This window comes from Cryptomeria japonica, chromosome 9 (assembly GCF_030272615.1).
Source record: "Cryptomeria japonica chromosome 9, Sugi_1.0, whole genome shotgun sequence".
Classification (NCBI taxonomy): domain Eukaryota; kingdom Viridiplantae; phylum Streptophyta; class Pinopsida; order Cupressales; family Cupressaceae; genus Cryptomeria; species Cryptomeria japonica.
In genome coordinates this window covers 357,152,691-357,296,869 of record NC_081413.1, presented here as the reverse complement: position 1 = coordinate 357,296,869, position 144,179 = coordinate 357,152,691, and the positions used below count along the sequence as shown (strand labels likewise).

Here is a 144,179-nt window from a genome sequence, read left to right as displayed (position 1 = left end):
TTAGAAGAATAAGATATGTCAAGTTCACCAAAATTTAAGGTTGGTGAAAATTAGGGTTTCATCAATTTGGATAGTAAAACCACTAATTTCACAAGATCAACCTTATATTTAAAACAGGGATTTGACAACCCAATAGATCTAGCCACAATTCAATTAGGGAAAAGGGCTAAGATGTTGACTGGATTTACTTGTTTGATATTTCCCCTTTTAGAGAGTTGAAATTGGATTTGAATTGTAAATTTTTAGGGTAAAACAAGAGAAAATTGGAGCAAAACACTAATAACAAAATATTCAAATTGCACACAGAACCATAAATAGAGATTTGAGAGGAGAAGGTGAATCAAAACCTGTAGCTGAAAATTTGGGCCATTTTTTTGGGACTAGAAGGGTACAACGCCCTAGTCCTGCAACTTCTAAGAAAGCAAGCGAGATGTTTTCTAAATCAAATAGACACACAAGATCCATTGTTAGAAGATCAGACAACGGTCAAACCTTGGGTTTGGAATTGACCCTAATTAAAATAAAAAATTAAACTTGGATTAAATTGGAAAGTTTGCCTTTTGAGGGCAAGGCTAGATCTAGATTTGAAATGCTTGAATGTAGATGATTATACCTTCAATAGGTGATGCAATGCTCTTAGGACAAGTCCTCCCTATGTTGATGTAATAACATGATAAAACGCATAAAATCCATCACAAAATCATAGATAAAACAAAAATGGAAGATGTCTTGAAGTAGTTTGTTGCTCCTTGAATCAAATTTGCTCTTGAGGAAGAATAATTGCTCTTGAATTGGATGATAATGTTAGCATAAGATAAGATGATCATAGATGTAAAACTAAATTGAGAGAGATGCCTTATATAGGGATTTTATAACTAAAATCACCTTTAGGCTAACTTAGATTTGATACAATTTTACATAGAGTAGGATTTGAACTAGTTTGGACTGCCAAATCATCCTCCCGAAATTCAAGGAAATAAATGTGGGACTGTGGTGGTAGGGTGCCCTAGTCCTAACTTTCAAGGAATGCAATATAATGGGGTTCTAATGTCGATTCGAACTTGGTGACTTAAACCATAACGCATAGATATGCGAAATATGCTTTGAAAGCTAAAACTGGGGTAAGATTAGGACTAAATCAGGGTATTGAAGAAATAAAGGGCACACTTAGAATTAAGGGCCCAAGTAAGAGTGTGATGATGTAATAAAATGGATTAAGACCCATAATATTAAATTAAATAGTAATTAATTACAATAAAGGTCCTATAATGCATAATGAAAGGGAAATGCTAAAAAGGTTCTAGTAGAGTGTGAATTTTGACACACTAATAAAGGTGTATAATTTATGACACTAAAGTGGCAACTATTTTAAAAAATAAAATATAATTAATGGTAGTTAGAATCAATAAGAAACACCTGATCAATTCTTTGTAGCCATTAAGAAAAATATTGTATTGTACTTGTTAATTAATCAAAATTTAAAATATAATATCATATTAGATTTTATTAATACATACAGACATCAAATACAATTCATGGAGAACAAAAGTATTGGCATGCTCACCTCATACTTTACTACCTAACTAGGTAATTATAGTGATGAGAGACTTCCAGATTACTATATTCAAAGATTACCTCTTAAATATGGTTAGCATATCTTATATTGAAAGCTCAAAAATTAACTTAGTCACAACTATCTAACTAATTTTTGGAATACCAACGTATGTATATTTAATACAAAACAAATGGTGTCCAGTAGAAGGTTAGCTCTGCAACTGAAATATTTTAGAGATTTTAGACAGAGCGATCTATCGAGGTTTTATTCTCAACTTTCTTTCATATCTTTATCAAAGTCAAAATGGGTTTGGGAGGATCATAACAGAAACCCTTTTCCTTTGTAGCAAAGGATGGAGAGCTATGGAAGGAGTAGGGGTTTAGGGTGGAGGAGAAATAATTCTAAGGCGGATTTCAAGGGTCTTAATGGCTTCCTCGATGGCTTGAAATCAAATTGGAAGAGGGTTCAGGACAAGGAATGGTGACCAAAAAACATCCCAAGAGCTTATGAATCTAATAAGGTAGAGCAACCACAACCGAAAGCCAAAAAACTATCTTTTTTCTTGATAATAGAAGCTGGAATGATTCTATTTCCTTTTTGAGGTCTAGGGTATTTTTTATGAAATGGGAAGGGGGGAGTGGCCTGCTTTTAGTTGAGTGAAGATGTGGTATTCAAAAAACTGGCCATTTAAGGTAGATGTTAAGTCAATGCTTTTCCTTGTGATTGCAAAGAGTAATGAGAATAAGAACTGGGTATTTAATAACATTCCCATTTTTATGGGAAGAAAGGGTTTGTTTATCAAAGAGTGGGAGCCCAACTTTAATCCCCTTACAACCCAAGTTGAACAGGTCTTGATATGGCTGAGACTATATAATCTACCATGGGAATACGGAATGAAGAGACTTTCATGACTATTCGTTATAAGTTGGGTTTTTACATTAAATCGGATGAGGCTACAGAAGCAAAGGACTTTAGTATGTATGCACACATTTGCATTGGATGGAAGCCACATTTTCTACTGCCTACTACTATAGAGATTAACACCAATGAAGGAAGTTGGACCCAACAAGTTGAAATTGAAGAGAATATGGAACAAAGCAAAGTATACAAGAAAGATGGGCATACAAAGGAGGTGTGTTTTTTTGGCCCCAAGGGTAAGTCTTTGGAAGCAAGTGAGGCAAATGATCAAATGCAGATTATGCAGGAGGAGATCAAGATCCAGAAGGAGAACAATTTCAGTGATACAGCTTAGCCCCTAGGTGGCCAGACTTTAGGCAATGAGGATATTGGAGTGAAAATTACAGGCCCTGGTATAGATAGGTCCTTGATTCAAGGCTTAGGCCAGACAAGTAATCAAACAAAGGCGGCCCATTTAGTGCAAGAATATTTAAATAGGGTGGAGAAATTAATTTATTTTTTGAAAGTGGGTAGGAGGGATCAATAAATGGATCAAGTGACTACTGAGAGCGGTCAAGTTGAAAAGGGCAGAGTGGAGGTTATAGGGCTAGAGATGGTGAATGATGCTAATGAGGATTTAGATAGTATGTCCTAGGATGATGAAGAGGATGAATGGGGATTGATGGATGAAGAAGGGATTGTGGACATCCGTACAACAAATCAAACCGATTCACAAGTCCTGAAAGCTTGTTTGGGAGGGGAAAAAAGCAAGAGGACGAAAATCGAACAGAGTCGGGATTGTAATGGCAGGCAGTGCTAAGGTTTAAATTAAATTAGTAGTAGGGAAGGGGGTGACTCTTCTTGAAGAAAAATGAAACTCGTCAGTTGGAATGTCAGGGGATACATTTCCCCTAACAAGAGATGTTTGATCAAGCATGGGCTAGATCAAATGAAACCAGATTTAGTATTTTTACAAGAAACTAAGAAGAACTCAAAAGAGGCAAAGAATATTTTGAGATGTTGGAGGATGTGGTCAGGTTTGTTTTTGAATGAAAATGGGTCTGTTAGTGGCCTTGGCATCCTTTGGAACCCAATCTCCTTAAAGGTTGAAGAGGTAGTAAATTCTCAATCTTGGCAACTTTGTAAGGTTCATTCTTTCAGGTTAAATTGCAATTTCTTTGTTGTAAATGTTTATGGGCATGCTAAGGCCTAATTGCAACCAGAAGTTTGGTAACAATTATCTCTTATCTTGCAAAATTTAGAGGATGAGTTGGTTGTTTTGGGTGATGACTTCAATGCGACCCTGGAGATGGCAGATAAGAAAGGGGGGAAAGTGGGTTTTAGAAGCTCACAGGTGGAATTTCAAAATAAGTTTCTTCTAATGGATTGAGAGAGATTAAGACAAATAGTGGAGCTTTCACGTGGACAAATAGAAGATGGCGTGTGGGGCACATTGTAGAAATGTTGGACATAATTTTCATGGGAGACAGATGGGAGTCCAAACCTTTTTTATTTGAAGCCTCTATTAAACCATTAGTTGCTTCAGATCATTTTCCAATTGAGTTACTGGTTGTGCTCAATAGTGTACTGATTCGGTATCCCTTCAAGTTTGAGAAGATGTGGCTACGTGATGGTGGTCTGTGAGGTTTAGTGCATCAATGGTGGGTTGAGGCTCTAGTGATGTTTGGTTCACATGCCTTCATATTTTTTTTAAAGGTATAGTTTTTGAAATAGAAGTTGGAGGAATGGAATAGAGTCAAATTTGGCAATCTTTTTGCTGACAAGATTTCCCTTGAATCATAATTAAGCGTGATTCGGGAGAGCATAATGAACAATGGGATGACAGTTGATAGCTTTGCTAAAGAAAAAGAGCTAAAAAGAAAATATAATGAAATTATAGCTAGGGAGGAGGTGTTATGGAGACAGAAGTCTCAAGAATGTTGGTTTAAACAAGGTGATAGAAACACAAATTTCTTCCATAACTCAGTTAAATTTAGGAGATATTAGAACAAAATCACTTCCATCAAGAGCCAATAAAATATTATTTTAGACAATGTGGAAGACATTAACAAGGAGGCAGTGGATTTTTTCAATGCGCTTTTAAAGAATAATGAAGAGTTAAATGATGTGCAACAAAATTTCCTACTTGCTAATATTCCAAAGATCATCATTGAAAATCAAAAGTAAGCTCTATGCAAACCAATCACTTTTGAGGAGGTGAGATCAGCTATTTTTTCAATGTTAGGGGATAAAGCCTGGGGCCTGATGGATTTTCTACCTTATTTTACCACTATTTTTGGGAAGTGGTAGGGACAGATGTATGGTTAGTGGTGGAGGAAGAAAGAGAAAAAGTGTGTGTAGCAAAGGAGCTAAATTACAATTTTATTACCTTGATTCCCAAAGTTGAAAAAGTAGAGACTTTTAGTGATTTTTGTCCTATCTCTTTATGCAATACTTTGTATAAAGTGATTGCCAAGGTTATGATGAATAGATTAAAACCACTTCTAAAGTAGATTATCTTTGAAGAACAAAGTGGCTTTGTTCTGAGTCGATCAATAGTTGAAGGCATTATCATCGCACACAAAGCTATTCACATAGTTAGAAAAGCTAAGGTTATACGTATGTTGATAAAACTTGATATCAAGAAAGATTATGATATGGTGGATCGTTCCTTTTTGCTTAAAGTTTTGAAAAAATTTGGGTTAGCTGAGCATTGGTTGAATTAGGTGTAAGCATGTATTAATGGACCTTGGTTCTCAATTTTGGTGAATGATAGACCACGGGGTTTTTTCCAATCATCAATAGGTTTGTGGCAGGGAGAACCTCTCTCTCCTTTCCTTTTTATTATCTTAGATGAGGGTATGGGGAGGCACATTCAAACCTTCCAAAGCAAAGGCCAGTGGAAGGGTATTAGTATTCCTATAGGGTTGCAACCTTCAACGCATCAACAATTTGTTGATGATACTATTCTTTTCAGGGAGGCCTCCCTTAGGAAACCATGAATTATTAAGAAGGCCCTTGTTTCCTTTTGTGAGTCCTCGAGACAACATATTAATTTTGAAAAGTCTAAAATTTTCTTTTTCAACACCCCATTGGATAAACAGAGAGACATTGTTAGGATCCTTGGTGTTCATGCAAGTAACTTACCAGATAGATTTTTGGGAACTCCTTTTTTGGGGGGAGCTAATAGAGTGGAGTTGTGGCATAGGTTGGTTGATTGTTGTTTAAATAAGTTGGAGGGGTGGAAAAGTAAATGGCTCACACTAATACATTTGGTCTATAATTCCGACGGAGAAGGTGTATTGTGACCAAATTTGATTTTTTTCTTAAGAAATGCACGAATTCGTCGAAATTCTGACGATAATTTCACATTTGGTTTCGACAGAGAAGACATTAGCAATGAAATTTGCTTTGTTTTTTTCAAAAAAGTGCTCGCGTTCATCGCAATTGCGACGACAATGGGCATTATACTTTAAAAAAAAAAGGGGCAAGTCATTTGTGACATTTGCAATCCCGCGCAGGCTTCCGCATCGAGCTCAACCCCTGGCAACATCAAACGGCACACTCACCATTCGAGGTAGAATCTTCACCTTCATTTTGGATTTGCATATATGAGGAATTTCTGAATCTTCACCTTCATTCATTGAATCTTTGAATTTGCATAATACTTGCATGAGGAATTTTGGATTTGCATAATATTTGCATAATTTATGGAATTGCTTGGGTAGAATCTTCACCATTCGAGGTAGTTGAATCTTCACCTTCATTCATTGATTTGCATATATGAGGAATTTCTTGCATCCCACCCATTGCTTGAGCTATCCACTGCATTTCACAACTACCCATGCTTTGTCATTCCTAGGTCATCGAAAGTCTTTTAATGTTGCCCCCATGCCTCGATTGCCGATGTTCAGTCTTCCCCTTTCACCACCATGAATTCTATATGCCCCGGAGGGCAATCGACCTTTGTTTCTCTTTTCTCTCTCTCCCACCCTGCCCCTACCATGGCACTATGATGTATACATAGCGAAGAATGAGCTTACCAGTTCTAGGGAGGTATCTAGCAGAGGAAGCAGATATGCCTAAGTCTGAGAGCATACTATAAAGCATCTAATTTAAAGAGACTTGATTATTACAGTCATGATCAAACACAACATGCATCTTTCCAAAGAATTAGTTTCATGAAGATGTATCTAGGCCTAGAAGACAAAAAAAGTAGCTATAAGTTACAACAGTCATAAGCACAGGGATATATACCTATGAATAAGAATTAAAAGGAGTAAACAATAGTCTAAGTCAGATTTTATAGTGAAATGAATTGCATGTTATCACAATAGTCTTATCAATGAAAATGATTATCATTCATCATTAACTTCAAATAAAACAATCACATCATCACCATGCTAGATCACATTTAAAATAGTTTCAGATGGGAGTCACAGTTATTTTAATTGTCACAAAGTACACATTCATGAAGTATTAAATAGAATAGCCAAGATAGAGGTCCTCATGAGAGAAATACAAGAAGTTCATTGTATGTATAAACAATCTTTAGGATTACAACACACAAATTTTCATTTACAGTCAAAGATCACAATGATAATGAAGACCTACACAGACCTAGAGGAAGTAAAGGGACAACCCAGGCTTGTGATTTGGGTTCAATATCAACATCAATGAGTACCATAGCAGTAGTGATAGAAAAAACAATATATATACTACTTGTGTATAGACTACTTGTTACTATTTTGTGGCTATCTCTTTTTTATAGGCTTTGTCCTAACTTTTTCTCTTTGGTTGGGTTGTCATTGAGATTTACATTTTAAATCTTTGCCCATGATCTCACTATTATTAATTTGGCTAGGACTGTTATCACTTGTACTTTGTCATGTGTATTTGGTTCTTATTGTGTATCATCTTCTCATGACTTCTTCAGGAGGCTTTGTGTCTGCTCTTAACACTATCCTAGAAGATCTTTACTATATTTTCAATGAGACTTGGCTTTGTTTACTTATTCACTATTTTTTTGGTGTAGTTATTCCTTTCTATGTCTTCTTTTAATGTGTGCTTCAAAGTAATGTGTTGCTCACAATTCTTTTCCTTATACCTATACATAAGGCTTGCCATTATCATCTACATACCGCAGTTATACTATGCTCTTAGACTTAGGCATATCTGTGTTTCCTTGCACATTTACAAATGTGCATGAGAGTCGTCTTGAACCAGTTCTAGGGAGGTATCTAGCAAACGAAGCTTCATAACATTATAGTTTGTGTTAATATGCTCCAAACATATATGTAAATAAAAAATTGACAAATATACCTCAATTTTGAAATGCTTTAATGTTTCTAGAACATGTTAGTGTATGCTTTCATCATGAAAAAACAAAATGTAGTTGATCATAACTGATGTAACAAAGTTGTAGCTTTGAATGCCTTGTTCCTTGATTATAGATCTATGCTCAATTGATTTGAATTGCTTGATTGAATAATTGGTAGATGTGGGTTGGAGTTTATAGGGGTTTGAAATGAGAAATATACTTGTATCTATATGCAACTTGCACCTTTTCAAATTGAACTTTTGGAAAAGTCCAAGTTTGGAGAGGAAATTCCTACTATTTGCAAATCCAACATTCATCTTTCAAATTTTAGGTCCAATTTCCATGAATAAGGGTTCCCAAGACCCTAGTCCTAGAAAATTGAGCCATGAGGAACATCATGAATAAGGGAATGAACCAAATTTATGGAAACATTCTAAAACCTAAGTACAATTAGGCATAAATAAGGCACAACCACTAAAGTGAGTCCAAACCTAGTGTATATTTATAAAGAGATACAACTTATGATGCAATATTTAGCCCCCTCTTAGAAAGAGTATGAAATTATGCTCATGTACTCTTGGGAAAATATGGAGAAACCAAATATTCTTTCACCAAGATATTGAAGAGTCAAGATGACTACAAGTTTGGAAAGGTGGTAGCTCCCAAGACTTATGATATTGTCAATCTACAATATTGAGATAAAATGGAAGTACAAAGTGAGTAATATGAGTAACATTGGTAACACAGATGGAGCATGAAAAACACAAAGTTACGACATTTAGAACTAGTAAGATTCATATATTCTCACTAGGAATCATATAAAAAAGACAAGGCATAGATCTAGGACTAGTAAGATCCTTATATAGCTACTAGTAGTCATGTCAGAGACACATAAAAGCATGATACCCAAGTTAGTAAGATCCTCTAATACTTAGTCATAGATCGCATTCTAACAACAAATAGAAGGTCATATCTTGGTAACCTAACTAGTCCATGAATAGTAGCTCAAAATGTTATCAAAGCTAGGTTAGGTTAGGAGCCCCAAGAACCTATAATATGTCTTATAATGGGTGTTGAAAATAATCTACACTCAAGCTAACAATTGAATGGTAAGAAAGGGGGCAGTAGCTCAATGGTAGAGAAATTTATTAACAAATAGAATGCCTTAAGTTGGATTCCTAGCTATTTTATGAGTATTAGCTTAACATTTTCATGCGTAAATTCCATCTACTCCCACCTCTACCATAGATCCAACTTCCACCATTTCTCCTTCCACAATCTCTAGTCCCTTCATGTACCAAAGCCACTAGTGCCACACCTTTAGTACTTACATCCTTCACTTATCATCCACCACATGGCCTATTTATCAAATTCATTTCTTCTACATGTAAAATCCATATGTACAAAATGGAATGACAATTGGTATATGTAAAAGCCATATTCCACAACCTTTGCTAAAATCCTTTCTGCCAATGCCAAAATGTGAGGTTTGTAACAGGATGTGACATCCATCAAAGCATAATAGAGATGGGATTTCTAACAAGATGGCAGATCAAACAATGTAGGAAAGCATCAATTAAAAATAAATACAAGATTTCAATTTATAGAGTTAAATTCATTTTGTCTTTTTGTGGCATTGAATTTCATAGTGTTTTAAAGAAGATATCATAGTTTTTCCAAAACAATGTCAAAACCCTACCTAGTGTTTACCGAGAGGAGTAAATAATGTATAGTTTGGTCTCCCATGCATATAAATTCACCCAAATGTGTGGGAAGACCTTTTTTCATGCTATCTATCATATTATGTTGTGTGGAGGGCTCCAAATTAGATTTGGTACATGTTTGGGCATGAGGACAGTCTGATATCTCTATGTATCAGACAGTAAAAGGCAGTAAGAGTGAAGAATTTGGTGGGAAGATCAAGCGATTGGTATTTTGAAGTGGTTGATGATAGAGAGAGGGGTGAGGGGACCCTATGCAACCTTTGAAAGGGTTTGTGGATCAAAATGAAATGAAATAGATTAAATTTATATGACTATCCTAAGGGTATTTATTGTCACAGTCATAGTTTTACTAGTGATATTGTTTTTGTTTTGGCGGAGTTGTGTTTGTAAACCCAAGTGTGGACATGTAATGGAGTCATGAGATGTCTTAAGACTACATCAATACTTAACAACAACATAGTGTGTATGCACCTAAAATATGAAAGGACTACATATTGGAAGGCGCATGTGATGATGCCATGAAAGGTCTAATATCCCTATGTATCAAATTGAGAAAACCAGTGAAAGACAAAAAAAACTGTATTGAGAAGGAAAAAGGTTGAATTGCCTAATGTTTGTTGTTGAAGTGATGTGTGGGGACCCTGCAAAGTCAAATACCTTGTTGTAGTTTCAAAGGGTGGAAAAAGAATAAGCATTTTATTTACCATCCTAATAGACCATCCATCATAACAATGATTACCAATGATGTGTGTGTTGCAAACAAAAGTTCTAGAGGAAGGCTCTTTCTATTGTAATACCAAGTGAGTGTTCATAGACCTTGTGTAGGGTCCTCCAAGCCTAGAGTAAGGAGTTCAAATCCTAGATACATTGATTTGGCCTTGTGGCCATCAATGAGTGTTGACCCAATAGGAGAAGTCTTGAGACTAACAATTTTGGAAGTGTGGCTTTGTTGAGAGCCAACACTTATCTGTGAACCTTGTCTTCACGTATTATGATTTGTTGCCATGATACTTGACCCTATCCTCATGTTGTTGACTCAATTCATATTAGTGTGTTTTGTTGAAGAAACATGATGTGAGAAGTTTGATGCAGAGGCAAGGGTAGAACTTATGTATTTCATATTAGGACAACAACCACATTGATTAGGCAAGTTAGAGAAGGTCTCTCCAATGTTTAGGATACGCAAGGGCAGCATTAGTCATGTAAGTATGCATGAGAATGGGAATGGGTACTTGCTTTCCTTTTAGACTAATTTGGATAGTATTAAGAGGATCCTATAAGGAATGACTATCACCATACTCTCGATGACTTCACAACATTGATAATGAATTCACATTAGACACTCATGGATTACACCAATTAGACATTAGTCAACTTAAGATATGATACAAGGATTGCATACCACAAAGCCATTAGATATGTTTTGAGATGAAAAAGAAGAGTTAAATGGTTTTGGTTCAATTTTCATAGTTTCTATGTTCAAGTAATTTAATTTGGTATATTATACTGAAACATGATTTCATAACTAACATTTCAACTTCTATATAACTAGATCTATAGCCCAATTTTCTTGTCTGTGAAGAAAGACCATGTCAGACAATATCAGCAAACAACAAAATAAGGAGACAATTGCTAGATTGTGGTCTAACTTGAAAAGAAAAGGTGATGGAAAATGTTATTGTCCCTGCAAAATTTGTAAGGGGCTAAAGACTAGAAGACTTCTAATCAAAACAGCTAAGAAACATTGTAGGCTGCATGGTCACATTGAAGGTGGACATGATTATCATCCATTGGTAAGTTTTTCATTATATTGTTTTAACAATTTATATACATAATAAATCACTTGATAATGAGATCATGATCATGGTTTATTTATGTTTATCAATTTTATATAGGTCGAGCACCCTGAAGCACATGATATGGATCAACACAACCCGGAGAATATGGTTTTCAAAGTGGACGAACATGGAGGTGTGAATATCAAAGTTGAAGATAATGATCCCATGGAAGATGAGGATCATGAGCCACAAAACACAATTGAAGATGATGGTACAAATACATTGATCCATGACACATTTAGTACTCGCGCAGCTGATCATGATGATGAAGATGACCTTGATGTTGTTCATGATGTCCCTGTACTTGAGAAGGCATCTGAGGCCCTTTACAAAGGCTCGCAAACAACTCTTCTCTGTTGTATTGTTGTTGGTGAACTTGAAGGTTATGAATGGTCTATCCAACATAACAATCTCATGTATGTTAAGGTATGTCATATATGTCATAATAAATGGTGAATCATGTTGTACCATTAATATTCTTTATATTAACAAATTATATTTTTTTGTTGTAGATTGATAGGTGAGTTGTTGTTACCACCATCAAATATTCTACCTCGCTCATATCGAGAATTATTTGCCATTATGAAAGATATTGGAATGGAGTATCAAGCAATAGATGCTTGTCCCAATGATCATATTATATATCACAAACAACATGAGTTTTGAACTGAATGCCCTGAATGTCATATCAGTAGATATCGAACAGATCAAATAACAAAAAGGGTTCCTTGCAAGGTTCTTCACTATATTCCCATTATTCCACGTATGCAATGATCATTCAAGTGCACTAGCTTGGCACAATTTATGGATTACCATGCACGCAATAGAAGTCGAGATGATATTATTTGAATGCCTATGAATGGTTCGACATTTATGGACATAGAGGAAAGTGGCCACACTTTAAAGAAGAACCTCGTAATCTCAGGCTTTCATTGGCAGCGGACGGTGTCAATCCATGTGGAGAGATGAGATTTGTTTACTCAATGTGGCCTATTTTTGTTATCAACAATAACATTCCTCCATGGATATTAATAAAGAGGGAGCATATAATGTTGGCAATGATTGTTCTAGGTATTTTATCATTTAAATCTAGTAGTCTACATTTAATTATAAATATTGCAGTAAAATGGTCATAATAATTATGTAATGTTTTTGTTCATTCGACTAGGTAAGTACCAAGTTAAAGATATGAATGTAAATATCAAGCCTCTTATCAACGAGTTGTTGGAGTTATGGAATAGTGTCACTATGTATGACATCTCTAGACCAATAGGACAAAGACAATTTCAATTCCATGAGATGTTTCTATGGACAATACACGATGCCCCGGGGCTAACACATTTTTGTGGTATGTTATAGTGTTTAAGTTGTGCATGTACATTATAATTCAAAAAATTAACATATTTAATCCAATTATACATTATCTTGTAGGTCTTCGAACAAAGGGAAAATTTGCATGTCCAAAGGTGAAACCTCATCATTCAAAAAGTTTAGGAAAGCAGGTATTTGATGAGTATAGACACTTTCTCCACAAAAATCATAAGTATCGAAATATTGAAAAACATCTTTTCAATGGGAAAGAAGAGAATACATCAAAGCCACGAAGAATGACACCTCACTTGTGGAAGTTGGAATATAATAGAATTAATCGTCAAGGTAATGTCATTCCATCTAATGGTTTGTGTCATAAAACATATTTTCTATTTTGTTTTGTTTACTGATGATGTGATTGATGATTGTGAAGGTCGTGAAGGCATAAATGACCACCTTCCTAAGGGACTAAAAATTTGTCCCCGACAATTTAGTAGGTTGCCCTACTACGAGCAGTTACAAAATGTGCATTTGTTTGATACTATGCATATAGGAAAGAATACAACAGAGACATTATGGAAAATATTGGATGGAAGGCGTGACAAAGAAAAAATTGTCAAAATATGTAGTGACATTCAGGATTCCAATCATGTAATGATAAATGTCATTCAATCAAATAGCCATGGAGACCAGATTAATATAAGTGAACTTCCTTGGTTATTAACGGACCAGCAAAGCAATGATATAAAATAAGTCATATGAAAAATTCGATTTCCCACAGGATTTGCTGCGAACATAAACAATCTCATATCAAAGAAAAGTGAATTTTGGCCAGGGATGAAAACGCATGATTGGTATACCTTCATTAAGGTAATACATGTTCTTGTGTTTTTACTATGTATTTAAGTACTATGTGTGTACTTTTCATTGTATTATGTTAGAAAAAAATGAAAAGATAATTTAATAATTGTTGCAGTACGTTCTACCTCTATCTCTCCCAGACGACTTCAACAATAATGTCAAGCAAGTTATATATGATCTTGGAAAATACATGAGGTAAGTAGTGATATTTGTTCAGTTCGTTGTATAGATATTATATTTGCGATTTGTTTTACTTGTTATGTAATTTATTTTTTTGCATCTTGAATATCTTATAGGTGGTTGTCAAGTAAAGAAATCCATAAAGAAGATATAAAATATTGGAAGAGAAAAATTCCTCATATAATGTGTGAAATGCAAAAGTGTCTACCTCCAGCTTTTTTCAATGCACAAGAACACTACCTCATACACCAAGTTGAGGAGATTGAATTGTGTGGAGCTGTACACACCAGGTCAATATGGATGGTTGAGAGGCACTTGAAATTTTTGAAGGCTTTGGTTCGACAAAGAGCACATCCTGAGGGTTCTATGGTGGAGGGATATATGGTATACCAGACTATGGTGTACATTTATGAATATCTTCCTAAGTTTGTAGCAAAGATCCACGTGGATCGCATTTGGGATCCCAACCCCATTAACAAATTCGAAGGGGAGTACTTGACAGGGAAAGGTAGATCGAGGAAAGTGAGAGGTAATTATAAGATGTTATTGTAGTTAATTAATTCTTAATCTTCAAAATAAATCGGTTGTAAGACGTCTATTTATTTTTTGTACAATTGGTCAAGAGTAGGATGCACTACATTTGTATATTGCAAACAATCTTGATTGGATGACGGTATGGATTGAATGTTGTCAACATTCTGGTCGCACATTAACATGGGAAGGTGTGGCTTCATTGGTTAAAGAAGCTCATCGTAATGGAGATTCCAATGTTATGCAAAGGGAAATTGATTTAGCATATGGTTTAAGAGATAAACAAGTACGTATAAATTTATTAATCACCCATATGTTTATCAACTCACAATGCAATAAATTTTACATGTTTGACATATCACAGGTCAAACACCACAATGCTATGTGCTGCAATGGTCTTAAATTTTGAATAAAAAAGTTGAATGACACGAAGAAAACTTGTGATTCTGGCATCACTGCAGTCTTTGAGGTGACAAATATTTCATTGAGAAATGACATACATCCTCAACAATCTCAAAATCGATACTATGGCATTTTGGATGATATACTTGAGTGTGACTTTAATTCCTTCAAAATAATATTTGTTCGTCATCAAATGGTACAGGCTACGATTGAATAAAAATGATCTTGATAGAACTGTTATTGAACATGATAATGGTTTTACAATGGTTAATACAAGGTCATTTGAACCAGTTGGGGATGAGCTCTATGTTCTTCCAAGCCAATGTGAGAAGGTATTTTACTTAGAGGTTCCACATAAACCGGGTTGGTCATTTGTTGTTAGACATGATCCAAGAGGAAGGATGATAAAGTATAATGTGATGGAAGAAGAAGATACCAAAGAAGTAGATGATGATCATGATCGACAGTTTTTCGATGGTGATGATGATGGTGATGGTGATGGTGATGGTGATGGTGATGGTGATCGACAGTTTCTCGATGATGATGATGAAGAAGAAGATGATGATGATGATGATGATGATGATGATGCTGATGCTGATGCTGATGGTGATGCTGATGCTGATGGTGATGGTGATGGTGATGGTGCTGATGGTGCTTATGGTGATGGTGGTGGTGATGGTGATGGTGATGGTGATGGTGATGGTGATGGTGATGGTGATGGTGATGACAATGACGAAGACGAAGATGATGATGATGATGATGATGATGATGATGATGATGATGATGATGATGATAATGATGATGATGATGATGATGATGATGATGATGATGATGATGATGATGATGGAATTCAATATTATCTATTTAATATTGATTTCTTGATAGAATTTTTTTGACATCATTAATTCATTATGTTTTGAATTCTAATGCCATTACATTATTAAAATCATGATGCACCTTTTAATATGGAGATGGAGATAGGGAGAGTGACTATTTATGTGACATTTTTTAAACTTTGTGTTAATTTATGAAATTTGGATTGTTTATTAGCTATGTGATGGATGTTGATTTAAAGTGCATATGTGATGGATTACATGTTTATGATGATACATGTGACATTTTTCAAACTTTGTGTTTATTTATAGAATGTGGATTGTTTATTACCTATGTGATGGATGGTGATTTATGATACATATGTGATGGATTACATGTTTATGATGACACATATGTGATGCTAATTATGATGCTCAATTACATATATCATGATACATCATGTGATGCTTATGATTCTTATGATACGTATGTATTTATTGTTTATCAACTTACAAATGTAATGCTTATGATGCTCAATTGATGGTGTTGATTTCATGTATATTCCATGTGTGATGTTGTCACCCTTGGTGGGAACCGGTCGTTGACTACAGACATCGTCAACCATTTAGTTGAGGATCCTGCATAGTCTACATAAAGTAAAGGTAAGGAATTAAAAAATTTACAATGATTTTGATGACAACATCTTTTTATTATTTAATATTCTTTTTGTCTACAAAGTTCATGTTGTGTACTATGTAATTTTTAGCTAACATAAGATAATTGAATTACATCTGCATGAACCTGAACCCCTTTGACGAGGATCCTGCACAGTCTCATGGATGGACAGGTATAACTAGCCAATACACCCTATAGAAACAGTTTATTTTTAAAAAATCACATGGAAAACAATCTTCGTCAGTTTTTCAAACCTCGACCTTAGCAGCAAATCTAATACAGTTATCAACACTTGAGGCCCTAGTTGGACTTATTCAAATTTTAATCCCAAAATCAACTTTAGGGTCAACTTCTTCATCAACATTATCCTCATTTGCAAAATTTCTCTCTCATTTGATGGAGTGCAGGTACCACCAAATAGGTATTTGTCAGATGTGTCTTCCTCGAGTGAGGGAAATGCAAGAATAGAAAATGAAAGTGAGACATGTAGTAGGTCTACAATAGGGAGATCAACAAGAGGTCAAAAGATTAGAAGAAAATTCAATAAACGCATGAAATTTTTCCTTGCTCAAAGGGGGGTCATGTTCTTATGATGATGAGACCAAAGGCGACATTGAGGTGCCATTGAAGTACAAACATCTACAGAAACAATGGGTGCCAAAGGAACTTCCTTCAATAAACACTGATTTTTTTATTAACGATAGATATATCGCATAGCACCTTCGTCGTTACATGGTTTCGGCCTATCTTCCATGGACGGCATAAAGGTCCGTTACAACAAAGTTGTTGAATTGATGGAGTTTGTCAGGCCTTGTTACAATTAAAATAATTGGATGCAGATTGTTCGATATAAAAAAAGTATGCGTAGGTATGCACTGTCAGCAAATTATATACAACAGAAAGATAATGATCAAATTAAACAAGTGGTTGTATACATTGATGGTCGGTCAAAAGCAGCAGAGAATATTGTAGGTTTTATAAATAGTATGCGACCTGGGTCAACTAATAAACAACCCAATTGCATATTTGAGGCGCGCGAGGGAAATCATGTATTTGTATGTGCAATAAAATCAATAAGTGCAGGCGAAGAGCTTCTAATCAATTACAGTTTGAATTGTATAGATACAAACAAAGTTAATATCATGCGGGTGGTACGTACTATATACCATTTAAATTAACCAACCTCTAATTAATGAATCCAATATACCATTTTATTATGAAGTTTTTTTTCTAAGTCTATTGGTTTAATTTCGCTAACGTTTTTTTTATTTTTTCTTTGTCATAGGGCGACATGGATCCATCACATAGGGCAGACAGGGATGTAGGTCGTGAACTTCTATCGAGCAGGTAAACCTCATTGTAATTGTACAAATTAGATAGAAGCAAACTGTTACATTATTATGTTGTTTTTTTGAGTGATTTAGACTAGTTTTGTAATTGTTAATGATATTCTTGACATAGACGGATGTTCGGGGAAAGGGAAAGGGAGTTGCAGTACCTGAGCACCTCTCTAGGGATGTGGACTCAACAGGATTAAGCGATGGTGACCCTGAAAATTCCACACACCCTATGGAATTCATAAAAAAGCCTCTTAGAAAAATTACTAAAGAGATTGTTGCTTTGGCAGTCGTGCATCCTATGACTGATGAAATATGAAAGAGGGTGCAAGTATTGATTCGGAGAACAGAAAACTTGCAAGTAAGCAATAATGAAAGCTTTAATTATAACAAAAGTTCAATAATGGTATATATTTTATTCTCTTTTATGTCATTAACTAAAATATGTACGTGTTGTTTTTATAGAAATTTATGCGCCCTCATGAAAGTGGTGACCATGATCAGGGTGTTGCAGGTACTTCAGGTGATGACGATTTTCTTGGATTATTGCTTGCTTGGCTTATCACTTTGAGAACCCAAAACACATCATACTTGATACTGTCAATGTTCATAATAAAGGTTCATCCTTGTTTACAATTCTTGCACTTTTCATATATTTAATGTTTGATATATTTAATGTATTATTCTTCGGGTGCTATCAATGTTCCTGTGCAAATGTCGTCGCCGCCTCATCAGAGGTTAGCCCCACTTGTATTGCCAACTGCAATGTCGGCAACACATAGCATGCAGACATCCTCTACTACACGTCATATTGGCCCGCCCACTGTTGGTAGATCCCTCTTTTTCTCTATCTTTTGTTATGTGTTTATTTCCCTTCAAGCGTTCTTTCTTGGGGGCATTTCATAGTGGATTCATTTTCTGCAGGAGGAGATGCACATGAGGATGCACCAGAGGCGACTACTGCTGATAACATACCATCATTTCTTGGATCTTCTCGTATTGCTAGTACGGGAATGTTGCAGGCCACATTGGTGGTGAGCGACGAAGAAATGATTCCCTTAAAGATACAGAAGATTCCAGGTACTTTAAAATTATTATTATATATAGTCTAATTGTAATTTACTTTATGATCACTTGTTTTGGACTAATGATCCCATGAATTTTTTGTAGGAAATGATATTTTCTATAAACATCTTAGTGACATTGCATTGCAGATATTTGGGCCCACCATACGTAAAAGGTGGTACATCATATGTGAACTAACCTAATCCACTATTTTGATTTCGTATCATTGCTAGAATAGTTTTCCTTTGATCTATTTCTTGAACTATAATAAATGTAGCTTCAGTTCATTTCTGAATCTAACAGGTTTGTTTTTGCTTTAAAAGGTGCAATGACCAAGGAAAAAGATTAAAAGTTGAATTGACAAACCAAATGGTTGAGTGGTTTGGAAATGACACCTTTGACAAAACCAAGCTCCTTGAAAATGCTGGCACATATCTAAAGTATGTGAGGGACCAATACAGGACCCATTTAGAGAAGAACCTAATGTATGAGTGTCCCCCCATGATTCCAAAGAGGGAGTGGAAGGACCTAATTTTGGATGCCAAGAAGAGAATTGAAAGGAAAAAGGGAAATACACCATTATGCCAAAAGAAGGTACGAGATACTAATAAGAATGTAATTATGTACTAATTAATTACTCTTTATATTTATATAATCTAACATATTTCAAACTTTTAATAGACTGAGTGACATGTCAAAGGCAACCAAGGCAAGACAAGAAAAGAATGGGCAACACAAACTCAGCTCTGGTGGTTATATGAAACTTGGTGCACGAATTGTAAGTATCTCATGTAAATGAAATATTGCATCAAAATATTAATAAATTGCAAACAATTTTTTTTTTTATCAAAAAATGCAAGCAAAATTCAAGATACCAAGCAAAAATGCAGGGCTCTGAATTTAATAGAGCGCCCATAGAAGATGACAAGAGAATTGCCTACCAGCAACGCTATACAATCGTGGCTGATCGGCTACGAAAATTGAGTGGGCATACACAATATTCGAGTGCATCCGTCACACAAGTAAATATGCTAAGTAGAAATTGTTTCAAATTCAATACTTTACCAATAATCTAATTGATGTTGAGTTCCAACATAAAGTAACTATATTTGTTTTAAATAATCAAGCAATGATAACAATGTGCATGACATTGGAATGCAGCCTGCTAATCGTGAAACACCACCTGCACATGAAGGTCCAGATGCGCATCCCAGTAGTGGAGGCATTCATTTGCTATTCAAATTTATTTATGTAGTTATTAATACAATTAAACATCTTAATTTGTAATTAGAGTAGTAATTAAAGTAACCTTTTTTGTTAATATTTTAGAGCATGTAGTAGGTGGTGACCAAGTGGAGCATGATCTGGGTACACAACATTAGGAATGTGATGTTCCCCAATCAGGTAAAGAGGACCATTGTTATTCCTTTAAACAAATATAATTGTAATTGGTGTTCAACATTAATGAAACCTTTAGTATTTCAACTCCAGATGATCTAGAGGGTGTTCAACATGTTAAGGTTGAGGCTAGACAAAATGATGTGGCCCCACCAGGTAAAGAGCGCAACAGTTATGTTCTCTAAATTAATGAAATACTTGTAATAATAATAAAAAATGTTTTGAATTTAACCCATTTGTTTGTTATTGCAGAGGACCCCCCTTCGCTTCAATGTTGTTGTCCTCAGTATAAGACTAGGCATACATCGAGATCACGAGCAGAGGGCGGAACAACTGCAGAGGGGGGAAATGATGAAGAAACTGATGTTCCACTTAGTCTTTTCATAGCTTCAAAGAAAAAACAAAAAAATAAATGATTGTAATCTACCTTATTTGATAATGACTGATTTTATGTGTTAACGAATGTAATAATATGCTAATTAATGGTTATGAATGATATGTGTTAAATATTGTTGAATGTTGTGTGTTAATTAATGTTAATCAATGTTATGTGTTAATGAACATTATGTGATATTAATGAATGAATGTTATATTTTATTAATGGTAGAAAGAATGAATGAATGAATGTTATAAGATGTTAACGGGGAATTTAGAGTGATGTTAGGGGGGGGGAGGAGCGAAATGAGCTTCCACCTTCACGTGGTTGGCCCTCTTAAGTAGAGAATATTAAACTATTCTCGAAACCAAGCGAAGCTCAACAAGATAACACACTTTTTAATATTTCATTATGTTGCACAGTTAATCTTATTGAATAATGTATATTGAATCTTAATCGCAAGGTCCAACAAAGCCAACATGAACAACAACACCACAAGTTGTTGGGTATAATGAACTCCCATATTGTCTTGTATGTACACTAACAGTATGAGTTGCTTCTAGTGTTGATATCCATGGCAGGACTGCAAAAGTTATGAATATGCCTCATCTTTGTAAGTTCTTTTATTACTTATCATTTTATTTAGCATTTTGTTACTTCATGAATGAGATGTTTTCAAATGTCTATTCCATGAATACCTCTCTATTGTATGCTTCATGATCGATGTGTCTTCAGCATGTCCACTCCATGAGAACCTTTCTCATATATGCTTGTACCTTATGTGTATTTATGTATTACTTCATGGTTTACATGTATGATTCATGCCTTGCATGTATTCATATGTATGGTTTGTGCTTTGCATATATCTTTGATGCCTTATGAGCATTACTTCATGCCTTGCAGTCTTCTCAAAATATTGCAAAATCATTCAACAAGAAAAAGAGAAGTAGAGGCTACATACCAAAATAAATTAGATCTCCCTCTTTATTTCTTCACTTTCTTCCCTATTTTATTCCTCCCTTCTTTATCACTTCCCTTTTTCTTTATTTTTGCTTGATATAACTAACCTTTTCTCCTTAAAGTTCTTCATGAATCCAAAGACTCCTTTACACTCCCCACTTTACATCCATGGCAAGTACCTCCATAACTTCACTTAGTGTGAATTAGTTATTCTCCGCTACCATGGCCTTCATATTACTTTAATATATATTTTCATATATTACCATCCATATATATATCGACCTCATTCTAAGACTTTGAATCTGCCTCTTCTACCTCATTATGTGACAACAAAATATGAGGATTTAAGAGAAGCTTCAAATCATAATAGCCCTTAGCATTGGTTCAGAAAGAGTACCATATTATGCCTCTTAGATTGGATGGCTCTGATCCTCATCACACTATTCAGCTTTGTCCTCCTCACTGGATTGTTTGCACTCGTGATGATAGAATTGTGAAGATTATATTTCAACAATTTTTCATTTTTTTTTCTCACTTCTGATTCAACTCTTTATATGTCCTAAAATTGTATGAGCCTAATAGCTTCTACTATTGTTGATAGTTTGGTGGCTCTAAAAAATGGCTCCTTCAAAGAAGCGTGATCCTTGTAATTTTGGCCTTCCTTGTAATTTTGGCCTTCCATGAATGAATAATGGTCCAAATGATTTAGTTATTTCTTATTATGTTGAGTATGAGTAAATTTGGGCTTCCTTGGCTATGGTCACTATTTTGTACTAACTATTGTCATTTAGTGTGATTTGAGCATGGACTTCAAGTAATCATGAGGTTAGAAACAATCTTCAAGTGTTAGGGGGTATGCGGCCTTGACCAAGGGATGAAAGTATCAGGAAAGTACAAGTGATTCATGTGTAGATCAATGTATCATTCACCTATTAATTCCTAGCAACATTCTCAAATAAACAACCAAAGAGGTATGTTGAGTGCATATATGCATTTTATGTTGCCATGATATAAGTAAGATATCAAACATGTAACTTAGATTGATTTGCAATTTCATTCATAAATATTAGATCTTCCTTATGGATTTTTGAATGCATAATGTCTCATTGATTTCAATATCTTTATTGCAAGTACTCTTTTCAGCATGAAACTCCACTCATTGAGGTCTCTTACTAAATGCAAGTTAGTTATCCTATCAATGATGATACGTTTTGCATGCATTTTATGGGGAAATCTTATTAATAGCTATGGTTGGATTGTTAATTATTTTGTGAAAATATATACAAGTAGATTGGCACATTAGAGTTATAAACATCGTAAATTGTGTTTGAGATCATTGTCCTAATTGTAACAGTCAACCACCATTGGCCCAAGGCCACACCAACATCGTTGTGACACCAAGGTTTGTGCATACTGGTGTAAGGGCTACTCTTAGGATATTTCATTACCATTACATATACACACCTAGTGGGGTTTCCAGACACAACTTGTTTGAGTAGGCAGTATCACTGGTAAACTTGTGATTGTCACAATTGGTACTGTAGCGTAGAAATTAGGAATCATCACAAGCAAGTAAGTAGATCAAAACACTAGACATGATAACTCAATCATGAGAGCACTCATTGCAAATGAACCTAATTCCAAAGCACATTCAATAGAGGTATGAAAACAAAGCATCTAAAAGAAAATATCATGCAAACCATATAACAATTCGGATTTTTCTTCCATGCGGCTCCATTGTTGTTCTTTCCTCTTCAATGGCTTTGTGGATCTCACCTACAAGTGCTCACACAATTGAAAGCAAAAAGCTCAAGAGTACTAGAAACGTAAGTTCGGTAGTTTGATAGAAATTCGGGATTCATGAAGGGATTGATTGAAGAAAATTATCTAATTTATAGAAGAATTGGATAAATGACAAGATTGGCATGATCCAATTCAAATGGAAATTGCAAATCAATATGTCAATTATGACAAATTATGCACTTTCCATGCACAATTTAATTGATTGATAATTGATGACAAATTATGACACATTTCATGTCAAAATTGATTGATTATCAATTATGACAATTTCATGACAAATTGAAATGTCACTCCCATAGAATTAGGAGATGAATTAGGAGGGAAAAGGAATTAGAAATTTGAAAAATTAGGAAATTGAAATTGATGACAAATTAGGAATTAGAAATTGATAGAAATTAGAATTTAGGAATTAGTGAATTAATTAATAATTTTTCATTTATTAATCAATTCACAAAGAGGAATAATTAGCCAATTAAATAAAGATTTAATTGTAATAAGAAGACTTAGGATTAATAAATAATTTAGTAATCCTAGAGGAAGAAATGGCAAATTAGGTTAAATGACTAAATCATAAAACCCTAGAAGACGAATTAGAAATGCGAAAATGACAATTAGGTCTTGATTGAAGATAATTAATATCATGATTTTGAATTGATAAATGACCAATGCGACAAAATGATTTGATTGGTAAATGCGCCAATTGACGAGGAACAATGACAAATTGATCCAAATTGACATAATTGAGACAGACAACGATCGATAGCGAAATGATCGCAAAATGACAAAATTGACAAAAGAACAAGGATCGATAACAAAATAGATTGCAAGATGACAAGATTGAAAATGACCACGATCGATGACAAATCGATCACAAAATGACAAGATTGAAAAGAGGACAAAAATCGATGACAAATAGATTGCAAAATGACAAGATTGATAACGACCACGATCAATGACAAATTGATCGCAAGATGACAAGATTGAACATGACAACGATTGATGACAAATCGATCGCGTGATGACAAGACTGAAAAGAGGACAAAACCCTAATTAGGATTGACGATGTCCAAAATGATGACATTGATGATACGATTGATAAGATTGACAGGATTGATGATAAGATTGATAAGATTGACAGGATTGACAGGAGGACAAAACCCTAATTAGGATTGACGATGTCCAAAATGATGACAAATGAATACGCACATTGATGCGACAGGGTAAAATTAATCAAAATCATGATTGGATAATGTTATCAACAAGACCAAATTCGAAGACGAGATGATTGAAGAATGCAGAAGAATGACTCGATGTTTGCAAATGATAAAGACCAAGTGCGTGACATAGGAGAAATGTTAATGCGACGCAAAAACCTAAAATGAGGCAATGCGCAAATGTTAAAGTATGACCTTGCAAGCGTTGACCATTTTTGGGTGCCTACATGTACCCTTAGGACAGTCATTAATATTTGGTCTATGGCACTTTTTATGGCTTATAAATGCTTCTATGGGGTGTGTAGGGGTCCTACACATCTCTTCCAACATTCCATCCAAGGCACTTCACTCTCACCTATCTTATATTCCACTTTCTCTATGCTGATATCCCAGAGGTCTGATACATATTGTTAACATTGCTTTGATAACTCCAAATTCATATCTAAGCTCATCCTAAGGTAACATGTTCATAGTCAATCAATAAGCTTTCTCTGTGTGATTTCAAGTAAGATATTGATCTATATAGTTAATTTTGTGATTGATTTGAGGGATACATCCATTGTCAAACCTTAAGAAATTTTTGTTCCATATCCTAGATTTATTTTATTTTAATTCTCGGTGAGTAATTTTCAATAGTAATAAAGTGATATATATCCTTATATTTCAATGACAAAAGATCAGTTATTTGAATAAATACATATAAACATAAAATATATTTTTCAAATTGCTTTGATATGGTTGCAAATTGCTTTGATATATTATGTATAACAGATTGCTATAACCGAATTTTTGTGCTATACTCTTGGATCCAATACTCATGATTTTGGATTTTAGATAGCATGCCTCGCTAGATTACTTTGGACTATAGGTGTAGATTCATTGTGGTTTATGCTAAAAGAATTCAAACAATTGTACATAGTTTATGGGTAACTTCACTTAAGAAACTCATGTCTCATCTCAATTATGTTCAATTACATTGTCAATTTAAAGATTTGCTCAAGTTTGAGGTAGGAACTCAAATTCCTCCTTTGTTTTTCAATTGAATTGATTTTAGTTTGTTGCAAATGAATTGTTGAGTGAATTAAAGTATTCTTCCAATTTAAATCTCTCCATTTGGATGATTATATGATTTGTATGAACCAAATTTGGAAATTATGAGTATATATGAGGTTATGTTGTTCAATTCTATTTGGGATGTTGAAATGACAAACCAAAGAAGTATTGTATTGTTGAGTTTATTAGAATCAAAAGGCTATTCTTGCATTTTCATTTTATGCACTTTGAAATTTCAAGGTTTTTGAGGTCCATCAGTTAAGGGTGTTTGTCTTGGTCCCATAGACTATTTAGTCTCATGGACGCCATTAAAATCCTTCATTCATTCATTCATCAATGGTAATTGGCCTCATGACTGGTTTTTGGTCCAAACTTGGGAATTATTGAAAAGTGGTATTTGATGATTTTGAGATGATATTCTATTATGGAATCATGATAACATATATGTGAATTTTGATAAGGGATCAATTGGGATCTATTCTCTTGGTGTTGTGCCCAATTGAGTATGTCTTGCTTATGTATGAAAATGGCATTTTGCAATTGAGATAATTTGATGTATTTGAGATGTCTTGTATTTAGATATGGCATGATCTTAGTCCTAGAGCGAGTATAGGGAGTGGGGCCCACTCGTGTCCCTCATCTGAAAGTGGTACGCTTGGCATTCATGTTTAGGGAGTTTTGTAATCAAGTGATAACATAACAATAGAATTGGTTTAAAACAAATAACAAGATAATTGGTTCCTTGAGCATGCCTTGAGCACTATCACAACACCAAGGGTGTTTTGGGAAGGCATGCTCGCACATGGAGCATTGAGACTTGTGAGAAGAGGCATGCCCACTCACACAAGGATTATGTGATCGTTGTTCTCATTCATATGAGAGAATGCTTTGTTCCATATGGTCCATCCCCAAGAGCACATACAATGAAAGGCATGGCCGCACATGGAGCATTGGGAGTTGTGCAAAGAGACATACCCGCTCATGTAGCATAGGGATTATGTGATCATCATTCTCATCTATATGAGAGAATGCTTGGTTCCATATGGTGCATCCCCATGAGCACATACAATGAAAGGAAAGCCCGCACATGGAGCGTTGGGACTTGTGCGAAGAGACATGCCCACTCATGTAGCACAGGGATTGTGTGGTCGTTGTTCTCATCTGTATGCGAGAATGCTTGGTTCCATGTGGTGCATCCCCATGAGCACATACGATGAAAGGCATGCCCGCACATAGAGCATTGGTACTTTTTGGAAGAGACATGCCTGCTCATGTAGCACAAGGATTGCACGATCGTCCTTCTCGTCCATATGAGAGAATGCTTGGTTCCATATGGTGCATCCCCATGAGAACATATGACGAAAGGCATGCCCGCACATGGAGCGTTGGGACTTGTCGGAAGAGACATACCTGCTCATGTAGCACAAGGATTGCATGATCATCCTTCTCGTCTATATGAGAGAATGCTTGGTTCCATATGGTGCGTCCCCATGAGAACATACGATGACACTTCCTCCACTGCACTCTAGAATCTAATGCTTTGGGTATTTTTAAAGTAGTGACCCTATCTAGATTCATGACTTGATATCATCCTTCTCTATTGATGTTGTACTGTATTGTTCCATTACTTGTGTCATGTATGCATTGTGTATGGCATATGTGAGCCTATCATCCCACTTGTATACTTTGATTGATTATTTCAAACTATCTCCACAAGCACGATGGGGTGGACCTAAGGGTTCCACGTGGTTGGTTGGCATTGCAAACCACCATTGGGGACCGATGGACTCAATTTGTGATCACCTTAGAGAGCACTTCCACCTCCCTCAACACATGTTCTTTCTCTTTCATCTATTCTTGCAAGTTGTAATTTAAATGTATATTGAAATAAGCATTGTAATCATTGATGATATGTATATTAAACACTCCAAGTAGAGATTGATGTAATTGAAGATAGTTGATATGGTTTATTCTAACTTCACTTAAGTATATTATGGCCCCATAACCCATAGGTCCCAAGATCAATTTCATAACTAAAAAATAAAATATCTAAATGAGTTGAAATTTTTTAGGAGTAAACATGTGGGCATGTTGAACTATACAGAGGGAGAGATGACCTTTAAAATTTTATTTTTTTATACCAAAATTTAAATTCAAATACCCTAGTTACTTAAGCAAAAGAAAGGTTGGAACTATTTTATATCAAGTGTTTTGTGGGTGGTCATAATGCATTTATGTTTTCTTTTAAGATGCTAGTAACATTATTTTTAGTACTATCTTTACCTCTTGTACTCTGTTATTGGACTCAATCAACCCAATAACCTTGTACATGTGATTTATTTTATTAAAGAGGATATTCATGTAGTCCGGAATGCATGATTATCGTCTTTGAATATATGTTGAATATATAATAACGAGTGACTACTTAGTATGAGATATATACATGTCATTCAATAGGTATATGTCATGTATTGACATAGGATGACACTTTATATGAGATTCTCAATTTGGGATATACTTATAAGAAATATGTGTATATATAGTAGATAAATTCATTTCATGTATATATATAGTAGATAAGCTTTGGTAGCTCCCAAGAACAACTAACTTAGATAAGGTAGATAAAGTCATTTCATCTCCCTGATTGGCTTTAAAGGCTCTTGTATTTGGGTTATCTAATTCCCTATCAGCACTGTTTTTAATAGGTTTACCAGTTCTCAGTGGTTCATCATATTAGCTTGAAACCAATGTGCCTTGTATTAGCTTGAAACCTATGCCTCCTATTGGTAGCTAATGGGGATAGAATATCATTCGTTGTAAATATCAATGAGGTGTGCTTTACATGTAGATAATAATAAATTTATTTTAAAAATAAATAAATTTCTGTCAGAATTACGACGACAACTAAACTTTCCACCGACGATGGAATCATCGGACCAACAACATTCTCGTCGGTGCAACATTCAGGATTCCGTCGCAATTCAGACCCCAACTAAACAAACATCCGACAAGGATGTTGTATGTCCAATGACACTTCCTTGTTGGATGGTCGTTGATTCATATTACTGGACCGACGACAAAACCGTCGGACCAACAACATTCTTGTCAGTGCAAAGTTTCAGACTTCTATCGAAATTCCGACACAATCTAAACAAACATCCGACGAGGATGTTGTATGTCCGATGACTTTTTTGACCGAAAGAGTGATCATGCCCACCGTTGACAGAGTCCATGGTGGCGTCATAATGTCGATGTTCAAAAGCATCATCAGAGAGTCCGACGACGAGTTTTCGACAACAACTTATGTTGGTAGTCCGACGAAAAGTAGTCGCAATTTCGAGGATCCGATGTCAGAAATTAGCCCGAATGTACTAGTGTCACCTTAGCTGGTAGACTAATGATGTTGAAATCGGTGTTGTCAACCATTCCAATTTACTCTATGGTGTGTTTGAGATTTCTTGAGAAAGTAGTAAGAGGCATAAATCAATGAATGCAAAAGTTTTTTTGGAATGGGAAAAGTGAGCAGGATAAAATCCCACTTGTGGTCAGGGACAAGTTGTGTCGACCAAAAGAAGCTAGAGGTGCAGGTTTGAGAAATTGGAGTCTCTTAAATGAAGCAATGGGAGCAAAACTCATTTGGCAGATTTACCTTAAACCTGAGTAGAAGTGGGTGCAAATTCTAACACATAAATATTTGGATTCTAATTTGAGGGAATGGATTTTGAATATTCAAGATCTGTCTAGAGGCTCGACTATATGGAATTTTTTATCTTCTTGTCATAAAGTGATTATAGAGCATCTCACATGGAAGATGGGGAGTGGGGAGAAAGTGGATTTATGGAAATATTCATGGGATGGAATACCTGCACTCATCCTACAAACTAGAGTGGAGACAATCAAGCAGGTTGCAGAGACACATTGGGAATCTAAGGTCCAAGACTATATGGCAGTTTCTAGAAGGAATGGAGTGGAAGAGTGGAGACGGAAGGATATTAGGACACTTCCCTTGTCCCCTGCCCAAGTAGATACCGTTGATGACATTCTAAAAGAATACAAACCATATCTTTCTCCAAAGGAGGATGTTTTGAGATGGTGTGGCTCAAAAAAAAAGGATGTACTCAGTTGAAATAGGTTATAAGGTGATTGAGGAAGCAGAGGTAGTAGAGGATTGGTCGGCTAAGCTCTATTGGAACTCACATTGTCTACCGAAGGCTGGTGTATTTTCTTGGAAAGAATGTATTTTAACAGGTGATAGACTTAGCAGGTTGGGGTTTAATGGCCCTTTCCAATGTGTAATGTGCAAAGCTGAAAATGAATCTTTAGATCATTTGTTGTTGAACTGCAAGGTGACCCTTTATTATAGTCGTTCTATTCATGTATTTGGATGGTCTCACCCTTTATTATAGTTAGGAAGATTTGGAAGGAGAGGAATGGACACATTTTGTAGGAAAATGGAGGAATAATGTGAGATGTTATGTGGTAGAATAGAAAGGGCGATATCAGAGGTAGTTTCTGCTTGAACAGGGATCCATAACTACTCGTTCAACATGATAAATAAGTTGTTTCAATATAATTGGCCCATGTTGAAGTTCAGGCCTGCTCATGGGTCATTGAGGGTTAATCCTTGTGATGTAGGGGTCTCGAAGAATGTTTGAGGCAAACTAGAATATGGTTGGGTTAAAGTTAATTTTGATGGGGCTTCAAGAGGTAACTTGAGAATCTCAGGTGCTAAGTGTGTGACTTGTGATGAGGAAGGTAATGTTTTAATCAAAGGAGTGTAAATATTGCAAGATGGCACTAACAATGAAGCGGAGGCACAAGAAGCATTGCTTGTGATTGAGTTGGCTGACAACCTCAAAATTTTGAAGTTACATTTTGAAGGAGATTCTAAATTAATTGTAGATGCAATGTCAAAGGGTTCTTCTCCATGTTGGCAGATAAGTAAATACATTTCAATTATTTGTTCCAAATTAAACTCTTTTCAAGACTTTCAGATCTCTCACATTAGGAGGGAAGGGAATGGGGTAGCGGATTTGTTATCCAATGTGGCATGCGAGTTGGCTCCTTTCGTTACACAATGGTGGGGTAGTAATGACGAGGATATTTTTTGGCAGACTTAGTGGCAGTTGACGTCAGGTGATTTTATGGCTCTTAGTAATGAACGCAGTCTCACACTTGTGTACTTGAGCCTGAAGTAATTGCAGTGGCCTTAGAGAATGATCTCGAGAGATGGATGACGACATGAATTTAATATGGAACACTTATGGAAGGTGTTGTGTGGGATGACAGTTTAATTTTTACCCTCCCTCTTTTCTTGTGGCTTTGGTGGAGACATCTATGAAAGGAAAGTGTTTGAGACAAGGTGGTGGGAGGTGGTAGCACTGCTTTTACAGAGAAATGGAAGTGAATTTGATGCTCAAGTCCAGGAAATAGTTATGCCCCTTTTTTGGTCCTGTTTTAGAGCGAAGATTGTATGGAATATTTTTGTCCAAGGATGAAAGGCTGAAAAAATGTGTACAATTTATTTTGGGCGACTCCTTTGGAGATTTGAGACATCATTACCAAATGAACATGGATGTCTATTCAATGATAATGTAATGGGGTTTGGATTTGGGAGATTTAGTTGAGTGGGGAAACAAGTAATGGAAGCAATTGTGCACCGAGATTACTTGGAAGGAATGGAGACAATTCTGGAGTGGGTGATTCCTGGAGTTGGTTTTGATATATGGGAAGGAATTGAGAACCTAAATCATGAATTTTTTAGAACTGTATTGCCTTTTTGAGGTGGCCATAAGGTCCATTTAAAGCATGATGTAGAGAGGAGGCTCGACAAGGTTGAGAGGCATTGAAGGTTTTCATCCAATTGATGGATATTGAAGTTGAATTGCAAAGGTTAAAGGAGATTGAAGCTAAATAGCAACTAGGACAAGGGGAGGCGGGTCTTGAAGGATGCAAGGCCAAAAGATTGAGAAAGAGGAAATTGGCATCTATTCAAGCATGATGGTGGCACGGGTAGTTGAATTTTTTTTTAACTTCCTGTGTTGTTACTTGTTTTGGGGTTTATCCCTGATTTCTTTTTCTCCATTGTAGATGGTAATGTGTGTAGGATAGTTTTTGATACTTTGCACTCTCAATTGGACATTTAATTTGGTGGTTTTTAGTGTGGTTTTGATGCTCAAAACCATGGTTTAGTGGTTTGGGAGGGTGGTATGTCAAGTAGTTTTTTCAATTGCTTGGTCGTTTCTGAAACTGGGTGGTTTGTGGTTTGTTGGATACTATGCATGCAAGGATGTAAACTTTTAATTTTAATAATAATAAAATACTCGTTACCGATCAAAAAAAAATTCTCAAACATTGGATTGTGAAATTAGATTTTACCCAGCAATAAGGCAATGTTCTTTACTCGTTCATTATAATTCATGTTACGACTCTTACTGAATTTTATTCTTCAATTTCACTTTGAAATTTGCATTCCATATATTTAATTAACCATGTATTTGGATCTATTTTCAATGATACACTATTATTATATGATTTTTTTTAACTTGTAAACATTTATCTAGAACAATTTATTATAAATTTTCTTAGGTCGTAAATATTGATAAAACATTTTTTTATGTTATTTAAAATACAATAACTATAGTATAATTATTATAACATTTTTTTGATCGATGTAATTATTATAATATTATTAATGTACACAATTTATATAAATTTAATTATTATATATTATTATTTTATATATCTATGAAATATATTTAATAGTAATAATATTTCTTTAACCATTAAACTAAAACAAAAAAACTACCAAAAAAAAGATAACTTTATATTTTGATGAAATCCTTTCTAACTTTATATTACTGCAAATGTTAGAGGCAAGTTATTATATTGATTCAAGATTTGACTTTTGCTTTAAAGGATCTCTTCAAATTAGAAACCAACATTTTAAATGGAAGCTTTAGTAGAAATATATATGATTATCCATATATTATATTTGAACCAAATAAAATTATTTATAAAAATATAAGCTTCTAATAATTAAAATTGCAAGGTATGTGATGAAATTTCACAAACTGTCATGGTATGGTATTCTATAAGTTTCATTATTCATAAAAAGACATGGGTGGTTGTTTTCGAACAAGAAATAATACTCTTGGAATGGATATAAAAGAACAACCAATTTCCTACTTGAAAATAATCAATTACATGACTTAATCTTGAATTTGAAGTTTATTGTACTACACGAAATCAAATTCAAACTTAACTATATACCGAATTGAACCCAAACCTTAAATCAAATCAAATCATAACCCTAAATGAATTTGAACCTTAAAATTAAACCTAATTGGTTTTTAAACTAAACAAATATACACCTAAACCAAATTGAATTATAACCCTAACATTGAATGAAATTGAACTCTAATCCTAATCCCAATTAAATATTAAACCAAATCAAACCCTAGCCCTAACACTAAACCAAAATATACGCTAACCCTAAACCAAAATATATCATAAACCTAATACTAAACTAGACTGAACCCTAACCCTAAACCTAATTGAATTGTAGATCAAGTTCAACTCTAACGCTAACACTAAACCAAAATAATCCCTAACTTTAAATCTATTGGTGTAAATAATTATTCATCTTGGATATTATTACACCTTACTTAAGTTTACTTAGGAAATGCATTCCATAGTAGTTTGGGTATGAGACACTTGGGTGTTTGTGTCACATTGGGATAGTGTGTGTAAGAGAATTTCCACCTTTTATGGTGTTGATCTTGTTGTTACACTCCACATTCAGTGGGTGATCCACCTCATGTGGAATATTATATTGTTTCTCTTACCTACCCACACCTATTCTTGTTTCTTATTGAGCCACATGTCATGTTTGTGTGCTCACATATCCATATAGCCTTGCCTATATAAGAAGACACATATTCATTGTATGTAACGATTGATGATCTAGTTGATCAGTATTTTCATCTTGATAGAATATAGTTTATTCCTATCATCTATTTTGTCTCTCTTATTTGTGCTTTCCATTGCCTCTTGATCTTGGCAAAATCTCACAAAATCATATTTAACCCTAACACTAAACAAAATTGAACATTGGCTAAATCTAATTATACCCTAAAATAACTTGAACAATGAACCTACACCAAATTCAACTTTAACCCTACACCAAATTCAACTTTAACCCTATACTAAATTCAACCCAAATCTTTAACCAAATTCAAACCATAACACTAAATCAAGTTGAGGCCTAACACTTAACAAATGGAACACAAATCTTAAATAAAATCAAGCCATAACCCTAAATTAAATTGATTTGTAACCCTCATCGTAATTAAATATAAAACTAAATTAAAACCTAACTTTGAACCTAAACCAACAACTATCATAAACCTAACACTAACCAAACTAAATTATAACTCTAAATTGAATCAAACCAAAACCTGAACTCTAAACCAAATTGATCACTAACCCTAACAATAAATACAATTGAAACCTAAAACTAACCCTAACACTAAACGAAATTAAACCCTAACCTTGAATGAAATGGAAACCTAAGCCTAACACTAACCCTAAATATAAATGAACTTTAAACCTAAAACATGCTAAATCTAAATCATAAACCAAATGAAACTGTAAATACAATTGAACCCTTACCTAAACCAAACTAAATCTAAATCATAAACCAAATAAAATGTTAACCCTAAACTTAAACCAAGCTAACCCTAAATATAGTTGAACCCTAACCCTAAACCAAACTAAATCTAAATCATCAACCAAATGAAACCCTAACCCTAAACCAAAATAAATCTAAATCATAAACCAAATGAATTCCTAACCTTAATATTAAACCAAATTTATTGATTCTTAATTTTGAGAGTATATAATACTAATATTTTTTTGGTAGGTAATAATATATATTTTATTAATTATCAGAAGATAATTGCATTCACCATCGTTTCATCTATCTACCCATAAACAAGAAAAAATAAATAAAAATTTCTCCACTAATGGAGTCACTTTACTATATTATTTGCAACCTATAACCCCACTCTTGTCCACTGAATTTTGCCCTTCATAACCATATACATAGTGAAATACAATAAAACGGTTAGTTAAGATTAGTCATCAACATAAAAACTAAAAACTTTTGAAATCATTATCAAGGAAGATTAGTAAACAAGAAGCTAGGAAGGAAATAAACAAAACAAAACATGAATATTACTCCCCATGATTCTCCCTTGCGTTAACTCTTCCTTGTCCTCCTCTCCAAGATCTTGCTGCTATGTGGAGTGTGCATTCAGTTTGAGCACTAGCACAATGGGATACCAAATGGAGGATGGGAGATGATTGATTATGTCAAGTGTGGATGAAGCTTACAAATGAAGTGTTAATGTAAACTAGCAACTCGAACTAGTGGAAGAGATAAAACATCAAACAACTCATTCAAAATCTCTACAAAATGATAATGCATGGATAACTCTCTCTCCGTGTGTGTGTCACCTCAACAATGAAGGAATGAGCTCTATTTATAGGAAAATGAGCAAATGAAAGGATGAGATTGAATTGATCGAGGAAGGGTTAGGATTGCTTGAGGAAGTGGTGATCCTCAATCCATGTGCTCTCCTTCAAGCCAATCACATGTTGACAAGTGTCAACAAGGGAAGTCTTGAGAGGAGAGGGGGACAAAAGCATTAAATGCTTGAAGACTTGAAGGAATCCATTAAAGGCTTAAGAGGACTCTAGAAGGAAACCATTTAAGGCTTAAGAGGACTGTAGAAGGGAACCATTAAAGGCTTGAAGACTTTGAGGGAAAACATTAAAGGCTAGAGAAGACTCTAGAATGAAACCATTAAAGGCTTAAAGACTTTAAAAGAAGCCATTAAAGGCTTGATAAGACTATAGATTGAAACCATTAAAAGCTTAAAGAATTTAAAGCAAGTCATTAAAGGTTTGAGAAGACTCTAGAATGAAACCATTAAAGAGTTTAAGACTTTGAAGCCATTACAAGTTTGAGAAGACTCTAGAATGAAACCATTAAAGGCTTAAAGACCTTAAACGAAGCCATTTAAAGGTTTGAGTTGATGGGTTTTGGGTTAACCTTTGGTTTAGGAAGGCGCAAACCATTAAAGGGTGATTAGGCTAATGATAGGGGATTTAGAAATGATTAGGAAGAGGGTTAACTTGCAACTCAAGTATTTTCTAGAAGATGCAAGTGGGTGAGGGATTTAAGAATTAAAATAAAAGCATTTATTTATGTAAATGTGAGAGATGGGATTTAAATAAATGTTAATTTATTTAAATGTGAGAGATGGGATTAATTAAACAAATATGCTCTATTTATTTAATTAATTGTCAAAATATGGTTAAGTGAATAAAATAAAATAAATTGAATAATTTATTTAACTAATAGAAGAACATAATTAGGATGAATTAATTAAATATTAATTTAATTAATAGTTGAATGATGGTTAAATAATCAAATAAATATCAAATATTTGTTTAATTAAATCAATAGAAATGGGTGTCTACATTTTCCCCTCTTCGAGATGATGCGGTGTATCGCATCATTTCAAAGAAAAACAAGTATGTTACATACCCCAACATGCGCTAGGTTGGTGGTTAGTTATGCCCCCTTGAGAGATGGAATGGAATTTCAAAAATTCGGACGATCTCTCAAAAATTTTAAGAAAATTAGGCATGGTAGAATGAAGGATGTTGGATGAGCTAAGGGAGGAGAAGGATAAGCCGATAAGTACCCTTACCCTAGGTTAGGCAAGAGATATTATGCAAAAGAAGTGTTGTGGTACATTTGATTGATGTTGTACAATGATCAATATTATTTGGACAGTCTAGTGCAATTGGGTGAATTGTCCCGGTTTTAGTCAAAGCGTGACAATTGATGTTAGTTGTTCGCTCGGACAAGATAAAGTCTGAGTAATTGAGTCAAAGTGGCATATTGAGACTTAGACATTTGATGCAATTGCCCAATAAAGTCAAGGTATCTGAAGTAAATTACTCGTTGAGACTTAGACAATTGATGTATTTGTTTGGTTTGACTGTGTGTGATTGGTTGATTAATTGATAGTTGGGTTGAAAATATAGACACAGTAATGTGTTGTTGCGTATAGGATAACCTAGGTTACACCAGCTACGTAGCCCCTCCATTTAGAGATGGATTATAATGTACGTGTCTTCATTAGTTTGATGGGACACGATGTATGGTATGTGGTGATGATGACCTGGATAGGGACGGGGGGGGGATTCAATGTTAGATAGAAGGTATGGAGGACCTAGTACCCATTCCTATGGAAGAGGATCAAAATAGAGTATCCATTGTCATGACTATGTATGAATGATATGTAGGAATGTGGATTTATGGATGGATGTAATGCAACGAAATGAAATGGTAGGATATGTTCAGATGAAATGAAAATGAATGGATCTTGTGCTTTTCATAGTGCTTGCTTTCATCATTAGGATTATTTGGTATTGATCTTAACCGAGGTATCATAAACCAAGGTTGAGTGTTACACTTGTAAACAGATAGAGTACATACAAAGAATATTCCCCTCCATTTTGGTTCACATATTGATGGTCGAGGTAGATGTTGTAGTCAATAAGCCATAGTGATCCATGACTTTGTATTTTTACATAGGATCTTGTAGATTTATGAACTTCCCATGTAGACACCATTAGCATTTTCCCCATAACTTCAATGGAACAATCCGCATACAAAAAACAAAGAAAAAGATACCATGAACCATCATGGACACTCTAATTACTTGTAGATATCCTTGAGTAACATAGGAACATGATATAGATTAGTAAAAGACAAAATTACTACCAACAGTCGTACAACCAATTAATCTTCTTGTCAAAATATGTGTCATCATGTCTTGTTTTGAAGGAAGGATGCATCCTTGTTAAGACATTTGTTTGATGTTTAGCCTAGGCAGTTGACGGTTCATAGACTAATTGATAGTTTGTCTTGTTTGAGTATTTGATTTGTAGGCTCGATTTATTTTTCATGTTTGATAAAATATTTGTTGAAACAAGAATCAGTTTATTTCAATGTTTTTGATCAGTTTTGTAATGTTTCTGGATTTTCTAGTTTTGTACAATTTTTCCAATGCTTTTGATTTATGTTAGGATATTTTACGAATGTTTTTGGATTATTTCATGATGTTTTTCGAATGTTTTTAAATTATTTATAGTAAAGTAGTTCTACAAACTAGTGATATTCAGGATCCACTCTCATCGAAATGTCAAGGAATCTTGCCCCTAGTTAGGTGTAGATGCTAAGTGCGATGGTGGGATTGTACAACAAAAAATATTGATAGATCAATATCAAGCCATGGTAAGTATGAAATGTTGTGGGTGGATGAAAGGATTTGATCAATGAATTTGAAAGATGCTAGAGCAAAGCCTTTACGCATGGTGCCTATTTGCCAGGTTTTCACCATCATACTTATCCAAGGTGTCACCTGAGTGGTTTTCACCGTTTGGATGAATGATTTCTCTTTACTATTTTCTTTTTTTTTCAATTTTTTCTGTGCTTTTTTAAGGACTCTTTCTGAATGTTTTTGATATTTTGAAATATGTTGGAGCTTGATGCTCTAAATAGCTATGTATGGAATTGCTTTAAATGCATGTTGTTTATTGGATTTGAGAGTGGTTCCCACTCTGAAGTAACCAATTGATATGCCCCCAACCCAAAGACTACACTAATTACATACGGACCTACCTAGTTTGATTCAAATTTTCCTCTATGTTCCCTATTTGGCTGGTTCTGAGGATTTTCTCTGAGGACAAGATCACCAACTTCAAATATTTTATGCTTAACTTTGTGATTGTAGCTTCTTCTCATGTGTTGTTGATATGCTTTAAGGTGGTTGAAAGTAGCTTGTCGCTTCTCATCTAACAATTCCAAGCCTTGAAGCGTGACACTCGATATTCCTCATCATTGATTAGATTATGCATTGATACTCGTAGGGATGGTAACTCAACGTCAATGGGTAAGATAGATTATGCTCCATAAACAAGTGAATATGGTGTTGTGTTTGTAGGGGTTTGAAATGCTAGTTCAATAAGCCCATAGTGCAGGATTTAGATGGATGTCCTAATCACAATCGGCGTCATTGACTGTTTTATTTCAGATTCTAAGGATATTCTTGTTTGAAGCTTCTACTTGATCGTTGCCTTGTGGATAGTATGGGTTGCAGAATCGGTGTTGGATATGGATTTTTTCACACAATTCACAGACATCCTAGTTTTTAAATGGAAGATTGTTATATGTAACAATGGACATGGGAACACCGTACCGACATATGATATAATTGATAATTAAGGACACAATTTGCTTGTTGGTGACTTGTGTTAATGGAATGACTTCAATCCATTTTGTGAAGTACTCTGTGGAAATGATAATGAATTTATGGCCACCTAATGATAATGGATGTATCTTACCCACAAGGTCAAGTCCCCATTGACAAAAGGGTCATGGTGTTGCATTAGGTTGTAGTTCCTATGTTGGTACATGTAACAGGTCTCCATGAACTTGGCATTTCTTGCACTTTTGGACAAAATAGTAAGAATATTTCTCCAATGCAGGCTAGTAGTATCTTGTTCTCATGATCCTTTTAGCCAAGGAAGGGCCACTAGAGTGTGCTCTGCAAATTCCTTCATGTACCTCTTGTAAAGTTGTTTTCACCTCTCCTTTATCTAAACATTATAGGAGAGTACCATCAAGACCTCGTCGGTATAGGGTATCGGCAATAATTATGTATCGAGAGGATTGGTGTATGAAGGTCTTATGTTGGTTATTGGATAAGTTTTATGGAAGGATTTGATCATGAAGGTAAGTGTAGAATTCACCATACCAAGGGAAATTGGGACCAATTATTTGACATACCATTTCGGATTCAGGGATATCATATGCAGGGATCCATAGTTGTTCTACTAAGAACTTGTGGCGTGTAGAATTTTGTGGTAGATCTAGGAGAGAGGTTATCATAGCCATTGCATCTATAGCTCTGTTTTGTTCCCGTGGAATTTTATCAAAAGTGATAGTGGTGAAGATTGGTTTGAAACTATCAATCATACATTTGTAAAGCATGATCTTTTCATCTTTAGTTTGGTAGTCATCATTGACTTGTCGGATCACCAGTTGAGAGTCACCATAGACTTGTAGGTCCTTCAGGTTCCGTTGTATAGCCATTTTGAGTCATGTGATCAAGGCTTCATATTCGGCTATGTTGTTTGCGCATGGAAATGTTAGCTTGTATGACTTTGGGAGGTTGTCACCTTGAGGAGTGATGAAGAGAATGCCTGCTCCTAAACCATGTCGAGTGTACGATCCATCAAAGTAGAGCTTCCACTGATGTGTATTTGTTACTGTTAATATTGCTTCATCTGGAAAGGTTGATATGAGTGGATGATTACCTTCCATGGGTGCCTCCACCAGTTGATCTGCTATTACTTGCCCTTTGATTGCCTTGCAGTCCACATAATCAATATCAAATTCGCTCAGGATCATGACCCTCTTTGCCAATTGACTAGTTAGAGCTGCTTTACTTAACAAATATTTCAGAGGATCGATCTTTGCAATGAGCTTTGTTTTATGTGTCATCATATAGTGTCTTAGCTTGAGTGAGGCTAGGACCACTCCAAGGCATGCACACTTAATAGGGGTATAGTTGTGTTCATACCCTACCAATGTTCTAAAGATATAGTAGACTGTGCATTCCTTTCCTTCTACATCATGTTGTGCCAGTAGTACCCCTAAGGAAATAGCAATAGCTAATATGTATAATAATAAGGGTCTGTTTGAAGCTGGTGGTATTAATAGAAGTGCTATCATGAGGTAGTCCTTCAACTATTGTAATGCTTGTTAGCATTTTTCATCCCATTTGAGCTTAATGTTTTTGTGTAGCAGATGTGTGAATGGATGAAATTTATCAACCAACTGAGTAATGGACCGATGAATGGATTGTAGCCTCCCTTGCAATGTTCTTAGCTGACTGATTTTCTTTGGAGGTGGCATTTCAAGGATTGCCTTGACCTTCGTAGGATCAACTTCGATTTCTTTATCTAATACAATGTATCATAGGAGCTTCCCAGAGGTTAATCCAAAGACACATTTCTTTGGGTTCAAACGTACCTTGTATTGTTCTAGTCTTGTGAAGATCTTGTCTAGGACCACCAGATTATTCTCTCTAGTTAAGGAATTTACTAGGAGATCATCCACATAGTCTTCCATTAAAGTATGCATCATGTCATGAAAGATAGTGGTCATAGCTCACTGATATGTAGCTTCGCATTTTTTAGACCAAATGGCATCACCTTCCAACAATAAGTGCCCCATGGATAAGTGAAAGTTGTTTTGTGTTGATCCTCAAGTGCTATCTTGATATGGTTATACTCGGAAAATCCATCCATGAGTGAGAGCATTGCATGTCTTGCAGTCATATCCACAATCATGTCGATGTTAGGAAGGAAGAAGTCATCTTTTGGATAAGCTTTGTTTAAATACCTAAAATTTGTACAAATGTGGATGCCCCCGATTGGTTTTTCCTTTGGTACAATATTAGATATCCATTTTTCACAATCAATTGGCGTGATGAAACCAACATTTAACAACTTTTTGAGTTTAGCCTTTACCAAGCGTGTGATTTGAGGATGCATTTTCCTTAGCTTCTATTTCACTGGTTTGGCTCCTTCTGCTACTGACAAGTGATGCATTACTAGATCTAGGTCTAGTCCTAACATATCTTCATAGGACCATGCAATGTTGATTTGTCTTTGTTGAAAGAATTATGCAAAGCTAGGATCTTCTATTCGAGTTAATGATGATGCTAGGTGTATTATGTGAGGATCTCTTATTGTTCCCAGATTTATTTCTTTTGTTTCTTCCACAAGGATAGATGATCTTTCTTGATTTGTGCTGAATGGGAAAATGACAAACCTTCCATCCTCAAGCACCTCGGAAAGGTTTTTACCATTGGATTCATCCTTTATTCTTATTGTTTTTGGATCTAAAAGTGCCTTAATGCAATTTTCACTAGAAGATCCATTCTTGATTGTGATATTTTTTAGACTAAAAGGTTTGACATTCTCTCCAAAGTAAGTTGCATTGTTGAGTTCAATAGCAAACCCAACCTTGTAATCCCCACATGGTATGTTATCCCAAAGTTCAAGGAAGTCAATGACTGCATCATCATTTTGGAACATATCTAGGCATCGGAGATCTTGTTGGTCCCAATCAATGAGTTGGGGATGTATGATTGGCATTATTGCATCAACTAGGTTAAGGTCATAGGATGTGGCATTTAAGTTTAAAACAAAGGTGTCAAGATCATCATTGGTACTCTCCTCTTCATATTCAGGCTTAGGAGGTGATACATCTCTATCAAAAGGACGCTGCAACTTTTGCACCATATCATGTTGTTTTTGAGATTTTGTTGTTTCAATAGGATCCGAAAAAGTATTGATCCATGTCTCTCCTTCTACTCTTTTATCTTCAAAAGTGTCAAAAGAATCCCATTCAGATTCATGTGAACTTGAATAATCTCATTCATATTCATGTGAATCTATCTCAACATCACTTTGTAGATCTGTGTTACTGCATCTTACAGGCATGTCTTCAAGTGTGAAAGTTTTGTCGACAACTGCTAAAGGTGTCATATCTAATGGGGTTGTTGATGTTGCTTGTGTGTTTGAAATGGACAAGAGCTTTAACCTTGGAGTAATTGGCATCTGAGCACCATAACCCTTTTGCTTGTTTTTTGTATGTGTGGATTTTGATTGAGAAGTGGTTGCATGACTTGGATTGTATACTAGTCCTTTGATTTGATTTCAAGGTTATAATGAAGATTGCAAAGGTTCTTGCATGCCTTGCTTTTGTAAGCCTAAAGAACTATGGCCATCATAACCCATCTTTTGCATCATTGTAAAGCCTTTACCATAGTTTTATGTTGGTATCTGTACAGGTTGTTTACCCTTGATTGACACATCTTTATAGATCCACTTTGCCAAGTCTTCTTCAGTATTTTCTTCATCTTGGCTTCTTCCTGGGGTGAAATTTGCAAGTGTATATGTGCTAGCTGTAGTGGACTTCTATTGTGAAGGTTGAGGTTTGCCGTATGTCTGGGGTGAAATTGGTAGTTGGCCAACAGAGAAAAGTTGGCTAATGTTATATTCTCCTAGGCCTTCATCTTTTACCTTCATCTTCAATTTGATGTTATACGGTGTAGGGATTTGATTACTGGTGAGAGAAGCAGGGCTAACATAGGACCATTAGGAAGTAGCTTCTCAGTTGCTAGGCATAGTTGTATCAGGTTTATGCCTTATGTTGTTGCAAAAGGCAAATGGGTTAGCATCACCTAAAATGGTTATTTCCACTCCATTACGTGGAAACTTGATGCACTGATGGTAGGTGGAAGGTATTGCTTGCATGGCATGTATCCAGGGTCTCCCTAGAAGAAGTTTATATGAGAGGGGTAGATCTAGGACTTGGTAAACCACATCCTTCACCATGGGTCCTACCTTGACTGGTAGAGAGACACATCCTTTGGAGGATCATTTTGTATCATCATAGGCCTTAATGGTGATCTTCTTTCTAAAATACACTACATTTTTTATGTATTCCAGTGTTGTTACTAGTTGCAATGTGCATATGTTCAGACTAGCTCCACCATCTATCAAGACTCACTTGACTCGGTGTTTGTTAATGAAACCTTCAATGTGAAGTCAAGCATTATGTGGTTGTTGTATAGATGAATCACTATTTTTCAGTGAAAGTGAGGCAATGAGATGATTTAAGATTGTCCACCATGGCTTGTTAATTGATTAGTATTAATATTAGATGGGACCGACACTTTTGGAGAGTTTGTCTAAGATTGTTTTATGCGATGGTGACAATCGCAAAAGCTCAAGGACAGAAATTAGCACATACATCTTTTTCTAATTGGTCAACAAGGTTATACTGCTTTGGGTCATATGTTGTTTTTGATGGCACGCCTTGAAGTGTGACCTTGCTACGAAGAGTAACAACATTGCATTTAGGATTCTTGGCTTTGATAGTTATCATTGCAATGTGTTCATTATCTTCAGTTATGTTATTGACAGTATAATCATAAGATGCTCGTGTAAAAGTGACCTTACTGTCATTGTTCTTCCCTTGATGGGAGGTACTTCCCTTTTCATATTGTGTGGTCAGGGTTTGAGCTTTTATGGTTGATGCCATCAATTTCTACTTCTCCTCGATCAATGAGATCTTGGATGATGTTCTTCAAACAGTAACAGTTGTTTGTTCTATGGCCTTTTCCTTTGTGAAATTCACAATATTCGTTATCCTTCCACTAGGGAGGTTTCACTTGAGGCTCATAGTTGGACGTTGTTGGAAGCATAATAAGATTAGATAATACAAGCTTCCTTGACACCATTTCAATGGGTTCCTTAAAAGGTGTGTAAGTCTGATTTGGTTTGTATGTCGTGTACCTACTTTTAGGTACATCCTATCGAGTGTTGCTCACTTGGTTGTTTGTGGGATTATTATTGGTGTTCATGTTTGGTCCAGACAATTTCATAACAGGTTGTGCAATTTTCATGGTTCTAGCATCAACAATGCCATCATTGGAAATATTCTTGTTTTTAGACCAAAACTTTGGTTTATCACTATTGTAAGTCAGGTGAGGACCATCTTTGTTGTCTTTGAAGATTTTTACTAAACCCTTTTTGATAAGATTTTTCTCAATTTTGAGTCCTTGGGCTATCACCTCTTCAAAATAGTCTGAACATTTGACTTCCAAGTAGAATTCCATCTTTTCATTTAAGTTTGTAATGAAGATTTCAACTAATTGTTCCTTGGGAATATGGAAAGAACATCTACTAGAAAGGTGTCTCCATTGTTGCAAGAATGTTGAGAATAACTCTCCATTTTTTTGTTTAGTGTTGCATACATCAGCCATGGAGACATCTCGTTCTATGTTATGTGCATGATGAGTAACAAAGTTTTGAACTAAGTCAACAAATGTTTGGATTCCACCTAGCAACTGAGAAAACCACTGCATAGTCGATCCTCCTAGACTTTGAGGAAAAAGGCACATTAAGTATGTTTCATAATGAGAAACCTCTAGGAAATCCATGTAAAATTCTCAGACATGATCCCCAGGATCACACTCTCCTTTGTATTCGCAAAACTTGGGAGCCTCAAAGTTTTGAGGAAATGGTGGCATGATCATGCTCCTATCAAACAGATAAGGACATATGTCCTTGAGAGAAACCCATTTTTGTGATCTCCTTGAATTTGTTATTTATTGCGAGAGATCTTTATCTATTGACATAAGATATCCATCTATGTGTTGGGGAGTGGGATAATCATGGTCATCATGTTGTTATTGATTGTTGTCATAGTTATGGGTATTTCGTTGCCTGTGATCGTTTAGATCCTTGTTCTAACGTTTACTAGTTTTCGCTTGATCATTTGTTTCTACTACTTGGGAAACATCATAGTAAGAAGGGAGTTTTGCACCTTCTTGTGCAAGTTTGAGAAAGTGAGTGTTTGCATTCCCTTTGAGGATCATGTCAAAGAACTTGTTGAACCTAGTATTACTATTTCCTCTTGTGGAGTTTGCTGGAACCCTAAAATTTTCAAATTTTAGAGTTCCAGATTTATGCCAAAGAGCATATTTCTATGCTCAATCATGTGTAACATCTATAATCAAGTAAGTTCGTTCAATTCTAACTTGCAGAGACCAGGTCTGATGCATCCATCAAGAGGTTAGCTCGAGGTATGTATATGTTTCACAAATTCCAGAATCAAGCTAGGTATACCTTTTCAAACCATAATTCTTTTTCATCTCAACACTTCAGGTCAAATTAACTATTCCTTTGTATTTCATGTATATCTCAAGACCCGTGTTTCGAATTTCGGATTCATATGAGATTATTTGATATGTTTTCTAAAGGCAAATCTAAATTTAGAGCTTTTTCAATCGGATGCTAGTAAATCGTTTTGCAGGAGCATAACTAAAGAACATGGAGCTGCGTTAGAAGAGGGAAAGCCTTTATCCCACATTGTTTGTGGGATAAGCTCTTTTAACACTTAAATCCAAAGTGGCCCGTATGATAACCATCGAAAGACAAATGGCTTTTGGCGTGAAGAAGGCTGAACCTAGTGGACCCCACGCATGCAGATGCGCATCTCGAGGCAACCAAAGGTTTACGACAGACTAGCGAGGATGGAGGCTAAAGATCGAGCAAGTCAGACAGATCTAATGATCGAGCGGATTATCCAAAGGTGGTCGCCATACCGTAATGAGAAACAACTCGTCAGTTAATCCTCACAAATTAGCGACTAAGCACGTGCGGAAAAGGGGAGGTTAACGAACATGCAAGTTCAAGATTGATCCAATGACAGTCGCTATACCATGATAGGAAGTTGCACGACCTATATCCCCCATGACATAGCGACTGCCAAGGTGGCAGATGAGGTTTTGTCCCGGTGGATTTGCAAGCGAATCGAGATGTGCCACATGGTGGAGCGTAGAAGAAGAACCCAGGTCCAAGTGGTGGGTAGGTGGATTCACGGGCGAACCAAAGAGTGACACATGGCAGGAATGGATAAAGAGAAGAGAGAGCCACTCAAGCAAGGTTAAAGGTTGAGAAGATAAGGAAGATCGGACAGTCGGTTGAGTCAATCAGACGGTGGTTGCTATACCGCGATCGCAAGATGTGCGATGTTTATTCGCTGCGACATGGTGACCGAGTGGTGGGGCCCGCTAAGGAAGCAGTTCGGAGGAGATAACGTGCAAGCAGGTTGGAAAATATCTAATGGTTGTCGCTGATCCGATATGCAGAGATGCATGATGAATATCCATCGCGGATCAACGATAAGGAAGAGTTAAAGTTGAGGTAGGTCCGACGGTGTTGAGATGGTAAAATTAGGTATTGCCCAAGGTGATCCGCGATTGAACCAGAAGAAGACACGTGGTGGGGTGTAGAATAAAAAATCAAAATTAAATGTATAACTCAGACTACAAGGGGAAAATACGTTCTTATCGAATGGCCAGAATATTAACTCATGAATTTCACAAAACGGAAGTATATTCTTTGCTTTACGTTATTATTTGAAAGTGCATTAAAGATGAGTTTTATGTGTATTTATCCCAAATCCTATATGAACTGATCTATGCAGATTTCATTTAAGTCCTGAAAGCAATCTCATTTTCAATATACATTCACAATCACTTCTTTTCAAAGCATTCAGTTAAAGCACATAATAAAGCATAGTTGCAAAACAATAATTTGCCAGTTGTGTAAACTTGCTAAAAGATTTAAATCCACTATAAATAACCTCTTTTGTTCTTGAGAGGAAGAGACACACCCACCTAGGTTTAGTGGAGCCTAAAGTGCAGAGGGATCTAGTCCTTGACTGTCCCTATTCGTTGGCCAAGGCTGATTGGACTACTTGAGGATTTGGCAAGTCTTTTGGTTTTCCAATCTGTGGTTTTGGGAACCAACAGATTGGCGACTTTGTTGGGGAGTTGTCATACATAGTTTGACATTCACCTAGAAGCTCTCATGTTTTTCATTGAAGATTTGATAAGTTTTGTTTTCCCCATCCGAGTCACACAACAAATTGGCGACTCTGCTGGGGAGTTGTATGTAAGACATCAATTCTAGAATCTCATTTAAGGTGCTCCACTGAAAGGAAGAACCCAGAAGCTTAATAAGTAAATTTTCCTCCATGGGAGGTGGTGACTCTACCTAATAAGAAGTTTTATTTCAATTGGTGACTCTACTAGGGGAAGAGACCCAGAGGGAAATGAAAATTTTTCCTTTTGAAAATGTTTCAAAGAAAGCCTTTTATTCCAGATGGCATCAGGCCATTAGATCTCAGTGGCTTTCAATGTATTCTAAACAAGTTGTTCCCTAAGCTTTCAAAACTTGTACCAAAATTCCATGGGGAATATGATGAATCAACAATTGATCATTTGGATGTATTTTATACATTTGTAAAGGATTATGAGGTTTATGCAGAAGATTATGTGATGAAATTATTTGTCAGGACTTTGAAGGACAATGCAAGAGAAGCTTATGAATCACTCCCTACACATAGCATCTCATCATGGAGGGAGTTGGAGCAATGGTTCCTTGATGTGTTTTATGATGCAGGTGAAGAGGGAAGTATGAGCTATGAGCCAGAGGAGGACCAACAATACATAATAGAAGCAGAAGTCTGTATGTCTCCTTTGGAGGAATTTCTTGACATAGAAAAATAGGAAGATGAATCTACACCACAATTATTTATGAGGATGTTCAAAATATACACAAAAATATCTTCAAACATCAAGCCCCCATTTTCAAGAAAAATGCATGAGTTGGGGATTTATCATGATCCTCAGGTAAGGCTTCTACTTGAGATTTTATATGAAAACATGTTAGAGGAAGAATCTGATGATAAAGAAGAAATTATGGATTTAAGTAGGGAAGAATCTATATGTGTAGGTACAGACATAAATAATAAAGAGGAAACATTCCTCGGTCCAGAAGAAATTTTGTATTTGTTAGATAAAGAATATGAAAGATATGTTCAGAAGAATGATCCAATTTTTTTCAAAATAAACAAACTAATGGATTAGGGCACATTCAGGGTCTATTTGATGAAGAAAATGATGATTCCCAAGAAAATAATACATTAGGGGAATACATACACGATGAGGAGTGTAATAGGAAATGTGTCCTTGAAAATCCCTTTGAATTTTTTTTAAATCCTCAATATTATGAAACTCTCCATGAATGTGAGGAAATGATTTTTTGTGAATCATTTTTTAGTCCCTCCTATGCAATTATTGACCATCCAGGAAGTGAAGGCAAAATGGATTTACATTCAGTGTACATACATGAAGAAACTTCAACAAATAGCAATTATGAAGATATTGTTCCTATCAATGAGACATATAGCAATTATAAGGAGAATACTTTCAATAAAGGTATGCAGTATGATAATCTTTTATGTAATGAACCAGAAGAGGGTTTGCAGAAAAACATGCATACATATTATATGTTTTCAAGCCCATTATTTGAAAGATATAAGGAAAATATACCCTTGAATAGTTTTTCAGAAAAATCTTATAACACAACATTGGGAGAAGATGTTACATACAGAGAAAAGAATGAAATATTTTTACATGAATTTTATGAAAGTGATATATGTTTGGAAACCTTATCTAAAAAGAAAGAAAAAAGCACTTCTAAAGATGATCAAAATTTTTTAGGACCACTATGTAATAAAATTATGGGAGATAAAAAAATAATATGTGGTAATATGATTAAAGAGGACAAGGTACTCCTGCAAAGTATTCCTAAAAATGATATATGCCCAAAGTTGATATACAGAGAAAATAAAATGTGTAGGGAACATGGGGATGTAATGATAATTGAAAAAATATAATGTGGCACAAAAGGTAATTATGAAAATATGGGGGAGCTCAATTTGTATATTATGATCTGAGAGATAAATATCTCAAAAGGTTATGATAAATATTTATCAACTATTTTTCACCCAACGAATATTATGCAGTCTAAAAATGAGTTATAGGATGAAAGGGGTATTCAAAATTATGATCACACTCAAGTAAAGATTACATATAATAACAGTGATTTGACTTTTTCAAAAGAGGAGGTATGTGATAAAATATTAAGGCTTCCAAAGGAATGTAAAGTTAAAAGGCAGTATAAGTACATGATTACAAATCATAAAGAAAATGAATATGAATGTAATCATTTATATTCAAACCAAGTGATATTTTTGGGATATTTATGTGAGAAATTCTATGATAAAATGGATACAATAAAATGTATGGATAGTTAGGCAAGTAAGAATAATGACATCTTCGGGAGGTGCATGTTATTACAAGAGAAAAATCAGGTATTTGACAGAGGAAAGGGAATATTATCATTTTTGGGGGGGCCTTGGGCCACCCAATTTTATTCAGAGGAGAACCTACAAAAGGGGTGCTATCTAATGGTCTACTTTTCCAAAGATAACTGAGATCTCGCTATGCTCACATGGAGCATACATCCCAAGAAAGAACCACTATTGGAACCCTAAAGTTTTCAAATTTTAGAGTTCCAGATTTATGCCAAAAAGAAGATTTCTATGCTCAATCATGTGTAATTTCTATAATCAAGTAAGTTCGTTCAATTCTAACTTACAGAGACCAGGTCTGATGCATCCATCAAGAGGTCAACTCGAGGTATGTATATGTTTCACAAATTTCGGAATCAAGCCAGGTATACCTTTTTGAACCATAATTCTTTTTCATCTCAACACTTTAGGTCCAATTAACTATTCCTTTGTATTTCATGTATATCTCAAGACCTACGTTTCGAATTTTGGATTCATATGAGATTATTTGATATGTTTTCTAAAGGCAAATCTAAATTTAGAGCTTTTCAGTTGGATGTTAGTAAATCATTTTGCAGGAGCATAACTGAAGAACATGGAGTTGCGTTAGAAGAGGGAAAGCCTTTATCTCACATTGTTTGTGGGATAGGCTCTTTTAACACTTAAATCCAAAGCGGCCCGCATGATAACTGTCGAAAGACAAATGGCTTTTGGCGTGAAGAAGGATGAACCCAGTGGACCCCACGCATGCAGACACGCATCTCGAGGCAACCAAATTTTTACAACAGACTGGCGAGGATGGAGGCTAAAGATCGAGCAAGTCATACAGATCTAATGATCGGGCGGATGATCCAATGGTGGTCACTATACCGCAATGAGAAACAACTCGCCGGTTAATCCTCACGACTTGGCGACTAAGCATGTGCGGAAAAGGGGAGGTTAACAAGCATGCAAGTTCAAGATTGATCCAACGGCGGTCGCTATACCGTGATAGGAAGTTGCACGTTCTATATCCCCCACGACATAGCGACTACCAAGGTGGCAGATGAGGTGTTGTCCCGATGGATTTATCAGGATGTGCCACATGGCAAAGCGCAGAAGAAGAACCCAGGTCCAAGTGGTGGGTAGGTGGATCTGCGGGCGAACCAAAGAGTGACACATGACACATATGGATAAAGAGAAGAGAGAGCCACTCAGGAAAGGTTAAAGGCTGAGCAGATAAGGAAGATCGGACGATCGGACGATTGGTCGAGTCGATCCGACGGTGGTCGCTATACCGCGATCGGAAGATGTGCGATGTTTATTCACCGCGACATGACGACCGAGTGGTGGGGCCGGCTAAGGAAGTAGTTCGAAGGAGATAACGTGCGAGCAAGTTGGAAAAGATCTAATGGTTGTTGTTGATCCACTATGCAGAGATGCACGATGAATATCCATCGCGGACCAGCGACGAGGAAGAGTTAAAGTTGAGGTGGGTCCAGCGGTGCTAAGATGGTAAAACCAGGTATTGCCCAAGGTGATCCCCGCTCGAACCAGAAGCAAACACGTGGCGGGGTGTAGAATAAAAAATCAGAATTAAATGTATAACTCAGACTACAAGGGGAAAATACGTTCTTATCATATGGCCCGAATATTAACTCACGAATTTCACAAAAGGGAAGTATATTCTCTGCTTTACGTTTTTATTTGAAAGTGCATTAAAGATGAGTTTTATGTGTATTTATCCTGAATAAAGTGCCTTGAATATATATTTTAGGGTAAGGTATTATTTTATATGAACGAATGCTATGTTTGCAAAATATTTTTAAAGGGAAATACTTTGGTTTTAATGAATTATTTTAAACAAGTATTTTCAAACTAAAATCTAAAGTGGATTACGTTTTATTTTCAAATCAAGGAATCTGATTGGCTTATCTCGTGTACAGAAAATAATGAGAAGATAATGAATACTTGTTGAGGAATTTTATCAAGGCGGAGAATAAAGCACACATTATTGAAGCATCATTTAGTATTTGTAGGGTTCTCATTTGTAATTAATTATTAAGCCAAAGGGTGTGTCCTTTGGAATGCAACTGTCTGTAGCTTTCTCTTCTGTGAATGAAAGGGTGTGTCCTTTCATATATGTCTTTTGATTGACATACTTATAGGGAGTCATTTTTATATGTAAAAGGGAGGAATCATGAGAACAACATACTACTGTAAGGATTGAATATCATTTTGTATTAGAGAAGTCTATAGGAAGAAGAAGTATCATTTTGTGCAAGCAATCTATAATGGAGTATCTGCAAGTGCAGCTTATGTATGCAATTATTTCCTGAAGATTAATATACAAGGTTCATTGTTTCTTTTTCCAAATATGTGTACACTTTTGTGTTGATGATTATCTTTGTCCTCTTGATAAATCTGTTTATAGATTTGCTATGATGTGAATCACATGTTGTTGAATTAAGTGAAAGATTGAGTTCTTATTGTTTGTGTAATGCATACTGAACCTTCATAGTTGATGAGAAATTGTCTCTTGAGTTGATAAGATATTTTGTCCACAAAGTGTCATATATATCCCTGGATAGAGGCACTGGTTTGTTATTGATCTTTTAAGGTTTTGATTAGTATGCATTCAAGGTCCTTGATAGAGAAACATTCTTCCCAAATCCTATATGAATTGATCTATGCAGATTTCATTTAAGTCCTGAAAGCAATCTCATTTTCAATATACATTCACAATCACTTCTTTTCAAAGCATTCAGTTAAAGCACGTAAAAAAGCATTCAATTAAAGCACATAATAAAGCATTCAGTTAACGTCCACAAGCTATCTAACTATGAGAGGATGCACTCATGAGTTTGTTTTGCCTACCATATATGACTAGTATGACCTCTTAGGATGATTGATCCTAGATGTTAGAGATATACTAATGAGTTGATATGTTGAATAGGATGTGAAAGATCTAAAAGGGACTAAGGACAAAAATTGTTAATGTTGAAAGTTGAATGAATTGTGATTTGGTGATGGATTTTCATGATAAGTGCAAACTTTGGAGCTTCTAGTAGGAGATTTTTGGGTTGTGGAATGTAAGATGATTGGATGAGATTTTTGCAATGAAAGGTTTGATTTTTTTGAAATAAGATGGTTTGGCAAATAAGAATGGATGAAAGGCTATCCTAGATGAGGAATGACTCGATAGGTGATTTCTTGTTGAGGTATATTAGACAAGGAGACTTGACCACTTCTATTGAGAGATTGGGACAAGGCAGATCTTTGTTGAAAGGCACGAGACCTCAAAGGTTCTTCATAAAACTCATTCCCATAACTAGGTAGATAATCATGAAAACAGTGAAGAAACGTTCCATGTTTTAACAAGAGTTTGTGGTTTATGTAGAGAAAGCTTCTCTTCTTTAAGCTCTCTTTTTGGATAGGTTTCTCTTTTTTGAATTGATGGTAAATAGACCTCTTGATATGCTTGAGGGACTTGAGTATATGACACATTTTGAAATTTTTGTTGTGGCAAGGTGTATGTTTGTGTCAAGCTTTTTCTTGGTCGAGGTTTTGTTTTGCTTAGTTGATGAGATGTACTTGTTTTTAATGTTTGATTTTGGCAAGAAGACACTGTTGGAACCCTAAAATTTGCAATTTTTAGAATTCCAAATTCCAAGACAAGGAGCAAGAAAAATTCTAAATATATATATATATATATATTGAATAGGTACAAGTAATATATTTTATATTTGTTGCACAATATGAAACCATAACATAAACACAATAATGGGCATAAAAAATGGAGTGTGAAGCACCGAAGGGGGTATTTACATCATTTAAAGACCATTTATCCATTATATACCCATAAAATAGCCTTAAAATACCTCTAATATGCCTAAACAACTTGTAAAGTGACAATTAATTACATAAACTAAGGCAATTTCGGGATTTGGAATTATTTTTATTTAAAAGGGGGGTGTCTTTTCACCCAAAGGGGTATGAAAACCATTCAAACACATATATATGTGTGATGTAAAATGTAAAGAGAGAAGAAAAACAAAGAGAAGAGGTGGAGGCAATTTTGTACTTTAAAACTTTTTATCAAAAATAACTAGTTGTATTTTCTTTCTCATATGTGTTGAGAGTTAACATATTTTTAGAAGGTAGTTGCTTATGATATTATCTAAAAGTGGATAAGGTTATTCGTGTTCTTCCAGTAAAATTCTGTGTTTCATATTGTAGATTTGAATCAAAAAGATTTACTCATGAATTGTAATTGTTCCCTGTATTTCTTCCTTGGATGGTCTCTTAAAAGTTAGGGTTAAATCCATTCAAACAATTTACAATATAGACATTGAAGTAGAGCTCATAAGAAACAGTAACTGACAGACTCATCGAGAGGTGGTGGGTTTAAAAACTGTCTCATAAGTTTACACAATAAGTCCTGAAGAAATATAAGACTCTGTAGCCCAAATAAGAGGAAAGGCACTAATCATTTGTAAACAAACCCTTTAACCATACCAGTTACCCTTTACTTTTAAGCATTAGGATTAGTAGAGTAGGTATAGTAGGTAATTTAGCCAAAGTGTAACATATATACTTTTGTAAGATACATAGATTAGTACACACATCTGAAGTCAGTTTGTTTAAGAAACTTATGCCATTCTGAGACTAGGAGACATCAGATTAAGACACTAAATCTGCTATAAAAAGCATTAGTTGAAGGAACAACTAGTGAGTAGGTATACCCGCCTAGGTCCTGCAGAGCCTAAAGTGAGAGAGTTAGTAACCAAATAGGTTCACTCTATAAGTTGGTCAAGTCAATTGGAGGGTTTGATCATAGGAGTTGGCATTTCCTTAGAACCTATCCAATCTGTTGATTTGAGACCCAACAGACACATCAAGTACATGAACACATCTTTTCTTGGTAGAATAATTTTGAAATGAATTCGATGAAATGTGTATGTTCTAGGATCTTTTCAAACCCCAATGATTTCCACAGGTTTTGAACAATTGAAGATGCATCAATCAGACTCTCCTATTCTCAAGTGTTCATTATGATATCACAACTCACAACTTGGAATCTCCGTCAGCTCAAATAGCCATGCCACACTCTAGGGTGTGCCCGTTTTTTTGCCTTTTGCTAGAAGTTGATCCAAAGAGAATTTCTTCTCAATTGGATAATTTTCTTGGGAGCCTTATGGTGACTTCTTGGGGGTGGATTCTTCCCCACCCTTGCATTGTGATATTATAATGTTTGGTTACTGACTCAGTTGGATTCTACACTTATGGTTTGTAAAAAGGGTTTATGTTTGATGCGTCAATGATAAACTCCCTCAAGAGGCCTCCCAATCTTTAGAACAAAGTCTTTACGCATCACGAGGATACTGGGGGAGGGATATCAATGAACACTATTGTTGGATGTGATTTTCATCACAACCACATTTGATTAAAGTGGGTTGGAATAACTTGGCTTTAGTTGTTCCCACTTAGGTCGTTCCCACTTAGGTCGTTCCCCTCTCACCTGGCCTTATTGGCTACTTGGGAGGGCAAGCATTCTAAAGGTGTTATCTTAATGCAAAGAATTGAAAGAGTGAGTTTGGTTTTTTTGTCACCCAATTAAGGGGAGAGCATATGCCTATTACTTTACAAACACGATAGACAATGTTTAATTAACCGTTTACTTAAGCTATGTACCTATTTTAAGCATGTAGATAAAGGAAATGAACAATTATTTTGAAAAAGGTCTCCATGCTAGGCCCTACAACACATTGTCAGTAGTTTGAATTCCAAAGTGTTAATTGTCGAAAATTCACTTGCAAAATAGACAAAGGCACTTGAAACACTATGAATTCCCAAAATGACAAATTAATTGTTCTTTTTAAACCTTGAAAAGGACAAATTAATTGTTCCTTTTAAACCCTGAAAAAAATGACAAATTGATTGTTCGTTTTAAGCCATTTTGTTGAAAAAAAATCAAATTGTAGGATTGATCAATTTGCACTATTAACAGAATTTAAAGAAAAGATTGACAATTTGACACTTTGAAAACCTGCAAACATGATTTGTTAGAAATCCTCCATTTTTATCTCCTGCACCTGTACCCTTGTTAGACAATGGTTAGCAAAAATTTAAAAAAATGACTTAGTGAAATGTTTTGAAAAGACAAAGGTTTCAATACTTACAACATCCAACGTGTCGTTGTTTGCAATTTGTCCTTCCTCTTGTGAGTCTCTTTCTTCTAAGCGCATGCCATTTTTTTGGATTTTATTTATTTAAAGCTTACAATTACTTCTCCACCATTTGAATAATAATTTCAAATTCTTTGAAAGTATCTTGACTCTAAGCATGGTCATCTCACATTCTATGTCATCATGACAACAAATTCACATATGTGATATGTCAAGATGTGGTACATTATCACAATTAATCTCTAAAACACATTAAAGACAAAACCAATGACTTTGTTCTCATAAATCTCCAGCGAAGGAAAAGAGCTCAAATCTTGAGAAGAATGACGAGACTATCAAAACATTGACTTTGCGACCTTTGCTGCAGAAACCGTCAATCACAGTTTTGACCATAAACCATAAGATGGATGTGCATCGAATCAAAATTTCTCTATTCCTCTATGCATAAAATATACTTATTGAAAGGGATTTTAGAAAATTTCAAGCAACTTTGAAGCAAATGCAGGATAAGGAAAAACAAACTTGGTGAAAAGACTAGACACTTTCAAGCAAATGCTTTGTGTAAAGTCTTGATAAAACAAGCTTTGCCAGCCGCCTCCCTGCCTGTCAAAGAGGTTTCATATCAGAGGCGTGAAAGTGGACGTGTTGAAAAGGCTTTAAAAACTTTCGAGCAACTCAAAGAGATGTCGTCTCATGGAAAGTAATCATTGCAAGATATGCACACAACTGATTTGTTGAAGGCTTTACAAACTTTTTAAAGTAGCTGCAAAGCCAATGCCACGACCTGCACAAAACTTTATGACATAATGCTTTTAGTCATCGATGCTTCAAATGAACTAAAACCTTCCTGCCTGTACCACGATGGGAGCTTTTGATAGTTGGTAATTGCAAGTGCCCCCGATGGGAGCTTTTGATAGTTGGTAATTGCAAGTGCCCCCGATGGGAGCTTTTGATAGTTGGTAATTGCAAGTGCTAGTCTCTCTTACCTGCATCGAAATTTGGAAACGGGTATGGACAACAATCAAAGCATACGGGTAGGGACTTTTGTTACATATTTTGCTATAAACTTTTAAGCAAATGAATTTGGAAGGTGTAAAGCTAATCTTTTTCTAGTAACGTCCCTCTCTGTGCCGTAAGTAACAGATCTCAAAGAGGTGCCATGTTATGGAATGCGATAAAGGTGTTTTGACAGAAAACAGATTGCAGATTTTGTGCCAAAAGGATTTTAAATCATGATTAAGCAAATCAAAACCTAGCCAAAAAAAAAAACATTGAAATTTCGATCAGTCAAAGCACTTCTCATAACTCTTGTTGTATGGCTAGTCTTAAATCACACACACTAAGCAACATATTAAGTCTAGAGAGTGTTAGTCAATTCTGAGTGTTTAACATTTTTAAGCGTAGAAGTGTATTCTTATTGTGACCATATACATTAAGAAACATATTAAGCTAAGAAAATGTTAGTCAACTCTGAGTGTTTAACACTTGTAAGCCTAGAAATATAAGCTTAGTGTGTGATGTTTAAGTTGTTCCTTGTTGTATACGCTTATAGAACGATATCGACTTGGAACGAAGTAATTAACATGCGTTCAATCAACTATAACAAATATGCTAGACAAAATGTTGATCAAGGGTTAGATAATGAGTTCGCTTCCAAGGAAGATAATGAGAGTTTAGTTGCAAGAGATCTCCACTAACAATGAACCCAATTACAAAGCACAAGCAAGAACAATTGCAGTTGTATAGAGAAAAATTACATCACTCATTTTGTTAAAGCTTATATGCAGACTATAATCATAAGAGGGTAGATCGGATTGGTCTTAGATGTGAAATGTCCTATAGTTCATTCTAAAAATGGGCCTGTTGTTCACTCTACACACCTGGCTATGACTTATATCCTCCTCAAACTGCATACAGTATTAACTAAACAACAATAGAAATCTTAGAAGATGTGCGTCTTTGAGCATAATAAAATATGAGAACATTTCTCAAATAGTTCTCAACTTAAAGTGCTCTGGATCGGAAGTAATATGTGCCTTGAGTATGTAGCCGAGCTATGACTCTTTACCCAAACTATTGCAAGCAAGGGTGGGCAAGGGTGGGAATATATAGATTGAGCAACAAAATTTCTGGATATGAGGAAACTGGGAGATGAAACAAATTAAATGTATACACTAAATGAAGCATTATCAATCAATCCACAATATGAACATTTGCTTGAATTAAAAGCGCTTGTCATTTTGTATTTATGGAAATATGAGGAGACAAATAGGTATGTGAGCAAAGCTTGGATTTTGTAGAACAAAATTATTCTTTAACCAACAATGAAAGTCAACTGATAATTGAAGATTTACGTGAAACCTTGGCAAAGTTTTCTATTAAGCTATGGAGGTGGCGTATAAGTTCCAAGACATATGATTCGACTCATGTTGGGCTCACCAAATGAAACACAATAAAATGGTTAGTCAAGATTAGTAGTCAACATAAAAACTAAAACCATTTAAAAGCATTATCAAGGAAGATTAGTAAACAAGCTAGGAAGGAAATAAACAAAATGAAGCATGGATAACTCTCTCTACGTGTGTGTGTGATCTCAACAATGAAGGAATGAGATCTATTTATAGGAAAATGAGCAAATGAAGGGTTGAGATTGAATTGATTGAGGAAGGGTTAGGATTGCTTGAGGAAGTGGCGATCCTCAATCTATGTGCTCTCCTTCAAGCAAATCACATGTTGACAAGTGTCAACAAGGGAAGGCTTGAGAGGAGAGGTAGACAAAATCATTAAATGCTTGAAGACTTGAAGGAAGCCATTAAAGGCTTAAGAGGACTCTAGAAGGAAACCATTAAAGGCTTGAAGACTTTGAGGGAAAACATGAAAGGCTTGATAAGACTCTAGAATGAAACCATTAAAGGCTTAAAGACTTTAAAGGAAGCCATTAAAGGCTCGAGAAGACTCTAGAATGAAACCATTAAAGACTTAAAGACTTTAAAGGAAGCCATTAAAGGCTTGAGTAGACTCTAGAATGAAACCATTAAAGGCTTAAGAACTTTAAAGGTTTGAGTTGATGGGCTTTGGGTTAACCTTTGGTTTAGGAATGTGCAAACCATTAAAGGGTGATTAGGCTAATGATAGGGGTTTTAGAAATGATTAGGAAGAGGGTTAACTTGCAACTTGTATTTTCTAGAAGATGCAAGTAGGTGAGGGATTTAAGAATTTAAATAAATATTTATTTATTTAAATGTGAGATATGGGATTTAAATAAATGCTAATTTATTTAAATTATGTTCAAGAGATGAGATTAATTAAACAAATATGCTCTGTTTATTTGATTAATTGTCAGAATATGGTTAAGTGAATAAAATAAAATAAATTGAATAATTTATTTAATTAATAGAAGAACATAGTTAGGATGAATTTAATTAATAGTTGAACGATAGTTAAATAATCAGATAAATATTCGGTTGATCATCTACTCTACACTTGCCCATTGGCTGCATCTTGTTGGAACTAGTTTTTAGATAAAATTAGCTTCTCCACAGTTGGGAATTTGAAATTGAAGGATTTCCTAGTTTCGTGGCCTGTGGATAGATCCTCTATGTGGAGTGATATTTGGATCATAGGCCCTTCAATGATAGCATGGCATTTATGGAAGGAAAAAAATAGGAGGATTTTTACAGATAAATGCCTCCCAGTGGACAGACTCATTGATCTTATCAAAGTGTCCATAGAGGAACTGATCAACGGGAAGCAAAGAAAGCAGTCTCAACACTTTACTGATTGGGATAGGAAAATGATGGAAAATTGGTCCCTGGTTACTCCCGCCTTGATGCCAATGCTCTAAAAAAAGAAAGGTATCAGAAAACATATCAGGTGGAAGGCTCCCCTCGAGGGGTGGCTGAAACTAAATTTTGACGGTGCATTTAGGGGGAATCTTGGGGTTTCTGGCTTTGGGGTCATTATTCGTAACGATGCTGGCGAGTTAGTATTGGGAAGTTTTGGGTCATTGGGCGTGGCCACTAATAATGAAGTAGAAATTTGGGCCCTCTTGGAAGGCCTTAACTTATGTGTCTCCAATGTTTTGTCAAAGATCATCATTGAAGGGGACTCTTTAGTTATTATCCAGGGGATTATCAAAAAGGGATTTGGGAGTAGGAACTTAAACAAATGGGTCCCATGCATATCTCGGCTCCTTAACGATATCAACCATTATGAAATTATTTGTACTTATAGAGAAGCCAATCGAGTGGCAGATTGTGTTGCCAATTTGGGGGCGGACATCCCTCAAGGTTCTGTCACTTTTGACTTACATTCTGTCCCACAACCTGTCCGAGATCTAATGCAATCAGAATTCGGTCAGTAAAACTCTCCGAAGGTTTCATGGTTTGGCGGTGTGCCAGGACACTTTTGATAAGTGGGCTCTGTTTTTTGTTCAGTGCACCCTTATGGCTGCGGTTGCTACAAACAGGAGGACCAAGAATGCAGTGGATTTGAAATCTTCACTGACAGTTTCCAATCCTTTGGATCACGCTAGATTCTACAAATCTCTTCGTGGTTCATGCTGGAAGCTCCTAGAACAGGATGCCCACTTCTATTTATGTGTCCGCTCTTTGAAAACTTCTATACCTGAAGCTTATCCTGAGCTAGGACTGTGGTTAAATGGCCTTCTTTGGTGATGTCTCGTGTGTTAATTGTGCTGAGGATCTGAGAGGGCAATTACAAGACCTATTTTTTACAGTGGACGCGACCTATGATGCCATGGAAGGTTTGGTTGGTGTGGCCCTCAACCACCACAGGCACTGGTGTGACTCTAAGGTCCTGGAAGCTACACTTATCCCGGTGGTGGATGTCTGGGAGTCAAGGGAAAAGATGGTCGAGCTTCTTAGTGGGTTTGTTAAACCTCTCCTGGTGGATGCAATGGCTAACTGTGTCTTAAATCTGCTATCTGACCAGAGACTGAGCATATTAAAAGTTTATTTCCAGATGGAGAATTACTTGCCGTCTGATAGCTCGGACGATGGGTCATCTGTGGAAGAGGAGGACTCGGACAATGAAAGGCACAATCGTGCGATGGAGAAATTTCTGGCAAAGATGGAAGAACGAGATAAGATGCGAGTCTTCTGTGAGAATGCTTGGGAAGTATTTCGTTGTGCTATTTTGAACGACAATATGGATCCCTTCAGACGCGTTACTCAAGCTGAGGATTGGTGGTTGTCGGAACAGTCGACTAGCAATGTCATCCATGTTGGTGAATGCACATCTGCTATTCTGCAAGCCCTGCGTGGCAGTTAATAGTGGTTTCGTTAATTTGGATTGGTCTATGGTTTTTGAGTCTAAACTTTTTGTAATCTTTTGAAATATCAATATAGGGCGCTATCCCCATACTTGATAGCACTTACCCAAAAAAAAAATAAAAAATAATCAAATAAATATCAAATATCTATTTAATTAAATGGACATAAATGAGTGTCTACACATAGTTTATAAATTCTAAAACATTTACCATACTACTACAATTCCACACAAATACAAACTTTTAATAAAATTTACAAAATTTATGTCATGTAATATCCCTTGGCTAATCTGACCTTGTTTCGCTTATTGAACCCCCAAGGAATATTGTCAAACACTTGGCATACAATGTTTGAAGCCGCTGTAGTGAATTCTTATTTGTCTTCTTTGGGTTTGTAGGCTGCAAATGAAGTTATGGAAAGCTTCTAACAATACAAAGTTGTTATAGAAATGATATGCTAGCTTTTTTAGAGCTTACACACACATGAAATGACTGAAATTAATTAGTACAGCTAGTAGACATTAAGACAAACACTTGTCATGCATCCCAATGTATACCTACAGCCATTAGGCATTTAACCAAACAATTGGCATGAAAGCTAAGTGGCTGATCAATGTTGAATGTTACCATGAATGTGGAATATGCAAATTATATCTCCATTAAACATATGCAACCTCCAAGTATTTCATGATATAATCATAATAGAAAATGATGCAATGAAGTAATGATTTTCTAATACAATGACCATAGATAGGAAACCTGGAATTTCAATGGCTGCCTTGATATATTGGTTTGATTCTCCTCATATACAAATCCCTTGTCAAATATATATAGCTGTTCAACCTTTCTAAATCCCCTTCTATAGAACTCAAACTACTGTAGCGCACTGTTCACGGCACTGTAGTGCACTGTTCACGCGCACTGTTCACGACACTGTAGCACACTGTTCATGCACACTGTTCATGGCACTGTAGCGCACTGTTCATGCACACTGTTCACAACACTGTAGCGCACTGTAGTCTCTTTCAATCTGCAAACAAACTTTGAAATAAACCCTCCAATCAGCTCAATATTGACTTCTGAATGAAGCCAACTCTCACAAGCATAATCAGATGATATTGCACACCCTCTATATGCTGTTACAATGAAGAAGCCACGCTCTCCAATGCCGACAAGCCTTGAATCCTGCAGAAACCCTTGGTATTCTACACTTCAATGCTCCAGAAAAACTTCAATCAAAAACTCCAATCACATAATCAATCCCCCTTCTCTTCTTTTCAAAAGCCTTATATATATTTCCCATGAAGGTTCAATTTTCTCCAATAAGGCATTAAATCAATTAATGATATTAAATGACATTTAATGATATAATATTTTCACTTTGTCATTTAATATTTCACCTTGGTAAAAGAGCCACAATTAATTAATTAAATGGCCCCCTTTAATGATACTTGGACCCTTACTTAAGTTATGATATAAAATTATATTATAACTTAATAATATAAGCTCAAAACATTAATGTTTATTTAAACTAAATAAACATTAATATCTCCATTAATATTCAACATTTTTGAACGCCGTCTGAACTGGGAGCTGACATGATGAAGCTGCATATGACCATACCCCCTTTACTAAAAATAGCAGGGGTCCATCTCTAACATCCCAAGACTTACTAAAAATAGGAAGTAGAGCAAATGATGTCCGAATGATGCCAAACGAAGACCAAACTGAAGCACTCTGAACACTGGAGATGATACCAATCCTCAAAAGACCCTCTATCCAACACATTAGCCTACGAGGGTCAGGATAATAGGCTAATCTCACAAAATCCAAGTCTGCTAAAATGGGGACATTACATGTCATCAATTCATTATTTCCACACTAGTTTTATTGGTTCGTTCATCCAGTGATTTTTTAACTCAAACCCATTGTTTGGTTCTTTCATCTTCTCCACTTTCCTTTTTCCCTTTGCCCATTCCTGTTCTTTTTTTCACATAAATGTTTCAGAGGGTCCCATTTTATGTATGCCTTTGCACGCCGCTCATCTTTGTCAATCACACACCATATGAATAGTAACAGTTGTTGGGGATCCTCCTTTTTGCACTGCTCACAACCTCTTTGATCATAAATGCTACTCCCTGAAATTGCCCATTCCAAAATCATCTATAAACCATACAACCATTGTTTGTCAACACCCCCTCAAAACCCATTCTATCTCTTCTTTTCAGCCTACTTCTAGACCCCATGCCAACACTATTGAAAAAACGTTAATATTGCTTCTATATCTATGTTCCGTCAACAAAAAATCCTCCCCCAACAGAATTTTCATGATCTGCAAAAAGATATCCTCATTAAAATTGAAGAGAGTTTTAATTTTATTCTCTGTAATTTTTCTCAGAAAAAGGTGATTTGTTGCTTTGTTGGGAGCAAAGTAAAGGTAGCTTCCATGTTTCTCTGCCGATTGCCACCCGTTTATCTCAATGACATCCAAATACTTACTTTGTAGGCTTTATCTACACACCTTAATAACCCTTGCCAACTCACTCCACCCACCTCACTCTCTCATGATCACTTTTAACTATGACAGCATACAAAGAATCCCAAAGGTCAAGCTCAATATCTCAAAATCCTCCATTGTAACTTCAACCTACTCATCATTAAATGTTATTGCCCACTTAGACAACTTGTCAACTACTTTGTTCCTTGATCTCATCACATGCGGAATTTGAAAATCCTCAAATGTTGCTAGTAATTGAACCACAATAGTAACATACTTATTAGTTTCCACACATAATTTCACCTTTTTTAATTACATTTATTATTATTAAATAATCATCTTCTAGCTGTATCTTTGATAGGCCTAATTTTTTGGCCATTTTTAAAGCTTGAATTTCCACCCTAGCCTTTGCTTCATTATTTGTTCTCTTCGATAATTTCGAAGCTCCAATTGCTAATACATTACCCTCCCAATATCTTGCCACATATCTAGCTCCCGATGTCCTGGATTGCCCTTCAATGCCCCATTGAAGTTAACTTTATATTTTCCTTCACTCGATTTAATCCACTCCACAAACTTCTCTTTACAAGTCTTCAAATTAGCCCGAGCAGGCCCATTAAGATGTCATATAATACTAATATTAATAATAACACAATACCCTAATTAACATGTTTATATTAAATTAATATTAATACACCCCAACCCTAACACTAAACCAAATGCAACCTTAACTGTAACCCTAAGCGAAATTATATCCTAAACCAAATTCAAACTTAATTATACACCAAATTGGCCCCAAACCCTAAATAGAATCGAACCTTAATTCTAAACAAATTTGAACCTTAACCCCAACACTAATTGAGCATTACATCAAAATCAACCCTAATGCAAATTTAACTCTAACCCTAACACTAAAGAAAATTGAACATTGACCCAATATCAATATCAATTGAACCCTAACACTAAACCAAAATAAAAAATAACTATAAACCTAATTAAATCATAAAATGAATTGAATTGTAACCCTAACACCAAATTAAATCCTAACACTAAACCAAATTGAAGCCTAACACTAAACCGAATTGAAGCCTAATAGTAAACCAAATTAAACAAAGTGAACACAAATCTTAAATTGAGTCAAACTCTAACCGTAAACCAAATTGATTTGTAACTCTAACCTAAATCATAATTGAATAATAAACCAAAATAAACCCTAACCCTAAACATAAACCAAAATCTATTGTAAACCTAATAGTAAACCAAATTAAACCCTAACCCTAAATTGAATCAAATGATAACCTGAACTCTAAACCAGATTGAACCCTAACCCTAAAACAAATTGAACTCTAAGCATAACATTAAACCAAAAATAAATCCTAACTTTAAACCAGATTGAACCGTAACACTAAACTAAAATTTAAACATTAATTATAAACCCTAAATGAATCATAAACCAAATTGAATTCTAACCCTAACACTGTACCGTGTTGAACCACAACACTAAATCAAAGTGAACCATAACCATAAACCAAACTAAATCTAAATCATAAACCAAATCAAACCCTAACCCTACCACTAAACCAAATTGAATGCTAACTTTAAATACGATTGAACCCTAATACTAAACTAAATTGAACTTTGAATTTAAACCTAATTGAATATTAAACCAAAATAAACTTTAACCCTAACCCTATACTGACCTAAACCTTATTACACCCTAACCCTAACCCAATCCCTAAATCAAATTTCAACCCTAACCCTAACACTAAACCAAATTAGATCTTAAACCATAAAACCATCATCATTAAGGTTATCTAGCTTCAAGTATTTGGCTTTTAAAAATCTACTCCCATGTTGGATGAATTTTTAGAGTATACAATACTATAGTAATCCTAAAAACATTAATATAATACTAATATTAATAATAACATAATAAACTAATTAACAAAAATGAATCCAAATCCTAAACAAAATTGAGCACTACACCTCACACCAAATTAAACCCTAACCCTAACCCTAAACCAAATTAAACCCTAACACTAACCTATTAATTATGAGAGTTATAATACTCTAATATTAGTAACAACATAATACCCTAATTAACATGTTTATATTGGATAAATATTAATATATTTCTCTTGTATGTTTGGAAGTCGCAGTGTTATTGCTTATATATCTTAAATTTTAATCTATATAGATTACATCAACATATAAATCAACAAATGTATACACACACATGTATGTACACACACACACACACACACACACACACACACACACACACACATATATATATATATACATACATGTATATATATATATATAGAGAGAGAGAGAGAGAGAGAGAGAGAGAGAGAGAGAGAGAGAGATGTATGTATATATATACATACATACATGTATGTATGTATATATATATACATGTATATACATGTACATGATGTATATACATGTACATACATGTACATGTATGTATGTATATGTACATGTATATACATGTATACATACATGTACATGTATGTATACATGTACATGTATATACATATATACATATACATATACATATACATGTATGTATATGTGTGTGTATATATACATGTGTACACACACACACATATATACATACTATGCATACATGTGTGTATACATGTATACACACATGTGTATATACATGTATATATATACAAACATGTATATACATGTCTGTATATATAAACCCACATGTACATATACATGTATACACGCATATATATATATATATATATATATATATATATATATATATATATGTATGTATGTATGTATGTATGTATGTAGATACATATATCTATACATACATACATACATACATATATGTATATATGTATACAAACACATGTATCTCTCTCTCTCTATATATGTATATGTACATATGTATACATATATGTACACACACACACAAATATATATATATATATATATATATATATATATATATATATATATATATATATATATATATATATATATATGATTAGAGAGAAAATGTTAGTCATTTTTAGTGTCTACAATATGAACCCAAGAATATTTAAAAACTTTTTAATTTTACCATTAAAAGAGATTCTTACAAGTAACTTCATCCAAGATAATAAAAAAGAAAGTAGAAAAAATGAAAAACCATTAATAAACTTTAGAGCAATGATTTTTTTAGTGGCTAATATTCGCCAATTGGCTATTTTTTTGAAATTTGGGAATCAAAATTTGGCTAATAAGTTCAACTTTAAGGTGACCAAAATCGCCACATTTTTTATAAATTTTTATTGTTATTTAAATCGTCAAAGAGTTTATTTTATTAATTTTTTTAACTCAAATATTTGCCACAATATTTGATACATGATTGACTAGATTCACCAACATTTTATAATTTATTGTTGAAATCTAAATTAATTTGCCGATAATATATAATAATTATGAGTTATTTTAGGTTTATATCAACAATTTTTAGTTGCCACCATTGATTTAAAATATAATCTAATGACCTTAGTTGTATTCCATGAGGTAAATTGTACCTACAAGTAATGCTAATGGGGTTCAAACTACTTTTGAATTGTTGACCTCAATGAAAATCAATGGTCTAAAAGCAATTTTTGGCCCCATGATTATTACAAATAATTGGTACATTTTATCTCATAAACAAAGAGGGCTATTAGATTATTTTAAATTAATAGTAGAAACTAAATAAATTAGAGTCCACCCCTTAAACTCATTAATGATTTCCACCTTCAGGGCTCTACGTTTCTATTAAAAAATATTTTTTTCAAAATAAAAGGATTTGCAATAGTAATTAATGTATACTCTTATTATTTTCTAAGATACACCATTTTTACTACTAAAAAATGTTGATATACAAAAATTCACCAATAAAATTAAGTTTTTTTTTTTTTAAAAGGAAAGATTCACCAATAAAAAATATTATTTTTTAGTACAAAAATTAAATATTCCCCAAGTTTTTATACAATTTTTTGAGAGGGGGTTTCTTAAATTTTCACTACTTTAAAAACATTAAAATTACAAAATTAAAATCAAAATTTTAAAACAACACTCCATTACAAAATATTTATTTTATATATATTTATGTAATTATCCATACATGGAAAAGCAATACTAACATTTATTTATATATTTGGATAATTAAATAATCGTTCACATAAAATACCTGTGAAGTTTAGCAAAGAGAAGAGAGGTTGGGAGCCTAGATAAGGGTGGGGCCTAAAAGCGTTAGTGGTTAGCTATTCATCGCATCCAAAGCCATTTATCCCAAATTTGAGCGCAGATAGAGTTGCAGGTGGGAGGTAAAGAAAGAAATACAATCGCAGGTGGCGAGGGGGTTAATAAGATTCATGCAGTGATGGTGTCGGCAAGAAAAGGAAAAGGGTCAGGGAAAGGGAAAAGGGATCCTCTAGCGTGGAAGCCCTTTCCAAAGGTGTCTCAGCTGCCACTTCTCACCCTTGAGCAAACAACCAATTTGAATTATGGGCTCAGCGTCATGAAGGTACGTAAGTATCACCATCATCTATGGATGTAAACATGCGGGGCAGTCGTTTCCGTTCCATTCATTGAGTGATATAGTGTATGTCAGCATCCGGATCCGATAGGACACGGTGTGGCGGTGGAAGCATTTTTGGAGTCGGCAGGGCGAGAATGCGTGGTTCCTGGCCATGTCAGGCCTGTCACCCTCCTCGGATTACAGGTGATTCTTCCTCTGCCGACGCACTCTTTAATCGAATGCCTATTCACCAATTACCACAATTCTTGCAAATTAAATATTTTGGATTTTCATAGTCGGACACATCATATCATTCGTCTAGATACTACTGTATAAAATTTTTAGTTCCGGTGTTGTAACTCTCCTCGAGACTCTTCACTCTTAAGTGAAATAATTACAAATTTTAGCAGGATGTGTGGGAAATCCAATTTATGTGAGTCTTGCCCATTCATTCTTATGGGGAGTGTTTAATCTTTTTGTGGGAAATCTTTCTTTGCGTTCCCATGGATTTTTACTATTGCTTTTTTATTGATATCCTCCGGTCCTATTTTTAAACGGTTTCTCAGGTTCTCAGTAGGTCTCGGCCATGGCTCTACAAGTAAGGAGTGTAACTTGTTATTGAGTGAATACCCTGCAAATTTTATCTCATCCTGATTATGGTAAAGCAGGTGTTATTGTTTTGAGAATATGCTATTTTAGTCTTTTAGATTGGTTGAGTGTTCAAGCAATGTAACAATGTACACACCAAAGAGAGAGATAACTAGAATGCATGCATAAAGGAAACACAACACATCTCCCACTCTTTTATATGCGCCAAGTTTCTCTAGATTAGATGATCATAACACACACTGGCCCATTTTTACACAAAGGTAGGCTGTAGTGGTTCTATCACACCAATGGCAGAGATACATTTATCTGGATCATAAGGTACGTTAAACTTGTACATACTTTTTTCATAGCACCTACCCTCATGATCTGTTATGTGTAAAATTGCGCAGCAGCCTTGGTGATGCATCTATTCTAGTGACAATGGCAAATATTGCATTTAAGAGGGTGTCTCTCCCTAAATTTTTGGATGCACCTTGGGGACGTGTCCTTTACATTTTCAGATTCCGTCCCCTATAGAGGACATTTTGGGGATGCAGGGACAGGTTGGAAATGTTCCCCAAGACGTACCTAATTTGCAATTTTTTTAGGAAACGTCCTTAAGACACTTTTTTTTTATAGGAAATGGGAGGGGATGTTTGGTTGCCCCTTACTGCCTGGTAAACAAAAGACAAATTGACAAAAAACATAAAATTGAAAAAAAAAATGACGTGGGACCAACAAGGACTCCTGCATCTCTTTACACTAGCCCTAAACCTGAAACACCCACACTAACAACTAAAAACACAAAAAATTCCATTTTGTGAAGAAGAAGACATAAAAAGAATAACACTGAGAAGAAGGCAAAAGAGCATCAAAACTCCACCATTTAAGGTAAGTTTAGTATCCATTATTCATTTGCACAACTTCTTTTGCATTTTTTTTGTGAACAGTGATGTTTTGGGGACGGGGATGGCGGGATGAGAGGGACAGAGAGAGAGAGAGAGACGAACATCTCGAGAGAGAGAGAGATAGAGAGAGAGATAGACAAAGAGATAGACACGAAGACAGATATATAGACAAAAAGATAGATAAACAAATAGATAGATAGACAGATAGACAAAGAGATAGATAGACATACATATAGATAGAGAGAGAGAGAGAGAGAGAGAGAGAGAGAGAATCATTATTAAACATCCCAAAATATAATTAACTAAATTCAACATGCATTGTCATTGCTATTGAAATGTGCACGACTCTATGAAATTCAAAAATCACAATGTCGAAAATGTGAAGCCAGAGATAGGAGGCTCTGAAGTCGGTTCATTGCTATTGAAATGTGCACGACTCTATGAAATTCAAAAATCACAATGTAGAAAATGTGAAGCCAGAGATAGGAGGCTCCGAAGTCGGTTCTTGGTTTAGCCGCTTCCTCTGTAACACGTGGAGCTTTCTTCTCCTTATAAGTATCCATCTATAGAATTTGTTTATCTATCTTTTTGTCTATATATCTGTCTTCGTGTCTCTCAAAGTGTGGGCTTTGATGTGTCAATTTGCCTAGAATCTTTGGCATCAACATCCCAATGTGCTATTGGAGTTTTGTAATGCCCCTTTTCTGGATTGCCTTGTAATCGTAATGGTGTAGATGTTATTGCATAATTGCCTTGCTGCTTATATAATTATTCTGGATCTGATCAGTCTACTGCTCTGCTACTGATAACATTTTAATCCTGATTTCCTCTTTATACAGATTCCACGTCCTTTATTCTTTTTCTCCTTCCATGATGATAAATTGTGTGATATTCTATTAATATGTACTGCTGTGGAATATATATATTTATATATTTTCCGAGTTCCCAATCCTTATTTGTTTCCAACGTTTTCTTACTCTTCACTGCCTCCTCTTGATGGTTTGATGTTATTCTTTTATACCTTCCATCAGTGATGTCTCTTCTAAAGGAGGTGGCCGTTGGGAAAGAAGATGCCCCTTTGACCACTAAACTGCCCCTTCAATTATCATTGCCCTTAGTTTGTCTTGTTTAATATAATCTTTGTTTACTAATTTTAATTGCTGACCATATTTTAATTAGTATTATTGTGAAGGCTGCTCATCACTTATTATTAATAAATATGACTCTATCTCTGCAGTAATGGAATCGCTGTTCCACACTAACCACGTGTGCCTTGGTGTAGTAATTGCTGTGTATATGTTGTCCTAAGCATCGGGGTTGGAATGAAAGGATAGGTTTAGTAACTGTTTGCCTTAGTTTGATCAGATTACAGATTAGTGATACAAACACTTATGGACTACTTTTAGAAAATTGTGAAGTCTTATTTCATAAGACAACTTTCTGAATGTATAGATGTATCTTATTAATTTGTTTTTCTTAAAAATAGGTTGTGAGGATCGTCATGGCAGGGACATGACAAGTCTGTTGATACTTAGTAGTTTGCTAATCTTGAAGTCTTAAGGCACTATGAAGTTGAGACGTATGAACTGCAACTAGCTTTTTTGCTTGTTTATAGGTAAGCTTGTTCGTCTTGATCGAGTGGATGTATCCATAGGTGGATTAATTCCTCTTTGTAACAGAGGAACTGACAATTTTGTGAGAGTAGACGAATAGCAAGTTGTTTAAACTCAAGTGTACCCTTGCCATGAAATTTCCACCGTCTAATGGAGTTTTTTTGTGCAACAGTGGCTCTATTCATTCTAGCCTCCAGATTGTTAGTGTAGGACCAAAAGATCAGAAAATTGAAGCCATTCCTGTGGAAGTATGGTTACCTTCCCATTGTTATAAATCTTATGAAGGGCCCTCATAAATCCCTCCATTACATCATCATCTTTAGAAGGAAGAATTCAGCTAGGTCTAGGTTGTACCACTTGAGATTAAGAGCGTAGGAAACCATATGAAGAAGGGTGTTCATTGTGTTGCATCTCTTTGTGACAATAAGCTTGATATGCTCCTCTTAGAATTGTAACCTAGGATCCTTGTACAAATTGCTTGTCTTATTTGACCAAGCATGCTATCAAAAGTCTCATAAATCTCTCCAAGGCTAGGAGAGTTTGTATCTACATACATAGTTACCCCCAATTTAGGTTATATGACAAAACAAATTTATTTGCAGGCAACATTAACATTGTTAACAAAGTAGAAACATATTAATATTAATTTTTTTTTTACTTGATATCAAACCACCAAATGTCATTAAGCACCCTTTCTCTCACTTTCTTCCCTTTTGTTTTCTTTGATTGAGCCCACTTTTTCCACTCTCCACAAACTACCGTGGATTGTAGAGCTTTTGCACCTCAAACATCCTCTCTAACGGAATAAAATAGCTAGCATATTTAGTCTCATTTGCTATTGGTATGAGGAATGTTTTCTTTGAATAAGATCAAAATGCACCCTTTCTCTTGCTTTCTTCCCTTTTGTTGTCTTTGATTGAGCCCACTTTATCCACTCTCCACAAATCATCATGGATTGTAGAGCGTTTTGAACCTCAAACATCCCGTCTAGTGAAATAAAATAGCTAGCATATTTAGTCTCAATTGGTATGAGAAATTTTTTCTTTGAATAAGATAAAAAATAATGCAAGTGATGATGGTTATATACAAACATTTGTATGCCTCTAGCTTTGGACACTGTTATTTTTACCCAATCTATTTTGCTAATGCCTTTCAATGCATTATTCAATGCATGTACAAAACATGGAGTCCAAATATATGTTTGTAAGCGTGTTCAACCATCAAACTAGCTAACTTACAAATATGAGCTGAATGTATCACAATTGCACAACATTAAAAGACCCAACCTCTTCTATGGTTTCCTTTGAAAGGGAAAATTGGTAATCAACGTTCTTATGTGAAATATAGGAAAAGTGGTCCTAGACTAACATATCCATTAACTTAGGATCAATTCCTTCTTTTTTCCCATATAACATTAAAAGTGTGAGTGGGCTTAGCTTGCTGTCCACAAGGAAGAGACATGCTGTCCTGGACTCCCACTTCTGTTATTTGCATGTGATTGGAATTGATTGGGTGTTTGTATGATGAACTAGGCTAAAGAAGGCTAAATTAGGAAAAATTGGTAGAATATAGAAAAATACAAAACAAAAATGTAGAAGAAACGTACAAATTTGGAAATGAAATACAAAGACAAACCTAGATTTGAAATCCGGAGTGAAATGTGCCGAAACACAAGTGCTGGGTGCCCTAGTTTGAAGGTGTTCGAAACTAAAGAAGCTAAGTGGGAATGCAATCGGGATGTTCTAAAATGCCGTCTTCTAGAAATTCAACCCAGAACAATAGGCCAAGGGCGCTTAGTGAAATAGTCCAACTCTTTTCGCTTGTACGAAATCTATCACAACTTGTAATAGTTTTCTTTGTGCTCGTGTACCACTTTTGCTATTGGATTTGAACCTGCACACACAAAAAACAAGGAAATTGGTTTGTGTTGTATAGGGGCTTGCCTAAGTCAAACCCCATGTTGGTGTTTCTACCTCCACAACAGCTATGATGATGAAAAAGAGTGTGTGTCCTAGGGAGGATAGAGGCTAAGCAGTAATGGAAATGATGAAATGCCAAAGTGACAAGATTACCTTAGGTATGAAACCCTCCCACGGAGTTCCACATAAAGGCTTGAATGTAGTATTCCTTTAAGTCTTGCAAGTGTTAGTGCATGGCATGAATCAATACTTTAGTGTAGCATGATTGTGGAGATGGTGTAGATTTGAAGTACTTGTAGCTTGTTGCTCCTTGATTGCTCTAGATTTGAATTGGATTGGAAAATGCTTGTTGTGGAATGTAAAAGAATGCAAATCTAATGAATTGTGAAAGGTGTTCTTTTTATAGGGATCACAAGGTTAATGTTTGATGAAAATTTGAGACATAATGGTCAAGTGCAACGATCGAGACTAGATTTCAAAATGTAAAGGCTGACACTTGCAATGACCATTTTTCCGGGAGATTTTACAAGGACTAAGGAGATGGGCGCTCTAGTCCTCCCTAAATTAGCTCTCCAAAAGGGAGACACAAGTGTCGAGGTTTTTGATGTAAGATTTGGTCCTATTTTGGCACTTGACGACGATTAAGTTGCAGTATTAACAATGAAGTTCTAGGGTAGCATAGAGAACAAACTGGCTTAAAATGGTCTAGGGGAAATTACACTAAATTAGGTACCAAATAGAGTGAAATTGTAAGGTATACAATTTACGACATTACATTTTGCCTCCACTTTAATAGGATTATGATCTTACACTCATAATTGCGAAGGAATACAGCAATTGAGAGCAAGGCACATTAGGGATAGGATGACTGTAAGTTGAGGGATGTGCAAGTCCCCAAGCTTAGGATCCTATCAACTCACACAAGAGCACTCAAAGTAAGATACACACAGTAAGAGAAGTATAAGACATGCAAAGCAAATAATGTTAGTATTAAGGCAAATAAAAGTTTTCAAGTCAACTAGGTGAAGATACCTCAATGTAAAGGTTGCCTCAATCATGAAGTATCATCCCCATAATTCTATTGCAAACATACAAGCAAACTTCTAGAAAGAGACAAGAACATACACCATTAGATGAGATTCCATGGTCCACAAACTAGCAAGTTGTGTTATGCTAGGGGTCCATGAAGATTCTAAGCCACACGAGTTTCATTAGCCAACAAGTGGTGCTATGTTGGGTGGTTCATGTATACGACACGAATTCCACTGGCCAACAAGTTGTGTTATGCGGGGTGATCCATGTATCAGACCAAAATGATCACAACTAGTAAGCCACACTATACTAGGTGATTAATGCCTCAGCTAGCAAGCCATGCTATACTAGGTGATCCACAGATCAAGAGAGTGCGTGTTCCCAAAAGAATAGAGGTAGGAGAGTGTGTGTTCATGTAGGAACATAGGCAAAACAAATAACCAATGCTTCATTGTAGAAATTGATAACCACGCCTCAAGGGGCATTATGAAAAACTACACCACCACAAAGGAGATATATCAATGAGATCAAAGTTTAGGAGGCCATATACCCCCCCTTAAAATATTGGCATATGTTCTATGCTAATGTTTTAAGAAGAAGAGGAAGGAAGGAGAGGGGATCCTCAAACAAGAATGTACACATTGAAACAAATTCTCCATGCCTCCCAATGTATAGGCAAGGACAATCACACCGGAGACTATTATGTTGCTAACGTAGAAAGAGAATGGTTGCATGTGAGATTGTACCACCATGAATGAATTGAGCCCCCATATAGAGATACAAATGCAACATTGTGAGGAGCAACATAATAGCAAAAAGGGTTAATTAGAAGGGATAGGACAAAGGTGAAACCCATTGTCACTTGTCATATGAATGATAATAGATTCAATAAGTTGTATTTTACCTTACAAGGCCTGAGATTCATTAGTGGAATGGCCAAGCACTCGATGATACGCACAAAATGAAAGATTGATTTGATTATGTTTATGAAATTTCTTACGTTTTGGAGGAAAGTAAGCAAGTGGGCTTTGAGAAGCCTCAACAAAATACTCGTGTAGGTAGAAGATGAGGAGCAAGAAGTAATCTTTTCTCTTGTGGAGAAAGGTTTGACTGCTTATAAGAAGAAAGACATAGAGGCATAGACAATGGAAGAGAGTATGTAGACAAAGGAGAAGATTGGAACCCTAAACCCTCTTTAGAAAAGTTTAGTGTAGGTTCTATAGGAGTCTTAATGCATTCTTCCATGTGCCCCAAACCATTTCCATTGTATCCAAGTTTAGAAAGAATTTTAAAACCAACTCCATAATGTGTCTCCAAATTGGATGTAGAATCAGTAGTAGAAGAATCGATTCTTTTGCAAGAATGCAGATCCTTATTGGGTGTTCAAATGTTAGGATGAGAAAGATCAGTCTTAGATTAAATTGGTCCATGTGGGTTGAAATCTAAAGAGCCCCAATCATCATCAAGCCATGTGTTTGAAGAAGCTGGAATAGATTGAGAAGTAGCTCGGATAGATAAAACAATAGACTCTTTCGAGGCCTTAGGTGTATATGTGGGACTTTGTATTCTCCAACAAAGGAAGGTGTAAAGTTTAATGAACCCCAATTGTCACATAAGAAGGCATCCTTAGGTAATGGAGAACTATGAATTGGAAGCAGTGTCTACTTTGGTTAAGGATGGGACCATAGAGTTAAGAGTGGATGTAGATCCTTCTTCCATTTGTATACTACTTTGCGAATATCTATTGGCTTCTAATGTGTACAAATTATTGTTGCATATCAACATTATTGTGCGATGAAGGGTAGAAGAGACTGCTTGCATGGCATGAATCCACAGTCTACCTAGAAGAAGATTGTATGTGAGAGCATCGGGCATGACATGGATGAGTTTAGGTAAATCGATGGGTCCTACTTGAATAGGTAGTGTGGTTGTACCTAATGATTGTCTACCAATGTTGTCAGCGTCACAAATAGAGAGAGAATCTGGTTGAATAAGAGAGGTATCCTCGTTGATTTGATGTAATAGGTTCATACTACATAATTAAGACCCAATCCATTATCAATTAGGGTATGCTTTATTCCATATTTATTAATGAGAACCACAATCATGAGAGGATTATTGATTTTGAACTTCCAAAGAAGGCAATTCATGTTGCGAGAACATAATATATGACTTTGTTGCATGCTTACACCCTAACAATGCTGCTACATCATTTGGCCTGATTGAAGGTGGGACAACTATCTCCTGCAAGGCTTTTTGGAGCATGCAGTGGTATGTAGGCAAAGTTTGAATCAATTGCCAAAGGGAGATCTTAGCTGGAGTAGCATGAAGTTGTTCGACAACATCATACTCCTTACCAACATGTTGTGAAAGACAAAGGGGTGGAGGAAGAAAAGGTTGAGAAGGAGGAAGAATAGTTGAAGTTTGTTTATTGTTACAAGTGTTGTATGCGTAAGCAACTGCATGATAATGAGTTGGCTGCAACACATTTTGATTAAGCTTATAATTTTGAGTATGTTGTTTTGCATAGTTTAGAAAGTAACTAGGGAGTCGAGATGGGTTTTAAACTCCTTGGACAACAACCATTGGTTTAGTTTGTGGTTGTAGATTTCAGACTCCTTCAATAGTAATAATAGGTTTTGTTTGAGGTTGAGGAACATCGAGACAAAGTTGAACAACAATCAGAGGTTTCATAGGCTCATTTATATGCTTGGAAACATAAATTGTATTGACTAGATTGGGCTCTTTATTCACTATGGCTTCATCTCTATAAGGGAGAGCATTGATATCATCCTCTTGCACTAAAATATCCTCACGAGGAAGATAAATTTTGGGAGAGGGACAAGCATGGTTCATCAATGCTTCATCTCTAGAAGGGAGAGGATTGAGAAAGGTGCTTGTAATATCATCCTCTTGCGCCAAAATGTCCTTATGGTAGGAGAAATTTCAGAAGAGGGGTAGAGTGATATAAGATAAACCAAGCCACTATCACATGGATGAAATGTCTTCATTGTATAAATAAGGAGAAGACGATGCGTAGACACGTCGGTTTAAGGCTGTCATATTATTCCTAATTTGACAACATGGAATGGGGTTTGAGGTAGTACCCCAATTTTTTTTGCAAAATGAAAATATTTTAAAATGTGCTGTTTTGTCAATGATATCTAATCAATTAATCAACTAATTGAGCATACAATGAGATATTATTCAATGAGACAAACTTGCTTTCTAAACTATAACATATGCCATATGCAATAGAAATGTCTAATCAATGAATCAATATAGCTATCTAATCAACGAATCAGATAAGATCTAAAGAAGTAAACATGAATGCCATGCAAATCAGTCAAAATGATTGGAAATGTAAAACATGTTAGGTTCACCAAAATGAAATATAGGAAAAGTGATCCTAGACTTACACATTCGTTAACCTAGGATTGATTCCTTCTTTTTCCCGTACAACATTAGAGGCGTGAGTGGGCTTGGCTTGCTGTCCACAAGGAAGAGACATGCTGTCTTTGACTCACTTTTGTTTTTTGCATGTGTTTGGAATTGATTGGGTGTGTGTATGATGAACTGGCTAAAGAAGGCTAAATTAAGCAAGATTGATAGAATACATAAAGTATAAAACATAAATGTAGCAGAAAGGTACAAATTTGGAAATGAGATACAGAGAGGAACCTGGATTTGAAATCTAGAGTATAATGTGCTGGACATAGGTTCTAGGCACCCTAGTTTGAAGGTGTCTGATATTGAAGAAAGTGAGCAGGAATGCAGTCAGGAGGTTCTAAAATGCTGTCTCCCAAAAATTCAACCCAGAATAGCAGGATAGGGGTGCCCAGTGATCTGAACTCGCACACATGAAAAACATGGAAAAAAGATTGTGCTTTATAGGGGTTGGTCTAAGTCAAAATCCATGTTGGTGTTCCCACCTCCACAACAGTTATGATGATGAAAAAGAGTGTGCATCCTTGGAGGACAGAGGCTGAACAGTAATGGAAATGATGAGTTCTTGAAACCCTCACATGGAGTTCCACATAAAGGCTTAATGTAGTAAGTCTGACAAGTGTTAGTGAATGGCATAAATCAACAATTGAGTGTAGCTTTGTTGTGAAGATGTTGCAGATCTAAAGTACTTGCAGCTTGCTCCTCCTTGATAGCTCTAGATTTGAATTGGATTGGAAAATTCTTGCTTTAGAATGTAGAGCTTATGAATGATGAAAGGTGTTCTTGTTATAGGGATCACAAGGTTAATTTTTGATAGAAAGCTGACACATAACGGTCAAATGCAATGATCAAGACCTGATTTCAAAATGTAAAGGCCAACACTTGAAGTGGCCACTTTTTTGGGAGACTTTGGTGGGGTTAAGGAGTTGGGTGCCCTAGTCCTCCCAAAATCAGCTTGCCAAAAGGGAAACATGAGTGTTTAGTTTTTTGATATAAGATCTGGTGCTAATTCTGGCATTTGACATTGATTAAGTTGCTGGATTAACGATGAAGTTTTAGGGTAGCATATGGCATAAATGGGCTTGAAATGATCCTAGGAAAATCACACTAAAGTAGGTACCAAATATTGTGTGAAACTGTTAAGGTCTACAATTTAGGACAGTACATGATGTTTCTTAGAGCAAATAATAGCTTTAAAAAAGTATGAACCAACAAGACTTGTAACAATAATGTTATTGAAGGGCTAATGTTGAAGATCACTCCACCCATCCATGATAGTGGAACAACTAGTTATCATCCATGTTTGTCTCATCTTCTATGTCAATATGGTCACTTTTGTATGTTTTTTGCTGAGGGAGAGGTATGCAAATTGCTTTCTCCAGGGAGACATAATTGGATCTAACTACCATTGCATTTCTCTACACACCTTTAAAATAAGGAGACCTTGCCAAATGAAATGGGATGGTATGGGCATAAAAAATTTCACACTAAATTATTTGCTTGCTCATGTTTTTGCAAATGCATTAACCCTATCATTGTATTTTTCTCACATGCAGTAGAAGTGGCCTTTCTCTTCCTTCCATCACAACTCACTTGAATTGATACATTGGAATAGTCATCAGTAGATTGCAATGTTCTAGATGAATGTGGATCTAACTTCCATTGCATTTATCTACACACCTTTAAAATAAGGAGACCTTGCCAAATGAAATGGGATGGTATGGGCATAAAAAAACTCACACTAAATTATTTGCTTGCTCATGTTTTTGCAAATTCATAAACCCTATCATTGTATTTTTCTCACATGCAGTAGAAGTGGCCTTTCTCTTCCCTCCATCACAACTCTCTTCAATTGATATATGGGAATAGTCATCAGTAGATTGCAATGTTTTGGATGAATGTTTCCTACTTTTGGTAGTACTAGTTTTTTTTCCCTCACTTTCCCCAACCAACTTTACCATTTCAGCTTGTTCCAATGTTATATATTTATAAATTCTAACGCCATGTTCATTCTCACTTAATAAATGGTTTGTAATCCTACTATTGCTCTCATGACAGTTAGTGTTGCAAACATGACACAACCAATGTTTGCTGACCCCTATGTTTTTAATTTTTATTAACTTTTAAATTGGTGCAAATTGTAGCAAGGGTTTCTTGGGTTTGAAAGGGCTTATTGCAAATTATTGAAGAGAGTATGAAGGGCATGCAAAATGGTATTGTGGAGTTCCAATAAAGCCCCTCTTTGGATATTCAAAATGAGAAGAATGATCCATTTTGTTTACCTCAACTTCTTCACTACTCATCTCATTTAATTCACATTGTCATCACTATTGCTAGTGCTCATTTTGTGGTGTTTTTGTGTGACAATAAATTGAAACCAAAACATTCGAAATCTAATTACAAATCCTTCTTAACAAACTCAAAAAAAAAGAAGTCAAAATAACATACCTTGATGCAATGGTTGTCGCTAAACTAGTTGATGAATTCTAAGTTCTTCTAGTTCTTTATAGTTGTGCTACACAGGGATGCGTTCCCACCCCTCAAACATCCATCTTTGTAATATTGTATTAAAAAAAATATCTTTTTAAATATATTGTGTAAAAGATTGATGAATGATACAATAATGTTTTTTATTGACATTTTTTTTTAGTTTTCACTTCTTTTAGTAGGGAAAGGCACCTTATCGCTCCCTTCCATCATAGTCAATGGCACCTTAGACGCAGCTCTAGTGTGTAGTCATATACATATTCAGAATGAATATTTTAATTTTTGAAGTTATTGTTTTGTATATTAGGGTGAATAAGGGTAATTGGAAGGTTTGTGAGACCCCCATCCCCCCTTTAAACCCTTTAAAAAATTGCTAGGTATCTTAAACACAAGATAAATATTTTGTGCTTTTTCGTGGGGGATACTTGGCAATCCTTGGGATGATTGAGGGATGTCTAAGATGTCTTTTACCACCTCGGGGATGGTTGTGTCTCCAAACTGTTTCTTGTTGCCCTTGATGTTTGGGATGTATTTCTTGAAAATATTTGGATTTTCTTTGTTGGTAGGGATGCATATGTGAGGCCCCACCTCTTGATTTTTTTGTCTCCCATTCTCCTGGAACTTGGACCCTCGGGAGAACCTTAGACCTTGGCACCAAGTTCCTGGTGCTAGGTTCACCCCGACCCCCATTCCCGTAGTCGCACTTCGAACCTCACGACCCCTTGTGTCCCTTTGCCTCTCGACCCTAGTCTTAAACCCTCTCTTCTTCCTTTTCCCTTTAGACCTTGAACCCCTAGAGGAAACTTTCTCCTTTGGATTTGTTCCCAATTTTGGAGTCCATCTTGACACTTGATCCTTGGCACCAAAAATTCTGGATTCACGCTAGGATTTGACATGTATGTCTAACTTCTCCAACAACTTCCAAATCACTAGTAAGGCCTTGATTTGATTCTTGTCCACTCCAATAGGTGTTTTCCTACCCGAAGACCCATTGTTCCAATAGTAGGGCACGATTCAAAGTGCAAGGGTGACAATGAAAGATATGGGTGGCCATGTTGCCATTATGATGGTTTCTTATGTTCTTCTCGTGCACATCCACCTGTGTGGTTTTGGGCCACTCATTTTGAAGGTTCCATGCCCTTGCATGACCCCCACACACTAGATCCATGGGTTTCTCTTTATCCCAATATTTTTTTGTGCAATTGGATGCCAAAAGTTGAAAGCTATAGATACCATCTTGTAAAACACTCAAAGAGATGGTCTTCACTATTTCTAGATGCCTGTATGTGACAAGTTGCTTTGCAGCTTCAAACCATGCCAATTCAGTCCATTTGGGGAGCAACAATACCTTTTGATATTAGGAGGTTAATATTGTAAGTGATATTTGTAATGAAGCGTCTCTATGATAGGTTGTGTGTTTTTAAAGAGGATTTTCTTACTCGCAGCTAGGGTTTCTTCCTTCCACATTTGCTAGCATGAGTGTAATACTAGATTTGATGAATGTGTAACAACATTCTAATGCATTGCAAGCCTTGTGATGGTCTCTTCCGTATTGTACATGGATTATTAAGCATGCTTTGTTATTGATATCACAATCTATAGTGTATGTAAATGCATTGCAGATACGCATTAGTCTTGGAAATATTTGCTCAATCATATTTCTTTAAATGAACAAATCATTCACTAGTAGTTTAGGATTAGAAGTAGGTTTCTATACACTTCACAATTCGATGTATGATAGGAAAATATCTGAAGCAAACCTTGAAAGAATCCATTTTAAGTGAATCATGTTTGCGTATGCATATCAACAATAAGAGAGGTTGATGAGTTTTTGAGTGCCTAGGGTTTTGGCATATTATTCCAGAGCTGGTCAACGGGTTTTCTAATAATTTTGGCAATTTTTTATAAAATCGTGGGTATTGCAACTAGGGCTCAAGGTTTTGATATAACCTTTATAGGTTTTTTCACAGCTATAGAATGAATTTCTTTATTTCTGCAATTTGTCACCAAGGTGTTCTTGAAATGTGTGCTAGGGTTTGAAGATTTTAAATTTTGTTGTTGGGTTTTCTATAAATTTTGGAAATAGAAATTCCTTTGGATAAATATTGTGGTTTCAACTTTCACATCTGTAAAGAAAAAAATCTAGAAAAAAATCTAGATGCAATTGATGCAAAAGAATATATGGGGAATAGTTAATGGAAATGAGACGCTTTCTACAGGTACTAGTAAACTATTGGAATGGAAGAGATGATCTTATAAAGCCAAAGCCATTATTTGTTTTGCCCTCTCTGCTTTTGAGTTACATCATGAAGATCTGGCAAAATTTATCTAAAGAAATTTGGGAGAATTTGAATACACTATTTGGAGCAACAACAGATAGTGCAAAATTCTCTTTAAATCTTCAATTGTTCAATATCAAGATGGCTGATGAATTCAGTATGTCAAGCTGTGTGAACAATCTGAGGTCTCTTCTTTGACTAGTACAACTAGTAGAGATCAATGCTGTAGTGGATAATGATTTTTAGCAATGTAATCTTTATTCGAAAAGTTTGGAAGACATGATTTCAACTCTCTTACTATTGCAAGAGATACAACAGATGATGGTCAACCTGAGGTAGCATTATACTCAAATAGTAGAAGATTTGATAAGGATGAAAGAGGGACAAAATGCTACTATCAAGAAAATAGGCCACATGGCTTGGAATTGTAGATTTTGAGCAAATGATGTTCTCAAAGGAAAACTCAAAGGAGCTAATGTAGCCATTATTGGAGATCCTCTGGATGTTGGCAATGGTGAGGGGGGACTCGCTACTATGCATTTTAAAGAAGTCTAGTTCTTTGAAGACATGTAGAAAACCAATATAGACAGCTCATAATGGATTGTTGCCTAGTTAACTTGGTAGTCTGTGATCTTGGGAATCATACCCTTCCGAGGGTTATGAGACAACTTGATGGATCTAGTGAGTGTAGCTCACCATGGATTGTTGTCCAATGGTTTAGGAGATTTGTAATTCGCATAGTTCCACAGGGTTTGGGGACGTTTCCTTCGGGGGATGGGGGGATGTGTTTCGGGGACAGGGGTACTTGGGGCCTAAGTTTGGAAACGCCGGGGGGACGGCGGTAGGGGGTGGCAAGGGAGCGGTGTTGACATAATGCATATAGTAAGTGAAATTTAGTTTTAAAAATATGTATATGTATATCTGTATAAGGAATAAGTAAACACATTGCAATGTTTGCAATGAACTTTGAACAATAAGTTGAAAGTAGAAACTAGAAAGATTGTGTTGGAGTATCTTAAAAGGATCTAACCTTAAAGATAGTAAAAGCTCTAATTTACTTACCCCTATCATCTCAGCTCAAGGTATAGAAATAATAGTATTATTTTAATTTTGTTGTCATGAAAAACATCTTTATATTTATAATGACCACTCTAGACAATCTTTTACAACCATGCAAACTGAAACAATGCTTATTTCTACTAGTAAATACTGATAATGATTACAAGTTGATATAAATGTTGGTACAGGGCAGCACATTGAAAAGACACTTTCTAGATTACCCAAATTGCATGAAACTAGCATCCAATAGAAAACAATATAGGAAAATACCTTGAAAAGGCAGCTGAAATGATCACATTAGGTAGGGAACACACATTTTGATTTAAATTACTGTATACAACAATGCAGGTCTGATACAATTGGAAAATATGTTGCAGGTCTGAAACATCACCATTGTAGGTCCAAACAACCCCTTAAAGCCTCCTAAAACTCACTCTATGCAACCATGTTCGCCCCCAAACAATGCTAAACAGCCTGAGATAGACGCAACCATACCAATCAGTCTTAAAAAATTGCAAGTCAGTTTGCAAGTCCCCTCCAAGGTTGAGGGACGTTTGGGAAACTCGAGGACGTCTGGGAGTCTTGGGGACGTCTAGGATGCCCCTTTGGTGTTTCTAACCAAAGAAACGGGACTCTGACTCGGCTCGGACCTGGCAAGGCCGAATCGGACTTGGACTCGGGACATGGAGTCAAACTCGGCTGGACTCGAGAAAGTGAAAAACTCAAGAAATTTAGAGATTTTTAAAGATTTAAAACTTGTTTCAGGCACCCTTTATTGAATACACCTTAAAGACACAATAACATCATCATACTCGGCTCATTTGATTACATACACAAGTATACATCAATCACATAAGCATAAACGCAAATTGTAGCTGAAGGAAATAACAAACATAGATATATAAATATTGTCAAATGTATACAATATTACAAAACTCATGGAATAAAAAATCCATGTCATCATATGATCATCATCAAATGTTTCATACAAATACCAAAGGTAAATACAACTACAAGCGTATGGCTCAGAGGAGCCAGCACGGCTGCACCCTCCAGCCCCGGCTCCCTGCGAAGGCGTCTAAGGTAGGTCTTGGATGATTCGACAGCCATAGCCGCTCCCCGTGACACCATGCCATGCTCACCAACATCAGGAACATCCGTGTCACTATCTGCCTCTGAATCTCCTATCTGTGCTCGTGCTCTTCGCTCCTCCTCTGCCATGGCTACAGTCTTAGGCTCTATACCTACCTGGTTGATCTAATTAGTGTCAGATTCGGAGGTTAAATTTTCCCTATTTCTATCGACACAGTTCCCCCCCATATTTTTCGACTGGGGTTTGGGGGCAGCGCCCCCAAGGTGGGGTCAAGGGGCATCGCCCCTTGCGAGGCCAAAAAAACTTATTATTTAATAAAGGCGTTGGGTTATTTTTCTATTGGTTGACATGTTGTAACTCTAATTTTTCTCATTCTCAGGCGGAGGTTGTAGTGAACAAAGACGAGACCATTCATTTTAAAAAAACTTTCTAAAATGTTTTTTTTTTGTCATTTTACGTAACCCAACCAGTAGCCGAGTTTCAGGCACTGGACTCGCCGAGTTTGACGAGTTTTTGCCAAACTCGCCAACTCGGTGAGTCTGGCGACTCACCAGACTCGAACGTGTCCGAGTCTGAGAGACTCGGTGAGCATGTCTCGGACTCGGACTCGGACTCGGACTCGGACTCGCCGAGTCTAGTGATTTTCTGGCGATTTTTTCGTTTCTCTGTTTCTAACACAAGAAACTTCTGAGAAATGTCCCCCTAGTGAGGAAACATCTCAGAGATGGTGGAGGAAACTTGGTGGTGGTGGAGGGACGGCGGAGGGATGTTCTCTAGGCGTCCCTGCGTTTTGGGGACGTCCTGTCGCGGAAATGCTTGCATTTTCAGGGGGGACGTGTGGAACACTGGTGATTTGGTAGTTTGGGGAGGTGGTAATCCTAGAACTTGGGAATTTAGCTTGGGAGCGACACCTTTATGAAAGTTCGAGGCAGCTTGATGGAGTTCTACTTGGTGTATGGTCTGTTTTCAAAGAAAAGCTTATGAAGAATGGTATATTCATGATTTTAGGGTGTTCTTGATTTGCTCTCCATTTCCCATTGAAACTAGTTATTTCACAAATGAGATTATTTCCATCTTCTAAATACAATACTTTACTAAAAGCCCTTTTAAACTTTTCAATAACATTATTTTGCTTTTATAACCATTTAGAAATTTTCTAAGGCAGGAATGCATTCTAATATTTTCCATGTATTAAATTAGTGTGTACACAATAACAAAATGCATGAATGAAATTAATTAAAGGCATGCTAGAAGTGGACACATTTTACTAGTCTGGAACAACATGATTTTGAAATCACAGGTGATTTAGGCATTTGGTTCACTGGTATAATCATAGTTTAAAAACTGTGACTCAACAGTTACTCGGTTGACCCAGAAATTTTAAGAACTCTTGACTTGGAAAGAACTCGAGGAAAAGTTCGGCAATAAGTTGGCAAATTAATTGAACATTAAAAAATACGCTATTTTTAAAAATATGCTCATTAAATATACATATTACTGAATTTATAAACATGCATAATACTGAATTTGTTCCACAGTCTACTAGTGCATTATGAAACACACATCCTATAGGAGATGGAGTTCAAATCCTCTGCGTTTGTATGACTGTTTGATTTTAATATGTATTCAATTTTATGTAGAACATTGAAATGCATTAAGCAAATTAGCTTCAAACTAATGCCTTCAGAATAAAAGAAATCTTAGGAAAATAAACCCAAAAATTGTTGGAACAGATGCTAACACCTACTTGCAAACTATGCCTCAGATATGGATCATGATTCACACATATTTCATTGCCATACATACCCCTCATTTCGAATTTGAATTCAAAATTTGGATAAGAATTTTTTTTGTGTTATTATAATATAATTAATATTGAGTCTCTGGAGTGTTATGGCCTTACTCTCATCAGCAATTGATAGTTTACTAAAGCCAGAGTATTTCTGGTGTGTAGACCAGGAAACGCTAAAGCCACATTTTGTGGCAACATTGAACAATTGAAGTCCTAAAATCTCAAACTGAAACAGTGAAACCCTCTCAGTGTCTCAAAAACGTGAAGTTTATATACCAAATGAAATTGCATCCACATTTTATCACTTTTATTTGGCTCATTCAAACCCTAAGTCGTGAACTGGGCTATTTTTTGATGAGTTTTAGTGATTTTTTGTACTGGAATCACTGCAAGTTTTAGTGGGTACTTGTGGCTGAGTATTACTGCAACTTAATCGGCATCATTTTTGAGTCATGACTACTGACTGACAAGTCCTGCAAGTAGTATCATTTTTTTTAATTTAATGGGTATACATCCTTTCATTCTAAACAAATAGGGCAGATTACACAAGCAAACTCACTTAATGATTGTCTCCAAATTGATTGCTGTTGGTCTATCCACATGCTTGCATGCTTAGCACAAATGTCAAGCACATTTGGATAACACAATAGCTGAAGCGACATATAATAATGAGTGAGAAAGGGAATCAAGAAAGGCATAAATGCATCTTGCAGTTACACTATATACAAATCAAAGCTTAATATAGACCTTTTAATTCATCATGGTATCAAAACGCATAATTAAATCAAGTTATATTGAATCATTTACTTATCTCATAATACTAAAAAAATTAACTTATGTCTTGCATAATTGTAGTAACTATTTAAGTGTTGAAAATACACATCAAATATTCAGATGGCAATATAAAGTGTCATTAACACACATTATAATATCATCAATATAGATACTTATATGCCATATCCCTTGACTTTTTCCGCCAAGATTGTGAAGAAACATAGTAGTATGGTTTTTTAAGGTTTGTATACAAATAGTGCCATGCTTGATTACCCATTGATCTACACATTTTAATGATAATGCCATCCTGTGTTAATTGGTCATCCTGACCTTGATTGGTCTGACATATTCCATGTTGTGTATTTCCATGCAAGATATTCATGCTGTCTCTTTGGACTTAATAGAAACAGTTAAAGCTTAAAGAAACTTGCCTCTATTTTGGGCAGATGGTATTTCAAGCTGCAATTGCAGAATTATTCTTTGTTTGCATATACTTTGAAGTATGTGAAAAAAAAATTGGGGTAGAAGGGGCAATATTAGATTCTCATGGTAATGAAACTGAAATAGACCAGGAAAATGTCTGTATTTGGGTTTTAGTGTGGTAATATGAGGGTTTTTTCTTTCGATCAAATAAGTGTGTAATTATTAGGGACAATAATTCATTTGGTAAGTCAATTCCACATCGAATCCTATCCTTTTATACTACAGTCTATTTTGCATGAATATTGTCAAGACATTGAGTTCCTTGGGAGTATAAGAAGACATATAAGGAGGAGACGGGCAAGAGCAAAGTCTGCAATATCAGTGACCACAACAATCAAGAGGAAGAAGAGGAATCTCTTGTAACAATAATAAGGATTTTGTTTGGACATATCATCAGAGTTATATGATTGTAACAGTTTAAGCCTTATATTCTACTTTACTTACATTTATATACATAACTGCATTCTTCATAGATAAATTGCCTGGCAGGGTTGTAATACTTTACTACTTCTATTGCTCTATTTCAGTATTTCTACTTGTTTTTCTTTGGTATCATTAGTATATTTAAAGAGGCATACATGTTGCACAGCTGTGGCCTGTCAGTATCAATTGGAATTTCATGAAACCAATAACGCGAGAGATCGAAGGTGTAGGGAAGGTATGCAGTCTTTCTCATTCTCTTTTTGCATGCTTTATTTCTTAGTTATGCCTTTCATGTAGTATTTAGATTTAACTTTTCATTCAGATTTCAGGCTCCAATTTGTATCAATGCTTATCATTACTTATAAGTGGACAATTACATAACTATTTTAGGGTTTGGTATTCTGTCATATATAGAGAGTGTGTTACATGAAGTCTGTGTCCTGTTTTATTATTGAAAATGGACATTTGGTTTCTGCTATATGAGAGTATGCATGGTTGATGTGGTTGCTTTTTTTGGATTTGATCTTTTGAACAAATGTTTTAAAAATGCAAGCACACTGCCTATAAATATCATAATATTTATAGCTAGAAACTTTTGATTGAACCTTCTTTTCTGATCAATCAAAACTAGCACTAACTTTTCTTATCGGGAAGGTGCAATTTTTTTTTGTCTTGGCAATGTTGACAGTTATCCTCTTTTCTTTTAAAAGCATAAATAACTTGCTGCAACTTGTTTCTCTATTTCAGTTTTAATTTTTTACATGTTTCCTGGTATATTCATCTTTATCCAGAAGATAAGGAAGGCTCTCCATTAATACAAAGGGTGCTATGGGATGGGTAATTGTTGCCTTGTTGAGGATGATTATCAAAGTTTTCTGTTGCAGGGAAAAAAAGTTTTTTACTAAAAATGGTTGGTTGGATAAATATTTAACTGTTACATATTAGTTTTTCCATGCATTAGTTGATATTGTAATATGGCCACATTAGCAAAACAGTACAAGAAACATATAACATAAAAATATGAAATCCCCAAGTCTTGGTTGTTCCTGAAGAAAGATCCTGACCACCTGTTTGTCAGCCACTTAGAAAGGTTGAAACAGGTCCTCAAAATATTCTGCTTGAATTTTACCTTCCCAAAACTGTTAGCAGTTGAAGTTTAAATCTTTTCTGCCTATACTCCAGATTTGTAGAGGGTCCTATCTTTGCTCAGCACACCTTCGCAATTTGATGTTATTGCTAGATCGAGCATTCCTTGATATTGGAAACTGTAACATTTAATTATTTTGTGTTGTTTCCTAACTCAAAATCATTGATTGGATCTTTCAGTTTGCAGCTGGTACTTCAACTTGAATTCTCCATCTTTCTCTAAGTCTGTTATGATTCAGTCGTGTTTTATATGTCCTTGAAATAGGAAGGGTTGATCCATGAATGCAAAGGCAACTAGAGAGAGTAAGCCATGGCCAAGATTCAACTTCATGACCAAGCTTGAGAATAAGCCAAACTATGATGGGCGAACTACATCTAGATCGTTTAGGCAACTATACTTTTTTTTATAGGAAAGATAGGTGACACAAAAACATACGACAGAAATTGTAGAACACACTTTTATTTAATCATCAATAAACAATTCAAATGGTGTGCAATGTCCCAAAAATTTTATATTTGGAGAACTTTTCCTAAGTGGGGTGGGGGATAACGCAAAACTTGGCCATCACTAGATTGTTGTTTCTAGGAAGGGATATCCATTCAAGTTAGCTATTCTGGGCAAATTTGTGTTCCCAATTATGGTGAATAGGATGCACTACAAGCACTAGCTGTGAAAGGTTAGAACTCTTTGTAAATAACTTATGTACAGCTATTCTTTTAACTGTAAATAACTGGTGCACAACCATTTTTTTCAATCTTTCATCCTTTTTAGTGTGGTGAAGCTGGTTCATCAGCCTTAATTTATTGGATGGATTTGCTGACACCCCACTGGAAAGTCAGGTTGAGAGGTTTCTTGAGATAAAGTGTGTATTTGGGAAAGCGGATCATCTCTTTTGGAAGTAGGTTTTGGCTTTTATAACATTCTTTTGATTCTGCCCTTTTTGAAAGTAGATGGAGTTGTCTCTTTTTCATCAACGTGGGTCCGAGAACATAAGAGCAGTTATGTTGTGGAGCTAGGGATCTGTCATAGATGTAACTCAAGAAAGTATTCAAGAGGACCAACTCCAATAGAATAATGGTTTTTGAGTGTTAATTCAGCAAAAGTTAGGACTCACAAGCTATTATAATGGTCTCAAAGTATCAACAAGGTATCGTTGATCCACTTACAATTCCCAAAAACGTTGCTTATCTAAAAGACAATTTTGGACGTGGTACCTCAAAGGGACAAGCTTCAACAATTATGTACAAGTTGCATTATAGATTTCAAGTGATGTGGGAACAATCACCATTACTACGAGTACTATCTAAAGAGCCAGGAGTAGAGGAAGACTCGAAGATGGAAATGGAAATGTCTGGGCTGAATTGCAGTTAGAGCTCCAAGAGCCCAAGCTGCAAGAAGAGCTCCACGAACATGAAGTGCAATTGCTTAAGCTGAATTTATAAAACCTATTCACAAGACCGATGAACCATCAAGGAAGGGAAGAAAAAGAATGCACAAAAAGGTGATGACTTGAAGGATATACAACACTCTACCTATGTTGTTACATACACGTGTAGGCTTGATCCCCTTGCATATTTTGACATCAATTCCTATTGGCACTGTACTTGCCCCATATACTCCTATAATTACTTTGTGTCTATTTCTATTCAAGCATTTTTCTGCCCTAGAGTCTGTAGGGGGAGCTTACCTCATTTACTTGATTAACAAAGGGCTTCCCACACATTGGGCACAGAAAAGAGCACTTCTAGTTGTAGATGTTATCAATAGACACTCACTCAAAAGATAAATGATCATCTAACATTTCAAAGTCTTCATGTTACCCTAATGGCTGAAGATATATTTGAGATCATTGACTTGCTGGTGGACTTGCAGGGGGCCTCAAATCCGTAGTGTCAGAATTGTAGATTTGGGTGTATGAGACCTCCATTGCTTTGTCATTAGTCCTGTCTGCTTTAAAACGGTGCAGCTTCATATTTGATAATGAATGGAATGTTTTAGTTAATTGCCCTTGCGATGCTCTTAACTTTAACATTCCTTTATTCTTTGGTTCACCTATTGTAAGCCCTTCATTTATTAATTCTTTCCTTTCATTTTCATTCTTTGAGTGCTGGTATTCTTTGAGACTCCATTGCCAATAGACTAAGGTCAGAGTTCTTGTTATTTTCCACGTAAGGATCCTCAAAAATCACTAGAAATGTGGTGCATTTTTTGTGCACTACATTGAAATAGGATTCAGCTCCTTATTGGATGCTTCTTTTTGTGGAACCCTTGTAAATTTTTAATAAAAGTGGGTCTGGTCAAGTGGATTATGCCTCCAAGTGGGTTCTTATAGGCAAATCGGATAATTTAGTGAGCTTTTAGAGCTTATGTCAAGAGTGAAAGCCACCCATCATCAATCTTTCTATCTAACAATGTAGGTTACTTTTAAATGAATTCAACATATAGACGGATCCTTCCACTTAGTCACACTCAAAAAATATATATCACTCTAAAAGCAGATCCCTTTGGAAAACATTTTTGACCCTTTAGATTCTATTTACTGCTTGGATGCTCTAAAGTCTTTTCTGCTCACTAATGTTGGCTTAGATTCTTCAAATACAAATGTTTGTCATTTATTGTTTGAATCTAGTCTGATTTGTTCAAGCCTACATCAGGGAAATAAATTGGAGAAGTGTAATGAGTGGATGCATTACTGAAGAGAGGAAAATATATACGGAAACATAATTGGTTTTAGAAAGGAAACTAAACAACTAACAATCAACCACCTCACAGAATAGGATCCAATCCCATTATTATTAAGACGCATATTACAAAAGCTGTGATGTAATAGCATAATATTATAAGAGTATCATAACTTTCCAACATTTGTCCCCTTATCACATCATGTTCTTAAGATAACAAATGTAAAGACCCTGGGCCAATATGCTATGCAAAAAATTTTCACTTTCCTCAAAGTTTAAGGAATAGGCATTTTGTCCAACAATTTGAATGTCTTCTGTTTCTTTTATTTCAAGCTTGTTTTGCAAAAATAGTTCAGGAATTTACATATCATCACTTCCCAAATTCATGATAAGTTATTGCTTGATTTATTCATCACGAAAATTTTATATGCATATTCTTTTTATTGCTGGTACAGAATATTATGCTTAGAAAAACAGCAATAATATATTAACTGAATTTTAATCTTTATTGAAATCAAACTGCCGACCTTAATGAAGATCCCAATCAACAATATTGCCTTTATTAATAGCTGTTTGTCCTTGTATTGGTAGTACGACTCCTGCCAAAGATGTACAGCAGCCGCTATGCATTCTTGCTGCCTTCATTATCCTTTGCAATGGAATAATTTTTTTCCTTTGTCCCTTTTTTCCGTCTGATGGATAAATGTGGTTCCAGCATCTTTGGATGATCTATCAATGTTGTGAGATTCTTTTGATATTCTAGAAAAAATTGCAACCTTTTTGTCATGATTTCCTGGTTAGACTTCATTTTTCTACTGATTACTATCCTGAACACTGTAGGCTGGTAGGATCTAGGCTTTGATACCACTGTAAAGACCTGGGGCCATTATGATGCTATGCAAATTTTTTTCACTCTCAATATTTAGCTAATGGGCATTTTGTCAAACAATTTGAATATCTGCTGTTCTGGGTATTATTTCAAACTTGTTTTACAAAAATAGTTCAGGAATTTACATACCATCACTTCCCAAATTCATGTTAAATTATTGCATAAAATATACATCCGGAAAATTATATATGCATATTCTTTGTATTGCTGGCACATAATATTTTGCTTAGAAACAACAGCAATAATATATAATAAATTTTAATTTTTATTAAAACCAAGCTGCTGACTTTAACAAAGTTCCCAATCAACAATATTGCCTTTATTAATAGCTGTTTATCCTTACATTGGTAGTACGGTTCTTTCCAAAGATGGTATGGCATACTCTGTGCATGAACTTATACCCCAAATAAGGCTGTGATCTCCTTTGGCAGACTGACTTAACTGAATTGACCCCTTTGTATGCTGTGCATCCCTTAAAAGAGTCTCCTTAAGGCTGTGGTGGGTGTTGGGAGACTTAGGACTCCATAAAATGCATCATACCCACTTTTCTAGCAAGAACGGAACATTTGTGGGCTTCAATTTTGTATGGCTAGGCTGTGAGCCCAGCAATATGTATTTAATATTTCTTTTTAAATTTTATTTTCTCGCTCATAAAGTGTAACAGTAACTTTATTCATTGCAAGAAAAGAATGAACTTCAAGCAAAATTTTTGCATATAAATTTCATCTTTTCATGATCTGACAAGAAAAGAAACACGTGAGTAGGAGATTCTACTATCACCTGAAATCATGCAAATCATAAATAAGAAAGATTTAAGTAGGGTTTAGAATATATAGTGTTTCTTAGCTTGTTTGTGCTGATGTCCAATCAAGTCTCGACATATTCTGCTTGAACGCGAGTATCATTAGGGTGCTTTACCTCCAACCACAGACTTGACAGTCCCCCGCACACCTTCCTTACGGAAGTGGCCCTACTCTTCACGAGGGTGCAGACACAGCACTAGGTCTAGTTGCCATCTGAGATTGGTGTTTAGGAACCTACACAATTCTAGTTGGTCACAACTATAGACACCTGCTAACTAGTATGACCCACTGACTAGGTTATGCATCCATTTTTAGTGAACTGACTGGTGCAAGCAAACTTTGTCTCACCTTGGGCAAAGGATTTAATTATGCTTACTAAGCACGTTATATGTCAGGTCATCTGTTCACCCACCCCTACTCGACTTGAGACTCGCGTACTCTTATTGGTTACAAATAACCTGTTAGATTAAAGTTGGCAAGCAGATTAAGGACATGCATTCACTGCATTCTTCCCTTGATAGCTGTAAGAATTCTGACAATGTTCTAGCTGCAGAATTCATGTTCAGCTAGGATTCATATTTCAAGTCAACTTCTTCTAGAGGACATGTTGCTCAATGATAGAACCATTGTTTATGGTTGATTACTCTTACCATAACTTCAGTTATATCTACTTAATATTAGCATTAAATTAGACAGTGGTATGCTTAGGGTTAGTTGAGGAATAACCTTCTCATCATGAACTCATACTCGTGTTATCTCTGAATTATACATGCATGCGTGAAAGTACTTTCTCTGCGCTTATATAAACAAGAATGAACTCAGTCTTTTGCCCACAAACCCTCTACACACCAGGGTCTAGTTTATCTTTCCTTTGATAAGCATGTTGATGTTCCCCAAAGTTTGGTTTTTAAAATATGTTTTCTATGCCTCTGATCTATTCTGGTTTTCAGTTTCTGAGTAATAATTATTTTGGCAGACCTTCGAATCTCTGGTCACACCTACGAGGAAAGGAAAGACTTCGGGTTACACATATAATTCTTCCTCATGTCTGAAGTTGTCTCTACGTAAGAGTTTAGGACAAGAAGCATAAGAAAAGAATGTAAGACTCAGTGTTCTTTTAAGAAGTTAATGTATAATCATTGCTGTGTTACATACTAAAGATTTACACAAGTTCTCAGCTTGGTGAGAGATGAATGAGTCAATGTTTACTTAATTCAAGAACAATGACTAACAGAAGTAAACTTCAGTTTCATTCATCAGGTCTACAACCCTTCACAAGCCAAATGCTACTAAATGACTTGTTGGGGTTACAGTCCGTTATTGAGCTCTCTTCGTGCTTCCTCAAGGACATCTAATGTAAGAAGTAACTGTTCCTTTCAAACTGAAACTATATTAGCGTTTTCTATGTTGGTCAACTCTTGTGGCTTGACTTAGAATGCCAATACTATAACTATGGAAGAAAGACCATTATGAAATCAATCAGCCTTTTGAATCAAGTCTGAATCTTACTTATATATTGAACATAATAACAACAGAAACCTTCTTATTAATTGTCTTTCTTTTTTTACTTTCCATTCATTAAAGTTTTTGTCCACAAATAAGCTCAAGGAGAATTTCCAAGTTATGGCATATGCCTGTTAGTAGGTTGCTGTCTTGTGCGTTCCTTCTTAGCTTGTCGAGTTAGCTAGCCTTCACACTTGTGAACTTTTACTCTCCGTTTTTCCATTTCTGTATTCCGGAATCTCATAATAATAAAATCTATCTTCTTAATGAAGCATAGCTTTTCCTCTTAAATGATTGGACTCAAGTTTTATTAAATTCATGGGATCAAGAAACAATTATTATAATTACTTCGCATCAACTTGAATTTCATTTCATTCCAATTCATGATATTCATGAAGTCGGTCCATTAAATCCTCCATCACAAAATGATGGGGGATAGTCTTATTGATTGAGATACATGGCTTGATAATAATATTATTTTACGAAGTAGTACTATCTCTTCAAGGTTTTAACCAGTGTTCCACGGATGGTGGGGATGGGGAGACGGGGGGACGCGGGGAGGGGCTTTGGGGACAAGGGGACGAAGGGAAAAAGTTTCGGGGACGGGTTTCGGGGACGGGGAGACTTGGGCCTGGGAGGGGGAAACATGTTTCCGTGGAACACTGGTTTTAACTTATAAAATCAAAATCTTGGTATGCATATTACTCGGTTCCCACCACTATTAACGCTTATAATTATCATCTTCAAATTACGTTACCATATATATATAATTTGTTCATGCGCTTACATATGTATATTCAGCAACCAATCAAAACAAGTCAATAAATATATAATTAAATGGTATAACCCATGAACTCAAATTGATAGGGATAAGACCAAAGACAACATCTACCCTTCCCAACTAGATCAAGGTTGACGACTTAAGCTATCTTATGGTCAACTGACACAATCAGGTGAGGACAAGGAAATCCCTACGTAGTTTTGACGAAGGTTGACTCAACTTACTATATATATAAAGCATATTGCAATCGTCGGGGTAGCACCCATTTCCATTAAACTAGAAAAAAAGATACATGAGAATCAGTATAGAGTGAAGACTAGGATACGTATGGCCTCAATGACCTCCTGGGCTCTCTCAATTTGCCTTGGCTAGAACAAATCCCCATTTACTATTGATCATATGTTCATAGGTTTCCAAATTGTTCCTACACAAACAATCCCGTAAAACTGCAATAGTATCAAACATATCCCCATTTTTGAGGATCTCCTCAATGCTGAATGCATCTGCGCCCCACCCTCTAAAGGCCTTGGTCGGTAGTTTCTTGAGGGTCTTGACTGTAGGTTTAGTCAGCTCTGCGCATACCATTCAACGAACAACCCTCTCATTTATGTTGTGGTCCTCAGTCATCCTGGCGATGGTGTACACAAACTTCTCCAATAGCTCTGCATTGTTAAAATGGGGCCCCTCCAACATTTTGCTGCTGATGATTTTGTGGGTGACATCCTCCTCCACCTTGCCGTTGAAAGCAAAGATTTCTTTCAGCTGAGCCTTGACAAACTCCTGTGAGCAGCCACACTTGCATTTTAGGATGATGTAGTCCATCTCCTCATCATGTGACTCAGAAGACTTGACCATCCTCCTAACCTGAGCTCTGCAAATGCAACTTTGGCTTTCTGTCTGCAATTGCATCTAAGGCATCCCATCTTTATAGGCGTGCAAAACTTCTTACATATCTTGCATATCCCAAAGAAATCTGAGTTTCTATTCATGCGGGCACCATGTGTCTGTGTCTATCCTGTCACTCCACTCTTTTTGCAGTGTGATTATTGCCTCCTGTATAATTGAAGTTTGTAATGGGGGCATCTTGCAACTGGGGGGCGCCACCACCAAGGGTGAAGCCAGTCCAGGCAGAAGTTACATTTGATGTGATAGATTCACACTTTTGATCTATTGCATGATTTGATTAAAAAATTGCATCTTGATTTGTCTCTCGAAATATGTGTTTGATTGAGTAATCCATTCTACCTAGGATCTCTCTGATCTCGATCAGCCACATTGTGGATTTCCAACTTGGTGCCTTGGTAGAAATAATAGCTCAGACCACATTGAGGGAGTCACCTTTGATATCAATCTGTCGGATTTTCTCCATACATAATTGAAGGCTGCTAAGAAGAACCGCATATTTAGCATCATTGTTGGTATCGACTGGGAGCTTAACCAAGCTACCCCATACCAACTCTCCCCTGTCATTTCTAATAATGAAGCCAACACCAGACAGGCCTGGGTTTGCCCTAGAAGCACCATCAAAGTTTAGCTTCAAATATAGCCCTTTGGCATAAGTGACCATTTAGCTTCTGTCTGTCTATTCTTGTTTTGTACCAACTTCAGAGGAATTAAGTATGGTCGTTCTTTAGTTATTTGATCATCCCAGGTGGTAAAGAGTTCATGCTTTCGATGTATGATTTTTGCATTGATTTGTTCATAGATTCCCACTTCGATTTTGTTTATGGCAGTTTGAATTGACAGTTCTTTCTCCTTGAAGATTCATTTGTTCCTTTCCCTCCAAATGTGCCAGCATATCATTGTAGGGATGGAATACCATAGCTCGCCCCATACAGAGCCTTTATGGAGAATCAGCCAACTTATAATAACTTTTAGGGAGTTTGGTAATACTCCTTGCCAGTTTAGTTGTTTAGGAAGTGTACCCAACATGTATTAGCAAAGTCACATTGTAGAAATAGATGATCCACATTTTCCATATGCCTTTGACATAGAGGGCCCCAAAAAGGGTCCCATAAAACCCAATTTCATTAGGCGCTCACCCGTTAGGATTTAGTTTTGAACTGCAAGCTAGGCAAAGGCTCCGGCCTTTGGCAGTATGCTGGGATTCTAGCATAGATGTTGCCACTCACACCATTTGGCTTCCCTTATCGATAATTCACCTGTTTTTGCCATGCACCAGACAATTCGATCTTCCTCATTCCCCATCACTATGTGCCTCTTATTTAATTCTGCCACAAGTATTTCTTTACGATCAAGGTCAAGAAGCTTGAAGTCTTTCCACTTTGTTATTTTGTGGTCACCATTGTACCAAATTTGCATATAGTCAGACACAAACGTCCCATAAATTCTAGACAAAATCTCAATAGCCCCACCATTCCTGGAAGCTCAGACAACTGTTTATATCCATTCCAAGAATTTGACCAGAAGCCCGCTTTACTTCCATTCCCTATCTTTCAAGAAATGTGGTTGGTAATCAAATCTCTGCATTTCATCATAAAATTCCATATGGCTGAACCATTCGTAGGGTTGGCAATTTTTAGGATTCACTTTGGAGTAGCTTCATCCAAATACTTATTTCTTAGTACAACAACCTATAAGGTCTCAAGTTCACAATACATTCTCAAAATCAATTTTGCCCCAAGGGCTCGATTTTGGATCAAGATATCCCTGACCCCCGCTTCACCCAATTCCTTGGGATGTTTGACAGTATCCCAAGCTAGTAATGGGATTCTGTGTTTGTCATTTGCGCCATCTTAGAGAAATTTCCTCTGGAAGTTGTTTATCTCATGAGCCAATTTTTAAGTGTTTTCCATTGTTGATAGGAGGTAAATCAGGATGGTTGAGAGGACTGACTTGATCATAGTAAGCCTGCTTGCCAAAGTCAACCACCGCCCTTTCCAATTCTCTATCTTCTTTCTGAGTTTCTCCACAATCCTGGTCCATAGTTTGTTTCTTATTGTTCCGTTGAAAAGGTAAGTCGAAGGGATTTTTTTGATTGCAAAGCCCAGGGTGTTTGCAATTTGTCTTTGCATCAATGGTGCCGTATTAAAGAAGAAAAGGCTATACTTCTGCCTATTAATTGATTGGCCCGAGGATAGGCAATAACTGTCCAATAGCTGCTTGATATTTGATGCTTTTGTGATGGATGCTTGACCATATAGTAATGTGTCATCTGCAAAAAGCTGATGTGAGAAAGGTGGCATTGATTGTATAGCCTTTATGCCATTCCAAATACTATTCTGCTGTAATCCTTTGATTCTCCTACTAAGGGAGTCTGCCATCAAGATAAATAGAAAGGGTGATAGGGGATCCTCTTGTCTCAGACCCTTGGCACTTTGGAAAAAGCCACATGGGGCTCCATTCACCATTGTTGAATACCTGGGAGAGGATATGCACCCCCAGATCCAATTGATCCATTTTTTTATAGAAGCCATATTTTTTCAAGACTAGCTATAAAAATCTCCATTGTACATGATCATAAGCTTTACGTGCATCCAATTTTAGAATCATACCTTTATGATTGTCTTTTCTAACTGAGTGTAGGACCTCATGGGCAATTATAATTCCATCTACAATGTTCCTGGCGGGGACAAATCCACTTTGTTCCAATGAAATCAATCGTGGTATAAGTTTTTTTAGTCTATTAGTCATCACCTTTGATACAATCTTGTATATTGTATTACAAAGGGAAATGGGCTGGAAATTTGTGAAGGTGGAAACACTCCGTTTCTTTGGGAGCAATGCAATATTATTGTTATTCATTTCTTTCAAAATGATGCCTTTCTTCCTAGATTCCTCCACCACCCCATGTATGTCGGGAGCCATGAAATCCCAACACTTTTGAAATACCAATGCTGTAAACCCATTCGGGCTAGGTGCCTTATCCACCTTGAGTTGAAAGGTGGCCAATTTAACCTCTTCAAGTGTTGTTGCTACAGTTAAGAATTGGCTATCCTCCTCTGTGACCAAGTGTGGGATATCATTAATGAAATCATAGTCAATTCGTTCTGAACTTCCTTCTCCGCCCAATAGCTTGGTGAAATAGCGTATTCCATTCTCAATGTCAATGTCATTCGTTAGGACTCTCCCATCTCTGCCCTAAATCTGGGAGATTCAGTTCCAACTCCTCCTCATCTTAGTAGAGTTGTGGAAGAATTTGGTGTTATGTATCCTTTAACCAATTTTCCCGTGACTTGGATTTCGAGTAACATTCTTCACGAGCCAAAATTTCATCATATTCAGACAGTAGTTCCTTTTCCTTTTGGAATTCCATTTCTGACATACCATTCTTAATTATGAATTGACTCAAATGGTCCATCTCCCCTTCAATCCTTACCTTTTCTTCAAAGATATTTTTGAATGTGTTCTTCTTCCAGTTCTTGAGTTTACTTTTTAAATCTTGAGGCCTTTTACAAAAGATAAACATTTTCGTACCTTTGATGTGCCTCGATTCCATCCACCAATCCTCCATAATTTTGATAAAACCTAGGTATCGAATCCACATTTTTTTTAATTTAAACTGGCTTTGGCCAGCCAAGACTCTTCAATTAAATTCAATTCCATTGGATGGTGATTGGAGATTGGAATCAGTTTTAGTACAGTACTTGGCTAAATATTGATGTACTCACATAACTTCACTTATATTCATCACATCTCTATTGTGCAAGAAAAGCAATTGAAATTGTTCATGAGAGAGAGGGGTGTAATATAAAGTGACCCACTTTATAAATATTCCATTCACATAAAATAAAGTCGCTTTATTAAATGACTAGGGTTCAACATTTAATTAATTAACTATAAATAATCTTGAGAAGCTTAGGACTTTTTAAAATTTAATTGTATATTTACGACCTTTTTAAATAATTAAAATTAGTCGTCTTTTAATTTGCTTTTTTTTTGACAAATTAATTTTAATAATTTAATAATTCTCTAAGGTCAAATAAAGAGGGACATTACAGTCTTCCTTTCCCAAAGATTGCTTCTCCCCAAACAATCTGAACTTGTATGCCACTACCAGGATCCCAAATGAATCTAAAGAATGTTCCACTATATCCCATCTGCACCAATATTATACAATTGAACCCTACAACTCTGTCAAACTGTCATACTGTGAGGAACCCACCCATCATAAAAATCTTTGGATTTCAAGGCCAAATTGGGAGTTTGTCATTCCCAATACCCGATGGCTTCTACTGCATCAGTCTAATTACAGCAAGAATACCAATGTGCCAAGTCTCTGTTTCTTTACCCTATATCACAACATAATAACCATCTTGTAGAAGCAAACTGGTAGACCTGTAAGATTCCAATTCTTCTTCTGTAGAAGGGAATGCCTCGTACCAGAGTGATTTATGTAATCCCTTATACCAGCCATCCATCCCACTCTCATGCGTCATCAAAAACATGGTCAAATCATTTGTATGTAGGCTGAAAGAAAAATGACGAGCATACTTCACAATACAATCAATGTGAAATTCACTGGCTTGCTCCATGGGGAGTTTCAAACAATCACTTGGATTCCATATCTCACCACTCTCATTGTATGAATCAAGAGGTGTCTCACAAATCAGATCATTAAGAGATAATTTTGCATCCGAAATGGAAGATGCTTTTCACCAATGGAATTGCACTCATGGTGCTCTTCCTAAGTGATAGTAGAGTTGTTAGAGTCACTGAGTACTTCATCACTTCTGAGCTCATCAATTCCTTCAATCAATTGTTTGATGTCCATACTCCCTATATCACATTCTTGTTCTTTTCACGTGGCTACAACAGGTGATGATTTTGAGCTTTGTAGAGGGAAAAGTGAGCTAAACTTAACTCGCTAAGTTCATCAACTTCTTTTTCCTTTTCTTGGAATGCTCTATAAGTCTTTTCTGCAAATTTGATGGCATGGTCTCTATCTGAAAGTAATTTCAGGTAATCTGATTTGATTACTTATAAAGCATTTCTGGTAGTTTACAGATTTGATATAGTGGCTCCAACTATTGAACCCTTCTGTCTCTCTTCAAGTTGAGCTGTTCAAAGGAGGTATTCAATGAACTTGTCTTTCCTATGAAAATGAGTTAAGGTTTGAACAACCTTTTCTTCGGTGACCAACAATTGATCCTTCAAAACTTTCAATGCAGTAGGTCCATGATCATAATCAGCATCACACAACAATATTTTCTGATTTGTCTTAGCATGATTTTCAAAATTGGCTACCTCTCTATCATTATCTTTGCCAAATTTTTGAATTGAAGTTTCCACAGCTCTATGTTCAATTAATGAGTCATCAAATATATTCATACCTTCATTAGTTGTTGATTTAACAAACTCCAAATCAGCATATCCTTCAATCTTAACACTGTCATGAAGATCAATTTCCTCATCTCCATTTGTAGATGTACATGGAGGATTAGCTTCATCCTCCTTTTTAGAAGCATCATGACCTTCAGGAACAAATTTCTCTTTCTGTATTTCCAGCATACCTCCCGAAGAGATGGCATTATGACAGTGAAAATTTCAGTAGGTTCAACATTAGCATGCTCCTCTGAAATGTTTGGAAGGGTGATTTTTCTCAAATATTTTTTCTTCTGAGTGCATTCTTGCTGCCTTCATTATCCTTTGCAATGGAATAATTTTTTTCCTTTGTCCCTTTTTTCTGTCTGATGGATAAATGTGGTTCCAGCATCTTTGGATGTTCTATCAATGTCGTGAGATTCTTTTGATATTATAGAAAAAAATGCAACATTTTTGTCATGATTTCCTGGTTAGACTTTATTTTTCTACTGATTACCATCCTGAACACTGTAGGCTGGTAGGATCTAGGCTTTGATACCACTGTAAAGATGTGGGGCCATTATGCTATGCAAATGTTTTTCACTCTCAATATTTAGCTAATGGGCATTTTGTCAAACAATTTGAATATCTGCTGTTCTGGGTATTATTTCAAACTTGTTTTGCAAAAATAGTTCAGGAATTTACATACCATCACTTACTAAATTCATGTTAAATTATTGCATAAAATATACATCCGGAAAATTATATATGCATATTCTTTGTATTGCTGGCACATAATATTATGCTTGGAAACAACAGCAATAATATATAATAAATTTTAATCTTTATTAAAACCAAGCTGCTGAACTTATCAAAGTTCCCAATCAACAATATTGCTTTTATTAATAGCTGTTTATCCTTACATTGGTAGTACGGCTCTTTCCAAAGATGGTATGGCATACTCTGTGCATGAACTTCAATCCCAAATAAGGCTGTCATCTCCTTTGGTAGGCTGTCTTGACTGAGTTTGACCCCTTTGTATGCTGTGCCTCCCTTAAAAGAGTCTCCTTAAGGCTGCGGTGGGTGTTGAGGAGACTTAGAACTCCATTATATGCATCACACCACCTTTTCTAGTAGAGCGTCTCCTTTGTGGGTTCCAATTTGGTACGGCTGGGCTGTGAGCCCCCAGCAATATACATATTTTACTTTAGCCACTTATAAAGTGACCCGCTTTATAAATATTTCATTGACATAAAACAAGTTTCCTTTATTAAATAATCAAGTTTCAGCATTTAATTAATTAAATATAAATAATCTTGAGAAGTTTAAGACCATACAAATTTTAATTAATTGATTATTTTTATGACCTCTCTAAATAATTAAAATTAGTTGTCTTTAAATTTATTTATTTTTCGACAACTTAATTTTAATCATTTTATTATTCTCTAAGGTCAAATAAAAGGGGACATTAAAACAAAATCAAGAAAGTTTGAGAAACTTTGAACTTCATTACTGCAAGTGATTTGGTAAAGATGTCAGAATGTAACAGCTTTTGAGTGGAACAGTATTGGAGCTGGATATTCTGTTGTCAAACATGTTTATAGATGGAGTGGTAGTGAACCTCAAAGCATTAATGTGCTCATGAAAAACAAGATTTTGAACAAGTTTCGACACTTTTGTTTTGAACAAAGCTATAGTATGTGTCTCAAGAACACCAATGCTTTTCAAGATGCAACATAACAATATTGCCTTGTAGAGAGCTCCACCACAGCACAATATTTTTTCCTTTGTGGAAGAGCTAACAATAATGATTTTTTTTTTCTTCGGCATGATATTGGAAGAGATCCCAAACAGAAATCAAAGCCTAAAGTAGACTTCTTGTAGTCGATAAAACTTGCATAGTTTGCATACATGTATAATTGCAATGAAATTTTTTTAATCTACTTTCCATTGTACCATAGATGTATGTCAAAACACACTTTGTTTCTTTCCAATATGAAACCTTAGGTTCCTACATAAATCTCAAAGGATAACGATACCATAGCTGATATTTGGCTTGGTGTAGGTCAAGTAAATGAGACTCACAATCAACTAATGGTAAAGAGTAGCATTCTCTTAAGGTGATGGATCATGATGGGAAAGTTGTAATCTTGTCTCCATAGATGTCAACATGGGTTTGCAATCTTCCATCCTGAATTTCTCAAGCAATGTCTTGTCCTATTTCATTTGAGAGACACAAATTTGATTTTTCTGTTGTAACACTCTAAGGCCAAGATGTAATGCAAGAGCTTGAGATCTATCATGTTGAACAATCGTTTGAGATCATTTTTGGTTGCTGCAATCATCTATGTAGAACTTCCTGTTATGCCCAGATCATTGACATATAAAATTAAAATCACAATCACCCCCCTTGCTCTTTGAGGCAGAGATTGGGATCACATCAATTCACCGGATCCTTTGTGAATCCATGTTGAAGGACATACTTGTCAATCCTTATATACCAAGCTCAAGGAGCTTGCTTTAGATCGTAGAGGGATTTCACAAGTTTGTGCAGTTTTTGTAGTTGTCATGGTGCATTATACCCTCAAGTTGACTCATATAGACTTCTTCTTTGTGATTTCCATTAAGAAAGGCTCTTGTGAGATCCATTTGATGAACTTTCCAACCAAATTGTAGTGATATTCTCAAATCATTTGGATAATCTTGATCTTTGCTGTGGGGGCCAATGTTTTGTCATATTCAATGCCTTCTTTCTGAGCATAGTCCTTAGCCACAAGTTGTGCTTTGTACTTGTCAATGCTATCATTTGGATTATTTTTATTTGGAAGATCCATTTGCAACCGATAGCTTTCTTCCTTGGTGGAAGATCAACAAGTTCACATGAGTTGTTCCTCAACAATGCTTAATATTTAACATCCATGGCATCTTTCTAGGGGGTTGACTCAAGAGCATGCTTCACAATTTCTTGTTCAAAGATTTGAATAATTATGAACGTAGAGTCAAACTTACTTTCTCATAGGACTTGTGAATCTTTGGCCCGATTGCACTTATTTGCAGCTACATCTACTTTGTCATCCTTCATTACAGCATAATATCACTTGGGAACCTTTTTGTGCATATGAGATGAGGATTGAGGTGGTGAAAGATGTGGAAATTGATCCATTGCAAACAAAGCCTCTTTTTGTTTTTATTGCTTCAAGTTCCTCATCTTCAAGTTCGATAATTTTTGGTGTTTGGGAATTGATAGCTAATGGTGAGGAAGAGATTCTGCATCCTTTATCCTCTTAATTAAAATCATGAAATTTCCACAGTCCGTAATGATTTGTTTGTATTCTTCTGGATTTGACCGTGTAGATTTTATTGTTGCCAATGTTTCGGATCAAACACCATGATCCATCATTAGAGCAAGAGAGCAAGAGAAGAGAAAAATCATTCTTCTCTTCTCTTGTTCTCATGCCCTGATGACGGATCATGGTGTTTGGTGCGAAATGTTCAAATCCAGAAGAATACAAACAAATCCTTTATCCTCATCAAAAAACATTCCTGCTGATGTACACCTTTTAAACTAATCCATAACTTGGAACTATACCTAAGAAAAAATGCATTTGTAAGACTTTTCATCCAACTTTGGCTGTTGCACCTTGGGAATGTGCTTGAAGGTTGCACACCCAAACACTCTGAGATGTGAGATTGAGGGCTTCTGGTGCAGGAGCACCTAACACAAAGGCACAAAAGGAGTCTATAAGAGGATAAAAATCAATTCATAAGTATATTCAATTGCATTTTCATTTGTAATGTCATTTTGAGTCAATATGAATCAATATGTAAGGCTAAAAGAGCCCATTGTAATGAGTTGTCCAAGTTGTCCTAATAAGGTCTTGAATTAGTCATTTGGTAAAACTTGTATAAAATAACCTTTGAGGGGTAAAATGGTGACAAAAATACATTATTATTCCATCTTAATATGTTCTGAAGGTTCTTTTGAAGGTTTAAAGTCATTTGAGTCACAAGTTGTAAAAGTTGTAAAATGCAACTTTTCAAAAGTTGTAAAAAGACCAAAACGGGAAGCTGTATGGTCATAAGAGGAAGTTGGGTAGTTGTAACTTCCATGTGAAGATGAAAAGGCTATAAAACCTCTGTAATGGTCGTTCATAAGTGTGTGTAAAAGCTGGAGAAGGAATTGGAAAGCATTGGAAACATTTTGGTATCATATTTTCATTGTTTCAATCTCTTGTTTTGTGGTCTTGAAAGTTTTCCTCTTGTTTCCAGGACTTGTGCGGCCATGTACAGCCTGGAAACAAGTGTATTTATATCATGATAGTGTAGTATATTGAATAATCTTTCCATTGCTTTTGGTTTGAGTTGATTTCATGCATTTTTGAGAAAGTTATGAGAGTTTTGGTGAAAACCGTTTGGAACTACCCAAAACCCCGATTCACGGCGACCAGTTTTGGCAAAATCATCATAACTTTGGATCTTTCTAAACTTGGAGGAAAGTTTTATAACTAGCATTTCTAGAATCGGACCGGAGCAATTGTCCTGTTGATTAATATTTTAAGATTTATTAATGACTGTTCATGACTGTAATTTCATGACCAGAATAGAGTCAATTTCATAGTTTGGGAAAATTCTTGATTTTTCATTTGCAAGAAATGAATAGATGAAGGGTTTAAATGATTCATATTTAATACATAATATATGGATCTACAATCATGATGGATTGATATCTATGGAGAAGATTTGATAATGGTTATTTGATTGGTGTTTTTCATTAACCATTATCAAATCTTCTCCATAGATATCAATCCATCATGATTGTAGATCCATATATTATGTATTAAATGATTTCTCAAACTATGAAATTGACTCTATTCTGGTCATGAAATTACAGTCATGAACAGTCATTAATAAATCTTAAAATATTAATCAACAGGACAATCGCTCCGGTCCGATTCTAGAAATGCTAGTTATAAAACTTTCCTCCAAGTTATAGAAAGATCCAACGGTTAAATCCAAAGTTATGATGATTTTGCCAAAACTGGTCGCCGTGAATCAGGGTTTTGGGTAGTTCCAAACGGTTTTCACCAAAACTCTCATAACTTTCTCAAAAATGCATGAAATCAACTCAAACCAAAAGCAATGGAAAGATTATTCAATATACTACACTATCATGATATAAATACACTTGTTTCCAGGTTGTACATGGCCGCACAAGGCCTGGAAACAAGAGGAAAACTTTCAAGACCACAAAACAAGAGATTGAAACAATGAAAATATGATACCAAAATGTTTCCAATGCTTTCCAATTCCTTCTCCAACTTTTACACACACTTATAAACGACCATTACAGAGGTTTTATAGCCTTTTCATCTTCACATGGAAGTTACAACTACCCAACTTCCTCTTATGACCATACAATTTCCCATTGTGGTCTTTTTACAACTTTTGAAAAGTTGCATTTTACAACTTTTACAACTTTTGACTCTAATGACTTTAAACCTTAAAAAGAACCTTCAAAACATATTAGGATGGAATAATAATGTATTTTTGTCACCATTTTACCCCTCAAAGGTTATTTTATACAAGTTTTACCAAATGACTAATTCAAGACCTTATTAGGACAACTTGGACAACTCATTACAATGGGCTCTTTTAGCCTTACATATTGATTCATATTGACTCAAAATGACATTACAAATGAAAATGCAATTGAATATACTTATGAATTGATTTTTATCCTCTTATAGACTCCTTTTGTGCCTTTGTGTTAGGTGCTCCTGCACCAACTATTCCCCAATCGATGCTTCTTCAAGAGTGATGTTCTCATGCACTTTGATGGGCGATTGATTCAACAAGTACACAGTTGCATGAACTGCTTCAGCCCAGAATGTAAGAGATAGTTTTGAATCCTTTAACATACATTTTAACATTTCCACAATGACACGATTATGTCCCTCAATAACACTATTTGTAGGAGTAGATAGGTGACTCCTTAACACCCCTAAGATCCCTGCAAGACTGCAATAACTTAAACAAGAGAGAATGGCAATAATAGCTTGCTTCAACAATGCAACATTGATTGAATATAACAAATTGACATAAAAATGTGCATGAGAGGCCTTGCTTATAAAGGCAAGGTGAGAGGTAGGATTAGACAAGATTGTGACATGTGTCATAATCCTATACAATGAGACAACTAAGGTGTTGATCTAGGTACCTAAAAGTAGTAGTCACCATGTGACAACTAATCAATCTTCTAGAAGGACACCTAGGACCCAAGTAAACTTAAGTCACGTGAATAAGTCTCCTACTAGGAACTTGCAAAAACACTAGGTACAAGACCTTACTATCATCACAGTGAGCTGCATGTAGCTAGTATCAACGGTGACAGGTAGGAGGTGTTGAATTGACAAAGCATTATGTAGGTTACAATAGGCATACTATCTTGGGTCTACTCAGTCACCAGTCAACAACACATTTCCACATTGATTTTGCTGTTGCAGACCATTATACCAGCAAGTTATAGTTGTAAGTTTGAGCATACATCTTATTTCAGAGGACTGTCATGACTGTAATGGACATATTGATCAGTTTATGAATTTGATGAGGTTTCATTGCAATTGTAGTGTGGATCTTGCTGACATAATTTATATGTGCAACCATAATTAATTCTGTAAGCCCTGGTACAGTTCTTACTAAAAGTGTATTTCCAGCTAGTTGCTTGCATTGTTTGTTTGAAACTCAATAGTTTGTGATAACTATTCCCGAGTACTGTAACTTTACATTTTCAATATCAAAGGGATTCGTAATAGTAATTATCTTTCAAACCTAGCTCGCAAAGTTTTTATGGCTATCCTTTTTAGATTAAAAAAAGAACTGGGAACATTACAGTGGTATTAGAGCAATAGATCTTGCCAGCGTGTTTTGGAGTGCTTCTAATTTTATGATTCAGATTTCATTTGATATGAGACAATGATAGAGAAAGCAAATATCAGCTAAGGGAAAAAAAGGAAAGAGGAAACCATGAGTTATATAAGAGAGTAAACTGACATCCTAGAAATCATTAATCAAGGTAATAGGGAGTTGGCTAGAGAGATCTAAAATACCAAAAGTCCATGTCGGAGATGGCTAGAACCTTGAGTGTGTTGAATCATTATTTGAGTGCATCCAAGCCAATACAAAATGCAGTGAGGGGAGCAATTCAGCCAATGAAGGTGCCTCAATCAACCCTCCCATGATTCTAGGACAAGTTCCAACAAAGAGAGGAAGAAGATCTATTAGAGGAAGAGCATTTTTTTCAGCCCTGCATGGAAGAAGGTATCATGATGAGTACAACACATTAAGACAAGCAATCTGTAATGACTTATCACTTGGTGAGTACTATGATTTAAAGACAAGGAATGGGCATAGAAGGAAGGAGACATCATCATGTTTAACATCAGAAGGACATACACATTTGATTGGGTAAGATCACCATACCTACATGTAATGGTCAAACAAATGTTCAGCTAGGGCATGGGTGCAAAAATTAGATACATACTTTTCATTGAAGCTCATGTACCCAGAAGAAGCAATCAAGTTTGCGACTCTTCACTTGGAGAGAATAGTGCATGTGTGGTGGTCTCATGACATGGTTACACAAGGGCATAGTTCTAGACTAAAAAAATTGTAGCCAAAGACTAATAGAGATATTTGACAAAGGATCTAGAAGTTAAAATTAGAGAGCTGTTGTGACCTTTTCACGCATCCCCCCATTGCAAACGGGGACCCCCTCTTTCCTCCTTTCTGCATTGTTTAGTTTAGGGTTTTGGCAGCATAGTGGGCAATTTTGATTTCCCGTGCCGGATTCTCGGATTTTTGATCATGCCTAATTGTCTTTTAGGGGTTATGAGGTTATAGGATCAAGCACGTAAAATTGAGATTTTAAATGATCCTAATTTTGTCTAAGTGTAGACCTTTTGAGCGTTAACGTGTTTTTGAACGTCTACGTCGGTGATTTTTAAGTGCTAAGGTGTTTTAGGACCTTTTGGAGTTGTTTTCTCGCTCCTAGGAGGTTATTCAAGTTGATTTTGCACTTTATCCCGATAAGTTTGCTCAAATTTTTGGTAAATTTGCCTAAGTCTAGATGAGTTTTATTGAATTTTGAAGTTTCCTAGTGATTTTGAGTGGAAAAATCATCATTTTCCGGATGGAAGTCCATATTCTAAGGGTCAAAATTGCAGACTAGAGGTGCTTTTCCCCTCATATTCTTGACTACCCATGGTTTTCTCCATTCAAAATCTAGTCTGGACATGGATTTCCCTTGAAATCCAGACATGCCTTAGTTTTCCCCCATTCAAAATCCAGACTAGGGCAATTTTTCACCGGGATGATTAAATTTTGTCTCTGTGTTGGGAATTTTCTTGACTACCTTCGAATTTCCCTTGGGGAGTGTGGATGAGGTTGCGGATGACTTAAGGTGAGGATTCCTGATGACTATCGATTTTCCACCAGAGCTTTTCATGACAACTTTTTGTGGATTTTAGTGTGGATAAGCACAAATTGAAGATTTTTAAGTCCGGATTGCTATCCAGACTGGGGTCGATTTTCCCCTAGAGTGTTTTTTTGGCCAAAGTGATGATTTTTAGTCAGGATTTTGACTCCAGACTTGGATCGATTTTCCCTTTAAGGCAATTTTGTGCAATTTATGATGAAATTTTGTTCGAATTTTTCTCCAGACATGGGTCGAATTTCCCCAATGTGCATTTTTTTGAAAATTTTAATTATTTTTATTTGGATTTTTAATCCAAACAGGGATCGATTTTCCCCATGGGTCCAATTTTGGATAAAATTTTAAAATCTTTTAATGATGTGACCCAAATTTAATTGCTTTTAATGATGTTGACGATTATTTAAAAAATAAAAACAATCAACAATTAATAAATGACTTGCAATTTAAAATTAAAATATTAATTATTTCCCCAGGCAAGTCGATTTTCCCCACAAGGGTGTAAAAGAGCAAACGTTTTATCCCACATTGCTTGTGTGGTGAAAGTTCTCAAGGCAAAAGCAAGTTTAAAGGGAGGTGGCCAGCATTATTATACTATTATATTTGCCAAGTGTGTGCTTACTTAGGCAAGTTTTCCTCCAGCTGGCGAATTTTGGTGAAGTGTCAAGTTGACACATTAGGCTGAAAGTTGGTTTGATTGTTCAGTTTTCCTCTATTCCCAGCCAAGGCTATTTTTCTTGGCAGCCATTTGAGTGTGTTTGAAGCATCATTTTCAGACTTTGCCGATTTTGGGAAGGTGGTGCCATTACAGGAGTTAGGTGATTTTGTTTTGGGAGGTTTTTACCTTCATTTTGGTGATTGTATCTCCTTGGGTGGTGGCACCATTGTTGGGAACTTGCTGATAATTGTTCTCAGACCTGGTTTTCACCATTCTTCAGACTTATGTGACCTCCATTGTTGGCTGGTAATTAATTTACAGACTTCATTCTTCATTGCCTAGCTAATTCCAACTTGGACGATTTGCATTTGGAAGGGTTTCGTGGAGTTTTGTGTGCATTTTCAGACCATTTACATGCTGTTACAGGTCTGAAACTCCATTGATAGGCGGCTGTCTTCAGAAAATCATCATTTCCAGCCACTTGTCAACCTAGGCGATTTCACTTGGGAAGCATTTTTGCTTCATTCCGGGGCCATTTTCTGAGTTTATCTTCATTCCTAAGGGTGTTGGTAGGTCTGAAAACTCCATTTTCAGACTTGTCTTCAGACTTAACAATCATTTCCAGCCCTACATGCATGCTCAGATTTGCACATTTTTGCCTTGAGAAATTGATTATCATATATTTTGCATTTTGAGTGATTGCAACATGATCTTGAGGACTAATTTACACAGTTGCAGGTTGTATTCAGACTCTTGGCAGCCATTGTCGACTTCGAGAGGGTCTCTTCAGACATTTTTTGTGTGAAAGTTATCCTTTTCACACCTTTTTCGTAGTCATTTCTTGATCTGGTATATTCCTTTGTGCTCTATTTTTTGGTAAATTTCCTAAGTGTAAGGAGGTGTCTTCAAACTTTCTTAAGTCTGAAATTGATTAATTTTATGAGCTTTCATGAGGGTCTTGTACCTTAATTTTATGTATTTACGTTCTATTCTCCGAATTCGTTTTAAACATGGACACAATTCGTGATTTCTATTCCTAAATTTGTCTACATTTTAAGAAATCAGAACTTTCCTAATTCTGAAAATAGCTTATTAGGATTGATTTTCCGAAGTTCTAACTTCTAACTTCGTACAAGTACGATGTCGATGTTCGGAATCAAGGAAAAGAGAGAACAACAGAGGATAGTTGAGACGAGATTCTATCCAGAATCCAAGATGTCATCCAAATGGAAGGAGATTACAGACACGAACATGCATTTCTTGAACATGGGTCAGATGCGACAGTGGATGTTCGGAATTGGAAGCCAGATTCTTTCTCCAACTTATGTGAACATTATGAAGAGTGACATTTATCAGGCCGTTGGATTTCCACAATCCGTACAGTGCAGCGAGCTTATCCTGGAGTGTGCACGATGTTATGATCCCCACTCTTGAATGATCAAGACTCTTAAGGGTGCCATCATTGCCTACCTTGCTGAGAATGCGATTGTTGAGGTGTTTGGAATTCCATGTGGAGCAAACATGAAAGATATAACTAAGGATGGATATGAAGAAAGATATAAGAAGAATATGGATGTGTGCAAGACCGTAGTGAACAAGGAGTGGATGATTGATCCTAGGACTCATCATTCGAAGCCTCCCAAGACACTCATGTGCACAGACTTCAAAGATGAATATAGTGATTTAATATTCCTGCTTAACCGAGTGATGGGTATGCCACAAGGTGCAATATACGATGGATGGATGTTCTATTTCATCGAGGATTGTCTGAAAGGAACATTGATTAATTGGTTGAAAATCACAAGTGACAATCTGGATTTTCAGCTGAGGAATGTGGAGTGATCCAAGTCATTCGCCATGACTTCCTATTTGGTGTACCTGCTTGCACGATTTGTTACATACAAGGGATTGATATGCAGAGGCGAAGTCGGGAATGGACAAGGACAATTCAGGAGTTATTAATGCTATCCACAGCTGAACATGTATCGAATTGAAGATTATAAGAGAGTGAATGATGTATTCACTATGTACATAACGCGAATGTTTCAAGGCGGAATCCACAAGAGGTTGTCGAAAGAGGCAACAGAGCTGATAGAGAAATATGGATCGTGTGGTGGGACAGCTTTTGGAGTATGATTCTATCCAAAAAGAAAAGCACAAAATGGGCATGTCATTTCCTATTTCACTGGGGAAGACATTGGAGGTTTGCCAATCTGCCGTAGCAGCTAGCACAACAGTTGAGAAGCTTGCATTCTATTGATTTGCAACATACAAGAAAAGAGAGATTTGATCCAGATAAGAAAGTTGGAAGGATCAGGGGAGATAAGTTCATCCACAAGGTAGACATAGAAGCTTATTGGGCCAACTTGATGGACGAGCAAGCATTGAAAAGAAGAATGTGGTCCAGAATGTCAGTGGATTTCATGAGGAAGTGTGGACTTTTCCTCATTCTTGATCAGGTATTAGATGATAAGGATCATACGCATCCACAATATGAGAATGAAATGAAGAAGGCAATTTTATTGCCTAATTGGTCAGAACTAGAAGAAATAGATTTGAATATATTGATGAGAGAGGTCTTGAGTTTCTCTCGAGGATGGGTGGACCATCAGATGAACAAGTTAGTTGACATGGGTGTTACCTTCACTTATGAAAGGATGAAACCAAAGGAATCCGCTTCCGAGGATGATCAGAGGACTATTAGTGATATCAGGATTCATGCGGATGAGGAGAGTCAAGCTCCCAAACGAAGGAAGAACACACCAAGAGAAGTCAAGGCTAGGGGAATGAAGATTGAGGAGGTCAAGAAGAAGAAACCAAGGACTATCATTCCTTTGCCTATCATTCCTTCACCACCCCTCAGTGTCTCATCAATCAAGGAAGTTGAAATGCCAGAACAAAACAGGGAGTTTGAGCAATGTTTCAACACAGTGATATTACTAGAAAATGTTCAGGATTTACATGCCACAGCTACATCTGCTCCACCTAATGAGGATGATGATCAATCGAGATCCCCTAATATCCTTTTGGAGGTTAGTTTGGAAAAGAATGTATATGATTTGACCAGGGATAATCTTGATGATGATGATGATGTTATCTCGGCATTGAGAGAGCTTGATCGAGAGATGTGTCTCGATGATGGTATGGAGATGGCAGCTATTCCTGATTGGCTAATGAAGAGTATGGAAAAAAGTAAGAAGATGGTAGAGGCATAGCCTATTGATGATATTGATGACTACTTAGCTAGAAGCAACAAGGAGAAAGAACCTAAGAGAGCTGAGATTTTGTCACACATAGCTAGAGATGAGACAGGGATGCAGATTGCGTAGGTGGCTATTTCTATTGGAGATGTGACAACGAACATTGCTACTCCCATGGATTTCCAGATTACTTTAGTTGCCCTTGGCTATACTACAAAAGAGTAGGAATTCCAAGAGGTTGGTGATACCCTTAAGGCAATCAATGCGAGATTGGACTAGGAGATAGAGAAAAGAGAGAAGTACAAAGTAGAGAATATCAGATTTAGAGAGTATATTGCAGGGATAAGGCGTGAGAATCCCACCCTTATTTCCCCTATTGCAGTTGATCGTGGACTACATACACATTATGAGGCAGTGAGATGCACTCTCGGAAGTGGAGAAATGGATTGAGGATACGAAGAGACAGGCGGATGATTTCCTTACTCACCTTGTCCAGGCTTTTGACAGGACAATAGGGCTCATATTTAGGATACAATATTTGGAGGGAGTTTGGGAAGAATTCCAACCCATTCAGGAGAAGACTATTCCACGCCTCAAAGATTTGAAGAAGATTCCTATTTCCACATTGATCAGGGAGAATATTGTGCACAGTGGAGATATATACGATTTCCATGGCTGGTATTGTTCATTAGCCATGAAGAAATCAACTTATGACAGCACACAAAAGAGTTGTGTAGAGATGGAAGGATCTATTCATGATATTCAGTCGAAGATCCTTGCCTCAATTGAGAAGTTATTGGGGGTTGATGTTAGTGAAGCCAATGGGTTACACTTACCAGAATTGAGAGACAAAATGAAATTCATGTACTTCAACCAGTTGGACTCTTTGAAGAAGAGTTAGATAGATGATTTGGTCTCTTTGTTGATTCATGTTCATGATTCACAGAAGCTCATGCCAGATTGGGAGAACACTTTGGATGCTTGCTCAGATGTATTGGACATGATTGATTTACAATAGGATACCTTACCCAACATTTCCATGGAGGAGTTAGATTCTGTATTAGCTAGATTCTTGGAGTATGCTAGGAGAGAGGGAGATGCAGGGAAGAATCTTCTAGAAGATTCCCTATTTGACGACTAGGTATCTTTCTATTGGGCCATATGTTGGTGGCACCATTTTTGATGTAAATCCTAATTAGGGCAACTCTAGGGTTTTGTTGGCATGATTTTGGCCCTTGATTTAGTTTTAATCTTGGCCATCCATTTTGTATGAGACTCTATATATACCTCATTGCCTCTCATTTGTAAGAGAGTTTTTGTAGAATTGTTGGTATATGCTACAACTTTTGAATATAAATCATTGTTCGACTTGATGGTGATTTTGTTTTTCAAGTGTTGTTTTGCATTCAAGGTTCTCAATTCCTTCAAGTTAGATTAGAATTTGCTTTCAATGTTTGTTAGATTGAATGAAAGAATTGTTGAGTATATTTGTGTGGAATCTATCAATCCATACCACTAGCCTCTTGCTGATTGTAAGTGCGCCGTGCGTGGTCAACTGGAAATTTTATGCAAGCTTAACTTCGATTATTATACGTCCATTGTTATGCATCAACTTGGATGGTCTCAATGTTTGATGGTAGTAATTTAAAAATCTATGAAATACACCTTAGATGATTGCACTAAGCTCGTGTCAAAATCTTTTTGATTTGATGGTGAGACCTTGCCTAGTTTGATTCCACTAAATTTGCTCATCATTTCCTACATTCCTAGGCTTAGAATAGATTTCCTGAACCCTATGCCGTTTTTGTCATTTTTTAGTAAGTCCTGTTAGAATTATGCCCAGAACTACATTGCCAAATCCTAAGTTATCGGCACACCGATTCCACATTCATGATAAGCAAAGTTAATTCGAACAATTGTGTAAGTCGCCAAGTGAAAACAACAATTCACATCGACCATTGAGTTACCCACTCGTCAAGACCTGACTGTAGAAACCTTGGAATCATTTTAGTTGATCTAATCCTTAGCTTCTGAGGTGATTCTGTTCAAGAGAGGGTAAAGTATTTTGGTATTTTATTCTGATGCTTGCATGTGCATAAAACACACATCAACAAGAGCCAACACAATTGAGGCAAGTTGTTATTGAAGAGAGTTATGTGGCAGATTTTTAGAGGCTTAGTGATGGTACCCATTTCAACATCTTTGTACGATGCTATCAAGAGGGCTGCGATTTTGGATACTTTAGTGGCCAAGAGCAATTTCTATTCCACGATTCTACTTATGTGGCAGCCTAAGAAATATTTCCAAAAGGGTTTCCTTCAATCAAAGGTTACCTCTAAAACCAAGCAAAGTTGAAGATTTGAAGAATGAGCTTCATATTCAAGTAAATATTGTTATATTTAATGCTCATATTTGTAATATTAGTCACTTTCCTTTTCTCACTTCATGATTGTTTCTATTTTAGAAACATCGCCTTGTAATTTGTTATATATGGAGCCTTTTGTTGCCATTTCAACATATTTGTCGCCATTGTAAATTTTTGACAACTTTTTAAAAATAAAATCGTGGTTTTTCCTAAAAGAACTTTTTGAGGATTCTTTAAGAAGTTTTTGTTCAGTTTTATGAAATAAAATCGTAGTTTTGCTTTCTTGTGAAAATTCGAAACCTCTTCTACATGATATTGAGGGTTTTTTGAAGTGGTTGATATTTCTTCTACAAAATCGTGGATGTTTTCTTTTGCATTTTTTGTGACCTTTTTCCTTTGATTGCGCTTGTGCGCATTTCAAGGGTTTTTTGAGATTTTTTTCGACGCGAAAAATCACGGGTTGTCTGAGATCAATCTGGGGAGGCATAAATATTGATGGTTTTCATGTAGTTGGTATAGGCCAAACGAATGTGGTTTTTGGATTACAATGGCTGCATTCACTCGGAGAGTTTACCCAAAATTACCAAACTATAGAATTGAAGTTCAAATCCAAAGGGAAGGATGTGGTTCTTTGAGGGCTTTGTAATGGAGCAAAAAGGGTTGTTTAGCCAAGAAGATGGAGAGATCCTTTCATTGATGAGTTGATGGATGAGCTACATGAAGCTGTATGCTCCTCCAAGATTGATCTTTGGGGTATCACCAAGTAAGTTGAGGAAGAAGGATTTGCAAAAAAACAACATTTTGATGTCACTATGGGCATTGAGTTTTTGGTCATTCCTTTTGGTTTGAGAAATGCATCGGCCACTTTTTAGTCTTACATCAACTAGGCGTTGATTAAACAATTGAGGAAATTTGTATTGGTTTTCTTTGATGATATAGTAATCTATAGCAAAATTTGGGAGGATTTTTTGAGGTACATAGGTGAGGTACTTGGTATTTTAGAGCAATAGTTACTTTTTGATGGGGCATCTAAGTGTGAGTTTGGGATGAGAATTTTTCTTGTAATTGGGGCATAAAATTAGTTCCCAGGGCATTAAAGTGGATGATGAGAAGATTTGTGCAATCCTAGATAGGCCCCCTCCCAAGATCCTTTCACGATTAAGAGGATTCCTTGGTCAATGCAGCTACTACAGGAAGCTTGTCAAGGGATTTTCACAATTGACAAATTTGACTTAGAAGGGAGCTTTTTCTTGAGCTGATTCCACATGAAGAGTTTTGGACAAGTTCAAAGAGGTAATGAGTTCATGTATTTTGTGGCTATTCCAGATTTTTCACTTACTTTTGTGTTAGATTGTGATGCTTTAGGAGAGGGAATTGGGTTTCCTTATGTTTTGCATTCAAATTTTTGAAGATCTGAAGCTTATCATTAACAAATATGTTTTGCATTCACATTTTATGCTTTGGATATTGTTCTTGGATGTACTTAGTTAGGGACACTAGGAACAATAGAAATTTATGCGCAAAGAAGCTCATGAAGCTTTGGCATAGGATACATTCAAAAGAAAGTCATCGTATACACAAGCTTGAGCATGAAGTTTAATTACATCATTGTGGACTTAACCGAGCAACTACAAATTCAAGAAAAGGTCAAAGGGACTTAATAGAAGATAGAAAATTTCTTAGATTTAAAGATTGGAAGATTATTGTTAACAAATATGTTTTGCATTCAAATATTTATGCTTTGGATTTAGTTTTGGGTATCACTTAGTTAGGGACATTAGGAACAATCGATATTAATGTGCAAAAGAAATTCACAAAGCTTTGGCATTGGAAGGAGGTAACTTTGCAAGATATTTTATACATAATGTGGACAAAACCAAGGTTAAGGTAAAGCAAGTAGCTGATTTCGAATTTCTATAAGGAAGAACTAGAAGGAAGATAGGTAGAATGAAGAAAATGAACCATAGGAAAGCAATACTTCTATTCAAGAGGGAAAGGAATAAAAGACAATAGATTGAAGAATCAATATATAAGAAAAGGTTCTCAAGCTAGTAGAAAAAACAACTACATGATCATGCGAGGTGACAATTGTGGAGGCACAATATTATTCATCCAAGAAGCACTAACTACAAACACAAATGGAATCGAAGGAGCAATAACTATGGTAATCAATGGCATTAGAGAAAGAATGATAATCTATGGAAGCAAAGAAGTAATTAATATGGAGATGAATGGATTTGAGTGTCACCACAAAATATGGAATAAGTTTTGGAGATAGGTACAATTAAGAAAACTACACAAGAAGATCATACATAGATGGTTGAATGATAAAACATGATATCGTTTGTGTAATGATTTGTAGAAGTCTCACTATCTGCATCTTTCTCATGTTTTGGGAAGAAAACATGTGAAGGAGAGTTTCCATGTTATGTACTTTGGTATATAATATTATGGCGTGATAGAGGTGCCATCATGTGGCACCCATTCTTCTAGTTATACTAGGTTATATGGATAATTTGTGTAATGATTATATTGGGTACTGTGTATAAAAAAATGTAGACCAAAACGAAGAATTCAAATGCAAATATCAAACCCATCAGTGTACACTTAATGCAACCTCAGTTAGACAAAGGAATCAACAATAAATGATTAAAAATCACAATTTTATCCATATTGATTCTTGTTGCACCATGAAGGTGGTTGTGCTTACAATGTTGGCATATGGTTGCTCACAGCTGCAACGCAATGTCGTGTTTTGGTTCATCCTTCTCAAAACTGGCTCACATAAGGGTAGAGTTATAGATTTTTGGCTTGGATGATTGACAATCAGGTTTGTTGGAGTATCATGTCCCCTCAGTTGGGAGAATAGATTATTAATATTAATTTTACTTAAACACTATATTAGAACAAATAATAATATAATATTATAAATAATAATATTGAAATTATATTAATAATAATAATATAATTATCTTAATACTAATAAGCTTTCTTGGATGCCGATTCACTTTGTTTTTTGGGTGACACCAACTTATATTAAAATTTGGTGCTGACTAAACTTTTTTTTTATCAAAGATCCAAAAGGTATAAAATGGGCGTTCAAGATTTCAGTCTTATCATCTATGTATTTCAATATTTGGGAGTAATTGAACTTCTGCATGTATTGTGTTTGCTGGGACGAAACCCCCTGCACCCACACATTAAGGTATTTGGACAAAAAACATATACCTTTCCTCTGAGCAAATCTACTTCTGGGTTTGCAATTGAGCTTACATTCTTGAACATTCATCAATTTCCAGCTGGGCATTTTGTTTGCAAACACCCAATTGGTGTGAAAACATCACCTTCTGTTGTAACAAGCACTTGGCTACTCAGAACAGCTTGTGAATGGACTGTAGACAAGAAACAAAGAGGTCGCAACAATCATAGAAGGGGTTTATACCTTGAGCGTGAGCTTCCAGGCATAGAATTGCAGTGCAATAAGGCTGATTGCAGCATATAGCAGATCTTGGGTTTGGTGTATATCCAGATTTGATTGCAAGGAGTACACAATAAGGAATGTGTGACTAGTTGAAGCTGATCTCAGACCAACTAGCACCCTAAGTTTAAGGAAAAATCTAATACCAAGTTGTTGCCCCTTATTTGCAGTTGGAGCTTGTCATGCCCCTGCCAAATACCTACCAATCGCAGCATACATAGCTGGCCATTTCCAGCGACTAGTCTATTAAAATGTGGTGCCAAAGATAATGCTAATAAGGTTGCTCTAATTTTTATTCTAGTGATTTAAGAATAAAGAAGAATTAAATTAAAATTAAAAGTTATTAAAGGGCAGTGGTTGAATAAGAAAGGTTGACACTCCTTCAAAGGGCAGTAGTTGTATGTGAAAGGTTGTGACTCACTCAGTAATAAGATATAAAGGGAGATCATTTCATTGTGGAGAGGACATCAATCAATTGGAAGAAAATGTGAAGTGACTTTGCAAGTAAATAATTACAGCCAAAGGGGATGTAAACCCTCAAGGAAAAATCAAGAGATTTAAGGACGAAAACCTTTAATTTCTCCTATCAAATTATTGGACTAAAACCCATAACTCATTCAAGTATCAAGGACAAACATTCAAGGAAATAGCTGCAAATTGGAAGAAGAAACGTAGTAGAAAATAAAGATAAGATTATTGTCAGAATTATTTTAATATTATAATAAAATTTATGATATTTTATTTATGTTATATATATTGTTTTAAGCCAATAATAAGCAATGTTGTAGAAAGGGACATTACAGAGCTGACCATCACCGCAACCTCTGTGGTCTGATCCCAAATCTGGAAGGTGAATCACAACTTAAATACACTCCAAAGCTCAAAGGCCATTAATTGTTGGATGATAAGAATTAAAGACAGAGAGGAGCCTAAGAAGATCCATTTGAGGAGCAGCAATTACCAACTTGCCCAGAAGATCAAAGAAGAAACTCTAAGATGTGTCATGCAAGAGGAATGGGACTTTAATGGGAAATGAACACCACCTCATCCAAGGGCGAGTCATCTTTTGGTGATTATACTTGACTTAAATTGGACAAGCATTGCATGGTGTTTGAATTTTTAGGGTCACCATTGAGTAGAGGGTATCATCATGAGTTGAGGAGGCATGGTATTTTCATTGAGAGAGTTCGTGGAACCATAGGAAGATTTCAAGGGAAGATATTTCATTATGATAATGTTTGGTTTGTCTTGGATGGATTTAATACCACCCTCATAAGGTGGCTACCAAATGAGTTGAATCACCAACTAAACATGATATGGACAAGTGTTGACTGCAAGATATGTGAACCAAAGGCCACCATGAAAATGGTCTCCAACTTTAGATTTTGCTGTTGACAATGCTGCAAATATGCAAATGTGGGAAATTAACTGTGCAATTGTGACTGAAGAAATGTGTTTCCTATCTAGGAATGTTAACGACAACTCAAAAAACATCCTGAAGTTGGAGACTATCGATATTTGGATATTGAAACTGTCGAAACTAACTGTGCAAATGTGACTGAAGAAGGTTTTATTGTCAACAATGGGCATATTAATTTCCTAGTTGTTATAGAAGTATGAAGTATTGTAGATGCTAAGAATGGATTGGAAATAGATGTTAATGATCATTTGAAAAAAAGTGTTTGAATTGGATACTATTGTTGAAAGTGCTTTGAATATGAGAACAAGAGGTCATGGAGTTGTGATTGAAGAAGTTAGCATTGTTAATGAGTGGAGTAGGTTTGGAGCACTTAATAATGAGTTTAGGTGCATCAATACGATTAACTCAGAGACAATTGATGTTGACAGTGCCATGGGTATGCTAACAATTGATGTTGGCTGTTGTAGTGGATCATATTGCCCATGTAGCTAATGGTTTGAAAGGACTTTATGATGTTAATGACACCGGTGATATGTTGCAATTAGAGATTTTTAGTTTTGACAGTGCTTTGAATAAAAACACGAGACATAAACTGTCCACTTGTGACTGATTTAGATGTCATTGTTAATCTTGGGGATAACTTACTAGCAAACAATATTGATGAATATGACAGATAAGTGCTGAAATTAGATACTGACAGTTCAACAAATATGAAAACCAAGCATATCAATGGTGAAGTTGTAGTCAATGATGATATAAGAGAATATTAATAATGACTCCATAACTATGCTGAAACTAGAGATAGTAGATGTTGAGAATGCTGCATATACGAACATGAGATATCAACTGTCCATTGGTGACTGAAATAGAGAATATGACCTATGCTGACAATAAGTTACAAACATTTAAAGTCAAGAGTGACACACTAAAATCAGATAATGTTTGTGTTGGCAATCCTTCAAATGCAAAACATGGGATATCAACTCTAAAGTTATGATTGAAAAAGATAGTGTTGTCAATGATAGGAAGGGGTAGAACCAAATAATGTTGGCCATGACTTCAAAAAACCTTTGGGACTAGATATTGCTGCTGTTGATAGTGCTGGAAATCGTAAAACAGAGAATAGCGTGAGGCTGTCAAGCCAGTCTTTTACAAAGGAGATCATAACGATAGTGTTTACTTCCATATTAGAAAATTCAAGACATCTAAAGCTCTAGAGGAAAATTCATTCATTGCTAGTGATGGTAGAAACCAACTTCAATAATCAATAGATTGTGAGCATGGCAATGACTACAGAGGTTGCCAAAAGGAAATTGTGTAAGATCCCCAACTGGTTCTGACACAATCTGGTCCAAATTTCTGCTGTGCTTTTTTCTCTTTGAAGTTTCAGACATAAAATTGTATGGTTTTCTAAGTTTGTAAGAGCATGTCTATTTGTTTTTGAATGAGTTTCACTTGTATTTTCTTTGCAAACAGAATAGAAATACATACACGGTAAAGAATGGAATGAGCAGAAATAAAGAAATTCCCTTAATTTAAATGTCTGTTATGGAAAACAGGATTTAATATTTGCAGAAGTCTTCCAAATGTTTAATGAATATAACTTTAAATTCCCATCTATGAAATTTTGTCTCAGGTTGAGATTTTACAAAATTTCAAAATGATGCACTATGAAATATCGGAATTATATTTCCAACTGACTAGGGTAGCTTGACATACTACTGAAACAGCTAGCCTTAGGGGTTTCGTCCTAAGTTTAAGCTCCAAAAAGCTATACAGAACTGGAAATGAGAAATCAACCAAGCATATTTTGAATGAATCTCTCATTATTCTTTTATAGCCCAGTGTGGAAACTCTTGGCTTTCCCTCTGCTTTGCCTCTTGATTTTCCTTTTCTTTTAATTGAACTTAAGGGAAACAATAATATAGTGACTTTTAAAATTTTTTACTTAAGTAACCATTAAAGTCACTTTAATGACCTCATTAAATAATTAAAATAAGTCGTCATATGATTTATTTATTTTTCAACAACTTAAATTTAATCATTTAATTATATTTCAAGGTCACGAAAAAAGGGGACATTATAAATTGAAAAAAGAACCCCCAAAAAGGATGAGTCAGAAGAAGAGAAGCACACAAGAAAGTCACACCGAAAAAGGCTAGGCTTTTCAGTTCTTTCTAGTAAAATAGCAATCTGAGTAATAATGGAGACAATACAATTATAGGATAGGAAACAAGAAGAGTTTTCAGTTACATGGTGGAGTTTGTATTCCATTGTCAATGATGAAGGAATAGGATGGCTTCCAACCTTTATAACTTGGGCTCAAAGCAAACGGGTGGAGTGCTACAGCCATGTTATAATGATTCTACTCATAATTTCCTCGTGTGGATATGATTCAGCAGTTTGGAGTATCACGATAATAATTTGTAGATCCCAAGGTAAATTTCATGATACCAATCCAGGAGTAATTGCACATGATGCCAAAGCTTATGCATGTGTTGATGAGGTCATTGAGAAGGCAAGGACCATGAGGAAGCCTGAATTAGTGAGTTTATTTGTTGTGCTCAGGATTGATGAGCGTAAATCCATGTTATGCTATCGTGGCATGAAGTGGATAGAGCTTTCGGAGTTGTTAATGCTTAAGGACAAGTAATATTTTGGGTAGGAGGACTGTCATGTCCCCTCTGCTGGGAAAATAAAATATTAGTTTCAAGTTTTCAACTTACTTAAAACTTTATATTATAAGAAATAATAGTATAATGTTATAAATAATAATATTAAAATTATATTAATAATAATATTATAATTATTGGAGGCCAACTCACTTTGTTTTGTGGGAGGCGCCAACTTATTTCCAGATTGGGGGCCGACTAAACTTTTGTTTTATCAAAGAGCCAACAGGTATAAATGGGCACTCAAGATTTCATTCTTATCATCTATCTATTGGGATATTTGGGAGTAATTGAACTTATGCATCTACTATGTTTGTTGGGATGAAACCCTCTGCACTCACACATTAGGTATTTGGAGGACAACCTAAATACCTTTCCTTTGAGCAAATCTACTTCAAGGTTTGCAATTGAGTTTATGTTCTTTAACATTTATCAATTTCCAGTGGGAAATTCATTTGCAGACCCAAAATAGCTTGTGGATGGACTGCAGACAACAAACAAGGAGGTCGCCACAGTCATCGAAGGGGTTTATACCCTGAGAATGAGCTTTCATGAACAAATTTCACAGTGCAATAAGGCTGATTGCAGCATATAGTAGATCTATGATTTGGTGCATATCCAAATCTGATTGCAGGGAGTATAACTATACAATCAAGGAATGTGTGACTAGTTGAAGGTGATCTCAAATCGACTAGCACCCTAAGTTAAACTCCCATACCAAAGCGCTGCCCCTTATTTTCTGTTAGAGCAAACCATCACCACAGCCTCTGCAGAGTCATGTTAAGGTTTGCATGCAAATCTAATGTCTGATAACTGACTAACACCCTAAGTTGAAGGAAAACTCCCATACCAAGGCGCTGCCCCTTATTTGCTGTTGGAGCTAACCATCACCACGAAGGTGAATCATAACTCAGTTTTTCAAATATATTCAGGGGTCTATTCATTGACCAGGGTACTCAAGAATTTGTATTCTTCAAAAGAAAAGAACAGTGAGACCAAACTCGCCCTATACCAGGTTCATAAATTGCACATTTTGTTTTAGATCTGAACTGATTATTCTATAAATCTGTTACAACTGTGTATTTTTGTGTGTTTAATTTTCAATGGGGATTCACTATTAAAAACAAAGTAAACAGCAATATCACAATTATCCCATTCTTTATTTAGACAAGGTGTGTGATTTGTGATCTCTTATTGGTTAGGGGCAAATATAAAACCCTAGGTTCATTACATTGGTGTGATTTGTGATCTCTAACTGGTTAGGGCAAAGATAAACCTCTATGTACATTATAGTGATACCAATGAGGCAACCACTACACAAAAAGCCCAAATTGATGGTGAATGGCACCTATTGGTGTTAAGAGTGAGGTTTTTGCCACACTAGAGTGCCAACATAGGCCAACCCCCTAGTGGACACATGGCAATTGGCCCCACCATTTGGTTTGGGTACATGCCTACTAGAATGACGGAGGAACATTCGATGGGGTGTAGCGAAGATATTTTTCTCCAATAGGAATATGACTTGCCCACCATGCTCCATAGAGCTCAACCTTAAGACCCTCGGCTTTGATACCAAACAAAGCAACCACTATGCCAAAAACCTAGATTGATGGTGAATAACATCCATTGGTGTTAAATGTGGGGTTTTCGTTCCACCAAAGTGCTAGCATAAGCCAATCCCCTAGTGGACATGTGGCTATTGGCCCCATCATCTGTTACGGGTACATGCATGCTTAGCACAATAGAGGAACGTTCCTCGGGGTTTAGCCAACATATTGGGTTTTCGTCCAGTAGGGACATTACAATGAAAGTTGGTTGAGGGATCAATGGTGATGATTAAGTTGTTTGGGTAGTTGGTATAGGAGTTTAGAAAATACAACACCACAGGAGCCCAAATAATCTCTGCAAGTTGAAAAACCTGTTACAAGGAGAAGCAATGAAGCAAATCACAGAAGGAAAGAATACACAGGAAAAATATGCTCCAAAATGTATTGTCAATAATAATCCTTTTTCATACAATGAAAAGAAAGAACTCAACCTTTAATAGGTCAAGAAACCCTAAAAGGGAAAACCTAGGTTTGCACATAATAATTAATTAAAATAATTAATTATATGCACCTAAAGTTAGCTTAAGTGTAAAAGAGATAAAGGGAACTTAAATAATTAAACAAATAATGTTTAATTAATCAAGTAAATACCCGAATACTCTAACACCCCCCCTTAAGATAGACTTAGGGAGAAGCTAAAACCTAGAACAACTACTGAAAGCAATAAAGATGGGTCCCGGCAACAAGGCCTGATCAGGTACCCAAATACAATGAAATCTCTATGAACTGGAGAAATAGAAAAAACCACATGGGAACAAAACTCTACTCCAAAAAGAGATAAAAAAGAATATCACTGAAGCATGAAGAACCTGCAAACTCTGTCGAAGAATAACTGCTGATCTGAAGAACCTCCACTGAACTAGAACATGACCAGGTAGAGAAGACTGTAATCTGCACGAGTGCCCTCAAATGACACTACTCGACTCGGATGGCAAACAAAGGCAAACAATTGAACTCAAAGATATAGATGGCATGAGACACCAAAGCCTGAAGAGCTGATCAATCGAACCATGGAAGCATTAGAACCAACAGGACAAACCTCCCCATAATGCTGAAGAGGGACAGTTACACTGAAAAGAACAGCCAAGAAAAACTGCATGACGAAGAACCAGGAACATCAAAGGTACTGAGAAAAGTACATGGTGTCGTGGAAGGAACACTCACTTGACACACATCATGAGGCGAATGTCATGGAAGGAACACTCACTGGACAAAGGAAGATGGCAAACAACAGGCAAACATCAACCCCCTCATGGCACTTTATCGATAGTGCATGTACAACAAGGCACGAGAGGTGCAAGATTCCAAGTAAACAATGCATGATGACACTTTATCTCAGTGCGTTTGCATAAATACAAGCTACAATGATAAGAAGACTGGAAATAGAAACGAGAACCAAAATAGAGACACCCTATTCAGAGAAAAGATCCCAGGACCTGAAACAACCACGATATCCACCAGAGTGCTGAAAAGCAAAAAACTGAATAAAATATGCATGGAGCAGAATTTGGAAATAAAACTCAGATGGCTGGAAAGTACACAACACACGCTTTCTGAAAATATAAAGTTTTCGAAAAACGGGAGTTCGGATGCTCATTCTATGCCTCCCGGAGTGCAAAAACTAGACCTCACTTTGACTGGAAAAAAACACAGTCAAACAGCAAAATTGGAACAAATTACCAACACCATGAGGTCGGGCTCGGAACCAGCTTTCCGATGCCTATTCGTTTTCGAAAAAACGACTCCGTATGCCCAAGATATGGCCAAAAAACCAAACCCCCCCTGAAAGAGACCAAAAAGGGAGGTCTGGTGGCTGGGCGGTGCTTCGGTGGCAGCCTAGTGGTGGGCCGGCGGCTGGGACGAGCTCCGGTGGTGAAATCGGGCGGAGTGGCGCTCTCGTGCAGAGCAGAGCCGCTAGGCGGCGCGGCGGCGACACGTTTGGGTGGAGCGGGGGCCGCTGGGGCAGCGGGCTGGAGGTGCAGAGGGTTCCGGCGGCGGCGGGAGCTGCTGGGCCGCAAGGAGGCCGAGGGCAGGTGGCAGCCGAGAGCTGAGCAGCGGCCAGGGACCCGAGGAGGGCGGCACGGAGGAGGCATTGTCGGGTGGAGCGGGCTGCACAGGCGGCGCTGCAGCGGTGGTGGCCGGAGTTCCAGTGGCGGCCGGGAGCGGCAGCCGGAGGCGGGGAGCCGGGGAATCCGAAGGCCAGGGCTGAGTGTGGGGGCCGGGAAAGCCGGAGGCCGGGGAGCTGGAGGCCGGCGCCGGAGGACCGGCGGGGGCCGGGGAAGAAACGCCGGCGGCGCTGTACGGGCCTGCAACATGGCAGGGGGCCCCACGGTACCCTGCATATCGTGGGGTTGCCCCCCCCAAATTTTTTTTTTTGGGCAAAAAACCAAAATTTTTTTAAAAACTTATTTTCGCCTTTTTTTTTTCTTTTGATTTTTTGATGATTTTTTTAATAAAAAATCAAAATCCGGCCTGCGTGTCGTAAAAAGGCGAAATATTTTTTTTTGAATTTTTTCTCGAACTGCGTGCCAGGGCCGTACGACCTGAATCTGGAGAAAAAAATGCTCCCAGAGATCAAGAACCAAAATAGGTCAAATTTTATATGACCATAGGGGTTTTTGGGCCTTCTGAGCACGATGGTGAGGTCCGTTTAGGCCCAAAGTGCTTAGAAAAAAAGGTCAAACCCTAGGTACATAAAAAAAATTCCTGAAACCCCAGATCTGCTTCCAAAGCAAAAATTCTCAAAACAAGAACAAGTAGTTGTAGATTTGAAGCTCTAATACCATATAGGAGTTGAGAAAATACAACACCACAGGAGACCAAATAATCTCTGCAAGCTGAAAAACCTGTTACAAGGAGAAACAATAAAGCAAATCACAGAAGGAAAGAATACACAGGAAAAATATGCTCCAAAATGTATTGTCAATAATAATCCTTCTTCATACCATGAAAAGAAAGAACTCAACCTTTAATAGGTCAAGAAACCCTAAAAGGGAAAACCTAGGTTTGCACATAATAATTAATTACATGCACCTAAAGTTAGCTTAAGTGTAAAAGAGATAAAGGGAACTTAAATAATTAAACAAATAATGTTTAATTAATCAAGTAAATACCCGAATACTCTAACAGTTGGGAGATGGATGCTGGAGAAATTGGGAGATACTTAAAATAATTTTTGAATTTGTGGGAGATAGTTTTAAGATTGTTATAAAATGAGTTGATGAGAATAAATGGAATTTGTAATTTTTTTTTTCTTGGCTGTTTATGTGGATAAAGGGGGATTTAATTAATGAATATCATGTGGAGGGGGATGGATATTAGGAATAGGAATTGAGGGGTAATTACTTAAATTAAAGTGGTTAAATTTAATTAATAAATAGTTTAAAAATGTGCTAGTTGTGCATAGGATGGTGGGTGATTTGTAGGTGTCTATAGGTGCTGAGTTAGGCTATGTTGGGATTAACGGCTTACCACTCCATTATGCTAATAGGAGGTCTATCTATAGGAGGTGAATATTATTGTAAGGAGATGTTGAGAATTATATTTGGCTTAGATCTCAAGATGGACATGTAGCTTGGAGTGGCTTCTTCCATAAGGAGTTTTTTATGGTGTTTGCCTATGTTAAGTGTTTATCCTACTTATGAGTGTATTGGATATTAGGGTATCTTGGTGCACACATATCTTTTCTTTTGTGTAATCTCTAGCTTGCTCTGCATATTATTGTTATCATGTGTGTGGATCCTAACATTTTTGCCCTTTTGATTGCTTCACAAGCAAAATCATCATTAACACTGTCTTATTGAAGGATTTCACACTGGAAATTAAAAAGTGAGGTACAGATTTTATATGTTTATCTCTTCTCATCTTTTGCCCCCTGCTAATTTACAGCCATATGTTCTTTCCATGTCAGCAACTTTTCTGATGTCATTTACTCTTATCCTGTCAGATGCCAGCTTGCACATGAAATGATGGTACTAATGTCAACAGCTTCTTGCACCATCATCATTTAAATTTTTTCTTTAAGTAACTTGGGTTACATTCCATAGATTCACCATTGTTTGTGATTGATATGATTCATTGAACTTGTCTTGAGCAGGCTGTTTTTTTTCAACCCTTTGCTCCTAACTTTGGATCATATACTTGGGCTCCCTATGTTTAGAATGTCATTGCCTTACTCTATTTGTTCCTTTACTGCATTTCCATTTAATAATCTTTGCTTTAAAAACGTGGGATATTTATTGACAACATCCAAGTTGAGCTCATATGTATAACTTTACTCAACATTGGATCCTCATTAATGCTTTTTCAGTAGATGGATACCATATCACAATAATCTTGTTTTTGATACCATTTACATCTTGGTACTACTTCATGTGATACTCCTTTAGTCTAGATTAATTCTTCCTAGGTATTAGACATTCCTTTTTATAGAACAATTTTATAAACAAAAAAGTGCCAAATACCTAATTTTGCCCTTTAAGTGATAAAATTGTGAAAATGGCATGTGTTATGAAGGTTTGTGTGGTTTCAAAGGGGCCTTAATTTAGGGTTGGTTTCAAAGGCTCCTTACTCTGTTGTGGACATTGCACCTCAACCCAATTGGGAGTGTTGCCTCCAGACCCCCACGAGGGGCACTGCCCCTCATCAACATGAGGGTCTCAACTCCTAGATCCCCACTAATTATTGGAATTTCTTGTCAGATAAGAAATTTGAATGCAATGAGGGGGTGATGATGAATTAGGATCTGATGGGGTGATGATGAATTAGGATCTAACTCTTGAGTTTGCAGACTTAGATTTTATTGTTGCAGAACTTGCCAAAAATCTATTTAGATGAGGCAGCTTCTACATATGACATGGCTAGTGGAAGTGGCATTGTAACTCATTGTGGCTCAAATGAAATTGAATCAAATGTTGACTTTGATGCTCTCAGTGAAGAGCAATATGAAGATTTGATATTAATTTTCATTGTGTATTGACATTTGATAAGTCACCGATTAATGAATTTATGAGAAAATTTTGAGGTTTCATCATGACTCCTTCCTGCACAATCTCTTTTGAGTGTTATCTCCTGTATTGAAACTTCTTGGATTCTTTTTCTTTATTACATTCTTCTTTGACTTCTCCCCTTTTCTCCCTTGGTCCTTTGGTTTATCTCCTTTTGCTAGGAGGTCTTTATTGTATTGAAATTGCTGGCTTATTCTTTGCTTTGCTTTTAGTTTTCTCCTGCCTCTTGTCTTGAGGAACATATTATTTGACCCTTTTGTGTTTCCTTAGTGGTCTAGGAGTTGGTGAATTCCTCTTCTTTGACCCGGAATCATTGTCTTCATCTCTAAAACCATCACTATTGCCTGCAACTGTAACATTGGACTTTCTATCAATTTCATATTTATTTTCAAAACTACCTTCTTTCTTTAATGATGACCCGTTCTGATATCATGAGGAGCAGTGGATGAGTTCTCACCCCTAGTATCAAGTTGCATTTATGAGCTACCCATTGTTGACAGGGTTCTTTGATTCTGTTTGCTTGTTTGATGGTGTACTTGAGCTGAAGCTAAAGCTATCTGAGGTATTTTAGTTTCAGTCTGCTCCCTTAATCATAGATTGTCCTTTTTTCATGTTGGATTCTGCTGAGCATTGCCATTGATGTAGCCATGTTTATATCCGTGACGAACTGAATGATACATTTGACCTGTGGTTGCCTCAAGTTTTGCTTCTATTTCATGGCAGAATAAAGCTTGTAACATTTGGTAGAGCAGTTTCTTCTGATGTGATTAACCATAAAATGAGTAAAAATGAGTTAAGTAGGGAATTTTATGGTAGAAAAGTCAGGCTAGGACTATTGGATTTGGCAATGGGTGGTGGAGTAACTTATTTCTGGGTATTGTTCCTTGCTTGCCTCATAACCTTGACAGTTTGAGTTTTTTGGTCCGAAGCTTGTTCTCTAACCTTTTTGTCGCTAATTTTAGCACTATACCCTTATAAGACTTTGTGAGTTTGAGTATGTTTAGGATATGAGATTTGGGGCATGCAGCAGTTAATGAGGATTGGTATGTTTGCTTTGTGTGTCAAATTTTGCATTTATTTTTCTTGCATGATGCTTAGTGGAATTTAAGAATTCAAGACTTTGTGAAGTGACACAATTCTTGAAGTTTTGATCTTCAGTGTACAACATTCCTTGAATACCCTCAGGATCATTTTGTCAATTTCCTGGCATGTTCTGGCCTTGGGAGTATGACGCTTGTCTAGCAATCTTGGCATTTTAAACTTTCCAATATTAGTTTTTCAGGAGTTGATCCTATACCACATTTCTTTGAATTGTCCTTCAAAAATAGGAATTAAAAGATTACTTTCACCCAATGAATGGGTGATCATTGTAATGAAGGAATGTAAAGCTGATCAAATGGCCATAATATTGTTCCTTGGACACAGTTTCAGCGAGCATTGTTAATATTAATGTAAAATTGGAATGACTAAATCAAGGGATGACTAGGATAGCAGGACATGACATAAGGACCGACCGTTTTGAAATTAAGAATTCATGGAGGTACTTTGTTCCAAATGACTGACAGAGGCATTGATTTTGACCATGAACAAATTCATGTATAACACACACTTTATACACTCTAAAACAAAAAGATTATCCCAATCACCTAGTGCTAAATTCCTCATTTGCTTGGAGAATATGACAGTCTATGGATAGTTGTATCAACCAATTCCTCTAGCAGACATGTTGAAGGAATTATGATTTTTATGGCCAACAAGAGTTTTCAAGTTGAATTCCTAAAATAATATGGATCACACTTCCTGCTTTTATATGCTGGAATCCATGGATAGGATGCAATAATTGAATATTAAATGTGGGGTACAATCTTGTCCTGGTTTAGGGACAAGCCGCAAGCCATTAAATCCAAGTAAGGATCTATGATGCAATTTTAGAAAATGAACACGACGAGGTGCACATTTCACGGGGAATCCTAACAAAGAAGAATTATCTTATACTTGTTTGAAGTTCAATTTCAATGGTTTATCAAAGTTCAATCTAGGGACAGCTCACGAGTAGAGAATTGTTTTGTGACAATGTTAGTCAGGTCATATCAATGTATTCCTTAATTTTGTGTTTCGCTCCTCCCATAGTATTGACTTGACTTGTTAAAAGCTCGGCAAGTCACAATTTGACTCGAGACTCTGAAAAAACTGGCTCAAACTTTTAAAAACTGATAATCTTTTGTGCAAATGCTAGAGAAATACTATTAATATGCATTCCAGAACTTCAAATATACACTAAACTAGTCAATTACAATAATAATAAGAATACACTTATATTTATGAAGAAGCAAGTGCATTAAATGATTTTTGAAAATTGAACTTGAAACTTTAAAGATGATACGAAAGAATGAGTTGCTTCTACATTCGTAAAATTGTTTTCATGTACACAAAAAACAGATTTAGTAATCCATGGCAATAGCACTTTGAAGTATCACTCAGATGTTTATCTTGCTCAATCTTACTCCGGAAAGAGCAGAGATTCTTTTTTGGTTACTTTAGAAAGGGATGTTATGTGTCGAAGACATAATTCAGTTGATTATCCATTCTGCAAGGAGTTCTGTATACTAGTTCAATTGCTCTTAATATACTTAGTAGGCCTTTGGTATTATAAAATCTGACCTAATATTTGTGACATTTCAGATGACAATGCCTGATTTGTTAAAAAGGTTGATAAAATCATTATGTTGTTATGCAGTTCATGGACGTGGCCTTTGATCTGATGCAAGCACCTTTTGGCGATCGATGAATTTTCTTTTGTTGTTTCTAATTTAAATATGTAATAGCTTTTAATCTCATGTGGTAGCTGTTCATTTGAATATAACATGTATGTCTAAAACATGTCCATTGTGCATGTTATTTTTGTTCTGGGCTTGAGAAGCTATGTAATTATCTTTGTTTCTTTACCATACAAGACTCAGGAATATAAATGTAAAGAGAGTTTTCACTATCGATTTGCATTTGTGCAAACTTTTCAAAGTTGAAAAATCAGTAATAAATACAGTTAAGTGAGTCTTCTGGAATCATATGTGTTTGTCCGATGTTTTGGTTCTCTCTGCATTACACACTGCAAACTGTCATTAAAACAATATAAGCACAATTAACTAAGGCAGCCAAAATATTTGGCATCATATGTGCATATGATTTAATTAATTCAGAACAACATAAAGACCTGAAATATAATATTTTTCCTATTGTTTCTATAGGGATGGAGTCGGCTGTATTATAAAAAAAGCGCTGAAGTTTAAAACGTTTCTCTTGGCTAATTTTTGGATTTTGCTCCATTTTCCCATATTTATTTGCATATCTATATGCATGAGATTGAAATATCGAATCAATGCTGGCCTTGTTTTTACTTGTATTTTTCTGGCTTATATGAACACTAAAATGTAGTTATTTTCAATAAAAACATCCGCCAAACTTGAGGAAAAAACACCTTTGGCTATTTTTTTTATGATTATCATGTTTTGATTTGTTGATGTAATTCCCATGGACAAGCTCCGCAAATACACAACTAACAATCTGTCTTGAAACTAAATGCATTACGTGAACGACAAGGTAACATGCACAAATAAGCATAGATGCCCTCTAATATCGACAATGTATGCGACATGTCAATAAATGCATACAAGGAAGAGATAAAAATCATTTTAGGGGAAACAAATGGCATACATCCCTATGCATCACACCCTACGTGGCAGTAGGTAAAAGCTGAAGATGAGAAGGCAGCAATGGATGTGGCACCTAAAAGAGTGTTACCCGAACGGTATTCTTGACTTCATAATGTTCTGCATGGGAAGAAAAGGGCATCGACCTCAAACACCAACTAAAGGAACAGAAGGCAATCTGATTTAAGTACCTAAACCCTTGCATTAACCATGCTATCCAACCCAACGATGAAGATACCGTGCCCATATTAACCTTTTACAAAGAAGGCATTGGGAAAGAGAAGTTAAAAATTTAATGAGATTGTTACATTCCCTAATTACATAATCACAAGGTTATTCCTTTATCATTTCTACATGGTTATAGTAAGAAGAAATGTTTCCTTTACTTCAAAGTTCAAAACTTAAACGTGATTCTATTATTTTCTACTCTAATTGAGCAACCAACTTAATATCATTAAACTAATGTAACCTTTGAAGAAAAGTGTTGAGATAAGGGAGAGATAAGCTAAGCATTAAACATAAAGGAATTATTTGTATTTCATTAGTACCATCTTCTTTTCAAGTTAGCATTAGAAGATTGATAAAAGATGAAGTCTATATTTTCATTTTCCATTTTTTAACATATGAATGTCCCCTTTCTTTGACAACCACATATTTGTTTTTTATCATTAAGACATAGGTTTCAAGAGTAAATTCATTGTTGTTTCCTTAACTCGAACCTCTTGTAGGCAATTCCTTTATTCCTTTTATGTTTTCTAGAGTACATTAGGAGAGAGATAAAGCAGTTGAAGGGTAGGAAAGATAACATGAATATGGTGGGGAAGGACATGATAGAGAGAATATGAATGGACCATCACTAAGAGCACATGTTTAGTTGGAGAGAATGATGGATAAAATGAGTGAGAGGGGTACATGCCTATTTGATGTACATGCGCTACTAGGACGTATTATAAATTTTGGAACAAGGAACATGTAGACCCCTTTGTACTCTCTCTTTCCCTATTACAAGGTTAAACATGTCGAACAAACAAGATCACGAGAAAACCCTAATAATTCAATGTGGATCACTTATTTAATTTTTCATTTCTTAACATGTGACCAATCCCTTCTTTTGCTAAGCATGCATGTTTGTTCTTTTATCATGGTCGTGTTTATAAATAACATGCATTTCCTTAACTCCGAGTACTTGTTCGATAATTCTTTACCTTTTTGCCCAAGTACACTAGTAGAGACAAATGGAGGTAGGAAGGAGGGAGGGTTATGGCTCTTTTTGATGTTTATGCATTATTAGGATATATTATGAAGTCAGAATATAATAATGTTTCAAGCACAAGGAAAATGTACATACCTTTTCTACCTCTTTCTCTTTCCCTAATCCAATAATGCCAGGCATTTTGAACAAACAAGAAAATGAGGAGATAGATAATTCAATGCGGATACTGATAACACAATGATGAATAGTGAGTACCAAACTGGTACTGAGAGGGGGGGGTGGGGGGTGGGGTGAATCAGTACAGGTACAAATTTTTTTCCTAAACCGGTTTGACGACAAACAGTGAACTTGACTGGCAATCACTAACATTGGTCACAAACCAAAATACTACCGGTTAAGCACAATGAGATTGTGAAAGATATAAACTAGAAACACTTATCTTACCACACAACCTACACCCTCATTTCCACATTATCCTTGTGCATAAACAGGTAATCAATCATCATAAATATAATAACTTGCTAGATCATCATGATTCACCGCTTGATAGAAAACATAGCATCACATGAAAAAGACATTATATATGACACGCATTTTTCACTTGGAAACCCAACTGGGAAAAACCATGGTGGGGATGAATACCCACAAGCTATTTTTGAACTCTTTAGAAGTCCACTCTGTTAGAAGCCTAGTCCGGTTAAAGACTGTTATGACAGGTTCTGTTAGGAACCGATCCTGTTAGGGGTCACTCGGTTAAGGGTTAAACCCTGTTAAGGGTTACCTTGTTAGAGAATTTTATGAACTCAATGGCTTTGAGTCACCCTGTTAAAGGATTTACAACAAGTTGGTTAAAGCTACCATGTTAAGGGATTTTCCAACTGTTGAAGTGATTAGAGATCAACAGGTATTACAATGAGTTGGTAATAGCACTCAATGCCAATGCAGACCCGCTTTAGTTCCTTTCTTCTGCATACACACTCTACAGGTATCAACCCTCTTATCTGGTCTGGCAAGAATCACGTATCTTTGCACTTAGATACACACACAACATTTGCCAACAACTTCAACATGAAACACAACATCGACCTTATAGGAAACAGATAGGTCGGTAACATAAACCCTAAACCCTAAACATTTAGGTTGAGTAATTCAGTCGGTTCAATCCTGACCATTGAATCACTTTGTATTTGAATACAACGGTCTTGAACAGATCTCAAGACATTCTCCATCGTTCGTTCTTCACCGCTTCTTGGAGGTGATAACCCATCACGCGTTCTCCATCGTGTTGAACACTATATTTGAAATAAAAAAAAAATCTTCCCAAAGGCGTGAAAACTAAAAGATTATCGGCCAAAATATCATATCGAGCATCTCAAAAGGAGTTTCACCGAAAGAATGCTTTCATCGAAATAGAGCATGACGTGTAAAGCACTATGTAAAGATGTCTTCGGTGGAATATCACTTTCGATAAATGAAGGAAGCCGCTCATCGATACTCCAGTTTCATCGAAAAGTGAAAAGCAAAAAGCAAAAAGCAAAAAGTGATTTCGAGGAGATACAACTGCCGAAGAAATTCAAAAAGCATTCATCGAAATGCAAATCTCATCGATAACATTCTATCGAACAAAAACAGAGGGGTTTTATCGATAAAGGGGATATCGAAGAAAAAAGACTTTCAAAGAGCTTGCATGAACTTTCACCGAAGAACAGAACTCATCGAAATATGATTTCGATGAAACTTGCGAATGACTTATCGAAAGAAAGTTCATCAAGGAAAAGATGATTTCGATGAGACTTGAAAATGGTTTTTCGACATGGGCTATTCACCGATGAAGTGATATCGAGGAAAGTGAGCTTTCGATGAAAGATCAAAGTATTCGGCCGAAGACAAGGGTTTCATCGAAAACTCGATTTACGATCATTTCAGTTGAATAGTACTTCCCGCAAAAGAGTTAAAAGCCCAAGTGAGGAATGTCACATCTGCAATTAAGTTTAAACATTTGAATAGCCGTTATAGACGCAGAGACATTAACTGTGCACAAGTTGCCCATGCAATTATAGCTGAACTGACTGAATCTTCATAAGAACCAGATTGATGCCAAGAGACTGAAAGTTGCAAGGAATTTGTTGAAGCTCGTGAACGACAATCAGAAGAGTTAGACAATTCTCCAAGTAAGTGTGATTTCTCGTATTTGCTGAAATTATGGAACCTCCTCGTTCTTCTAAAAAGAGTAGAAAAGGGAAAGAATTAAACCCTGAAGAGAAGCCCAAAAGACAGAAAAAGGAAGGTAGAGCTTTGACTCAGGATTTGCTGGACCAATGCCCGACATCCAGTGTGAGGTCTAAAAAGATCAAGAGTGAAGAAGAAGGATTGGAGGATAGATTTGAACATCTGGGAGACATATGGACAGAAATCAGAGGACATGAGTTTTTCTTGTTTAGTTACAAGAGAAGGGATGCTCCTGAGCCCATAAGTAACCTATGGAAGAAAAACATAGGGAAATTGGTAGTCCCGAATGTATTTGTGGATGTTGAATTAATGAAAGCTCTGGTAGATTGCTATGATCCAAGAACCAAAACCATATGCGACTACCGAGGGAATCCCTTGGTGGTGATTAACAAACAGACTATTGATATGGTATTTGATCTAGACTGGGAAGTAGAAGAGAATATTGATATGCAGAAACTGTCGCGAGAATTCTTTAGCTTGGAAAACATCTACAGGACATGGAGATTACCCATTTACCGGCCGAAAGTGGGCGGGTCCTTTGTTCCATTCAGCAAAAATGACAAGGTGCCATTTGATGTCAACCAATTCCATCCGTATTTTAAGTATACATATTATGCTGCAGCCCAAGTATTAGGCTTAGAGGCTCATCCTCTCATGGATATTGGGGTTATGGTTCTGTGTGTTGATTTACAATCGAAAGACCCTAGGTCATTTGATTATGCCACTTATGTTGCAGATGCCCTAAATCATGGGTTGGAAAAGTTGAAAGGAGACCTTGTGAATATCCATTTCTCATTGTACTCTTTATTGATGCACATTATTCTTTTCCACTTCACATCTTCTCCCCCTTTGACAACAATGCCAAAGTGGAGGCACAAGCTTCCTTGTTCTACTATTCTACTCCCCCTGAGGAGTAGCATCCTTCAACACATCAATCCTGAAAAGATATAGCAAAGTAAGAGCTGACTAATGTGGAGCACAAACCTTTAGATTACCTCTTGAAGGGGCAACACCCCTAATTCACCTCTCAAATAGGTAAAAGTAGCCTTCGGTAGAGGCTTGGTGAATATGTCTGCTAACTACTCCTTACTAGAAACATGTTCCAATACCACCTCTTTGTTCTGAACCTTTTCCCTCAAGAAATGATACTTGAGTTCAAAGTGCTTGGTTCTAGCATGTAAAACTAGATTCTTGGAAATGTTAATTGCACTTGTATTGTCACAAAATATACTTACTAGTTTAGATACAAGAACTTTGAAGCCATTCAATACATGCTTCATCCAAATAGTCTGGGTGCAGTTCATAAAAGCTGCAAAATACTCCACTTCTGCTGTAGACTGAGAGATACAACTCTGCTTTTTACTCATCCATGAGACCAATCTACCACTGAGAAAGAATGCACCACCGGTTGTGCTCTTCCGGTCATCCACATTACCAGCCCAATCAGCATTTGTGAACACTTTCAGATTGAAATCATCATTGTATGGATACCATAATCCATAGTCAATAGTTCCCTTCAGATATCTAAGAATCTACTTGACTGATACCAAGTGAGATTCTCTTGGGCTTTGCTGAAACCGAGCGGTAATACCCACTGCATGTGCAATGTCTGGTCTGCTATGCACTACATAATGCAACCTACCAATCATTGATCGGTATTCCTTCTCATTTACCAATGCCGAGTCATCCTCTTTTGATAGTTTACAACCGGTCACCATTGGTGTACCAACCGGTTTGCTATCTTCCATGCCAAAGGTCTCCAACACCTCTTTCACATACTTGGACTGAGTAATAAAGATTCCATCTTTCATTTGCTGAATCTACAGTCCAATGAAGAACTTAATCTCCCCTATGAGTGACATCTCAAACTCCTTTTTCATCTCATCTGTTAAGTCATGACTCATCTTGTCATCTCCACCAAAGATTATGTCATCAACAAATACTTCACAGATCAGAATCCGATCTCCTTCTGATTTCAAGTAGATATTGCTATCTTCACTTGTTCTTTCAAATCCAATCTTCACAAGATGGGAGTGCAAGCGTTCATACCATGCTCTAGGTGCCTGCTTCAGACCATACAAGGCTTTATGTAGCCTACACACTATGTCACTGTCTTTTGATAGGGCAAACCCATCTGGTTGCTCTATATACACCTCCTCTTCAAGTATTCCATTTAGAAATACAGATTTTACATCCATTTGGTATACCTTGAATCCTTTAAAAGCTGCATATGCAAGAAGCATACAAACTCCTTCCAATCTTGCTACTGGGGCAAAGGTTTCTCCATAGTCTTCTCCTTCTTGGGCATATCCTTTACATACTAGTCTGGCTTTGTTCCTTACCACTGTGCCATCCTCATTCAGTTTATTTCTGAAGACCCATTTGGTTCCAATGACATTTTTATGCTCGGGTCTGGGTACCAAAGACCATGTACCATTCTTCTCTATCTGATCAAGTTCCTCTTCCATTGCCTTGATCCAGTCTTCATCTTTATGTGCTTCTTTGAATGATTTAGGCTTGAATTCAAAGATCATACATGAGTTTTCTTTGACCTTTCTTCTTGTAAGAATTCCCGCATCTTTGTCTCCTATGATCTGCTTTGGATCATGATTGAGTTTTACATACCTAGGTATATTCTTAACAGATTTCTCTTGCTTTTCTTCTTCATCCTCATCTTCATTAGTGTAAGCATCCATCGGTGTAGGAGCACAATTATTGGTATTGGGCTGATTTGCAATCAGTTCCCAAAGGGTTACTACCGATTCATCTCCTACATGCTCTCTGCCAATTTCCTTAGGTTTCTCAGAGTTTTCATCAACCCTAACATTGATGCTTTCAACAATTCTCTGAGTCCTATTGTTGTAACATTTGAGAGCTTTGCTCTTTGTGAAATACCCTAGGAAAATTCCCTCATCACATTTAGCATCAAACTTGCTCTGATGTTCACTCCTCTTGATATAACATTTACTACCAAACACTCTGAAGTAGCTTACCACTGGTGTCTTACCGGTCCAGTACTCATAAGGAGTCTTATCCTTTCCTTTCTTGATGAGCACCCGGTTCATTGTGTAGATTGCAGTGCTCACCGCTTCTCTCCAAAAGGTGTGAGCAACCTTTCCTTGGATCAACAGTTCTAGCCGCTTCAACCACAGTTCGGTTCTTCTCAGCTAAGCCATTCTGCTATGGAGTCCCGGGGGCAGACAATTGCCTCTTGATGCCATTCTCTTCACAATATTTGTTGAATTCACCGGAAGTGAATTCTCCTCCTTGATCAGTTCTAAGACATTTGATTCTTCTACCACTTTCCTTCTCTACTAGTGCTCTGAAAGCTTTGAACTTTCCAAAGGCTTCAGACTTGTCCTTCAGGAATGCGACCCACATCATTCTTGAGAAATCATCTGTAAGAATCATAAAATACCTATCTCCTTGCACACTCCTAGTTTTCATAGGACCACACAAATCAGTATGCACAAGATCAAATAAATTGTCTGCAGTGAAAGATTTACCTTTGAAGGTTGAGGAAGACATTTTCCCTAGTTGACACTCTCTGCGCAAAGGATTTTCCGGTTTGCTCATCACTGACAATCCTCTAACTGTCTTGATCTTACTGGCCTTCATAATATTGTCAAAGTTTACATGGCAGAGTCTCCTATACCATATCCAGCTGTCTTCAAACTTAGCCATAAGACATGTACTGACATTAACATTCAGTTGAAATAGGTTACCTTTGGTCTGCATACCGGTAGCCATCAGTTCACCACTCTTTCCTTTGATTTTGCACACTCCATTTTTGAATTCTAGAGTGAGTCCATTATTATTCAGTTGAGCAACACTCAAAAGGTTGTGCCTTAGACCTTCTACCCAATACACATTGTCAACACTGCTCTTTCCATTCAGAGAGATGGACTCTCTGCCTTTGATCATACATGGTGCATCATTACCAAAATGAACCACACCACCATCATACTCTTCTAGAGAAAGAAACTTACTTCGGTCACTAGTCATATGGTGAGAACAACCACTGTCAATAATCCACTCATTGGAATTATCAAAGCGGGAGACAAGGGCCTTCTTGTCTGACACATCTTCCTTGACTGCTACAAACACAATATCCTCATTTTCTCCATCTTCTGACTCCTCATCAGTGACACCTTCATCAACTGCTACAAAACAGTTTTTCCGGTTTCCTCCTTTGAACTTCTTGAACTTTTCCGGTTTGTCCTTGCTATCACCATCAGGACAATTTATAACAATGTGTCCTATCCGGTTACAAGAGAAGCATTTCAAAGGAAGCTTACCTCTGTATTTACCAGTTCCCTTAGGAAGTCTCTTGGCAAGAAGAGCTTCAAATTCCATCAGGATCTCCTCATCATCCATTTCTCTGCTCTGTCTTGGTTCGCCATTGGTACTAGCTTCTTTGCCTTTTCTAGATGGTGCAACAGATGCTCTGAAGGCTGATCCAGTCTTCTGAACACTGCCATCAAAGCTATTTAGCTCATAGGCTGTCAACTTTGCAATGATGGAGTCTAGGGACACCTTAGTCTTGTCTATTGACCTCAACTCCTGAATAGCAGCAACCCTTATTGCATAGACCGGTAATAAGGATCTCAAAACTTTGCTAACAACAGTGGAATCTTCCATTTTACCACCTGCACTCTTGATATCTTCAACAACAGTTTTGATTCTTATTCCATATTGTTGAATGGTCTCTCCTTCAACCATCCGCATGTCTTCAAACTTTCCTCTAAGGCTTTCTTCCTTAGCTTGTTTCACATGCTCATCACCGCCATATATGTTCTCAAGAGTATCCCATACTTCTTTGGGATTCTCTTTGTCCTGAACATCAATAAACTCAATGTCAGATAAACTACTGATTAGGGCTTCCATGACTTTCCCATTCTCCTGAATCTCTCTTTTTTGGTCATCGGTGAGAGTACCGGTAGGGATAACATAAACATTCTCAACATAGCTCCAATGTTGAGCACCCATGCTTCTGATATATATCTTCATTCTTTCCTTCCATATTTTAAAGTTATCTCTGTTGAACTTTGGACCTTCCCTCTTCATCATTACAATAGGATCTTTCCCTCAAGCGGTTAAGCTTACAACACAGAGGACCTGGAGGATGCTCTGATACCAATTGATAACACAATGATGAGCAGTGAGTACCAAATTGGTACTGAGAGGGCGGGGGGGGGGGGGGGTGAATCAGTATAGGTACAAAAGCTTTTCCTGAACCGGTTTGACGACAAACAGTGAACTTGACTGACAATCACTAACACCGGTCACAAACGAAAATACTACCAGTCAAGCACAATGAGACTGTGAAAGATATAAACCAGAAACACTTATCTTACCACACAACCTACACCCTCATTTCCACATTATTCTTGTGCATAAACAGGTAATCAATCATCAGAAATATAATAACTTGCTAGATCATCATGTTTCATTGCTTGACAGAAAACAACATAGCATCACATGAAAAAGACATCACATATGACACACATATTTTTCACGTGGAAACCCAACTGGGAAAAACCACGGTGGGGATGAATACCCACAAGCTGTTTTTGAACTCTTTAGAAGTCCGCTTTGTTAGAAGCCTAGTCCGGTTAAAGACTGTTACAACAGGTTCTGTTAGGAACCGATCCTGTTAGGGATCACCCGGTTAAGGGATGGCTAGAATACCCAGTTAAGGGTTAAACCCTGTTAAGGGTTAAACCCTGTTAAGGGTTACCTTGTTAGAGGATTTTATGAACTCAATGGCTTTGAGTCACCTTGTTAAAGGATTTACAACAAGTTGGTTAAAGCTACCCTGTTAAGGGATTTTCCAACTATTGAAGTGATTAGAGATCAACAGGTATTACAATGATCTAGTAATAGCACTCAATGCCAATGCAAACCCGCTTTAGTTCCTTTCTTCTGCATACACACTCTACAGGTATCAACCCTCTTATCTGGTCTAGCAAGAATCACGTATCTTTGCACTTAGATACACACACAACATTTGCCAACAACTTCAACATGAAACACAACATCGACCTTATAGGAAACAGATAGGTCGGTAACATAAACCCTAAACCCTAAACATTTAGGTTGAGCAATTTAGTCGGTTCAATCCTGACCATTGAGTCACTGTGTATTTGAATACAATGGTCTTGAACAGATCTCAAGACATTCTCCATCGTTTGTTCTTCACCGTTCTTGGAGGTGATAACCCATCACACGTTCTCCACCTTTTGCATAGACTTCACACATTCCCGAGGTAGATAGGATCAATCTCCTTCATGCAAGATCCTTCACGTGCACGAGACTGACGTGGCAACACGATCTGATCTCCATTACAATGCTAACTCATCACACAATGCCATCGGTTGAATCACATAGGTTCGAAACACTTCAACCGGAAACCCTGAAGCTGAGACTACCAACCGGTAGTCATACCAT

General features: G+C 36.2%; 1 protein-coding gene across 2 annotated transcripts; it reads left to right on the top strand.

Moving 5' to 3' along the window:
* The first annotated feature begins 67,417 nt into the window (after positions 1-67,417).
* On the top strand, positions 67,418-133,645 carry LOC131029692 (uncharacterized). Of its 2 annotated transcripts, none has more exons than XM_057960284.2 (4): positions 67,418-67,727; positions 67,805-67,925; positions 87,785-87,853; positions 133,318-133,645. In XM_057960284.2, exons 1-4 carry the CDS (start codon positions 67,584-67,586, stop codon positions 133,335-133,337), a joined length of 354 nt encoding a protein of 117 aa, XP_057816267.2. In that variant the 5' UTR covers positions 67,418-67,583; the 3' UTR covers positions 133,338-133,645. The 2 variants fall into 2 exon arrangements, with proteins under 2 accessions (XP_057816267.2, XP_057816266.2); XM_057960283.2 differs by having other exon boundaries at positions 67,423-67,727; positions 67,815-67,925.
* The last annotated feature ends 10,534 nt before the right edge of the window (positions 133,646-144,179 follow it).

Bases quoted from the DNA above. Each gene is read 5' to 3' on its own strand.
- LOC131029692 (XM_057960283.2), top strand. From the start codon at position 67,584: ATGGTGTCGGCAAGAAAAGGAAAAGGGTCAGGGAAAGGGAAAAGGGAT. The intron at 67,926-87,784 runs GTGATTCTTCCT...CATGTTGCACAG, and splicing joins TCACCCTCCTCGGATTACAG to CTGTGGCCTGTCAGTATCAA. The intron at 87,854-133,317 runs GTATGCAGTCTT...GTTGTTATGCAG, and splicing joins AGATCGAAGGTGTAGGGAAG to TTCATGGACGTGGCCTTTGA.